The sequence below is a fragment of the Gopherus flavomarginatus genome, chromosome 20 (assembly GCF_025201925.1).
Source record: "Gopherus flavomarginatus isolate rGopFla2 chromosome 20, rGopFla2.mat.asm, whole genome shotgun sequence".
Lineage (NCBI taxonomy): Eukaryota > Metazoa > Chordata > Testudines > Testudinidae > Gopherus > Gopherus flavomarginatus.
The window spans coordinates 5,201,576-5,337,695 of record NC_066636.1 but is presented as its reverse complement, the minus strand read 5'-3'; the positions used below and the strand labels follow the sequence as shown (position 1 = coordinate 5,337,695).

Below are 136,120 nucleotides of genomic sequence, written 5' to 3'. Positions count from 1 at the left end.
GGATGGGGGCTAGGGCAGGTCTCTTCCCTCTTTTTTGATTGTTGAAATATGGTAACCCCAGGCGAGTGGGGAGCCAGGGGGTGCATGGGGGCTGGCGCTCGCATACATCCACTTCAGCCTACAGGCACCCCCAGGGACAGCCTGGGCAGGATGGGTGTGGGGGGGCACAGCTGCTCCCCGCGAGTGGTACCACTTCCGCTTTTGCAGGGCTGCTGCCCCCCTGCATCACGCCGGCTCCTCTATGGCTGGGGTTCGCTGCTGCCACAAGTGGGACCCTCTGGCTCCCTGGTGCTTGCGGAAGGTGGCTGCTCCCTGCCAAGCTGCTGCAGTGGCCCAAGCCCAGCAAAGCCAGTGAGTGGACTCGGGGAGGGGGCCTCCAGGGTGGGGTGGGGAGGGGAGGGCTCACGGGGGGGCTGTGCACTAAACTGATAAGATCTGCATTTTAATTAAATTTTAAATGAAGCTTCTTAAACATTTTACAAAACTAGTTTACTTTACATACAACAACAGTTTAGACGTATAGAGAGAGAGACCTTCTAAAAATGTTAAAATGTATTACCAGCACACGAAACCTTAAACTAGAGTGAATAAACGAAGACTCAGCACACCACTTCTGAAAGGCTGCCGACCCCTGTCCTAGTTACAAATACTAACTTCGCACCCTAGATGTTATCTCAAGAATAATCCTTTTCTGACCAACATTGTTGTTTATGGCCTGGGTGCAGCAATCGCTCACACCCCCGTCGTTACTGTCCTTTGTTCCAGTTTCTTTCAGGCATCTCTTAAGTCAGCTGAAGACAAAATGGAGATGCTTCCCGGGCCTTTTATATTCTTTCTCTTTTGGGCAGAAACCCCTTTGTTCTTCTGTGCAAAATCACAGCAACAAGATGGAGTTTGTAGCCACCTGGGCAAGTCACATGTCCATGAATGATTCAGCTTTTTGCAGGCCAGTGCCATTGTTTACATGTTAGTTTGAATGTTCCCAGGAAAGCTCAGCTGTGGATTGGTGGTTCTCAAGGTCCATTGTTAGTTAAGTTCTCCCAGTAGTTGAATCCTCCCTTCACAGTATGTTGGTCAAATCTCCCTTATGTGTTTCCTACAGCAAACACTTCAAATACAAACATAGAGCCAACGCTCGTAACTTTTGATATAAAAATGCTACATGCTTACAGATAGGATGAATATATTTAGTAGTTCATAACCTTTGCAGAGATATGTTACATGGCATCTCTAGCACAAAGCATATATCAGTTATGTCATATTTACACTCATAAGCATATTTCCATATTTCCATAAATATATCATAGAATATTAGGGTTGGAAGAGACCTCAGGAGGTCATCTAGTCCAATCCCCTGATCAAAGCAGGACCAACACCAACTAAATCATCCCAGCCAGGGCTTTCTCAAGCCTGACCTTAAAAACTTCTAAGGAAGAAGATTCCAGCACCTCCCTAGGGAACCCATTCCAGTGCTTCACCACCCTCCTAGGGAAATAGTGTTTCCTAATATCCAGCTGCAACTTGAGACCATTGCTTATTGTTCTGTCATCTGCCACCACTGAGAACAGCCAAGCTCCATCCTCTTTGGAACCCCCCTTCAGGTAGTTGAAGGCTGCTATCAAATCTCTGTTCCCCCTCCCCCACTCTTCTCTTCTGCAAACTAAATAACCCCAGTTCCTTTACCTTCTCCTCGTAAATCACGTGCCCCAGCCCCCTAATAATTTTCAATGTCCTCTGCTGGACTTTCTCCAATTTGTCCCCTTCTGTGGGGGGACCAAAACTGGATGCAATACTCCAGGTGTTGCCTCACCAGTGTCGAGTAGAGGGGAATAATTACTTCCTTCCATCTGCTGGCAATGCTCCTACTAATGCAACCCAATATGCCATTGGCCTTCTTGGCAACAAGGGCACACTGTTGACTCATATCCAGCTTCTCATCCACTATAATCCCCAGGTCCTTTTCTGTAGAACTGCTGCTTAGAGTGCAACGTCACACCCAGGACTTAATTGGAAATCTGGCCCTGCCTGCCTACCCTGGCTGTGGCCTCAGGGGGCCTGAGAGCAGTGAGCAGGGCCAGGACCTTGGCCAGAAGAGGTGGGTGGCAGGGGGGTCTCCTTAATTCTGATTCAGTCGCACCTTCACAATATCACTGGGCTTCCTTGTTCCTCCACTGGAGTCTCTCATTTGGCCAAACAAACCCACACGGGATGGGAGGGACAGATCAGGGGAGGAGGGCACTCCTGTTTCCCAGCGCAGTTCCAGCTGAAATAAAGAGAAACAGTTGGCTGGAGAGTTTCATTTGGGGCAAGTCAGAGACACTGAACGGATCGGACCAAGCCGGTGAGTGCATTATATTTCAGTAGGATCTGTGAGAGATCAGGGCAAAATTGTACCAGCCATTGCCCAGATCAAGGGCAACCCATTGTGACCCCGACTGAGATCAGGCCCCCTCTTGTGCCAGGCGCTGCACAGACCCTGACCAAGATTAGGGTCCTGTTGTGCCTGGTGCTGCACAGACACACAGTAAGAGACAAACACCCCTCCTAATCTACACCCTAATCCTAATCTAGAAGACTATTACTTCTCATACGTGGAAACTGAGGCACAAGAGGCTAAATGACATGACTATGGTCACACAGGGAGTTGGTGGGACCGCTGGGATTAGACCACAACTCTCCAGAGTCCAAATTAAGCACCTTGACCATGACGCTCTAGAAGGTTTGAGAGACACCACAGAGGAGCAGCCACATGTGCACTCACCCAAAAACGCTCACCTACCCAGATTTCTGGGCACCCACTAATGAATGAAATTATTTATTAGTATTTCCATAGAAAGGCTTGCAGAGTGGGGTCTGGGAGTCAGGATTCCTGGGTTCAATCCCCAGCTCTGGGAGCAGATTGGGTCTAGTGGTTTAAAGCAGGAGGGGCTGGAGTCAGGACTCCTGGATTCTCTCCCTAGGTCTTGGATGGGAATGGGGTTTAGTGGATTGCAGCAGGGGGTTGGAATTCAAAGGTTATTTCCTTCTGTACCTGTGTAACTACAAGCCAGTTCCTGCCCATCTTTGTGCTGACTGTGGACACTGCCAACCAACCGAGGTGAGAAATGAATTGACTAATATTTACAGAAGCTGGCTTAGATGCCTGTGGATGGGGTGGGGTGACTGATAGAGGGATGGGTGTGGGGGATAAGGTTACCATCTTGTAGGTAGGAAAAGAATGGGACATCCGGGACAGTCCTGAGCCCATAAAACTGGCCATCTGGCCGTATCTGCTGAGCATCCTTATAAACTTCCCAAGACAGCCACAGCAAAAAAGGAGTGATCCTGAGAAATCCTGGACAGGTGACAACCCTTGTGCGGTGGAAGAGATAGAGAGATGGTTGTGTATAGGGATAGATAGATAGATGGGGTATATGTGGATAGATAGATGGGGTGTGTTGGGATAGACAGGTAGATAGATAGAGAGTGTGGGGGGATAGATAGATAGATAGATAGAGGGGGTGTATGAGGATAGATAGGTAGATAGATGGATAGAGGGGGTGTATGGGGATAGATGATAGATGTTGTACAGACATAGAGAGTGGGGTGTGTATGGGGGGAAAGAGGTCACTAGATCCTGTTGATTCACTAGCTAACTACCCTAACTTCCCTCACTCTAACTCCCTCTCCTGAACTCCGCAGTCCAGCTGCTGTTTCACTCGCACATCCCAACCCGGCGGCTCCCAATCGAAGGGATTGGCTGAGATGAAAACCCCCATCACTTTCCTGCTGCTGCTGCTGCATGAGTGGAGCCCAGGTTCACCACTGGGTCTGGAGGGGCTGGTGTGGGGGCTGGTGTCACTGTGCTCTAGGGCTGACAGTCTGTTCTCTCCCTCGTCTAGGGTTGGTGCTCCCAGCCCCTGTGAAGATTGCAGAAGGTAAGAACGGATTGGAATGGGGGGCCAATATTAGGGATGAGGTTGGGACCAGGGTGGGAAGTGGAGCCTGTATTAGAAATGGGGGTGGAGAATCGGGGTAGGGCGTGTTAGGGGTGGGAAATCAGCGGGGGCTGTATTATGGGTGATGTGGGGATCAGGGTAGGGGCCTGTATTAGAGGTGTGGGTGAAGAATCAGGGTAGGAATTGAATTGGGGGCTATGTTAGGGATGAGGAGAGAGGGGTGAGGATTGAGATAGTGGCCTGTATTAGGGCTGGGATAGAGAATCAGCATGGGGATTGGATGGGGGCTATGTTAGGGATGAGGAGTGAGGGGTGAGGATTGGAGTAGGGGCCTGTTTTGGGATTGGGGAGGAGCATCAGAGTGGGGCGCTGTGTTGGGGTGGGGATTGGGGTATGGGCCTGTATTAGGGGTGAGGGTGGAGAATCAGAGTGTGGTTATGTTAAGGATGGGGAGGGAGGGGTGAGGATGGGGGTATGGGCCTGTATTGGGGTGGGGGTGGAGAATCAGAGTGGGGGACTATGTTAGCAGAGGGTGGAGAATCAGGGAGGGGGGCTGTGTTAGGGGTAGGGATTGGGGTGGGTGGAGAATTAGGGTGGGAATTGGGTGGGGGGCTATGCTAAGGATGGGGAGGTTCAGGGTGAGGATTGGGATAGGGGTCTGTATTAGACAAGGTTAGAGAATGGGGGTGGGATTCAAGTCGGGGGGTACGTTAGGGATGGGGACGGAAAGGTAGGGTTGCCAGGTATCTGATTTTTGACCCGAAGGACCCTGGCGGCTCTCGTCAGCGCTGCTGACCAGGCCGTTAAAAGTCCGGTCGACGGCGCAGTGGGGCTAAGGCAGGCTCCCTGTCTGCCCTGGCTCTGCGCAGCTCCCTGGAAGCAGCCAGCAAGTCCAGCCCCTCGGTGCAGAGGCAATCAGGGAAGTTCCATGTGCTGCCCCTCAGCACTGGCTCCGCAGCTCCCATTGGCTGTGAACTGTGGCCAATGGGAGCTGTGGGGGCGGTGTCTGCGGGCATAGGCAGTGTGCACCACACAGAGCCACCTGGCCACACTTATGACTAGGAGCCGGAGGTGGGGACATGCCAGCTGCTTCCGGGAGCAGCAGGGAGCCTGTCTTAGCCCCGCTGTGTCATCGACCAGGAGCCGCCTAAGGTAAGTGTCGCCCAGCCGGAGCCCACACCCCAAACTGCCTCTTGCATCCCAACCCCATACCCCAGCCCAGAGCCCCTTCCTGCACCCCAAACCCCTCATACCCATTCTCACCCCAGAGTCCACACCCCCAGCCAGAGCCCTCACATTGTCCCACACTTCAACCCTCTGCCCCAGTCTGGAGCCCCCTCCCAGACCCTGAACCCCTCAATTCTGGCCCCAGCCTGAAGCCTGCACCCCCAGCTGAAGCCCTCACCTCTCCCACCTCATTGTGCTACCAACCGGGAGCCACCTGAGGTAAGCGCTACCTGGCTGGAGCCCACAACCCAAACCCCTTCCCCAGACCAGTGAAAATGAATGGGGGTAGGGGAGAGCGAGCGACGGAGGTAGGGGGGAGAGAGTGAGTGGGAGCGGGGCCTATGAGAAGGGACAGGGCCTCAGAGAAGATGGGCAGGGTGGGGGACGGGGCAAGGGTGTTCCATTTTGTGCAATTGTAAAGTTGGCAACCCTAGGTGAGGATCAAGGTAGGGGGTTGTATTAGGGGTGGGGTGGAGAATTGGGGTAGGGGGATGTTAGGTGTGTGAAATCAAGGTGGCATGGAGTTCAGGGTAGGGGCTTGTATAAGGGGTGGGGGTGGAGAATCAGGGCTGGGTTGTGTTGGGGTGGGGATTGGGGTAGAGGCCTGTATTAGGGGTGGTTGAATCGGGGTGGGGATCGGATCAGGGACTATGTTAGGGATGGAGTGAGGAGGGAAGATCATAGAATCATAGAATCTCAGGGTTGGAAGGGATCTCAGGAGGTATCTAGTCCAATCCCCTGCTCAAAGCAGGACCAATCCCCAACCAAATCATCCCAGCCAGGGCTTTGTCAAGCCTGATCTTAAAAATCTCTAAGGATGGAAATTCCACCACCTCCCTGGGTAACCCATTGCTTCACCACCCTCCTAGTGAAAAAGTTTTTCCAAATACCCAACCTAAACCTCCTCCTCTGCAACTTGACACCATTACTCCTTGTTCTGTCTTCTGACACCACTGAGAACAGCGGAGCTCCATCCTCTCTGGAACCCCTTTTCAGGTAGTTGAAAGCAGCTATCAAATCCCCCCTCAGTCTTCTCTTCTGCAGACTAAACAATCCCAGTTCCCTCAGCCTCTCCTCATAAGTCATGTGCTCCAGCCCCCTGATCATTTTTGTTGCCCTCCGCTCGACTCTTTCCAATTTTTCCAGATCCTTCTCATAGTGTGGGGCCCAAAACTGGTCAGGGTAGGGGCCTGTATTAGGGGTGGTTGGAGTATCAAGGTGGGGGGATGTATTGGTGTGGGGATTGGGGTAGGGACCTGTATTAGTGCTGGTTGGAGAATCAGGGTGGGGATTGGATCAGGGGCTATGTTAGAGATGGAGTGAGGGGGGAAGATCAAGGTACGGGCCTGTATTAGGGGTGGGGTGGAGAATCGGGGTGGAGGTCTATGTTATGGATGGGGAGGATCAGGGTGAGGATTGGGGGGACTTGGTTTGTTTCAGCATGGCTCTTGAATACAAAGGCCAATGGGGACCTCTCCCAAAGCAGCTCCTGACACCACATAGGGGCACTGCTGATCCCAAAGGACATCAGGCTGGGGATGAGGTGGGAGGTGGCTCTCCAGGGGCCAATGTGACCCAACAGGGAGGAGGTGCTCCGGGCTCTCACAAGGCACGTTTTCCCCACCCCAGACTCCCCGTTGTATCCCTATGGACCAGCCCAAGGCGACCAGCAGAACCCCAAAGCTGATGATGGGGCATCATCGGAGATCCCCATCTCCATGACCTTCACCTTCTACGGCAAGGAGCACCGTTCCCTCTATGTACGTACAGCAGGGCCGATCCCACCGCCAACCACAAGGCACACGGCTCACAGGCAGCCAGCCATAGGGTGCCACACAGGGCTAGCTATCGATCCATGCTGTTTCCCACACAAAATTCTCTCTCACATACACACTCTAGGGCACCCACCTCTACCTAATTCCTAGGGCTCAAGGCACAACCCTCTTAATTTAGGTACCCACCCTTACCCTTCTGTGGGCTCAGGCGTAACCTTACACTCTAGGGCACCCACTCTTACCCTGTTCCTAGGGCTTAGGCCAGGGGTTCTCAAACTGGGGTTCGGGACCCCTCAGGGGGTCACAAGGTTATTACATGGGGGGTGTGACAGACCCAGGCCAGTGTGGTACAGGAGTCTGGTAGAGGGCAAATATACTAGTCACTGGATGAGTAGTTTTCTGTTCCTTGAGTGACCAGAGCAGGGGCTGCACTGGAGTAATCAGGAACCTGCTAGAACCAATTAAGGCAGACAGGCTGATTAGAACACCTGCAGCCAATCAAGGCAGGCTAATCAGGGCCCCTGGGTTTAAAAAGGAGTCAGGGAGGGAGGAGCTAGAGGAGAGGAAGTGTGTGTGAGGAGCTGGGAGCAAGAGGCACCAGGAGCTGAGAGTGAGTAGGTGTGCTGCTGGAGGACTAAGGAGTACAAGTGTTATCAGACACCAGGAGGAAGGTCCTGTGGTGAGGATAAAGAAGGTTTTTGGAGGAGGCCATGGGGAAGTAGCCCAGGGAGTTGTAACTGTCATGCAGCTGTTACAGGAGGCACTCTGGACAGCTGCAATCCACAGGGCCCTGGGCTGGAACCCGGAGTAGAGGGCTGGCCCGGGTTCCCCCCAAACCTCCCAACTCCTGATCAGACAGGAGGAGTTGATCCAGACTGTGGGGGAGATCACTGAGGTGAGCAAATCTGCCAATAAGCACAGGACCCACCAAGGTAGAGGAGGAACTTTGTCACAGGGGTCATGAGCTGTCAGCCTCCACCCCAAATCCCGCTTTGCCTCCAGCGTTTATAATGGTGTTAAATATACAAAAAAGTGTTTTTAATGTATGTTGGAGGTTGCATTCGAGGCTTGCTGTGTGAAAGGGGTCACCAGTACAAAAGCTTGAGAACCATTGGCTTAGGCATAACCCTGTCAATGTAAGTACCCACCCGTACGCAATTCCTAGGGCTCAGGGTGTAATTTTCTGCCTTATCTATCTATCCCCATATACACCGTCTGTCTGTTTATCTATTGTACCAACAGTATTTAGACAGCCAGCCATAAGTTGCTGGCTCTGCTCAGTTTCTCGGCAGAAGGCCAAGAGGGAATTTGATCCCAGCCTATCAGTGCCGCCCTGGGGAGGACCTTGCTCAGTGCAGAGAGCTCCTGAACCCAGCAGACCAGGCAGAGTGAGAGCCGACGGCTGGGAGGTGAAGCTGGACAAATCCAGGCTAGACACAAGGGCTGACTTTGTGCTAGGGAGGGGAACCAACCCTTGCCCTGGTGGCGGGGAGGGATCTCCATCTTTCGGAGTTTCCATGGAATTGGGACATCTCCCTCTGAAAGCTGCACTCTAGTTCGACCCACAGATCTGGGCTGGAGGCTGGGGTCCCCAGGGGAGGTTCTGAGACCGAGGTTAGGCAGGAGGCCAAAGCAGGTGGGCAGAATGGACCGACCTGGCCTTAGACTCTATGGATCTCTGTGTCTGTGCCCCCCATCACCAGCCGAGGGGCCTCACATCCCACTGGGCATTGGAGGTGGGCGCGAGCCTCAGCAGGGGGCACCGTGTTGTGGGACTGGGACAGGGGGCTCATCAGGGGACACCATACTGCAGAGAGCGGGACCGGGGACTCAGTAGGGGGTGCTGTGCTGCGGGGAGCAGGGTGGGGGCTCCGTAGGGGGCACTGTGCTGTGGGGAGCAGGGGGGGCTCAGTAGGGGGTGCTGTGCTGTGGGGAGCAGGGGGGACTCAGTAGGGGGTGCTGTGCTGTGGGGAGCAGTGTGGGGGCTCAGTAGGGGGTGCTGTGCTGCAAGAAGGGGGTTAGCCATGCCCTGCTGTGTTCCCACATCCACCACTCTGCTCCCCACCCCCACAGGTGAACAACAATGGCGTGGTGTCCTTCGGCGTGTCCGTCTCCCAGTACACCCCCGACCCCTTCCCCTTGGCTGATGGCCGACCCTTTGTGGCCCCCTACTGGGGTGATGTGAACAACATCCTGGGTGGGGACGTCTACTACCGGGAGACCCGGGACCCCGAGCTGCTGCGCCGTCTCACCAGAGACATCAACCAGTACTTCCCAGAGATCCCCTTCACCGCCACGTGGGCCTTCGTGGCCACCTGGGACCATGTGGCCTACTACGGCTCCACCTCCCAGAAGGTACGTGGCGCCTGTTCCCCAAGGCCCCCGCCGAGCCCCTAGGGGCAGGGGAGAGACAGGGAGGGAGACTGGCTAGCGGGGCTGCTGGACCCGGACAGGACCCTGCGGTTCCTGCTGCTCCCAGGCTGCATTGTCCATGTTCGCCACTAGGGGGCTCTCCAGGGGACTCGCTAGCAGGGTCGCGGGAGCTGAGGTTCCCGCAGCTGTGCAGCTCCTCTAGTCACCACTAGGGGGCTCCCCATAGATGAATCTATCCCACCTACTGGCCAGTGGGTTTCATTGGCACCGATACTTAGCACAGCATGGATGGAGTACCCCGTGGGGGGCCAGCCTCCCCCAGGCACCTGGCCTTGTCCTCCTACAACCTCCCGCCCCGCAGGAGTCCCCTCCCGGACTGATTCACCCAGGTCCCTTCCCTCTCCGCTGCAGGGGAACACGTTCCAGGCCGTGCTGGCAAACGACGGCAAAGTCACCTTCATCATGCTGAACTATGGCACAATCCAGTGGACCACGGGCACAGCGAGTAGAGGAGACGCCAACACCGGCCTAGGGGGCACTCCCGCCCAGGTAGGTCCCATGACGCAGCACACACAGGAATGCGGCATGAGGTGGTGACGTGAGCCAGGGCAAGGGCTCAGCAGGGGGCGCTGGGTGCAGGGAGCGGGGCAGGGGCTCAGCAGGGGGCGCTGGGCTGCAGGGAGCGGGGCAGGGGCTCAGCAGGGGGCTGGTCTGCGGGGAGCAGGGTGGGGGGCTCAGCAGGGGGAGCTGTGCTGCAGGGAGTGGGGGGGCTCAGTAGGGAGAGCTGTGCTGCAGGGAAAGGGGCAGGGGCTCAGCGGGGGGTGCTGGGCTGCAGGGAGTAGGGGGCTCAGCGGGAGGTGCTGGGCTGCAGGGAGCGGGGCGGGGGCTCAGTAGAGGGAGCTGTGCTGCAGGGAGTAGGGGGCTCAGTAGGGGGTGCACTCCTCTCATTGTCAGTGCTGTCCTAACACCCCGGCATGGCAGTAGGGGGTGCTGCGATGGGCTGTTGCATTAACATTTGCTCCCCATGTCTCTGCCCTCAGGCTGGCTTCAACAGCGGTGATGACAAAAACTTCTACAACATCCCGGGCTCCCGCACCGACGCCATCCTCCACATCGGGCAGACAAGCAATGTCGGGGTTCAGGGCCGCTGGGTCTTCCAGGTGAATGATTTCAAAGTGACGGGGGTCCCCACTGAGAGCAACGACTGCTGGCTGTAAGTGGCACCAGCTCAAGAGTCACGCGCCCAGTTTGCAAACCTCAGATCTCTGCCAGTCTCACTGCTCATGCCAGCCCTACTTTCTCCAGATGAATCCAGGCCTGGCTCAGAGGGGCCCTTCCTCGACATCAGCTGCTGGAAGTATCCAGGCTTCTGCCCCGACTGGCAGGGCACCCCCTGCAGCCAGCCCTGAGTGTAGTGTAGCAATAAAGGATCATCTGTGAACTGTGGCTTGGGGTATCTGTCACCTGCAGGACTGTGGACACCTGGGGTGTGTGTGTGTGTGTGTGTGTGTGTGTCCTAGTGGAAAGAATTAAAACTGCTCAGTGTCCAGATGTCTAAATGTGAAAGATCTTTAGCTAGATAGATAGAGGGAGTGTGGGGGGATAGATAGATAGATAGACAGAGGGGTGTGTACAGGGGCAGATAGATACATAGAGAGGTGTGTATGGGGACAGAGGGGTGTGTGTGAGGACAGATGGATAAAGGGGGGTGTGAGAACAGACAGATGAGTGTCTTTGAGCACTGACAGACAGTGGCTTTTCATGCCTAAGTGTCACCTTGATAACTCTGACTCACTCGCTGAGGCTGTGTGGTGCTAAGCGAATCCAGAGCCGGCATGTTCCCGGGCACAGTTTGATTTCACTGGCAAGCCGGCTAGGCAGCGAAGCTGCACCATTGCTGGCATGTAGCAAACAGCCGCCATGATGATATGAACAGGGGCCCACCCATCCCCCCTCGGTAACCCGGCAAACGCCCTGGTGCCAACCGGGGATCCATCCTTCTGAGAAAGGAAAGTTGTCGGCTGTGCTGGCAACAGCACAGCTCAGCCAGGTGTGGCAGAGAGCCCGGCCGGCTCAGTAGTTAGAGCACTAGGCTCATGCTTGGGAGAGCGGCTCTGCTCCAGACTCCCCTTAGTCCCTCTGCGCCTCTGTTTCCCTTCTGTACCGTGGCGATAAAAGCATTGGGGGCAGGGTGACCAGACAGCAAGTGTGAAAAATCGGGACGGGGTGGGGGGTAATAGGAGCCTATATAAGAAAAAGACCCAAAAATCAGGACTGTCCCTAGAACATTAGGACATCTGGTCACCCTAACTGGGGGAGTCATGAGGCCAGAGGCATTTGCAAGGGGATCAGAGGCTCACTCAGGCTGGCTAACCAAACGCTGAGTCCATTTATCTGATCACACTGTGCAGGGAGAGTGAACTGCAGTGAAAGACAACTGAGAGAGAGAGTCAGAAGGTTCAAGGAGGGGGCGCTCCCCCTTTGAAGTCAGGGCTGGCCCCAGTGCGAGGCTCGGGGGCACTGTTCTGCAGGTGCTCAGTCATACACCCAGTTAGTGACACAGCAAGGAACAGAACCCAGAAGTCCTGAATCCCAGGGCCCCTATTTAGTCACTGCCCTGAATGGGCATGGGACCCAGCAGTTCTGACACCCAGTCCTACCTCCTTGTGCTCTGACTGCTAGACCCTACTCCCCTCCCAGAGCTGAGGACAGAACCCAGGAGCCCTGGCTCCAAGCCCTCCTGTTCTAACCCATTATAGACCCCACTGCCCTCCCAGAGCTGGGTATAAAACCCAGGAGTCCTGACTCCCAGCTCCCTCCCCACTCTAACCACTAACTCATTTCCCCTCTGGCTATAACAGCCTGTAGCGCAACTTGGCTCAGCTTCTACAGGGAAGTTACAAGACTGCTGGGGCTGGACGACAGATCTCCTGAGTTCCTCTGATTCCTGGGGGCTGCCCGCCCCCGAGCATGGCAGGAAGCTGCAGAGCTGCGCCTTCTTGCTCCCTTACTATCAGCAACACCTGTTCAGAGCTTGCTCAAAGCACCCACCAGCTTTCAGTGGCAAGCGAAAAGGGAAACTCTGCCCAGCTGTTTGTTGCAAAGGGAGGGTGGATTCCTGTACTGGGGTAGGTGGAAGCTGCAGCCTGATTTAACTGATGCAACGGCCTGCGGTTTTCTGACCATGCAGGACCAGAAAGCGAAGAGTCTGTTTAAAATAGACTCTCTTTTATCTGAGGAATATATAATCCTATACACCAAAGATGGGACGGTGCCTAGTGGTTAGAGCGAGGAAGTCAGGATTCTTGGGTTCTATCCTGGCTCTGAGAGGGGAGTGGGGTCTCGTGGGTTAGAGCAGGGGGCCTGGCAGCCAGGACTCCTGGGTTTCAGGGAGAGGATAGATGCTTGCACACATGGGCAGGGTGGAGATGTTGACCCGGATCTCCAGTGTGGTGAGCGTGACCAGCAAGAGGATGCTCCCCGAGTACAAGCCCTGCCACAGAGAGAGGGAGAGAGAGACCCCTGGGGAACCCTGCCATGGAGCCGAATGCTCACTCTCTGAGCGCACAAATGCAGCAGCCTCGGGCTGTTTTATGGAGCAATGGGGGGGGGCCCAGGAGGGGGCACTCACCCCCTGGACTGAGTGCTTCCCCCTGTGTTGTGAAAGGGGGGCCTTGCTGCAGGGACCAGGATGGGATTCAGTAGGGGGTGCTCTTCCCTTACATTTAATACTGTGCCCCCAAACCCAGCCTGGGGCTAGTGGGAGCTGTGCTGCAGGGAGCAGGATGAAGGCTGGATAGGGGCGCAGTGCTGCAGGAAGGGGGGGGCTTGGTAGGGGGCACTGTGTTGCTTGGGGCAGAGTGTTCTCCATGTACGATGCAGAGGATGAATCTCTGCCCACCAGACCCCGCAGTATCCAATACTCACCTCATTCAGCAACATGATGTAAAGGAAAACGTTTGCTCCAACTGCTAGCATGCTCGGGGCAGTCCTGATGAGTGCTGCCCTCCTCTGCATGGGGGCAGTCAGAGGGTTTGGGCTTCACCCCTCGTACCACCCTAGAAGGGCATGTAGAGAGTAGTGGGGGTATGGGAAGCCAGGAAGCCATTGCAACATGCTTTGTATGGGAAAAGGACAGGAGCAGAGACAGTAAAGCATGTGGAAGGGGCCATTAGCCATGTCTACCTCTTTCCCTTCCCTGACCTAAGGGAAGATGCACTGAGGTGGGAACCAGGGGATCTACGACTGTAGGAAACATTTCTGTGCAGTTCAAAACCAGAGGTGGGAAAATAATGGATTTTTCTGGTTCACTGGCAATTTCCAAAAGATGACAATAATATTCATTTCAGGTCGGCTCAAAAATGAACATTTTTGGTGAAACAAAAAGCAAGACAAAATTTTGGTTTGGATCAAATGAAACATTTTGTTTTGAAATCCAAATTAAATGCCCTTAGTTTGATCATTTTCTTAATGCTTTGGAATTGTTCTTTTTTAAATAAAATTAAAGATAGTCTGAAAGGGAAAATTGGTTCCAACTAAAAAATCCAAACATTTTATTTCGAAAATGTCAAAATGAAACATTCTACTTTCGACCATTTGTTAACCATTAGTTAACATTCTTGAATAATTTTTAAAATAAAATTAAAGGGATTTTTTAAAGGAAAAGTTGTTTTCAACCAAAAAAAGGTTTTATTAAAAAAATGAAACATTCTAATTTTGACCATTGTTTCATGTTTTTGAGAAAAAAATAAAAATAAGAGAAATTTCCAAAGGAAATGTTGTTTCCAACTGAAAAACACTCCACAGGCTTTGTTTAAAAAAATTACAGGGTTTTTTTTTTCCCCCCAAGATGAACCATTCAGGAAAAGTTACATGAATCGGTTTGGCTGTCATGAAATCTGCATTTCTCACTGAAAAAAAAGGTTCTAGCTGAAAAATTTCCCATAGTTCCATTCACAATTCTTATTACAGACCCCAAATACATCTCCGCAGATGTCAAGGTAACTGTCTTCCCCAACAGCTTACAAACAAGAGGCTAAGAGCAGTGATTACAGAGAACATCTGCACATTCGGCTGATTGGCTGGAGTGTGTATCTGTCATAAGAGCATAAGAACGGCTGTACCGGGTCAGACCAAAGGTCCATCTAGCCCAGTATCTGTCTACCAACAGTGGCCAGTGCCAGGTGCCCCAGAGGGAGTGAACCTAACAGGCAATGATCAAGTGATCTCTCTCCTGCCATCCATCTCCATCCTCTGACAAACAGAGGCTAGGGACACCATTCCTTACCCATCCTGTCTAATAGCCATTTATGGACTTCACCACCATGAATTTATCCAGTTCTCTTTTAAACGCTGTTATAGTCCTAGCCTTCACAACCTCCTAAGGCAAGGAGTTCCACAGGTTGACTGTGCGCTGCATGAAGAAGAACTTCCTTTTATTTGTTTTAAACCTGCTGCCCATTAATTTCATTTGGTGACCCCTGGTTCTTGTATTATGGGATGTTAGAGATGGATGCTCTTGTCCGGCATTGTCAGATGTTCGGCTGCATGTGTGCGTGTTCCCGAAGGTGCTGTCCCAGCTCTGCGCAGATAGCGGACGCAGACCTCGACTGAACTGCCCAGTTACCACAGACCCAGTTAGTAGCGAAGGCACTTGGTCAGGTTTACTGCCAACTGTGGCAGGGCAGGGAGATCCTGTCCAGTGCAGGGTGAGTTCACCTTGTCCTTCGAGCTGCCCTCTGTCACTAGGCAGTGAGACATAAGGGCTAAAATCAGTGTAGAGTTGCCAACTTCCTAATTGCACAAAACCAAACACCCTTGCCCCGCCCCTGCCCTGCCCCTTCCCCGAGGTCCCGTCTCTGCCCCACCCCTTCTCTGAGGCCCCACCCCCGCACTCACTCCAGCCCCGCTCCCTCAGTCGCTCGCTCTCCCCCACCCTCACACACTTTCACTGGGCTGGGGCAGGGGGTTGGGGTGTGGGAGGGAGGGAGGGAGGGATCTGGATAGGGGTGCGGGCTGCAGAATGAGACCTGAAATGAGGGGTTCAGGGTGCAGGAGAGGGCTCTGGGCTGGGGCAGGGGGTTGGGTGCAGGAGGGGGTGAGGGCTCCAGCTGGAGGTGTGGGCTCGGCTGGGGCCAAGGATGAGGGGTTTGGGGTGCAGGAGTGTGCTGTGGGCTGGGGCCAAGGGGTTTGGACTGTGGGAGGGGTCTCAGGGATGGGGCAGGGGGTTGAGGTGCATGCTCCAAGAGGGAGTGTGGGAGGGGACACAGGACTGGGGTTGGGGTGCAGATGGTGGAGCAGTATCTGGGAGGGAGTTGGGGTGCAGGAGGGGGTGCAGACCTGGGGCAGAAGGTTGGGGTGCAGGAGGGGGTTTGGAGTACAGGCTCCAGCCAGGTGCCGCTTACCTCAGGCGACTCCCAGTCAGTGGCACAGCGAGGCTAAGGCAGGTTTCCTGCCTGCTGACCAGATTTTTAATGGCCCTGTCACTGGTGCTGACTGGAGCTGCCAGGGTCCGTTTTCACCGGGCTTTCCAGTCAAAAACCAGACACGTGGCAACCCTATCCATAGGGCAGTAGGGCCTCGTGGCCCAAGTCAGTGGAGTAGCCCTAATGGCCAGAATCCATAGAATTACCCTGGTTCGCAGGGCAATGTGGCCTAGCAGTCACAGTCAGTAGACATACTCCAGGCTCTCAGGGCAGTGAAGCCTACTGGACAGAGTCCATAGAGTTTATGTAAGCAGGGTCTGAATGAGCTTTCCCCTGACAGCTAGCTGGGAGCGGGAGACACTTCAGGAGCAAACTGTATTTACATGAGCACGCTTACTCTGCGTGGGCAACCAGCAGACAGAGCAGCGTTGCTCAAAGTGATCAACTTTGTCCGATGTTGGGTTACAAACCACTTTAGTACTGAATGCAGGGGACTGAAATGCTGTTATCAATGGTGTTGTCTTTATTGTACGAATAAAGGGGAGCAGAACTGTCCCAAATGAAGGGGTCACCGTCAGCTAAAAGAAACTCCCTAAGCCAAGAGTTCAAATGCCAGGACCCTGGATAGGAGCAAGTATCGAGTTCTGGTCCCTTCCTGGCCTGCTAGGAGGCATAGGCTCTGTCTGAAGGCTGGTCTACACTACCGGGGGAAATTGATCTTAGATACGCAGCTTCAGCTATGTGAATAACGTAGCTGAAGTCCAAGTATCTAAGATCAAATTACCCACCCATCCTCACCAGGAGGGATCGATGTCCGTGGCTCCCCCTGCCGATTCCGCAACTCCATTGGGGTTGGTGGAGTTCCGGAATTGATATAAGCGCGCTCGGGGATCGATATATCGCATCTAGATGAGATGCGATATATCGATCCCTGAGCAATTGATTTTAACCCACCGATATGGTGGGTAGTCTAGACGTAGCCTGAGGGTCCTTGGTCTGGTTTAACTTCTTCCTTCTTGCTGTTTAAAGATACAGCTAAATAGGCTCTATTAAGAGCCTTTGTTATTTTAAGAGCTGAAATCACTTGTGGTGGGACAGGGTTTCTGCCCAGCTTACTAAAAAGCTGAAAATCATTAAGAGACTGACCTACAGCAAAGAGGCAGGTGGTAGCAGAAGGTAACTGATAGTTGGCCAGCAGGAGCAGCAAGCAGTCAGCTGGTGGGGCCACCAGGAGAGAGAAACTGCATCTGGGGGGCAGCCAACCAGAGCAAGTGCTCAGATGGTGGTGCAAACCAGGTGCCTTCTTTGTTGGGTGGGAGGTGAACTCATACAGATGCACCTCTGAACCCTGGCTCCTCAGTGACCAAGGACAACCCCTGTGAGTGGGGTAAGGGGAGGGAGCAGACAGCGGCAGAGTAAAGGAACGTTTGGTTGTAGAACTCAAGGACAGGAGGCGGAAGGCTCTGCCCCACGCACTCAGGGGTGGGCGTCCTGCGCACAGTTTTATGATTATGAATCCTGCTTGCGGCATTTTCCCTAATTAATGTCGGGCGACTTCCCTCCTTTCATTAAAAGGTTCTTTTCTACACAGAGACTCTGTGCTTGCAAGTGGGGAAGTACAGCCTCTCAAAGGCGCCCAGGGATGGTGTCTAATTTTCCCCAAGTTACATGGCAGGGGGGGCTTGAGCCAGTTCTGTGTTGTATTGTTGTTGAAAAGGAACCTCTAGATATTCAACCTGGTCCTGGTTGCTGCCGGCTCCAACTGGCAGAAGGGTTACAGTTGCCCTCCAGGGTGAGGCTGTATGGCCTACTGGCCAGTGGGGTATGTAGGCTGCCATCGGGGGGGGGGCGGAGTAGGGGGATCTGGGCCCTCCCTGCTCCCCAGTTTCCAGCCCAAGGCCCTGTCAGTGGCAAATGTGTCTGCCACTGAGTCAGCGGGGATCCATCTGCAACACGCGATTATCGTCAGGACAATGGCTACTTCCTATTGTGCTACCCATGGTGGCCGTCTGTGCATCTTCAGGGTCTCCAGGTTCCTCGGTGCAGTTCCCTGTAGCTCAGACCTCCCTGGGGCATCCACTGGTAGCTGGGGCATCTGGGTAGCTGTCGGTGGCTCTGGTTTCCACGGTCTGGGGCTCCAGCTGCTCCTGGGTGGAAGCCAGCAAGGAGCGTCCTTCCTTTCCGGCGGTCAGCCCAGACTGAGCTGGGCTGCTCCCTCTTATGTTGGTGCTACACCTGGAGCATGTCCAGTAGGGACGTGGCTTCCTCTGCCCACAGTGAGAAGTTAACCCTTCCCCATCCAGTGCGGAGTGAGGTCACCCCCTCACACCGACGAAGCAAGGTCCTAGCTCCCCGGATCAGGATCTACAATTACACTAGCATGGGTATGCCCATGACACAATGGACCAGCTCATTCAGTAGAGGGAGTTTCCACTGCTCCCTAGGCCAGACGAAGGGTTTAAGCGAGGTAGCCCAACATTTATAGACCGAGACAAACAATCTGGGATCAAAAACTTATCTACCATCTCACATGTTTCATGACATGTTTGTTACCTCCCCTGTAGCTTCTCCTGGTGTATCAGACAAAACATCCCTACTCACCACCTGTCTCTGTGCTTTAACTCCTGAGGTTTCAGACAAGATGTTACTATTCACCACTTTTGTCATAGAATCACAGAATATCAGGGTTGGAAGGGACCTCAGGAAGTATCTAGTCCAACCCCCTGCTCAGAGCAGGACCAATCCCCAGACAGTTTTTTACCCCAGTTCCCTAAACAGCCTGCTCAAGCCATTTAGCGTGTGCTGGGCTGGGGTGTTCTTGTGCAGGCCTGCTGCGGTGTGTTCACATGTTCAGTGTGGTTTAGCAATGCTAGCGATACCGGTGCCGAGTTCATGTTCTGGACACTGACCTTTGACTTGGCCTAACTCTTGCTCATAGTGTAACTTTTACTAGGGTGACCAGACAGCAAGTGTGAAAAATTGGACCGGGGGTGGGGGGTAATAGAAGCCTATATAAGAAAAAGACCCCCAAATTGGGACGGTCTCTATAACATTGGGCCATCTAGTCACCCTAACTTTTACTGACTTTAGTTCAGGCCTCAGGCCTTGCACCAGGCCCCTGCTTTAGGCTCTCTCTTTCTACTATACCCAGCACTGCCCCACTCTCTAATTATGACAGCCCCATCCCAGCCCCATAGTCTTTCCACTGAATGTGCCAGATCTGTGTGCTTGGCTAAGCTGTCTTTACCCACTGCTCCCAGAGCCAGGAGAACATAAGAACAGCCACAGGGTCAGACCAATGTCCATCTAGCCCATATCCTGTCTCTGACAGTGACCGGTGCCAGATGCTTTAGAAGGAATGAACAGACTTGGGCAATTATTGAGTGATCCATCCCCTATTGCCCAGCCCTAGCTCCTGGCAGTCAGAGGCTTAGGGACACCCAGAGCAGGGAGTTGCATCCCTGACCCTCTTGGCTAATGGCCACTGATGGACCTATGCTCCATGCACTTATCTAGCTCTTTTTTTTTAACCCTATGTGATAGATCCGGGCCAGTTGGGTACAGCAGAATAGCAGAAGTCAGATATACTGGCCACTGGATTAACAGTTTTCTGTTCCCTGACTGACCAGAGCAGGGGCTGCTCCAGGCTAATGAGAACACCTGACTCTAATTAACCTGTAAAGAGTCAGGTGAGGCCATTAAGCTAATGTGACCACCTGACTCTAATTAAGGCCCTGCTGATACTATAAAAAGGGCTCACTCCAGGCAGGCAGGGGAGAGCCAGGGGAGAGGAAGTGCGGCTGAAGGGCTGGTTAATGAAGACACCCCCAAACCGTTGATAAGGGAGCCCTAAGGTAAGGGTGAAGAAAGGAGATGCAGGAGAGCTGTGGGGAAGTGGCCCAGGGAAATGTAGCAACTCGGGCAGTGAAAGATTGGCTGCCAACAGCTGCTACCATTAGGGTCCCTGGGCCGGAATCTGGAGTAGAGGGTGGGCCCAGGTTCCCCCCAACTCACCACTACAGGAACATCTCCTGGGAGGGGAAGTCAGGCCCCTGTCAGGACAGGAGGCTAAACTGTTCTGAAATAAGCCCCCAGGGACAACAGAGACTGTGGGAGTTCTCTCACCAACCTCCTTGCTGGCCTATGATGAAAAGGGCTCAGTAGACCGTTACCCTGCCCCTAGAGAGAGAAGGGCTACGTGGAGGGTTGCAGTGAGCCACTGAGGCTAGCATAAACTGCCTAGAAGCGCAGGACCCATGGGGACAAGGTCAGAGCTCTGCCACACCAGTTAAACTTGATCTTCACAACATCCCCTGGCAGTGAGTTCCACAGGTTGACTGCACATTGTGTGAAGAAATACTTCCTTTTGTTTGCTTTAAACCTGCTGCCTATTAATTTTATTGGCAAAGAATCCTGTGGCACCTTATAGACTAACAGACATTTTGGAGCATGAGCTTTCGTGGATGAATACCCACTTCATCAGATGCACGCAGTGGAAGTTTCCAGGGGCAGGTATATATATGCAGGCAAGCTAGAGATAATGAGGTTAGTTCAATCAGGGAGGATGAGGCCCTGTTCTAGCAGTTGAGGTGTGAAAACCAAGGGAGGAGAAACTGGTCCTGTAGTTGGCAAGCCATTCACAGTCTTTGTTTAATCCTGAGCTGATGGTGTCAAATTTGCAGATGAACTGAAGCTCAGCAGTTTCTCTTTGAAGTCTGGTCCTGAAGTTTTTTTGCTGCAGGTCTGACTACCAAAAGGAGGCTGCCAGACAACTCTCCAATACCAAATTCTACAGGCCACTTCCCTCAGATCCCACTGAGGAATACACTAAGAAACTGCAACATCTACTCAGGACACTCCCTACACTAACACCGGAACAAATCAACATACCCTTAGAGCCCCGACCAGGGTTATTCTATCTACTACCCAAGATCCATAAACCCGGAAATCCTGGATGCCCCATCATCTCGGGCATTGGCACTCTCACTGAAGGACTGTCTGGATATGTGGACTCTCTCCTCAGACCCTATGCCACCAGCACTCCCAGCTATCTCCGCGACACCACTGATTTCCTGAGGAAACTACAATGCATTGGTGACCTTCCAGAAAACACCATCCTAGCCACCATGGATGTAGAGGCTCTCTACACGAACATCCCACACACAGATGGAATACAAGCTATCAGGAACAGTATCCCTGATGATGCCACAGCACAACTGGCTGCTGAGCTCTGTGCCTTTATCCTCACACACAACTATTTCAAATTTGATGACAATATATAACTCCAGATCAATGGCACTGCTATGGGCACCCGCATGGCCCCACAATATGCCAATATTTTTATGGCCGACCTGGAACAATGCTTCCTCAGCTCTCGTCCACTCACGCCCCTTCTCTACCTACGCTACATTGATGACATCTTCATCATCTGGACCCACGGGAAGGAGACTCTTGAAAAATTCCACCACGATTTCAACAGCTTCCACCCCACCATCAACCTCAGCCTGGACCAATCTACACGGGAGGTCCACTTCCTAGACACCACAGTGCAAATAAGTGATGGTCACATTACCACTACCCTATACCGAAAACCTACCAACCACTATGCCTGCCTTCATGCCTCCAGCTTCCATCCCGGGCACATCACATGATCCATTGTCTACAGCCAAGCACTGAGGTACAACCGCATCTGCTCTAACCCCTCAGACAGAGACCAACACCTACAAAATCTCCACCAAGCATTCTCAAAACTACAATACCTGCACGAGGAAATAAGGAAACAGATCAACAGAGCCAGACGTGTACCCAGAAGCCTCCTACTGCGAGACAAACCCAAGAAAGAAACCAACAGGACTCCACTGGCCATCACATACAGTCCCCAGCTAAAACCCCTCCAACGCGTCATCAGGGATCTACAACCCATCCTGGACAATGATCCCACACTTTCACAGGCCTTGGGTGGCAGGCCAGTCCTCGCCCACATACAACCTGCCAACCTGAAACATATTCTCACCAGTAACTGCACACTGCACCATAGTAACTCTAGCTCAGGAACCAATCCATGCAACAAACCTCGATGCCAACTGTGCCCACATATCTACACCAGCGACACCATCACAGGACCTAACCAGATCAGCCACACCATCACTGGTTCATTCACCTGCACGTTCACCAATGTAATATACGCCATCATATGCCAGCAATGCCCCTCTGCTATGTACATCAGCCAAACTGGATAGTCTCTATGGAAAAGGATAAAGGGACACAAATCAGATATTAGGAATGGCAATATACAAAAACCTGTAGGAGAACACTTCAACCTCCCTGGCCACACTATAGCAGACCTTAAGGTGGCCATCCTGCAGCAAAAAAACTTCAGGACCAGACTTCAAAGAGAAACTGCTGAGCTTCAGTTCATCTGCAAATTGGACACCATCAGCTCAGGATTAAACAAAGACTGTGAATGGCTTGCCAACTACAGAACCAGTTTCTCCTCCCTTGGTTTTCACACCTCAGCTGCTGGAACAGGGCCTCATCCTCCCTGATTGAACTAACCTCATTATCTCTGGCTTGATTGCATATATATACCTGCCCCTGGAAATTTCCACTACATGCATCTGACAAAATGGGTATTCACCCACGAAAGCTCATGCTCCAAAATGTCTGTTAGTCTATAAGGTGCCACAGGATTCTTTGCTGCTTTTACAGATCCAGACTAACACGGCTACCCCTCTGATAATTTTATTGGGTGACCCCTAGTTCTTGTGTTACGTGAATGGATAAATAACACTTCCCTAGTCCACTTTCTCCACACCAAACGTGAGTATATAGACCTCCATCAAAGCCCCACTTTGTCATTTCTTTTCTAAGCTGAGCAGAGGCTCTGGGAGGGGAGTAGTGTCTAGTGGTTTAGTGCAAGAGGGGCTGGGAATCAGAACACCTGGTTCTAGCTCCAGATCTGCGAAGGATGTGGGGGCTGGTAGTTAGAGCCACATGTCTATAAAAGAAATAAAATAAAATAAACATTGTGACTCTTGGCAACACTTCTAGCCACCTCAGGGGCCCTTCAGACCTGCCAGGACTTTCATCAGCATGGAAGCCAGGCAACTATTTGTTTAAGATAAAGTTTTTATGGTTAGGTGCAAACAGCCATAAAACAATTTGCACAAAAACACCCGCAGGCAACTGTGCAAAACTCAGCAAAAACTCCTCTTGCATGCTGCCCAGCTTCCTCCTCAGCCAGCCACCCCACACCAGCCCCCCCTCCAGCCCACCTTACGAGTGAGAGACAGGACTCCTGACAGTCACCACAGGGAGGGATCGGAAAGCAATGTACTGTAGGGAACAAGAGACAGATAGCACCCACTAGGAGGCGCCAGCTCACATCCAGCCCCAGGTCAGGGACTCGCTGGCTCAGAGGGGTGGGGAATGGGGCATGGGACCTTTCCCCTCTAGGGGTGCCAGAGACTTCAGAGTTTGCCCATGGTACATACCCGCAGATAAATCTCAAGCTTCAGACTCTGGTAGGTCAGGAAAGGCACCAGCACTTCCCAGAGACCTGTCTGCACCATCCCCATCACAATCTGGGCAACCTGCCATGGCACAATGGGGGACTGAGATGCCTTCCTTAGAGAGGATCAGCTGTTAAACACATCTGGGCTCAGAAACAGAGCCAGGACTCCTGGGTTCTATCCCCAGCTCTAAGAGGGGAGTGGGGTCTAGTGGGTCAGAGCAGGGAGCACTTGAAGCTAGAACTCCTGGGTTCTCTCCCTGACTCGGGGGTCTAGTGCTTAGGTCATGGGGGGCTGGGAGCCAGGATTCTTGGGTTCTATCCCTATCTCTGTCACAGGATATTCACCCTGAAGGCCAGTTGCTCCCATCTATAAAGGGTGCCTCTTCACCCCCTCCCCACAACCACTTGGCTATAGTTCAAATGTGAGAGTAGGGGAGCTGGGAGCCAGGATACCTGGGTTCTCTCCCCTGCTCTGGGAGTGAAGTGAGGTCTGATGGGTTAGCACAGAGGTGCTGGGAGGTGGGATGCCTGGATTCTATCCACCACCACAATTTTCCCCCTCACACACAGACACTTTGCACTGGGATTTGTCAGCACACTCCCCAGTGGGTCTGCAGGAAAAGAGAAGAAGGATGCACCATCTCCTTCCCCCATACACAGTGTAGATAAATCTCTGCATTAAGCATCTTTGCATAACTTTCATTTAACCTTGTATTGGGTCTATCCATGTGTGACCTCTGTTTTCATGCAACTTTGTGTCAAATCCTTATATAGAAACTTTGTATTGCGCCTTGATATATTGTTATAGCCCCTAAGGATAGTGAAGGTAGAAGAAAAATATCTTTTCGCTAGGAATAGAATAAGATCTCCCCCCTTCCAATCAATTGCCCTGTTGAATGAATGAGGTGTGAATGGGTAAGGCATGGAAGGCAAGCGCTTCCAGACAGCTGCAACAGTTGGAGAGGGGATGGAAGCCAGACCCAAGAACAACACAACTTGTCAAGTGGGCTCATTAAATAAGATCAGACATATTGACGGCCTTGAGAGTTAGAAGCGAGCAGCTTATTTTGAAAACATCCTCTTTGAAAATGAATGTGGCAGCATTAAGACAACACCTAGAAGGAGGCGCCACAAAGGACTTGCAGCTCAGCGCAGAGAGAGGAAGAGAATGGGCCAGAACCAGGGAGAAGATAGGTACCCACTGTCTATGGGCAGGGCCGGGACCCCAGACTGGCAGCGGGCTGAGCAGGTCTGGCAGCCAGGATCCCAGCTGGCAGGAGCCAGCGGATGGAACCTCTGAGTGGCAGAGGATTGAGCGGCTCAGCCCACTGCCGATCTGGGATCCCGGCCACTGGCCCCGCACAGCTCGCTGCCGGTCTGGGGTTCAGGCTGCCAGAGCCTTGCCAGCTGGGGTCCCGGCCACAGGCCCTGCTCAGCCCGCTGCCGGCCTACATGAGCAGAACCCCAGGCCAGCAGCATAAGATCAACATTTTAATTTAATTTTAAATGAAGCTTCTTAAACATTTTGAAAACCTTGTTTATTTTACAATACAACACTAGTTTAGTTATATAATATATAGACTTACAGAGAGAGACCTTCTAAAAACATTAAAATGTATTACCAGCACACAAAACCTTAAATTAAAGTGAATAAATGAAGACTCGCTACACCGCTTCTAAAAGGTTGCCGGCCCCTGTATTATAGACTTATAGAAAGAGACCGAAAAACATTAAAATGTATAACTGGCACATGGAACCTTAAATTAGAGTGAATAAAAGAAGACTTGGCACCCCACTTCTGAAAGGTTGCCAGCCCCTGGTCTAGTCCAACCCCCTGCTCAAAGCAGGCCCAATCCCCAACTAAATCATCCCAGCCAGGGCTTTGTCCAGCCTGACCTTAAAAACCTCTAAGGAAGGAGACTCCACCACCTCCCTAGGGAACCCATTCCAGTGCTTCACCACCCTCCTAGTGAAAAAGTTTTTCCTAATATCCAACCTAAACCTCCCCCACTGCAACTTGAGACCATTACTCCTTGTTCTGACATCAGGTACCATTGAGAACAGCCAACTCCATTCTCTTTGGAACCCCTTTTCAAGTAGTTGAAAGCAACTATCAAATCCCCCCTCACTCTCCTCTTTTGCAGACTAAACAATCCCAGTTCCCTCAGCCTCTCCTCGTACGTCATATAATCAAGTAATCATAGATGCTTTCTCTGGTTGGGTAGAGGCATTCCCCACTAGAAGAAACACCACCACAGAAGCCACAAAAAGGTTATTTACTGAGGCGGTCTGTCATTATGGAACTCCCGAGATAATAGATTCAGACAGTGGCAGAGCATTTGTAGGAGAAATGTTTACCAACTTGTTACAAGCCTAAGGCATTAAACAAAAATTTCACATCCTCTGTCACCCTCAATCATCAGGGCAAGTAGAGTGCATGAATCACACTATGAAAGAAGCCCTAAGAAAAGTTGTCAATGATACTGGGGGAAAATTGGCCTGACAAGCTGCCTTTAATTCTGGTGGCTATCCGTAGTAGCAACCACCTGAAAACAAAAATACAGCCGTTTCAAATGTTATTTGGACAGCCAATGAGACTGATGATTGAGCCCACACAGATGGGTTTAGGATCAGTGGAAACCAATGCGGTAACACAGCAGCATGATTGTTTTCAGTGGCTCACACAGTTACAAGAGGACAAATTGACCTTGGAATACTGGATTAACGAGGCCATTGATAAAATGAACAACAAGCTCCATAAACAGAATGCTGGTAACTCCCAGCTCTGGGAGCCCGGGGACCTGGTCATGTATTTAAAATTGGGTAGAAGGGAGAATAATTTAGAATCTAAATGGATATGTCCATATTCCTTTGTGGACCAGCTTAGCCCTTTGGTGTGCCAAATAGATAAAGATGGGAAGTTAAAATAGGCTCACACCCTCGCAACTAAAATTGTTTTCCTAAGCTACAGGTACCAGCGTTACTAACAAAAACCAGAAGATGGCACCCAAGGCATGGAGCATTTGGAGTCCAGTAACTTTGGTGGTGATTCACACGCTGGAGACAGAACAACAACTGGACGCAAAATGGGTAAACTCAAGTCTGAGTAAACATTACTCCTGATCATGGATGCATCTATGCCGTGTCAGCTCCCGGAGACTCTAGGTGGGGCTCCAACCCCTCCTGCAAACCTGGTCAACCTGGAACCCAAACCATACCCCCTTTTAAACCAGAGCCAACAGAAACTAGAATAACGATCTGGTAAATGAGATGATTTCTGCTGGAAATGTAACTGCTTTCATTATGGATGGCCCAGATCCAGAAACTGTAAAATTCCCCCACTTACTCCAGAGACAGAGACCTGGTATTCAGGTGCCAGTGGCCCCCACCTTTATACTCTACATGTCACAATGAGCTGGACTAAAAACAGCCGGGTTCGGGTTAAGCCCGAGTGTGCCCCATATAGTTCCCCCATATTTGATGCATGGTACCGGGCATTAATGTGAGAACATATTCCAGGAAGAAGGGCTCAAAGTGGAGCAGACGCCATACTGGGGGGATAGGACTCCTGGTACGGCGTACTGGCAAGAGCCGGTGCACTGTACCGAGGTGGATCGGCTTCCCCCAGGCGGCAATTTAAAGGGCCTGGGGCTCTCAGCAGCGGATGATGCCCTGGGCCCTTTAAACTGCCGCCAGAGCCCCGCTGCTGGAGCCCTGGGGAAGAGGTGGAGGGCTTGCATAGCGATTTAAAGGGCCCAGGGTGCCTGCTGCAGCTACCCCCCCAGACCCTTTAAATCATCCCCGGAGCCCTGGGGTAGTGGTGGTGGGGCTCCACTGGCTATTTAAAGGATCCAGGGCTGCAGCAGCCACTACCACCCTGGCCCTTAAAATAGCCACCGGGGCCCCGTCGCCTTCCCAGGGCTCCGGGGACGATTTAAAGGGCCCAGGGTGGTGGTGGCAGCTGGAGACTCGGGCCCTTTATTTCACCACCTGAGCGCCTGGCTGCGACTGCTACCCTGGGACTCCAGCAGTGCTGCTTGGGTGGCAATTTAAAGGGCCCGGGGCTCCCACTGCTGCTACCCTCCGAGGCCCTTTAAATCGCCACCGAGCCACGCTGCTGGAGTCCTGGGGTAGCAGCCAGGGGGCTCTGGTGGTGATTTAAAGGGCCAGGGGCTCCCAGCTGCCACTACTGTAGTGGATCCCCGGGCCCTTTAAAGCTCCACTAGTGGCCAGGGCCCCCTCCTATGGTGATTTAAAGGGCCCGGGGCTCTGCTGCAGTAGCAGCAGTTGGAGCCCCGAGCCCTTTAAATCACCTCTGGGGCTCCCAGCCACCTCTGCAGCTGTTAGCTTGGGGGTGATTTAAATCCTGATTTAAAGCGCCCAGGTTTTAAAGGCCCTGCCTCTTCCAGTTGAGGCCACACCCCCTCCTAAGGACTCCGGAGTACTGGTAAGTCCTTTAAGTTACTTTCACCCTTGGAGGGAAGCTGCTATAAATGTGAGGTGTCTTGTAGAGGATCCCAGGTCTCATCTTCTCAATATCGGAGCATCAATCCGGATCGACAGAAGCCTTGCTCCACCTCTCCCCCATCTAACTCACCCGCCAGTGAAGTTAAGGTGAGCAACTAGTTGGTAACAACAGGACAGAGTGTGTTTGTGTGTGTGTGTGAGTGCATGAGTGTAATATAGATCATATGCATATGATAGTGTTGATTGACGCATGTATTGCCAATAAATGTGGTGCTTTGCCTTATCCACCCTGAAAAGATCCTGTGCAGTACTTTAAGTGCAACAACATGACTCACCCCCTGATTCCTAACACCAGTGTTTTCCCCAGGAATTGAAATTAGGGGGCATGTTCAAATTTATGGTGGGGGTCAGGGCCGATGAGGGGTGAAACTGTGAGAGTGAAGGGGGACTGTATGGCACCATAGTAAAAATTGAAAAATGTTTCAAGACCATTTTATTAGATTTAACTCATGTTTTAAAATCATCACACAAATTAAAGTTGGCTACTCAAGCCTTCTGTGAATCACGACATCTACATCCTTCTTGGTTTCTTGTTATAATTTTGCATAACTCTGTTAATGAACTTGGATGCAGTGTGTTCATCTTTGGTGGCTTCTCGTGTGTCCGGAACTTCCATCCCTTCAATTGATATGCTCATTAGTTCATTCACATGATCAGGCAGAAGGTGACTCTTTTAGAACACACAATTCTATTCAATGATGTAAAAGAACGCTCAACTGTAGCTGTTGTGACTGGGAGGGGATACGTCTTCACTACCCGCCGTATCGGCGGGTAGCAATCGATTGTTCAGGGATCGATATATCATGTCTCATCTAGATGCGATATATCGATCCCCGAACGCGCTTATATCGATTCCGTAACTCCACCAACCCGAACGGAGTTGTGGAATCGACGAGCCGCGAACATCGATCCCGCGCCATAAGGACGGTGAGTAATTCGATCTTAGATACTTCGACTTCAGCTACGTTATTCACGTAGCTGAAGTTGCGTATCTAAGATCAATTTTCCCCCGTAGTGTAGACCAGCCCTGGGAGTAGCAAGAGATGGATTCCTACTTCTTTCATCTCAGGAAAGATAGCACAAAGATCGGGTCGAGCCCCTAGTGATAAAAAAGAAGTTGAAGTCAAATCTTCATTCGTCAGATGATATTCCACTATGTGTTCAAATTCTCTATTCTGTCCTGATCGCATGGCAGCCCCATTGCTGGTAGTGCCTCACTCCACTCAACTCTCGGTGTTTTATAGGACAGGGATCTGTGAAAGCTACATAGAGGTTTAGTAGAATCTAGAAGTCGTCGTAGATTTTTAAGAATCAAGTCTGTGTACTTTTTCAATTGTCTTAACAAACACAGCTTGTGCTCTTCACTTAAGGATTCAATATAAATGCCTTCATTAACCAACTGAAATCTTCGCTTCTTCCAGTACTTTTTCAATGAATAGCTCTTTGATTGATCCAAATGTAGCTTCTATTGCTGGACAAAGATCTACTAATGTTGTAGCAGATGCCTGGATGGCATTGTTTAATGACCCAAGTGGTTTCAACAGTAGACTTACAAGAGAGAGAATGGCAATAGTCTTCTCTGAACGTAATAGCAAAAATAATCCACCAGCCTCACTACTTAGATCCATCCCATCTTGGTAGATCCTTTCCAAAGCAGTAACAATGGCTGAAGTAATTTTAAGACAATAGTCAAGGATCGCTCATGAGAAAGCCAATGGGTTTTCCCAGGCTGGACTAATTTGAACTTCAGTCCCAGTGTATCTTCTATATTTTTCAAGATATTCAGTCTTTTTGGACTCTTGCTGAAAAAAGAATATAATAAAGACATTAAATTTATAGCTTTTAAAATGTCTTTTGAAGAGTCTGCAGACTCTAGCACTAGTTGGAGTAGATGGCCTCTGCAGTGTGTATAGGAGAGATTAGGGTTACACTTTTCTCTGAGCAAAGCTTGTGCTCCACCATGTCTTCCAAAGAAGTTTGCAGCTCCATCAAATGCACAAGCAGCCATCTGTTTGGGGTCCAACTGACAAGCATTTAACTTTTCTAAGATGTGGGTTGTCATAGATTTAGTCGATGTGTTTTCTATAACTCAAACATCTAGAAATGTATCTACTGGCCTACCACTGACATCAAGATACCGTACACAATGACTTAATACTTGCCTATTTGCATCGGTGCATTCATCAGCCATGTATGCAACCATTTTTTGAATATGGTGAGAGAGTTCTTCACTTTTTCAACTGTTGAGTCTTTTGCTATTACACCACATGCTTCTAGCCAGTCAGTTGCGTTTCTTGCAGAAAGATAGTGAGCATTTGTGGTCTTGTTTGGAACTAGTGTTCAGTTTCAGGATGAACAAGTGACAATGCACTAAACATTGGCCTCCAGTTTGTAGTGTGTGGTATCTCTTCTTAAACAGAAAGTAGGATGCCACTGTCATAAACAGATAGCTAAGGGTTAATGTTCTTTTACCTGTAAAAGGGTAACAACAGTAACCTGAAACACCTGACCAGAGGACCAATCAGGAAACAAGACTTTTTCAAATCTGGGTGGAGGGAAGTTTTGGGTGTGAGTTCTTTGTCTTGTGTCTGTGCCCTCTCGGCTCTGAGAGTGATTTTTCTATCTCCTGGCTTTCTAATCTTCTGTTTCCAAGTTGTAAGTACAAGGATAGTAAGACAATAGGTTTATATTGTTTTTTTGTATTTACATGTGTGTAGTTGCTGGAATGTGTTAAATTGTATTCTTTTTGGATAAGGCTGTTTATTCATTTTTTTTCCTTTAAGCAATTGACACTGTATATTGTCACCTTAATACAGAGACTATATTTTATGTCCTTTTTCATTCTTTTTATATAAAGCTTTCTTTTTAAGACCTGTTGGAGTTTTTCTTTAGTGGGGACTCCAGATAATTGAGTCTGCAGCTCACCCGGGAACTGGTGGGAGGAAGAAGTCAGGGGGAAAATCTCTTTGTGTTAGATTTACTAAGCCTGACTTTGCATACCCTCTGGGTGAGGGGGGAAGAGAGATTAGCTCTCTCGGTACTTGTGTTTCCAGGACTGGAAGCAGGGAGGGTAGAATCCCTTTGTTTAGATTCACGGAGCTTGCTTCTGTATATCTCTCCAGGAACCCAGAGAGGGAACACCTGGAGGGGAGGAGGGGGAAGGGAAATGGTTTATTCGCCTTTGTTGTGAGACTCAAGGAATCTGAGTCTTGGGGTCCCCCAGGGAAGGTTTTGGGGAGACCACAGTGAGTTAGGCACTGTATAATTCCTGGCTGGTGGCAGCAATTACCAGGTCCAAGCTGGTAACTAAGCTTGGAGGTTTTCATGCTAACACCCACATTTTGGACGCTAAGGTCCAGATCTGGGAAGAAATGTTATGACATGGTGGCAGAGCGGTGGGATGAAGATAGAATCCAGAAGCCAGTAGGAATATTATATTTTTCTTTTCTCTGCTAGGGGCTTTTAAGCAGAGAGGGTTTGGTTTTAAAAGGAACCAGAGAGAAATTTTTTTTTCTGTTCTCTCCTGGCAGTAGCTTGCATATTAAGCAAGGAACCATTAAGAAACTATTAAGGGTCTTTTGTTATACTATAGCACTCCCATTAAAAGTTAAGTACCGAGCACAATACACATGCAAATAAAGTGGTTTTTCTGGTTTACTTTACTGTGTTGTGTCTCCAGCATCCTTAACAGCCTCATTAAGTACTTTTAAAATTGGCTTTGAAAGTGGGCCTATAAGGCATTCTGCATGTTGATGCACTCCAGATGCCTGGTGTTTCGCAGCCTTTCCACATAGTTTGCCAGCATTGGTTTGGCTTTGCTGATCAGTCTGACAAAGCAAGCGCCTCTACTTTTACCAATTCTATCATTGGGAAGCTTTCCTTCTTCACAACCTTTTTTGCAAGATTTGCACCAGTAGCCATCTTTTGTAACTTCAGTCAATGGGAACATTTTGATTGACAAACATCGGGAACTGCCTTTAAGGTTTGGAGACGCTGTTTCTTCAGTCGGTTGCTGTATTTGTGCTTCGGGCTGGTCGGATGTAGATACACTACTTGAACCTTCAGATGACATGTTGAGATATTCCTGGTTCTTGATGTGTTTTTCACCTTGGTTAGTTTTTGAGACCTTTGAGTGGAAAAATTGTTGCATTGTTTTTGGTCTTTTCATTTTCACTTTGACCTGCAACATACAAAAGAGATATGAATAAATTAAATGTTTTGTTAGGATAATGCAAATTTAACATAAGGATAATGCAAATTACACCAAAACACATAACAGTTCTAGATTTCTAAAACAAATATAATTTTTTTTAAAAAATTATTTAATTTAAATTGACTTTTGAAAAGTAAGCCATCATGCGAAAAGAGGGAAGGTCCTCTCATGGATCAGTAACTGGTTAAAAGATGGGAAACAAAGGGTAGGAATAAATTACGAGTTTTCAGAATGAAGAGAGAGAAATAGTGATATCCCTGAGGGGTTGGTACTGGGACTATTACAGTTCAACATATTCATAAATGATCTGGAAAAATGAGTAAACAGTGAAGTGGCAAAATTTGCAGATGATACAAAACTATTCAAGATAGTTGAGGCCAAAGCAGACTGTGAAGAGTTACGAAGGTGACTAGGCAACAGAATGGCAGATGAAATTCAATGTTGATAAATGCAAAATAACGCACACTGGAAAACATAATCTCAACTATACATACAAAATGATGGGGTCTAAATTAGCTGTTAACGCTCAAGAAAGAGATGTTGGAGTCATTGTGGTTGGTTCTCTGAAAATATCCACTCAACGTGCAGCGGCAGTCAAAAAAGCAAACAGAATATTGGGCATCATTAAGAAAGTGATAGATAATAAGACAGAAAATATCATATTGCCTCTATATAAATCCATGGTATGTGCACACCTTGAATAGGGCGTGCAGATCTGGTCACCCCATCCCAAGAAAGATGTACTGGAATTAGAAAAGGTGCAGAGATTAGCAACTAAAATGATTAGGAGTATGAAACAGGAGGAGAGATTAAAATGACCGGGAATTTTCAGCTTAGAAAAGAGACGACTAAGGGGGGATATGATAGAGGTCTATAAAATCTTGACTGGTGTGGAGAAAGTGAATAAGGAGATGTTATTTAATCCTTCACATAACACAAGAACTAGCAGTCACCCAGTGAAATTAATAAGCAATAGATTTAGAAAAACAAAACAAAAGAAAGTACTTCTTCACACAACATAAAGTCAGCCCATGGAACTCTTTGCCAGGGGATGCTGTGAAGACCAAAACTATAACAGGATTAAAAAGAGAACTAGATAAACTCCTGGAGAATAGGTCCATCAGTGGCTATTAGCCAGGATGGGGAGGGATGCAACACCATGCTCTGAGTGTCCCTAGCCAGTTTACCAGAAGCTGGGAATGGATCACTTGATAATTACCTCTTCTGTTCATTCCCTCTTAAGTATCTGCCCTTGACCACTGTCGGAAGACAGGATACTGGGCTATATGGACCATTGGTCTGACCCAGTATGGCCATTCTTATGTAAAAATTAACTATAATAACAAAAATGTTTAGTGCAGAAACTCCTCAACATAATGACCTCTCAAGATAGCAACAATGTGAGATAACCTTGGCAAATAATGCATTTTAAAAATCTTGGCCTACTAGGAAACATATTTATATAAGTTTCCATTCCCAGTCACAAATCTAGCATTCCGGAGCAAAGTCACCAAAATATAGTCCAACAAAGAAATGTTTATTTAATGTGCCCCTCATGTTTCCCTCCATCTCACCCCACTTACCGGTGTTGTCTTTGATCCGTGGAGACTCAGAGTTCAGAGATGCTTTCACATGAGTTCATCTCCCAGGTGGGGGGCAAGAAGGCACCTTGCTCGTTCCTCCAGCTGCTCACTGTTTGCTCTGGCCACTGTTGTTCATTGTGCCACTGTTCACTCCATCGCTCTGTTGCCAATGGCCCTGCGCCATCACCTTCTGCTGCCACCTGCCACTGTGGCCTCTGTGAGTTGGTCTCTTGAGGTTCCACCAGCTCTCAGTGATTTCACCTGAGCTCTCAGTGGGGGAACCTCGCTGCTAGTGCAGGCTGGCCCGTCTCTTCCACAGAAACACCGGCCCACAGCAGGTCTAAGCACTTAGACCTGATTACAGGGCCGGCTCTAGCAATTTCGCCGCCCCAAGCATGGCAGCACGCCGCGGGGGGCGCTCTGCCGCTCACCAGTCCAGCGGCTCCGGTGGACCTGCCGCAGGCTTTTCTGCGGACGGTCCACTGGTCCCACGGCTCCGATGGAGCTGCCGTAGGCATGTCTGCGGACGGTCCGCTGGTCCCGCGGCTCCAGTGGACCTCCCGCAGACACACCTGCGGCAGGTCCACCGGAGCCGCCTGCCGCCCTCCCAGCAACCAGCAGAGCGCCCCCCGTGGCATGCCCCCGAAGCACGGGCTTGGCGCGCTGTGGCCTGGAGCCGGCCCTGCCTGATTATCAGTGATTTCAGCTGCAGTGGTCACTTAACAGAACAAATGACTATCTATGGAGCCTAATCAGCTCTGTCTTTAAACAGTGGAGAGGGACAGGTCCCCACCCTCTCTTTTGATGCCCTCAGTCAGCACAGGCTAAGTACAGTTCTACTGCCCTTTACTCATACAATAAGAATAATATTTCATTACCCCCCACCTCCATTCAAATGATTTGTAACTCAATCCCAGCCAAAATCTATCACTTGGGCAACACAGTTCTGTTTGCTGGAATGTAAATACAATCTGGTCCTGAAGCCTTTCGCCCCAGCTCATCACTAGCTGTCAGGGAGAGCTCATTTAGACTTTGCTTACAAATCATCATTTGAAATTATTAGGTTGGTCAACATCACCAAAACGAATGCACTGACATTGTCATAAAAAACAACAGCTGTATAAGGAAGCTAGTCTATGTTCATACTTTTCAAATATATTGTATTTTTTCAGATACACATTTTATCATACACTGTATATGCTTTTAAAGTGTGTATTAATGTTTCAATTTCAATTCAAATTTCCAATCGGTAAATTGGTAACACTGCATGTAACTAGTTCAGAAAACTGGGGGGGAGAGGGGAGTGTTGAGGAAATTCAGGGGAAGGTTTACACCCCACCCCACCCCACCCCCAGGACGGGTAGGGAAATCCCTGCCTAACACTGTCTGTGCAAGAAAGACAGAATTTCAGGAAAACAAGGAAGAGAAGATTATTACCCCAATTTACAAGGTCATCCAGATCTTCCTGTATGATAGCCTGGTCCTTCTCTGTGTTAGCAATATCTCCCAGCTTTGTGTCATCTGCAAACTTTACTAGCACATTCCCACTTTTTGTGCCAAGGTCAGCAATGAAAAGATTAAACAAGATTGGTCCCAAAACCGATCCCTGAGGAACTCTAGTAACCTCCTTCCAGCCTGACAGTTCACCTTTCAGTACGACCCATTGTAATCTCCCCTTTAACCAGTTCCTTATCCACCTTTCAATTTTCATATTGATCCCCATCTCTTCCAATTTAGCCAATAATTCCCCATGTGGAACCGTATCAATCCCTTACTGAAATCGAGATAAATTAGATCGGGGTCTCAAACACACGGCCCACGGGCTGCATGCGGCCCGTGGGCCTATTTCCTGCAGCCCGCCAAGCAGCCTGCGCCTGCCCCCCCAGCCTACCTCCAGGCCAGGGGTGGGCAAACTACGCCTGCAGGATTGCCCCCTTGAGCCCTGCGCCGCTCCGTGGAGTGGCTGGAACCACATCCCTGCAGCCAGCGGGGGCGGGGGGGGGCGGAAGAAGCAGAGGGCTCCATGTGTTGCCCTGGTTTCCAGACATCGACCCCCCCCCCATAGCTCTCATTGGCCGGGAATGGGGAACCACGGCCAATGGGAGCTTCGGGGGAAGTACCTGGAGGTGCAGCAAGCAGCACATGGAGCCCTGCATCCCCCTCCCCCAGGGGCCGCAGGGACATAGTTCCAGCTACTTCCTGGAGCAGAGCAGGGCTGGGGCCGGGGCCGGCAGCCTGCCCTGGCCACGGTGTGTGCCACTGCCTGAAGCCGTCCTGCACCCTGCCCCCTAACTCCCTGCCCTGAGCCCCCTGCTGCATCCCACACCCCTTCTGCACCCCAATCCCCTGCCCTGAGCCCCCTGCTTGCACCCCAACCCCCTGCCCTGAGCCCCCTGCCTGAACCCCAATCCCTTGCTGCACCCCAACTCCCTGCTCTGAGCCCCCTGCCACATCCCACACCCCTCTTGCACCTCGAGCCCCCTGGCTGCACCCCAACCCCCCTGCTGCACCCCAACCCCCTGCTGTACCCCAATTACCTGCCCTGAGCCCTCTGCCTGCACCTCAACCCCGTACAGCACCCCAACTCCCTGCCCTGAGCCACCTGATATATCCCACACCCCTCCTGCACCCTGAGCCCCCTGCCTGCATCTCAACCCCCTTCTGCACCTCAACTCCCTGCCCTGAGCCCTCGCTACACCCCACCCATGCACCCTCTGGGGGCAGGGAGGGAGTGGAGTTGGAGTGAGGACTTCAGGAGAGGAGTTGGAATGGGGGAAGGGAAGGGCCTCATGGAAGGGCTGGAGTGGGGACAGGGCCGGGGGCAGTGAGTGGGGGGGGGTGTCAGTGATGCAGCCCTCAGACCAATGAACTAGCCCTCATGTGCCCTCGTGGTCACTTGAGTTTGAGACCCCTGAATTAGATCCACTGCGTTCCTTTGTCTAAAAAATCTGTTACCTTCTCAAAGAAGGAGATCAGGTTGGTTTGGCACCATCTATCTTCTGTAAAACCATGTTGTATTTTGTCCCAATTACCATTGACCTCAATGTCCTTTACTTTTTCCTTCGAAAAAACTTCCAAGACCTTACATACTACAGATGTCAAACTAACAGGTCTGTAGTTACTTGGATCACTTTTTTTCCCTTTCTTAAAAATAGGAACTATGTTAGCAATTCTCCAGTCGTACGGTACAACCTCTGAGTTTACTGATTCATTAAAAATTCTTGCTAATGGACTTGCAATTTCATGTGCCACTTCCTTTAATATTCTTGGATGAAAATTATCTGGGCCCTTTGATTTTGTCCCATTAAGCTGTTTGAGTTTGGCTTCTACCTCGGATGTAGTAATACCTATCTCCATATCCTCATTCCCATTTGTCATCCTACCATTATCCCTAAGCTCCTCATTAGCCTCATTAAAGACTGAGGCAAATTATTTGTTTAGCTGTTGGGCCGTGCCTAGATTATCCTTAACCTCCATTCCATCCTCAGTGTTTAGTGGTCCCACTTCTTCTTTCTTTGTTTTCTTCTTATTTATATGGCTATAGAACCTTTTACTATTGGTTTTAATTCCCTTTGCAAGGTCCAACTCTACATGGCTTTTGGCCTTTCTCACTTTATCCCTACATGTTCTGACCTCAATAAAGTAGCTTTCCTTGCTAATCCCTCCCATCTTCCACTCCTTGTAGGCTTTCTGCTTTTTCTTAATCACCTCTCTGAGATGCTTACTCATCCAGCTTGGCCTACAACTCCTGCCTATGAGTTTTTTCCCCTTTCTTGGGATGCAGGCTTCTGATAGTTTCTGCAGCTTCGACTTAAAGTAATTCCAGGCCTCCTCCGCCTTTAGATCCACAAGTTCTTCAGTCCAATCCACTTCCCTAACTAATTTCCTTAATTCTTTAAAGTTAGCCCTTGAGAAGTCAAAAACCCTAGTCCTAGATCTATTTTTGTTTATCCTTCCATCTAGTTTGAACTGAATTAGCTCATAATCATTCGAACCAAGGTTGTCCCCTTCAACCATTTTTTCTATGAGGTCCTCACTACTCACCAAAACCAAATCTAAAATGGCATTCCCTCTTGTTAGTTCTTCAACTGCTTGGTGGAGAAATCCATCTGCTATCACATCCAGAAAAATCTGAGCCCTGTTATTGTTACTAGCACTTGTTCTCCAGTCTATTTCTGGGAAGTTAAAGTCTCCCATGATCACACAATTCCCATTAGTGTTTACTTCATTAAAAACATTAAAGAGGTCTCTATCCATATCCAGATCAGACCCCGGCGGTCTGTAGCACACCCCAAGCACTATCCCAGAGGAGGTTCTAGTAGCTTTCTTTCCCAATGTGATTTTTTCCCAGACAGACTCTGTCTTATCCATTCGATCACTTCTTATTTCTTTACAGCAGGGGTCGGCAACCTTTCAGAAGTGGTGTGCCAAGTCTTCATTTATTCACTCTAATTTAAGGGTTTGCGTTCCAGTAATACATTTTAACCTTTTTAGAAGGCATTTTTCTGTAAGTCTACAATATGTAACTAAACTATTGTTGCATGTAAAGTAAATAAGGTTTCAAAATGTTTAAGAAGCTTCATTTAAAATTAAATTAAGATGCAGAGCCCCCCGGACCAGTGGCCAGGACCAGGGCAGTGTGAGTGACGCTGAAAATCAGCTCGTGTGCCGCCTTTGGCACCCGTGCCATAGGTTGCCTACCCCTGCTTTACAGTCTACCTCATCATTGATATACAATGCTACTCCACCACCTTTGCCTTTATTTCTGTCTTTCCTAAACAGCACATAACCTTCAATACCTGTACTCCAGTCATGACTACTATTCCACTATGTTTCTGTTATCCCTATAATATCCGGTTTCACTTCTTGCACCAGTAGCTCTAGTTCCTCCATTTTGTTACCTAGGCTTCTCGCATTAGTATACAAACATCTTAATTTTTGCCGTTTGGCTTCACTGACATTCTTTACCCGATTGGGCACAGACATTCTACCACCAGTATCACCTATTAGACTGGTGTCTACACTACCCTTCCTCCTTATGTCCATTCTCATACCCACGGCTGTATCCTTTTCTTACTTTGTTTTCTTCCCTCTCAATGTTAAATTCTGGCGTGGAGATTACCTGGACATCTCCCAACCATCTTCCCCAAATTCCTAGTTTAAAGCTCTCTTAATCAGTTGGGCGAGCCTCCATCCTAGAAGTCTATTTCCCTCCTTACTCAGGTGAAGTCCATCCTGAGAGAACAGTCCTCTGTCCATGAATGCTTCCCAGTGGCCATACATCCCAAAGCCGTCCTTATAGCACCACTGCCTGAGCCATCTGTTGATCACCATAATCTTGTCACACCTTGGTTGCCCTTCTCTAGAAACAGGCAGAATCCCACTGAAGATCATCTGAGCCTCAATTTCCTTAAGCGTCTTCCCCACTCTGGCATAGTCTCCCATGATACGTTCCAGCAAGAATCTAGCTGTATCATTCATTCCCACATGAAGGACAATCAGCGGATTCTTTCCCGCTCCCATTAGGATCCTCTTCAGCCTCAGGTCCACATCCCATATCTTAGCACCCGGCAGACAGCACACCCTTCTGTTCTCCCGATCAGCTCTAGTTACAGGCCTGTCTATTCTTCTCAGTAAGGAGTCCACAATCACATAGACCTGCCTTTTCCTGCTGATGGTGCAATTCTCTGATCTATCCCCTGTTCCCTGTGGCTGCAAGTCCTCTTGATTTCTATTGTCCCTTGCAATCCTCCGCAACCCACCCCGTATCCTCCTGGGGCTCATATTTGGTGTTGTCTCCATTGACTCTTCCCCTCTTCCTATAGGACTAGCTGCTCTTCTCTTCTTCCTTGTCCTCTCACCTTCAGCGACCACCTGCTGTGCCCCTTCTTCATTTTCCAACTCTGCAAACCTGTTCCTGAGTTCTATTTCTCCTTCACTGGCCCGTCTCTTCCTCTGCCTGGTTCTCTTAGTCCCTTTCCTCACCCAGCAGTCTCCCTTCAGAGTTCTTTGGTCCTGCTTCCATCTGCAAGTCTGAGCTTTTCCCTTCAGCCTCCTCATATCTTTGCTCCATCATCTGTTTGAACCCCCTTCTAAACTCAACCAGAATTTCCAGCTGCATCTCCAGTCCTCGGATCTTTTCTTCCATCAGCTCTTTTCTTCCATCAGCTCTATCATGCGGTACTTCATGCAGACAAAACTCTTTTCAGGTACCCCCTCCAGGATCATGTACATGCCGCAGCTTCCACATCCAGTCATCCTCATTGTGTCTTTCACTGCTGCCTCTGTATCAGTCATAGCCTCCCTACCTAAAACCTGTTAGTCTGGGGGTACGTCTACACTACAGGATAAATTCAAATTAGCTTAAACCGATTTTATAAAACAGATATTATAAAGTCGATTGTGCATGTCCACACTAGGCACATTAATTCGGTGGTGTGTGTCCGTGGTCCGAGGCTAGCGTCGATTTCTGGAGCGGTGCACTGTGGGTAGCTACTGTAAAATAATGAGGCCAATAACATTGATTTGCGTCCACACTAACCCTAAATCGATATAGTAATATCGATTTTAGCGTTACTCCTCTCATTTTGTAGGAGTACAGAAATCGATATAAAGAGCAGTGTAGTGTGGACGGGTGCAGCGTTAAATCGATTTAACACTGTTAAAATCGGTTTAACAGCATAGTGTGGACCAGGTCTGGGAAACACAAACCAAACCACCACCACCCACAGCAAAACAAACCCCAACAAGCACCAGACAGAACACCACCCACTCCCTTCACTAGCCTGTTTGTTCTTCTGCCCAGCTTTCTTAGTCTTCCCTACAAACTCACCCTAAAATTTCCCTGTTTATAGCTCTGTTTGCTGGAGAGAGAAGGAGAAGACACAATTGGTATTTCAGTCCCTCCAGAGGCCCCCATACCATCCAATGCAAATACCTGTCCCCAACCTCTCTCTCAATTTTTTGGAACCCACGTCCCTTGTCTAGTGAGTGCTACTTAGTTGATGGCGAGTCCCTTTGTCATAAAACAGTTCCATTCTCCTTGATTCACATAATCAGGGTAACAACACTTTATTCTTCCTGCCTCAATAACAGAGAAACTGGGGATCCCACAGCAGTTAAAGTGACCATTTGGGCTCATGCTAGGTGGGGTGGGTGTGCCTATGCAAACAAGATCAGCCCCTGAAGTTCTTTTTCACAACTTGCCACAATTCACCACCAGATGTCAGGGTAGAGCTCATCCTGACTCTGCTTACATAAACACACACACAGGTCACACTTACACACAATTCACATAAACACAAAATTCCTATAAACACAGGCACAGTTCATACAAACGAGGGCTGCCAATAGTCCCGTATGACAAGGGACATCCCTTATTTAAATAGAAAATTGCCTGTCCCGGACACAGTCAGCGAAGGACGCCTTTTTATCCCATATTTCAACAGCAGGGCCAGTACTCACAGGAGCATCTCTCCATTCCCCTCCCATTAGGGTGACCAGATGTCCCGATTTTATAGGGACAGTCCTGATTTTGGGGTCTTTTTCTTATATAGGCTCCTATTACTTCCCTCCCCATCCCAATTTTTCATGCTTGCTGTCTGGTCACCCTACCTCCCACCCTGGCCTTCAGTGCAGCCCCAGGGTACACTGGCCCTGCCCATCAGCAACTGCATGGGGAAAGTGGACGTGGCCGCGCTTAGGGGCTGGAGTCAGTGGGGGCCCTGTCCAGCAGGGGCCAGTACTCACCAGGGCATCTTTGCACTTCCTGCTCAGCCCAGCCCTTCAGCACTGCATGGGGAAATCAGACAGGTCTGCGCTCCAGGCCCAGGGGCAGGAAGGGCCTCTGCCTGGCAAGGGGGTCAGAACTCCCGGGATGCAGCCTTCCCACTGACAGAGTCTCTGCCAATTTCCCCAGCAACAAGAAATACCCCTGGGGAATGTAGGTGAGTCCTGCTGGTTATTATTAATGATAATATCGGAAGGAGGAGGGCAGTGGGGCTAACAAACAGTCCCTGATTTTAGAATTGTCATGTCTGCAACTCTACCAAACATACACAATTGACATAAACGCACAGTTCATGCAACCCCCCCAACAATTCACGTTCACACACATACGTCTCATATAAACACACAGTTCACACAAACCCACACACGCAATTCACATACACACCCACACAGTTCCTAGCTAGCAACACACACAAACCATCTCCTCCAACCCCACCAATACCCCCCCCCACCCCGGCCTTACCCCCCAAGTTCCTCCCCGTAACCATGCTGGGCTCTGACCTGGCCCGCTGCTCAGTCTGGACTAGGACCCTTTCAAGCAGGGAGCCCCTGGAAGGACATGGAGACTCCCGTGCTGCAGCAGGGTGCTTGAGCTGCTCAGAAGTGGACGTTTCCTTCTCACAGGGCTTGTGCCAAAACCGCTCCAAAAAATTCCACATACAGGCCGATAAGCTCAAAAGCTGCCGTGTGGGTTGGCAGCCTGGGGCACAGTCTGTGGAGCAAATTGAGGGTCCTCTGATAAAGGGCTGCTCAGGATGCAGCCCCTCAAAAGGACCCTTTGTTTTATTTCAATTTTCTTAGGCATTTTAGCAGGGATGGGGACATCCAAACTGTTCTAAAATCCATATGCATGCTCCAAGCATCTAGAAAATTGGCACACCAATTCAGGGCCTGGGATATAGTTTGCAGTGCAAATTTGAGGCAATTTAATAAAGGGGTTCCTGAGAGACACCCCTCCCAAAAGAACACATATTTAATATTTCAACTTGCTTATCATGCTTTTTTTGCACTGAGACAGAGACTTTTAATCCTTCCTGAAACCTACACGCTTAGTCAGATTATCTTGAAATTCGATATGCTGGTTCAGGGTCCATGGCAGAGTTTGTGATGCAAATTTGGAGTCATTAGATGAAGGAGTTCCTGAGATACAGCCCCTCTAAACAGCCTATTTTTAATACTTCAGCTTTCGGACACATTTTAGCAGAGATGGGGATATCCAAACTGTTCTAAAATCCATGTGCCTTGTCTGAGCACCTTGAAATTTGGCACACCGATTCAGGGTCTGGAAGGAAGTTTTTGTTACAGATCTAGGGTCATTTTATAAAGAGGTTCTTGAGATACAACCCCCCAAAATGACCCATTTTTTAAATGTCAACTTTCTTGCTGTGCTTTTTTGACAGTTCAAACCTCTCTAAAGTGCATATGCACAGTTAAATTAGTTTGAAAATTACTATATCAGTTAAGGGACTAGGGTAAAATGTATGGTGCAAAATTAGAGTCATTTGGCCAGAGACACAGTCCTCCCCTCAATGACCCATTTTAAAAATTTCAACGTGCTTATTGCACTTTTTGCACAGAGACAGAGGTTTTCAATCCTCTCTGAAGACCAGATGCTTAGTCGGATTATCTTGACATTTAACATGCTGGTTCAAAGGCCATGGCAAGGTTTGTGATGCAAATTCAAGAGTCCGTTTTTAACAGGTTTTTCAATATACAGCCCTCCCAAAATAACAATTTTTAAAAAATAATCAGCTTCCTGATCACATTTCTTTGCCCAGAGTTAGGGAAAAACCCATAGGCATGGTCCACTTCAGTCTTTTCGCACTGGAAAGCCACAGTCGGGAGGTGGGTTTAAGCACAGAACCAGCTCCCAAACCCAACACTTAACAAGCTCTCAGACTTTTTTCTGCACAGATCCCACACCCCTGAGTGCAAAATAGATAGGCCCTCCCCCAGAAAACCCTCTCTAGCTTTGGGGAAGGTGCGCTAGGCTTGAAACCAGGAGAATTTCCAGTGACCAAGGAGCACCTCACAGCTCTTACTATTAACTATGGCTTCATATCCCTCCTAGCAATTGTAACCCCACCCCTGCCTGTCCCATTCTCCGTCCCAGAGCAGGGTTGTTCAACACAGGGTAAGTCTGCCTTGTCGTTTTTTGTACACAACTTTGGGACACTGGGCATGAGGTCCTTCCATGGGCTGCCTCAATGCATCACATACTGGTGCATATCCACCTCAGCCCAGATCCATAGACGCTGACTCTTATTTTAACCCAGGAGCACTCCACCCCCTCTCCACCCGAGGCCCCGCCCCATTCCAAAGAATTGAGTCCCTTGTGGGGAATGAGACCAAACCTAAAAGCTTGGTGCTAAATGAAGGCAGGGCAGGTTCCTAGATTTTGGAGCACAGAAGCAGGCCCAGAGGCGCCAGGCCTGAGGATACAGTCAAAGATCAGTGATGGTCATTGAGGTGAAAAGTTCTGAGGCTTCAGAGAATGGGCCCTGGGGCTCCTGGCTGGGCTCCCAGCTCAGATGTCTGCTGCCCCAGAGCCAGATGAGGCCAAGTGAGCTGGGGGGAGGGTGGGCTCGGGGACTGGGGAAATCAGTAGGTGCTCTGGGAACCATCCTGCTGAGTTCTCTTGCAGGGGAGGTCCCAGGTCACTGAAGGGTGGAGGGACCTGAGAGGGGAATGGGGAAGAATCATTGTGGGTTGGAGCAGGGAGGGTGGGAGCCAGGATGGTAATTTCTCTCTCTTTCTGTTGCATGTTCTGTCTCTCTCCAACAGCCCCCACCAAAGCTGCTCTCACAGTCACCTCTGCCATCCAACCTCCTGCTGTCCTCCCCATCACTCTCCAGGCACCTCATCCTGGGCCCCAGTGCACAGTGGCCCTGTTAGTGGGGGGCATCAGGGACAGTCCAGATAATCCCCCCAACAGGCTGGGGCTTAGGATCAGGGGATCCCACTGAACACAGGAGCGAAGGAAATCAGGGCTGGATGATTAGAGAAAAAGGTTTTATTGGAGGCAGCCTGGACATGTTATAAAGTGTGGGACCTGGAGCTGAAATCCCATCCACAGGGGTAGGACGGAAAGGGCCAGGAGACCGGCAGATAGATTGTGTGATGTTGTGGGTCAGGCAGCTCTAGGGACATGTCTCTCGCCATCGGCAGTGTGATCAGTGCATGGGGGTCAGCAGGCTCAGTGTCAGGAGTGAGGAGCTATGACCAGTTCCCACTCTGCTGCTTTGGTCTCCAGTAAGGCACAGATGGGCACGGTATGTAGGGAGCTGGTGATCCAGGCAGTGGCTGCCCTAGGGAACAGCTCATGGGGTGGCGAGGTCCTTGTAAGGGGGAGAAGTGCAGGCAACAGCATCAGTGTGGATGCTGGTGGCAGTAGTTGGATCATCTGGAGGCACCACGTTCTGGTAAATGACCACAGACTGCAGGAAAAGGTGAGGACAACCTATCAGGATAGGACTCAAGTGTGCCTCTCAGCCCAGCAGCACCCCAGTGATGTGCTCCCAGTATAGAACCCTGGAGTCCTAGCTCCCAGTCTCCCCCCCAGCCCCACAAACACACACACTTCAGTCCACTAGATCCCACTCCCATCCCCAAGATGGAAATTGAACCCAGGTGTCCTGGCTCCCACCACTTGACCCCTCTCCCCTCCACCGTCTCTGTCATTAATACACGCCCCATGGTGACACATCATTACCACTTCGCTGTAGCTGTTCCTGCAGGTGGTTTTGCACCCAAAGGCCGCAGTGGAGATGGAGACAAAGAATTCCAGGAAGGTGAACAGGAGCAGAACCGTGATGCAGGCCACGGTTACCTTCTGCCAATGGGAAACTGTTGAATTCCCTACGGGGCAAAGTCCCCATGTCCCATTCCCTCAACCTCGCCCCGTAAGCCAGCCAGTGCCCACCCTTGGCTGGATCAAAGCCAGCATCCCCATAAGGGAAAAGGCCCCATCTCCCATTCCCCGCACCCCCAAGCCAGCCACACCCCCCACTCTGCCCGTGCATTTCCTGCCCCCTGCCCCGAGACAGCCAGTCCCTTGCCTTGGGGCTGGATCAGAGCCAGCACCCTTGAAGGGGAAAGGCCCCATGACCCATTCCCTGCCAGCTGGGCAAGGCAGTCCCTAGGGTTGGCCATGGGAGGCAGGTTGGTCCCCGTGGGAGCAGGGGGATGGATGCATTGGCAGCGCTGCCCTCATGCTGCGATACCAAGTACTCACATAAGTGATGCACTTCTCTGGGTACCAGTAACACCTGCTCTGATACCAGGATTCTGTCAAGCTGATCAGATACAGGATCATGGCACATCCAGCCAGCACCGAACTGATGATGTTCATTCCTAGGCTGCCTTTCACCTGGATGGGAGACGGGGGTGGAGAGAGGTGTGCACTGAGAGCCCAGCTGGACACACACGGGCAACGTGGCATGGAGCCCAGCCCCTCTCGGGGAAGACACCCCCACCCTGGCTGTGGGGAGAGCCCACACGATGACATGTCATTACTGGGATCACAATGTTAACTCCCATTGCTGTAGCAGTGCAGCCTAATGGCCAAACCCTTGCTCAGACAGGAACATTTAGGGGCAAATCGCGACACTGGATTGAGGTACAATTCAAATAATTCCAACCACTTTGGAAAGAACGAGTGATTGTGGGTATAAGATAGATAGATAGATAGATAGATAGATAGATTAGATGGTACCTCCCATAAGACTTTATGGAAATATGCTTAGAATATGTTTTATGCTACATATGCCAGGTACATATCTCCATAAAGGTTATGATCTACTGAATGTATTAATCCTATTTGCATGCATGTATCATTTTTGTATTCAAAGTTATGAATGTTGGTTGTGTACTGGCTTGGTTTCTAAATAACCTTAGTAGAGCATTTGGTCAGTTCCTGGAGAAAGGAATGTTGAAGTTAAGTACCTAATCAAGAAACACTTAAAGGACGATGGATCTTGGAAGGCTCCAATCCACAAAAGAAGTCTTTTTGAGGAGGTTCAAGGTATCATGTAAACAATGGATGCTACCGGTAAAAACTGAGTCATGCATGGACATGTGACTTGCCCAGGTGAGTCCTAAACTCCATCTTGCAGCTGGACTTTGCATAGGGGTGAGGAGAGGGCCTCCACTCACAAGAGAAAGTCTATTTAAACCCCTGGGAGATCCCTCCACAGGGTCTTCAGCTGGCTAAAGAGAGAGCATCTCCACCCCCCAGGATGCTTAAAAGAAACTGGAACAAAGGCCAGTGTGCAGGGGTGTGAGTGACTGCTGGGCCCAGGCTAAAAGGAGATTTGCCTGTAAAAGGGAGCATTCTGGAACTGGGGAGGATCTTATCTGTATTCAGTTTGATTAGACATAGATTTGTGCATTTTATTTTATTTTGCTTGGTGACTTACTTTGTTCTGTCTGTTACTACTTGGAGCCACTTAAATCCTACTTTCTGTAGTTAACAAAATTACTTATTAATTAACTCAGAGTATGTGTTAATACCTGGGGGAGCAAACAGCTGTGCATGTCTCTCTATCTGTGTTATAGAGGGCTAACAATTTATGCGTTTACCCTGTATAAAGCTTATACAGGATAAAATGGATTTATTTGGGTTTAGACCCCATTTGGAGCAGGCCATCTGAGGCCATGTCTACATCTAAAATTTTGCAGCGCTGGTTGTTACAGCTGTATTAGTACAGCTGTATAGGGCCAGCGCTGCAGAGTGGCCACACTTACAGCAACCAGCGCTGCAAGTGGTGTTAGATGTGGCCACACTGCAGCGCTGTTGGGCGGCTTCAAGGGAGGTTCGGGGAACGCGAGAGCAAACCGCGGGGAAGCTGGTCTCCTTTCCCGGTTTGCTCTCTCGTTCCCCGAACTCCCGAGCAAGCAGGTCTCCTTCCCTGCGGTTTGCAGGGTGGTTCGGCGAACGCGAGAGCAAATCGGGAAAGGAGACCAGCTTCGCCGCGGTTTGCTCTCGTGTTCCCCAAACAAGCTGGTCTCCTTCCCTGCGGTTTGCAGGGTGGTTCGGCGAACGCGAGAGCAAACCGCGGCGAAGCTGGTCTCCTTCCCCGGTTTGCTCTCGCGTTCGCCGAACCACCCAGCAAACCGCAGGGAAGGAGACCTGCTTGCTCGGGGGTTCGGGAAACGCGAGAGCAAACCGGGAAAGGAGACCAGCTTCGCCGCGGTTTGCTCTCGCGTTCCCGGAACCCCCCTGCAAACCGCAGGGAAGGAGACCTGCTTGCTCGGGGTTCGGGGAACGCGAGAGCAAACCGGGGAAGGAGACCAGCTTCGCCGCGGTTTGCTCTCGCGTTCCCGGAACCCCCCTGCAAACCGCAGGGAAGGAGACCTGCTTGCTCGGGGTTCGGGGAACGCGAGAGCAAACCGGGGAAGGAGACCTGCTTGATTACCAGAGGCTTCCTCAGGTATGCTGGGATACCTGCTTATTCCACGGAGGTCAAGAAAAGCGCTGGTAAGTGTCTATACTTGATTACCAGCGCTGGATCACCAGCGCTGGATCCTCTACACCCGAGACAAAACGGGAGTACGGCCAGCGCTGCAAACAGGGAGTTGCAGCGCTGGTGGTGCCCTGCAGATGTGTACACCTCCTAAGTTGCAGCGCTGTAACTCCCTCACCAGCGCTGCAACTTTCTGATGTAGACAAGCCCTGAGTGTTAAAGACAGGAACGCTTCTGTGAGCTGCTTTCAGGTAAACCTGCAGCTTTGGGGCAAGTAATTCAGACCCTGGATCTTTGTTGGAGCAGACAGGAGTGTCTGGCTCAGCAGGACAGGGTGCTGGGGTCCTGAGCTGGCAGGGAAAGCAGTAGTCTTGGCATATCAAGTGGCAGCTCCCAGAGGGGGTTCTGTGATCTAACCTATCATAGATAGAGGAGGCGTGTGGGGATAGATAATAGAATACAAGGGTTGGAAGGGATCTCGTCTAACCCCCTGCTCAAAGGGGGACTAATTCCCACACAGATTTTCACCCCAGATTCCTAAGTGGCCCCCTCAAAGATTGAACTCACAACCCTGGGTTTAGCAAGCTAGTGCTCAAGCCACTGAGCTATCCCTCCCCCCAACATAGATAGATAGAGGGGCTGTGTGGGGATAGATAGATAGATAGGAAGGAAATTGAGGCATCAGTTTGTACCAGTGGTATGTTGGGATTCTTTGCAGCCGCCACTGAGAGGGCCCCCGAGATGATGTACTGTGAGGGGGAGAGAGAAAGGGTTAGAACAGGGGTCAGCAACCTATGGCACGCGTGCCAAAGATGGCACGCGAGCCAATTTTTAATGGCACGCTGGAGTCTGCTGGGAATCCAGCGTGCCACTAAAAATCCCGCCCAGCTCGGCTCGCTCTCCTCTGCCCTCCACTTCCCCCGTGTGCGCAGGGAGCAGAAGCATAGCTGTGCGCACGGGGTGGGCAAATGGCCCCACTCTCCCGGCACGGCAAGCCGCGGGGTCCGCGCTCCCGGGCTGGAGCGCGGGGCCGAGCGCAGCAAGCTGCCGGCCCCTCCCCTGGAGCCCTGCTGCCATGTGCAGAGCTCTGGGGGGTGGGGCTGTGCGATCCCGAGGGCAGCGTTTGGCTCCGCGGGGAGGCAAACACGCTCCCTGCTCAGCCGGAGGGGCGGAGCGGGGCGGGGCGGGGCGCTCCCGGGAAGCAGAGTATCTAGCTCTGGGTGGAGCCTCATGGTAAGGGGCCCAGGGCTGGGGGGGTTGGATAAGGGGTGGGGAGAGTCAGGGGACAGGGAGCAGGGAGGGTTGGATGGGGGGAGATCCCGGGGGGGCAATTAGGGGCAGGGGGGGTTGGATGGGGCATGGGAGTCCTGGGGTTTGTGAGGTGGCAGGGAGTGAATAGGGGTCAGGGCAGTCAGGGGACCGAGAGCAAGGAGGGTCTCGGGGGGAAAGTTAGGGTGGAGGGTCTCTGAAGGGGGTGGGCAGGGGACAAGGAGCTGGGGGAGGTTGGATGAGTTGGGAGTTCTGGGGGTCCTGTCAGGAGGCAGGGGTGTGGAAAGGGGTTAGGGCAGGCAGGGAGTGGGGGGGTCGGATGGGTCAGGAGTTCTGGGGGTGCTGTCAGGGGGTGGGGAGTAGTTGGATAGGCATGGGAGTCCCGGGGGTCTGGTTGGGGATGGGGGTGTGGACAAGGATCAGGGAAGTCAGGGGACAGGTAGGAGGTAGAGTCCAGTCTGGGAACAAGGAACAGGGAGGCTTAGATAGGGGGTGGGGTCCTGGGGGGCAGGGGTCCCAGGAGGGGGTAGTCAGGGGACAAGGAGCAGCAGGGTTGAGAGTTTTTAGGGAGGCAGTCACCCAGCACTCTCCCCTGACCCCTGACCACCTCACACGCCCTCTTCCCTGAGCCCCGCACCGCCCGCAGACCCCTGCCCTGAGCCCTGTACCTCCCTCATACATACCCGGCCCTCTGCTTGACTCCTTCATCCCGCCCCATCCAAAACCCTAGCCCTGACTCTGGCACCCCCACCCATTCCCAGCCCCCCCTCTGCCCTGAGACCTACACCCTCCCACATACCCAGCCCCCAGCCCTGACTCCAACCCTCTGCCCCCAGCCCTCTGGCTTGGCCGCCAGCCCCGCACAGCCCACTGCTGGTCTGGGGTTCTGGCTGATGGACCCTTGCCAGCCGGGGTCCTGGCCGCAGGCCCCGCTCAGCCCGCTGCCAGCCTAGGTGAACAGAACCTCAGACCAGCAGCGGGCTGAGCGGGCCGGCAGCGTAAGACCAACGTGTTAATTTCATTTTAAATGAAGCTTCTTAAACATTTTGAAAACCCTGTTCAATTTTACAATACAACACTAGTTTAGTTATATAATATATAGACTATAGAGAGAGACCTTCTAAAAAAACGTTAAAATGTATGACCGGCACACGAAACCTTAAATTAGAGTGAATAAATGAAGGCTCGGCACACTGCTTCTGAAAGGTTGCCGACCCCTGGGTTAGAAGCAGAGTTGTGCCTGCGTCTTGCAGTCATGGAGCACAGCAGGGGTGGATAGGTGCTGTGCATGCTGGGAAGTACTAGACGAGGGTGAGCCTGGGAGAGGTAGTCCAGCAGGAGACAGGGTAAAGGCTGGTGATCAAATGGGAACCAACATCTGTGCTGAGCCACCCACAGCCTGACCCTGCACGTCTGTATAATTGTCTCCTGTGCCCTGGCAAGTCGCCTGGTGTGATTAGAGCCCCACATATCCTATTGTAGGGTCTGCTGCTAGCGCCGCCTAGCAGTAAGGTTGCCCAACACATCCCATTATAAGACCCTACTTTCAGGTGCTGATAACTTTGCCAAGCATTAATTATTAGGGCTGAAATTTCCCATTCTCAGCCTGTTGCAGGCTCAATTTTGGGGATATATTTCAATGGAAATCATTCAGCCATTGCTGAGAATGAGGCTGGAGAAAGTATGTTGTCTTGCCCATGGTAAAAATAATTCTTACAACCATTTCATTAAGAAGCTCTAGTGCCTGCATGCTTTGGAGCAGGGCCTGGAAATGTGGTGGGGGAGGAGGTCACCCTGAGGACAGGGATGTGCCTTTTGCTTTTCCAAATTATAAGCATTTGAAAAATTTCCATTTGCACATGCTCCGTGGAGATGTGTTAGACTTTGGCAGCTAGAATCTCCAAAGGGTCTGTCTGCACTGAGCGTGCTCCAATCCTTCCCTGCTCCTACATGTGACCCAATGGCAGAGGGCAGGGTGGGGTGGAGACTTACCAGCAACCCGCTCCATATCGGGACGTGCAGACTCAATGCCAATATCCACAAATCGGAGCTGACCATAGCCATCACCACCCCGACAGCAAGCTGCACAGCTCCAACTACGATCTGGGTAATCTACCGGGAAGTGAAGCCAAGAATTTCATCACTGCACCCCAAGCTCGCTAGGGGTCGCTTTCCCCTTGGTGCTCTTAACAGGTCCCTCTGTCTTGGGTATTTACCTGGTGCCCATCATCCAGAGCCGTCCCTTGGGTATGGCAGATTGGGGTCCCGCTCGGGTGGGGAGGTTAGGCGGGAGGCAGGTGGGTGAACGGGATGAGCAGGCGAATGGGGAGGCGAGCAGCAAGCGGGCAGGGGGGACGAGGAGGAGCCCCCTCTACCAGAACCTCTCCCTTCCCCTAGCACCTCCTGCCCGCCGGTGGGCCCTGGCAATCCATGCCTATCACCTGCCATGTATCAGATGATTTTTGCAGCATCAGGAGGCGCTGGGAGGGAGGGGAGGGAGGGGAGGACGCAGCATGCTTGTGGGAGGGGGTGGAACTGGGCAGGGAAGGAGAAGAGGCGGGGTGGAGCCTTGGAGAGAGGGGTGGAATGGAGGCGGGGCATGGGCAGGGCAAGGGGGCAGCACCTCCCGGCAGATTAGAAACTTGGCACTGATGTCCCGGGTCCTGCACTGCCCCCCCTAGGGATGGCCTTGCCATCACCATAGCCTCTCATAGTCTTAGTCTTTAATGCATTGATCCTCCCCATCCCAACTCCCCTGGGAGGCAGAAATGTGCTGTTATCACTATTGTACAGGTAGGGAAACTGAGGCACAGAGCAAGATTGAGGGAGATGCCCAAGGGGTACACTAGGTGTTTATGGTAGGGAAAGGGTAAGTAGATCCATGGGTCAGATCTGACACAGCAGGGAGAGTTGGGAAGGATACTGGGCTAGAAGTGCCCATCAGTCTGATCCAGGTCAGCAGGGAGGGGGAAGGATATCAGGCTGGATGGGCCCGTGGATCTGAGTTATGCTGGCAGGAAGGGGAGGGGATACCAGGCTGGATGAGCCTGTGGATCTGAGTTATGTTGGCAGGGAGGGGAGGGGATACCAGGCTGGATGAGCCCATGGATCTGAGTTATGTTGGCAGGAAGGGGAGGGGATACCAGGCTGGATGAGCCCATGGGTCTGATCTGGGACATGAGGGAGGCAAATTTAATGTTTCTATGGTTTATCATCACAAAATTTGCGGAATTATAATCCCAGAAGAAGCCACAGTCCCTGTGAACCATCCCATGGCTCCCACCAGGGAAGTCAGACATGCTGAAATACAGACAGGCTGGATGCAGGTGCTTGGCCTGGGGGGCTCTGGGCTTAGAAAGCAATGGTCAGGGGGACGCACCGGCACTGCCTGAGCTCAGGGGCAGCGACCCATGGTCTGGCAGGTACAGGAGGACTAGGCGCCCGCTGTCAGGGGATTACGCTGGCCCCAGCCGGCTGCCCTCTCTGCAAGAACGATGCTGGCGTTTCTGGGGTAACTGGGCCAGGCTCCTCCCTGGCATGACACTCGCGTCCGGGCAAACGTGGGGGCAGCAAGAGGACAGGGCTGGGTCATGTAAACACCCACCCAGTGTATCCTAAGCACTGGAGGGAATTGGCCTCTAGAATCCCTCCCCCAGTCAATGGGACACCACCTTCAAACCACAACATCATCAGAACAAGCTCTCATTGGCTGATTGTCCCAGGTGGTTGGGGAAGCCTCCCGAAAGCAGTTATCCCTTTTAGTCTACAGGATACTCACCCCCAGGGCCAGCGGCTCCCCCTTGTAGAACTTCTCCAGGGGCCGCGGTTTGGCTGGGTTGGCAGCACTGGCCGTGTGGGGCTGGGTGATGAACCTGTTGGTGATGGTGATGGGGCCGGCTGAGCTGGCTGTCACGGTAGTGTCCATAGCAGAACCCTGCTGAGATAACAGCTGGGATTTCTTTGTGCCGGCAGGGCATTGGGGAGGTAAAAGACACCCCCGCTCCCCCGGGATAACGGATAACCCCCACCCTCAGCTCATCTGCATCACCTCTTGCCCTATCTGGGGGAGATACAGGTCAGGATTTTCCTTGCGGTGCCCAATCACCGGCATGTTAATATCACCTTAATTAACCCCTTTAATATCGCCATCACTTTCACCCACAGCAGGGGGCGTTACTGAATAAAAAATGGCTCCCATGGTCTGTGCCCCATGAACCTGCCCCTTCCCCCTATGTGGCAGTGGAGCAATAGGATAATTGTTACTTTGTCTGACACTGATATCCCATTTCTAAAAGCAGTTTCCCACTTCTCATCCCAGTATCCCACCACTGACACCAAGATCCCACTGCAAACACCAGTTTCTCACCATTCATACCAGTATCCCACTTCTCTCCCACCACTGACACCTGTATTAACACCAGTCTTGCTCCTTTCACACCACTGACCCCAGTGTCCCACGTCAGATCTGTTTCATGGCTCTCAAACCAGTATCCCGCAGCTAACCCTGGTATCCGACGACTGACACCAATATCCCATGACTGACCCCAGTATCCCACCTTTCACAATAATTTCCCACCTCTCACAGCAGTATCTCACCTCGTTTACCAATATCCCACAGCTAACACCAATATCCCATGACTGATGCCAGTTTCCCATCACTCACACCATTTTCCTGCCTCTCACATCAATATCTCACCTTGATTACCAATATCCCACTGCTCACACCAGTATCCCCTGGCTAACACTAGTATCCCACCTCTCACACCAGCATCACAGCAGAATTCCAGAGCCGCACAAACCAGCTTCTCAGTGAAGGAGGATTCAGTGAGGCGCAGTCTGGGAAGAGTCTCAATCTAATCAAAGTGTAGGGAAAATTCAAGGTCTTCTTTTTCTGCCAGGAGGAATGGGGTAATGATCCATTTATAACTCAATTGGATTTCCCACCCACACCACCTCCTCCCAGGTCATGTTATCATCACCCTAGCTCTACCCCTCCACATTGGCATCACTTCAGTGAGCAGCTGGGGAAGCTGTGGAGTCCAGTGTGTCTCTCAACTTCCCCCCGTGGCCCAGGCTGGGTTCCACTGGAAACCTCCATGGTAGTGAAGAACCCACTGGGCTGGGTATAGAGAAGGTTTGAGAGGCAGGGCTGAGCTTGGGTCTGGCTGAGCATGGAGTGTTGTGCCATTTTTCTTGCCTAGTAAAGAGCAGAGCCCCTGCTGAGGGGTCCCAAGAACTGAGCGGAGATGAGTGAAAACAGAGCTAGAGACATGCCCTGACTAGCAGCCCCACCTGGAGCCGGAGTGGGCAGGAGATAAACCCCCAGTAGGCCGTGCTGTAGGGGCTCAGCAGGGACCCCAGTGGAGATGGCCATGACAGGAAGGGGAGCTGGTCTAGAAAGGGGAGAGGACCTGGGAGTCAGGAGAGATGCACAGGCCAGGGCTGATACAGACTGGAGGGATCCCCCAAAACACTGTGGTTATACCCAGATCCAGAGCCCCAGTAAGGAGCCCAGGTTCTGAGCCAGTAAGCTTCCACCATGGACTAAGATGTGTGTGTGGTTGTGTGTGTCTGTGGGTGGGACTGTTCATATGTGCACGTGACTCTCTGTGTGTCTGACTGTCTGGTGGAACTGTCCATCTGTCCATATATCCATATGACTCTCTATGTGTCTGACTGAGGGTGAGGAGGGGGACTGTCCATGTCTCTGTGTGTGTATTTGACTCTCTATGTGTCTGACTGTCTGATGGGAGTGTCCATCTGTCCATGTCAGTGTGCACATGACTTTCTGTGCATGGAACTGTCCATGTGTCCACGTTGCATCTCTGTGGTTGCCAGCTTGATGTATCTGTAAGTGTACTTCAGTGGGTGTGTGTGAGAGAGGTTGTGTGTGAGAGAGACAGAGTGTGAATGTGTGTTTCTGTTGTGCATGTCTGTCTCTAAGTGTGTTTGTGTGAATGTGCATGTCTATGTGAGTGTGGCGGGGGTGTGACTGTGTGTTTGTGTCCATTGTTGTGTATGTGTGTGTGTGTGAGAGTGATGAGTTGGATGAAACCTCTATAATTTGGGTTAAAATCCTGGTCAGGTTGATAGGTGTGAACTCACCCTCCCATTAACATAGCTGCAAATATAATCCCCAAAAAAGACAAAAGGTGTGTCACACACACACACACACACACAGTTTTTGGGCTGAGTATTGTTTTGGGCAGGGCTGGGTGCGAGAACACCCAGACACTAAGCTCACACATAAGCGGTGTCTACAGCCGCAGGCCCTTCCAAAGTCAGTGATGGGGGTTTCCATCGCTGTATTGAATCCTGTGGTAGGTAGGTCAGCAGGAGAATCCTAACATGGGCCTAGCAGTGTCCACACCAGGGGTGAGGTCGACCGAGCGCCAGAGCTCCTGGCCTGGAATTTTCCACAGCCCTGAGTGCTGTAGCTAGGTCAGCCTAATATTGAAGTGCAAAGCAAGCCAAGACCAGAGAGAGGCAGAAGCAGAGGCTAGAAAAGCCAAGCGGGTCCCTGTCTGCACAATGTGGCCCTGGAAAAAGCTGGAGTGGGACCTTTCAGGTCTGGTGCCAGCTGTGGAGCCTGGGGGCGCTATAAGCTGAGCAACTGTTTGATTTGGGTGCAGAGGCACAGGACTTTATACACTGCTTGCAAATAAACAAACCTGTGTCACAGCCAATCCCTGGCTAGCCCCGATTTCTGCCTCCACCTGGGGTGTCCCCGAGGCCCCTACTTAGACTAGCCGCTGAGGTCAGAAGGGGCAACATGTGTGTCTGTTAATAGGGAAGTTGAGTGTGTGTGTGTGTATATCAGCGTGTGTGCTGTATGCAGGTCCCTCGTGCCTCTGAACTCCCAGCTCCGCCTGCCCCGTAGCAGCAATCCCTGACCCCTCCACTAACCGCCAGCCCCCCGGAGAGACCCAGCCAGGGCAAATCCCCTTCCCCAATCCCATCCTGCCTCCGGCTCACCCTCTATCCATCCGGCTCTGCAGCTGGCTCTCACTCCATCAGGAAAGAGCTGAGCTTGGACCCCATCCCGTAAACAAGGGGCCCCTCCTGGGAAGCTCCAGAAACGATCGCTGCCCTGATTGGAGCCGAAGTAAGAAAAGGCAGGCCGGGGGCTGGACAGTGTCTCAGTTCCCCTGCGCCTCTTTGCCTGGTGCACAATGGCTCCTGTCAGCAGGCTGCAGGCAATACGCTGCTCACCAGCAGGACCTCTTGAGACTAATCATTTCCTTCCCCCTGCCCAAAAGAAGGGCTGGAGACACCGAGCTGTGGTGCAGGCTGAGCGTTGGGCTTCTATCCAGAGCTGACGGGAGGTTTTCCAGAGGGATGTTTTGCTGTTGGAAAGTGCAGATTTCTCAACCCCCAAAGCAGGGCCCTGATGACAGTCCTTAAATAGGGCCAGGGCTGTTCTGACACAGCCGGGGGTAAGCTGTTCTTGTCCAGCGAAGATAGGAGGAGAAGTGATGGTTAATCCCCAGCAGGTGAGACTGAGGGTGGATTTTAGGTCCAACTTTCTAACTCTAAGGGGAACTGAGCGCTAGAACAGGTTAGCAAGGGGATCTATCTGTGTGCCCCCCTCCTCCATGCACCAGATCCCCCCACTCTTTCCCCATGCCAGTGGCTCTAGTGTCCCTCACCATTTTTCCTTTCTGTTTTTCTGGTGCCCCCGAAATCGACAGGTTTCTGCCTGGTCCGTTCCCTGACAGTTTGGGGCTGATCAGATGCGGAGTTCAAACCATATCCTGTAACACCCACACAGACGGACGGACAAGGACAAGCCACTGAGCGGTGTGTCAGGTCTCACTTCACCAGACCTCTTGACAATGGGAAGGGACCCAGTTGCTGCGGGGATGGTGGCCGGAGAAGCCCCTGTGATAGGTCGGGGCCCTGCACAGACATACACCCAGTGGCCACCCCGAGGTCTCACAGAGGGGACACGCCAGCTTGCCCAGCGGGCCAGTGGTAGCTCTGGGGGCAAGCCCCAGCTCTCCTAGCCCCCATCCCTCACTGGGGACAGCAGCAGGGCTCCAGCTCTCAGCCTGGCCAGGCTCCAGCTGTCAGTCCCGATGGCAGGGCTCTGGCTGTGAGGCCCATTCAGGGCTGACAGCCTCCAGGCGATGTTTGTAACAGTGTCTTCACAGCCACTGTGTCGCCCTAACTACACCCGCCTCAGTGCTCCGCCTCTCGCAGAAGTGGCGTTATTGGGTCGGCGTAGCTGGCGACTCACGTCAGTGGAAGCCCTGTTGGCGCGTAGACCTGAACAGAGGCAAGGCAACGTAAGCTGCCGTCCATCAACCTAACTCTGTAGTGTAGCCCAGGTCTCAGATACTAGCTGACCCTCTGTCACGGAGTCACCGGGCGATGCTCCGGAACTCCTCCCCACCAAGCCAGGCAGGACTTTGGGGAGTCTCCTCTCCCTTGGAGCAGACTTGTGCAGGGCAAGAAGCTCACACGTCTTCACCTCCTGGGTCTCTCCTTGGAGCATTTAGCATCCTCTGCCCCTCCGTGCGCTTCCCACAGCGAGTCCACCCCAGCGGGGTCCTGGGGAAGCCACCGGGTTCTGCACCCCCACTTTGCAGTCAGACGTGACTCTCAGCCAGCCAGTAAAACAGAGGTTTATTCGATGACAGGAGCAGGGTCTAAAACAGAGCTTGTAGGTACAGAGAACCGGACCCCTCGGCCGGGTCCATTCTGGGGGTCAGTGAGCCAGACCCCCACGTCTACCCTCAGCCAGCTCCAGACTAACAACCCCTCCCAGCCCCTCCTCTCTGCTCAGCCCCTTTCCCGGGCCAGGAGGTCACCTGATCCCTTTGTCTCCAACACCTTCAGCTGGCACCTTTGCAGAGGAGGGGCCCAGGCCATCAGTTGCTAAGAGACAGAGTGCCAGGCATTTAGGTGCACTGGCCCTTTGCTCTGCCAGATACTTAAGAACTGCCATGGGGACACTGAGGCACCAACACAGTACTCAGAGAAAACATTAAGAACATTCTCAGTTCGTCACATCCTCTCTCTGCAATAACATAAGAACATAAGAACGGCCGTACTGGGTCAGACCAAAGGTCCATCTAGCCCAGTATCTGTCCACCGACAGTGGCCAATGCCAGGTGCCCCAGAGGGAGTGAACCTAACAGGTAATGATTAAGTGATCTCTCTCCTGCCATCCATCTCCATCCTCTGACAAACAGAGGCTAGGGACAGCATTCTTTACCCTTCCTGGCTAATAGCCATTTATGGACTTAACCACCATGAATTTATCCAGTTCCCTTTTAAACATTGTTATAGTCCTAGCCTTCACAACCTCCTCAGGCAAGGAGTTCCACAAGTTGACTGTGTGCTGCATGAAAAAGAACTTCCTTTTATTTGTTTTAAACCTGCTGCCTATTAATTTCATTTGATGACCCCTAGTTCTTGTATTATGGGAATAAGTAAATAACTTTTTCTTATCCACTTTCTCCACATCACTCATGATTTTATATACCTCTATCATATCCCCCCTTAGTCTCCTCTTTTCCAAGCTGAAGAGGCCTAGCCTCTTTAATCTGTCCTCATATGGGACCTGTTCCAAACCCCTAATCATTTTAGTTGCCCTTTTCTGAACCTTTTCTAGTGCTAGAATATCTTTTTTGAGGTGAGGAGACCACATCTGTACACAGTATTCGAGATGTGGGTGTATCATGGATTTATATAAGGGCAATAATATATTCTCAGTCTTATTCTCTATCCCCTTTTTAATGATTCCTAACATCCTGTTTGCTTTTTTGACCGCCTCTACGCACTGCATGGACATCTTCAAAGAACTATCCATGATGACGCCAAGATCTTTTTCCTGACTCGTTGTAGCTAAATTAGCCCCCATCATATTGTATGTATGGTTGGGGTTATTTTTTCCAATGTGCATTGCTTTACATTTATCCACATAAAATTTCGTTTGCCATTTTGTTGCCCAATCACTTAGTTTTGTGAGTTCTTTTTGAAGTTCTTCACAATCTGCTTTGGTCTTAACTATCTTGAGTAGTTTAGTATCATCTGCAAACTTTGCCACCTCACTGTTTACCCCTTTCTCCAGATCCTTTATGAGTAAATTGAATAGGATTGGTCCGAGGACTGACCCTAGGGGAACACCACTAGTTACCCCTCTCCATTCTGAGAATTTACCATTCATTCCTACCCTTTGTTCCCTGTCTTTTAACCAGGTCTCAGTTCATGAAAGGACCTTCCCTTTTATCCCATGACAGCTTAATTTACGTAAGAGCCTTTGGTGAGGGACCTTGTCAAAGGCTTTCTGGAAATCTAAGTACACTATGTCCACCGGATCCCCCTTGTCCACATGTTTGTTGACCCCTACAAAGAACTCTAATAGATTAGTAAGATACGATTTCTCTTTACAGAAACCATGTTGACTATTGCTCAACAGTTTATGTTTTTCTATGTGTCTGACAATTTTATTCTTAACTGTTGTTTCAACTAATTTGCCTGGTACCGACGTTAGACTTACTGGTCTGTAATTGCCGGGATCACCTATAGAGCCCTTTTTAAATATTGGCGTTACATTAGCTAACTTCCAGTCATTGGGTACCGAAGCTGATTTAAAGGACAGGTTACAAACCTTAGTTAATAGTTCCGCAACTTCACATGTGAGTTCTTTCAGAACTCTTGGGTGAATGCCATCTGGTCCCGGTGACCTATTACTGTTAAGTTTATTAATTAATGTCAAAACCTCCTCTAGTGACACTTCAGTCTGTGACAGTTCCTCAGATCCGTCACCTACAAAAGCCAGCTCAGGTCTGGGAATCTCCCTAACATCCTCAGCCGTGAAGACTGAAGCAAAGAATCCATTTAGTTTCTCTGCAATGACTTTATCGTCTTTAATGTTTAAGGGAGGAGCTGATTAGACTCTCTTGGGGGGTTTGTTGCTTTGTTCAGTGATTCTAAAAGTTTAGGACTGGAAGGGACCTCGATGTGCCATCTGGTCCAGTCCCCTGCACTCACAGCAGGACTGTAACAGCCTGACCAGGCCTGACCGGCGTTTGTCTAATTTGCTCTTTAAAACCCCCAGTGCTGGAGATTCCACAGCCTCCCTGGGCAATTTATTCCAGTGTTTAACCACCCTGACAGTTAGGAACTTTTTCCTAATGTCCAACCTAAACCTCCCTTGCTGCAATTTAAGCCCATTGCTTCTTGTCCTGTCCTGGAGTGTCACCTGATGCCTGGGTCCCCACAGAGATGGGCCCCAGCTCCCTGAGCCCTCGCTGCTCTGGAGGGGCCTGCGCAGCATGAGCTGTTCTCAGCCTGGGGCAGGAAGCGTCTGGGCCTGGAGCCTGGCCAGGGGAGGAAAAGGAACTAAGAAGGGTAGGGGATGTGGGGAGCCAAGGAACTGGCCCTATGGTGTGACAGACACAGGCCGGGGTCTGGCCCCTGAAGGGTTAATATTGAGCAATGATTTAGCAATGATGCCTTCTGCCAGTAACTGTGACCATGGAGGAGGGCGCAGCTAGGGCATGTCGTCCTGTGGGGAGTGGGGCAAGGGGCTCAGCAGGGGGCACCGTGCTGCAGGGAGTGGGGCGAGGGTGCTGTACTGCGGGGAGTGGGGCAGGGGACATCGCGCTGCAGGGAGTGGGGCGGGGAGCACTGTGCTGCAGGGAGTGGGGCAGGGGACATCGTGCTGCAGGGGGCACTGTGCTGTGGGGAGTGGGATGGGGGGCACTGTGCTGCGGGGAGTGGGGCGAGGGTGCTGTACTGCGGGGAGTGGGGCAGGGGACATCGCGCTGCAGGGAGTGGGGCGGGGAGCACTGTGCTGCAGGGAGTGGGGCAGGGGACATCGCGCTGCAGGGAGTGGGGCAGGGAGCACTGTGCTGCAGGGAGTGGGGCAGGGGACATCGCGCTGCAGGGGGCACTGTGCTGTGGGGAGTGGGATGGGGGGCACTGTGCTGCGGGGAGTGGGGCAGGGGACATCGCGCTGCAGGGAGTGGGGCGGGGGACATCGCGCTGCAGGGGGCTCAGCACAGCTCCAGGGTCACAGTTACTGGCAGAGGGAGTCATTGCTAAACCATTGCTCAATATTAACCCTCCAGGGCCCGGATCCCCATTCCCCACTCTCATTAGCTCCTCTTCCTCCCTGGGCCTGGCTCCAGGCCAGGCACTTCCCGCCCCAGGCAGAGAACAGCTTGTTCTCAACAGTTCCCTCCAGGGGAAGCACTTGGTGGGAGGGGAAGATTTTCCCTGCAATTAACGTCCATCTCCTTGCCTCCTGCTCTAACCATTCAACCCCACTCCACTCCACTCCCAGAGCTGGAAGAGAACCCAGGAGTCCTGGCCCCCTTGCTCTAACCACTCGAGCCTGCCCCGCCCCCGCCACTTTTGCAGAACTACGACAGAGAAGTGTCACCATAATCCCCACCCCATCCTCTGATCCCTCTTAAATCCTGTCCCCTTCCACCCAGCCCCCTCCCCATAACCACCTCCACTCCCCCCTTCTAATGTTCACTCCCTTCTCCAAGTTCCTTTGAGCCCTTCCCGATTTACCACTGTGCCCAAATCCCCCCTTCCCGCCTTTAACACCGTACAGCTCAGCACCAGGTTTACTCCCCCACCCCCCGATTTCACGCCATGCCTGTATTTGAACTCCCAGCGCCTGGGGCTGGCTCAGGTTTCATGCCCATAACATGCTCCTTTAACCTCCACCAGATCGGGGAGCTCAGCCCGGCTGGCTGCCCACCTGGGCACGCTAGCTCCACCGGCTCCGCATCGTTCCTTTGGCACGTGCCCGGTAGCCACGCCCCCGTCCCAGGGGCAGGCTCTTCGGTGAACCCCGTGCTCAGCGTTGCTTCCTTGAGGGGCAAGTTGGTGCCACACACTAGCCGGGGCAAATGGCGAGCACCTGAGCCCACTCGGGGCAGGAGCCGACCCCTGGCTTGACCCCTGCCTGCATGCAAAGAGAATGGGGAGAATCTGCTAACCTTAAGGAAAGCTGTTTTCTTGGGGGAGGGGTGCCTCTCGGGAACCCCTCGCTCAAATTGTACCAGATTTAGAGCTCTAAACGTACGTAGCACAGGCCTGTGCCATGCACCGAGCTCACTTCTTCTCAGCTCGCTGCCTTTATCTCAGCACCGCGGGTGTGTGCCAAGCACGGAGTTCACCTGTTCTCAGGTGCCCACCCCAGGTCCAGCATTTTGGCAGTGCCTACAATGCCAGGGCCATGCCTGGGCTGCCCCTCTCCCTTCACCAAGTCAGGGGATCCTGATAAATAAGTGAGGCGGAAACTGGGGCTGGTTGTTCATATGAAACACGTTTATTGGGTGTGGGGAGATCAGGGGCAAATGTGCAGCAGAGAGGAATCAGATCCTGTCAGCAGGGGAGAAGAAAGAAAGAAGGAAAGAAGCTGTAATTTGCCACGCTGTAGTCTCGCGCTATCTCTTTCAATCCGCAGAAGGAAGCTGTCACACCATTAGTGTAGATGGCACCTTTCAGAGCAAGTCCCGGTTGTCACTATCCACGGTTCTGGCCAAGATGCTGCGCTGCCCCCTGGGGGCCACTGACGGGCCAGCAGCAGCTCACCATGGTTGGGGTTGGCCAGCAGCTGGCATAGGGCACGGCTCAGGGGGTCTGGGTATCCTGGTAAGGGGGTGGGGCTTTGGGGGGGTCATTGGCGAGGGCAGCTGGGGGCCCCATGTTCTGATAAATCACCACAGACTGGAGGGAGAGACAAGAGGAGAGCATGAGGGACAGTCCTAGGGACAGCCACTCCCCTGCCCCCCACATTCCCCTGTACCCCCTACTCCTCCCTCCTTCCACCCACATTCCCATGCAGCCCTATAGGGCAGTGCACAGACACAAATTGTTCATGGACTAACTTCCCTAGGGAAGTATGGGGGCAGGGGGAGGTTCCTACATCTGTCAACTGACCTAAAAAGAAGATGTGTTGACAGAACAAGGAGCAATTGTCTCAAGTTGCTGTGGGAGAGGTCTAGGTTGGAAATTGGGAAACACTGTTTCCCTAGGAGGGTGGTGAAGCACTGGACTGGGTTACCTAGGGAGGTGGTGGAATCTCCTTCCTTAGAGGTTTTTAAGGTTAGGCTTGACAAAGCCCTGGCTGGCAGGGCCGTCCTTAGGCATAGGCAACATAGGCAGCTGCGTAGGGCACCTGAAAATTTGGGGTACCACTGGGTCTTAGTGTCCACCCTCTTATTTTCCTATCCCTGTTCTGACCCTTCCTGCAGGCTCCCACAGATGGCTGCTCTAGCCTGGTGAGTCTTCCTTGGGAGGGAATCTAGTAGTTAAAAGTGAAAAAACCTCCAGCCTGCCAGACCTATTAGCACAACATTGAAACTGTTAAAGAGACATTCAAGGGGTAATAAAGCCATTTAACAGGCATTTGCCAACCCCAAGGTATATACTGACAGGTTTCAGAGTGGTAGTCCTGTTAGTCTGTATCAGCAAAAACAAGGACGAGTCCTTGTGTCACCTCAAAGACTAAAAAATTATTTGGGCATAAGCTTTTGTGGACTAGAACACATTTCATCAGATGTCCACGAAAGCTTATGCCCAAATAAATTTTATACTGTCAGTTTCTGACTTTACTGACAAAAACAGTTGTGCATTAATGTAATATTTACACAGAACATGTCAGTCTACAGGACCTTAGTTTAAAATTTGCTTTAAAAATATTTCATTAGTGAGCTGGTGAAGATTATAAAATCACATTTCTAAAAAATGCTTGCATAGAGTTTTAGATGCACAATCATCTTTAGCCTTAAATGTGTGGATCTTCACACATAGTTTTTTAAATAAATCCTTCAAAAGACCTCCCTTATCTAAAATACACATTTTAATTACTATAGTTAAAAAAAAAGTGCTTCCAAGTCTTCCTGTCCTTTCTGTCCATCCCTTCACCACCTCTCCCCCCACTCCCCACTGAAGAGAGCCCTTAAAGGGACAACAGTCCTTCCCTTCCAGATAGCTGGACAAAGAGTTCCCTTTCTTTACTTCTGACTATCCGACAAACTAGTTTTAAAAGAACCCTCCAGCAAAATCAGTACCTTAGTAAGACAAAATCCTTGTTATACCTAAAATCTTTGGAAACATATTTTTTTAAAGTTGGTGAAATTTCATAACCATGTCTCTTGTTATGGAGATCACACAAAGTAAATTACTGTTCCCTTTTTCTAAAAGCAATGAACATTGTTATGAACACACTAAACCTCTCTGATTAATTTAAAAGAATGTCTTTGTTTCAGCGAGTTAAATATGTAGTAATCTGGAATGCTGGCTTAAGATTTGAGTACATTTAAAATATAAATTCAACTTAGAAATACTGATGAAGAAAATGTAAAACAGAGAAGAGCTGCATCATGTATTCCATTATATGTAATGTTGTATTCAGCAGGACAGCTGACTCACCCTTACTATGAAGTTTTTGCAAATAAATCTCTGACAAACTTCAGGGCATATCAAAAAACCTGTGACTGACATTTTTTATTCCCAAATTTTAGTGCTTTTAATTAGGTACTTTCTTCATGTCCATTCTGCATGAGGGAGAGTGCATGGAAGTCTCTGCGGGGAACTGTGACTCTCCGCCACCATGAGGCAGGCTGGGCATCTCATTATCCTTTGCTGTCAAGTCCCTCCTCCCCCTCCCCCACCAGGCTGTGAGCTTGGGCTGCCAGCCGGCACAGGGGCACCAGTTTAATAATACTGCCTAGGGCCCCATAAATCCTAAGGACGGCCCTGCTGGCTGGGATGATTTAGTTGGGGATTGGTCCTGCTTTGAGCAGGGGGTTGGACTAGATACCTCCTGAGGTCCCTTCCAACCCTGATATTCTATGTCAAATTTTTCACATACTCAGGGATAGAACCCAGGAGTCCTCACTCCTGGCTTTAACCTCTAGACTCCACTCCCTTCTCTGAGCCTGGGATAGAACCCAGGAGTCCTGGCTCCCAGCCCCCCATCCCCTTGCACAGAGGCTGTCACCATGTCACTGTAGCTGTCCCGGCAGAGTGTTTTGCACCCGAAAGCAGCACTGGAGATGGAGACGCAAAACTCCAGGATGGTGAAGATGAAGAGAATCATGGCCACCCCGAACATGGTATCCTGGCCAGGGAGAGTCACAAGGGACTGACTGACAATACACACAGTTCCCCCTGCTGCGCCCCCTGCTCCCCGCAGCACGGTGCCCCCTGCTGAGCCTCCCACTCCTCACAGCACAGCGCCCCCTGCTGAGCCTCCCGCTCTCCACTGCACAGTGCCCCATGCTGAGCCCCCTGCTCCCCGCAGCACGGTGCCCCCTGCTGAGCCTCCTGCTCCCCACAGCACAGCGCCCCCTGCTGAGCCTCCCGCTCCCCACAGCACAGTGCCCCCTGCTGAGCCTCCCGCTCCCCACAGCACAGCGCCCCCTGCTGAGCCTCCCGCTCTCCACTGCACAGCACCCCCTGCTGAGCCTCCCGCTCCCCACAGCACAGCGCCCCCTGCTGAGCCTCCCGCTCTCCACAGCACAGCGCCCCCTGCTGAGCCTCCCGCTCTCCACTGCACAGTGCCCCGTGCTGAGCCCCCTGCTCCCCGCAGCACGGCGCCCCCTGCTGAGCCTCCCACTCCCCACAGCACAGCGCCCCCTGCTGAGCCCCCTGCTCCCTGCAGCACAGCGCCCTCTGCTGAGTCCCCTGCCTCGCTCCCCTCAGCACAGCGCCCCCTGCTGAGCCTCCCGCTCCCCGCAGCACGGCACCCCCTGCTGAGCCTCCCGCTCCCCACAGCACAGCGCCCCCTGCTGAGCCTCCCACTCCCCACAGCACAGCGCCCCCTGCTGAGCCCCCTGCTCCCTGCAGCACAGCGCCCTCTGCTGAGTCCCCTGCCTCGCTCCCCTCAGCACAGCGCCCCCTGCTGAGCCTCCCGCTCCCCACAGCACAGCGCCCCCTGCTGAGCCTCCCGCTCCCCACAGCACAGCATCCTCTGCTGAGCCCCGCTGCTCCCCGCAGCACGGCACCCCCTGCTGAGCCTCCCGCTCCCCACAGCACAGCGCCCCCTGCTGAGCCTCCCGCTCCCCACAGCACAGCGCCCCCTGCTGAGCCTCCTGCTCTCCACAGCACGGCGCCCCCTGCTCAGCCCCCTGCCCCACTCCCCTCAGCACGGTGCCCCCTGCTGAGCCTCCCACTCCCCATAGCATGGCACCCCCTGCTGAGCCCCCTGCTCCCCGCAGCACAGCGCCCCCTGCTGAGCCTCCCGCTCCCCTGCCTCACTCTGCAGCATGGCGCCCCCTAATGGCTCTCAACTCCTGGGCCATGGCCCTAACCAAGAGGGTCATGGACAGCACCAGTGCCCCCAGCTTCGCGGGGCAGAGCTGGGCAGGCCCAGGGAGCAGCCGGACTCACCGTGGGCACTTGGGAGGTCGGCGCGCAGGACTTGGACGACTCGATCCACTGGCAGTTTCCGTACGGGTAGTAGAAGGCAAAGGAGAGCAAATAGAAGATGATGCCCACTCCGGCCACTATGGCGCTGAGGATATTCATAGCCAGCAGGCCCCGCATCTGGGAGAGGAGGCATCAGCTATGTCGTCCACACACCCCACACCTCCCACACCTGCATCCCTCCCACAGGGGCCCTCCCACCCTTGAATCCTGCACCCCTCCAGACGCCCTCGGCCTGTGCCCAGCCTCCATGGTACAGTAGGTCGTTGAAGGTTTTAGCGTCTAGCGAGACAAGGCGGGTGAGGTCCCAGCTTCCGCTGGGGAAAGATCTCCAGAGCTCTTCTTCCATTCCTTGTTACAATCTTCAGCCCGAAACAGGCAGCTTTCAGCCATTCGCAGCAGTTTTCAGTGGTGACGTTTTGGGCTTTGGGGCAATTTTAAGTAGATATTTTTCATTTTCCCTGCACTTTTTAGCAGCTTCCAGCTACAAATTTGCTCTCTTTCTTGGGTAAATGTTGGCAGCCAATTGGCTGTTTTCAGCTGTTTGGGATGGACTGCTGTTTAAGTCTGAAAAAACTGGGGATGGGGGGATTTTTTGGTGGCTGTTTTGGGCTGAAATTTTTCAATTTTGGGCAATTTCCCGCTGTAAAGTCTTCCTTTTGTTACTGTTTTGGGGTAAAATGTTTCAATTTTCAGCCGTTTGGGCAGGTTTGGGATGTGAATTTTCAGTGTTGGGAAAAAAGTCAAAATTTTCCATTGGAATTTGCAGTGAATTCCCCCCCACACCCCCCAAATTGTTCATGTTTCATTTAACTTTCCCTGGGGGGGAACCCCAATATATTCCAACTGGCTCAAGAAATGGGACAAAAACCTCGTTCCTTACCAGTGAGATCTTGGGGTTCTTGGCAGCTTCTACACAAATGATCCCCGAAATGATGTACTGTGGGGAAAGCAGAAATGGGTGAATGCTGCTGCCCACTCTTTGCCCAACAGGTGAGACTATGCCAGTGCCCCCCCACTTGCTTGGTGCCTCAGTTTCCCCTCCATGCATTAGGTATAATGACATTCCCTCCCTCACAGGCAGAGTGAGGATCAATACACTGGGGGAGGGAGCACATATTTCTCAAGCTCTTTATACATCCCAGAGACTCCCTCCCCACCATGCTAAGGGCATTATGTGCCCCCCACTTCCATGCCAGGGGGTTCTGGTGCCCCCCATTCTTCCCTTCCCCCCCATGCCAGAGGCTCTGTATGCCCCGCAGGGACTCAGCTGAAGATGGGGGAGGGATCCAGGTGGCAAAGAAGCCTCTGTGATAGGTCGAGGCTTTGCACAGACACACAGCCAGTGGCCACTCCGAAGGACTCACAGAGGGGACATGCGATCTCCCCCAGCAGGTCAGCGGGCAACCCCCGGCTCTCCTAGCCCCATGGCCAGTTCCCTGAGTCACCACCCCGCCACCCCGGCAGTGCCAGCTGGGCTTCCAAAGACCATTGGCCATGCTCCGGGAAGCCGGGTTCAGGGCACGGCACTGGCTGGCTAAACCACCCTACACTGAGGATTCGGAGATGATGTCCTCCTTGTTTTCACACACACACACACACACACCCCGAAGCCCCCACCACTAGGACTTACCAGGATCCCAGTCCAAAAGGGAGTCCTCATTTGTATCGCCATTAGATTGTGCTCATTCACCAGGATCAGGATGATGCCGAAAGCTATCTGCACAATGCCTGTGAATATCTGTGTGATCTGCCAAGACACCATGGGGCATAACATGTTACTGGCCAGGAGCTACATTCTCGGGAACTTACTACACAGTTACTCAGTCCCTACTACACAGTTACTCCATCCCTACCACTCGGTGACACAGTCTCTACTACACAGAGTCTCTGTATTTTGGCTTGAGAGGATAAAGCTTCAAGACAGATCCTCAGGAGACTCTGCCACTGGCCTTATTCCCTTATTCGCCCCGTGACTCAGTTTCCCCACGATACCTCATTTGTAAAGTACTTTGAGATTGATGGATGACAAAGGCTACTAAGAGATAGGGATGATAATTATATGGCTACACATCTACTTAGGCCAAGATTTCCAAAGGTATTTAGGCACCTGAATGCAGGTAGGTGCCTCTTGGGCTTGACAAAAGTGCCAGAGCTAAGTGACTAACTCCTATTGACCTTCCATGAGCTGCAGGCACCTGACCTGTGTAAGACTTGGTAAGTCCTACTTGCACCTATCTGCAACATTGGCCACCTTTGTAAAGCTGGGCCTTAGTCTCTACTGTGTGGCTATTCAGCCCTTACTACTTGGTTACTCAGTCCTTACTACATGGTTAATCATTCTTTACTAGATGGCGTCTCAGTCCTGCCTACTCAGTTCTTACTACTGTACATCCTTACTCAGTCTTTATTGTATAGATGCTCTGTGTTTACTACATGGTTATTCATTCCCTACCAGATGGTTACTCAGTCCTTATTACATGGTTACTCATTCCCTACTAGATGGCTATCCGGTCTTTACTACATTATTTCTCAGTTCTTACTATATCCTTACTCACTCTAAATTGTTTCCTTACTCAACTAAATTGTTACTCAGTTCTTACTACATTAATACTCAGTCCTTATTGTAAAGATGCTCTGTGCTTACTACATGGTTATTCATTCCCCATTAGATGGTAACTCAGTGCTTACTACAGGGTTATGAAGTTCTTTTTACAGTTATTCAGTACTTCTACAATTAAACCACTGAATTAAGCATTTAGTAAATCTCTCTACCTAACTAATCAACTTAGATAAGCATCTACTTTTGTTTTCGTCTATATTTCCCATCACCTTAGTACGGAAGCAATGGATTAAAATAATGTCATTGCCTCATGCTCCCAAGCGGAACATTCCTAATGAAAACAGCTGGGAATTAGGACTCTTGGGTTCCATCCCCAGCTCTGGAGGGGATTGGGGGGGTCTAGTGGGGTACAGCAGAGGAGCTAGGACTCCTGGCTTCTATTTCCAGCTCTCATAGGGAAGGAGGATGCTCACAGGGTCAGGTCTTGTGCATCCTGACCCTGACTCTCTGTAAGTCTCCACTCAGGCACCCACCTAGCTCTGTGCCTCAGTTTCTCTCTCTGTATTACAGAGACAATCATCCCCACCCACATTTCTAAGGCATTTTGGGATCCTCAGGGCCACAGCACTATACCAAAGCCACACATCACAGCCTGTGGCCAAGGACAGGACCCCCTGCACCTAAAAGCCTGAGCATCTTCCATCCAAGCTAATCAGGCAACTTCAAGCAGCAAGGGCAGCAGCTGCCTCCTGTTAATGGCCCAGGCAGCAGTAGGAGCCGGAAAGGCTCATTGTGTCCTTCTGGCTCCCCTCTGCAGGCCAGCCCCCGGCCACACTGGACTCACACCCAGAGCCAGCGGCTCCCCCTGGTAGAACTTCTGCAGGGGCCGCAGTGGGGCAGAGGAGTCTGATGAGTGGGGCTGAGGTATGATCTGCGTCAGTAGGATGACTCCGGAGGGCTCTGCCTCCATCAGGGCAGCGGGTGCCTATTCCCAGCCTGCGCAGTGCGGACAGGAGCCGTCACAGCAACTAAAGGAGGGAGAGGAAAAGAGAGAGAAGGAGAGGAAAAGAACGAAGAGTTTCACATTCAGGATGAGAACAACTGAGATCCAGGACACCTGGTTTCTCTCCCTGGCTCCGGGAGGGGAGTTGGGTCTAGTGGTTAGAGAAGGGAGGGCTGGAAGCCAGGACTCCTGGGTTCTCTCTATGGCTCTGGGAGGGGGGATGGTTAGCGCACGGGGGAGGTGTGGTCCACAGAGCCAGTTTTTCACAGGAAACCTTTCCCCTCCCATCTCTGCCTCCCCCCTTGCTAGTAAATCTCTCCCATGCCTGTGGCGGGAGAGCATCAGACATGGTGATCCTCCCAGCCTCCGTCTGCCCCAGCCCGAAGCTCGCAGCCCCCCAGCTGCTCTGTGGCTGATGCACCTCAGAGAGCGCCCCCTCTCCCCCACTGCCCAGTGCCCCTGCTACGATCGGCTGTACTTGCCCTGGGCTCCTAGCACCCCCGGTGCTCCGCAGCTCGGGCTGGCTGCCTGGGCAGGAAGTGGCTGGGCCAGGCACCCAGCCAGGGAAGGGAGAGGAAGCGGGAGAGGCCCATGCAGGGGAGCCGGTGGCCTCTGGCACTAGGCTGGGGTGGGGGCAGATTTGACCCTGGAACCTCTGGGCCAGCCTGGCAGAAATGCCCGGCCCAGCAGCGAGCTGGGGACGAGCTGGTGCCACGGGTGAGCTACCGAGAGAAACTGTCCGGCCGCTGCCTCCAGCTTGCTGGCGATGTGGTGTGATGGCAGCCAGGCCACCGAGCTCCCCGGGCGGCTCCACCCTTTGGGCCATGTCATGCGTGGAGGTTTCCTAGACGTGGGGCTGGAGCGGACCTCAAGGGGGCCTCAGGGCCGGTGCCCAGAGCCAAGTCAGAGCCAAGGGACCCCTGAGCGGCCCTGACAGGGTGTGTCCAGCCTGGGCTTAAAACCCTCCAGTGACACGGTTCCCTGGGTAACCTGTTCGGGGGGAGTCCCAGCTGGTCTTTTGGTGGCTGCTAAGTGTCTTCAGGGGGCTGACAAACAACAGTTGCATTTGTGGGACCACGCCCCCGAGGCAGCTGCATCCCAGTGCCAGGCGAGCCGGCCTTGTGTGCCGTTATGTGAGGTTGTTCCCCAGCTGCCCCACCCCAGAGGTGGCTGCATCCCAGGTCTTGGTGAGCTGTCCCCCTGCGGCAATATGTGTGGCTGTTCCCCAGCAGCAACTGCATCCCAGTGTCAGGTGAGCTGTCCCCATGCAGCTGTTCCCCGGCTGCCCCACCCCAGATGTGGTTGCATCTCAGTGCTCTGTATACACAATCCCAGGAATATGAGTCTGAGATAATTTGTGCAGATGAGTCCGCTTCTGTTGCAGGAGTGATGATGTGAGTGAAATCCTCATGATATTAACCCTCTACTTCCCAGTTCCCCCTGCTCTAACCCACTCCCCTCCCAGAGCTGGGAATAGGACCCAGGAGTCCTGGCTTCCAGCTCCAACCCACTAGACTCACTCCCCTCCCAGAGCTGGGAATAGAACCCAGGAGTCCTGACTCCTACCCCCACCCCCACCCCTCCATGTTGTGTGAGAGGCTCACAGACCCTTTGCTTCCCCAGGGGCAGGCATTTAATGTCATCAAAATACAACACGGGGCAACTGGAGCTCGGAGACGGGGGGGGGGCAGGCCAGGCACAGACTGGGGACTTGGATTGGGGCGGGGGGGATAAGGCCTGAATGGGGGACAAGGATGGGGAATCCAGGCCAGGAAGGGGGAGGGGACAGGGATGGGAGGACAAGCCTGGAAGGGAGTGGAGAGAGGAATGTGGGGGAACAGGCTGGGAGGGGGAGGGAACAGAGATGGGGGGAAAGGAGAGGGATGGAGGATCCAGGCCCGGGGGCAGGCTGGTGAATCGGTGGGGGCTAGAGGGGTCGGGCTGGGGTGATCAGAGCTGGGGTGCTGTTGACAGACGGATCACAGAAGGGGGAGCAAGGGGCACTTGGCAGCCCTCAGGTCTGTGCTGCTGGTTCTGCCCCAGCCGCCCCGACAGGCACGCAGCATCGCTGTGGGGCTCCGAGCCGGCCCCTCCAAGCCGTGTCCAGCCCCACAGGGATCCCCCAACAGGTGGTGACTCAGAGTCGTGAGATATCATAGGTGCTGCAAGGAAAAGGGAGAAGGGTGAGGGGGGCTGGTGGACCCTGCGGGGCCCAAGAGGGGACAGGGGTGGCTCTCACCTCCTCTGCTTCCGGCCCCCACATCTGGAGAATTTCCCGTATTTACCACCTGGGGATGGAGAGAGAACGAGTGTGAGCCCAGGTGTCCTAGCTCCCAGCCCCCAGCTCAGCTCTACACCCCAGACCACACTCCCATCCCAGAGCCAGGGAGAGAACCCAGGAGTCCTGGTTCCAACCCCACCCCACACTGCTCTACCCATCAGCCCCCACTCCTCTCCCAGAGCTGGGGAGAGAACCCAGGAGTCCTGGTTCCAACCCCATCCCCACACTGCTCTACCCATCAGCCCCCACTCCTCTCCCAGAGCTGGGGAGAGAACCCAGGAGTCCTGGTTCCAACCCCACCCCCACACTGCTCCACCCATCAGACCCCACTCCTCTCGCAGAGCCGGGGAGAGAACCCAGGTGTCCTGGCTCCCAGCCCCTACTCACAGGTGAGGATGAGGATGCCCAGGACGAAGAGGATGGCAGCGGCTATCAGGCCCCACTTGCGCAGGGAGTGGTAATCTGGAAGGGAGGAGGAAGGGGATGACTGTGAGTGGAGTGAGGTGAGGAGCAGCATCGCCTGCTGCTCGAGGCAGGAACAGCTGCTACCCACCGTAAGTGAAGATTTCCTCCTGGCTTTGGCCGGCTCCTGTGGGGGCAGAGAGAGAATTACCCAAAATGCCCAGCTCAGGTGTGGGGGTGGGGAGGAATGGGGCAGGGACCTTTCCCCTCTGGGGGGCTCCGGCTCCGATCCGGCCTCAGGGCACTCACCTAATCTGGCCGAGCTCCCAGTCTCTCTGTGGGTAACAGGCCTCTTGGAGCCTAGAAAGAACGAGCTTTGGGGTGAAAAAGATCCAGAGACCCTAGCTGAGACCTGCCCTCCCCCACACCTGCCTCTGGGATGGGGCACAGGGCAGCTGGTTATCCAAGGAGCCCTCGCCTGGCCCCGAAATGCAGCCACCTCTGGGGTGTGATGTGGGGGGCTGGTTATCCAGAGAGCCCTTGCCTAGCACCAAGATGCAGCCACCTCTGGGGTGGGACATGGGGGGCTGGTTATCCAGGAAGCCCTTGCCTAGCACTGAGATGCAGCTGCCTCTGGGGTGGGACGTGGGGGGCTGGTTATCCAGGGAGCCCTTGCCTAGCACCGAGATGCGGCTGCCTCTGGGGTGGGACATGGGGGGCTGGTTATCCAGGAAGCCCTTGCCTAGCACCGAGATGCAGCTGCCTCTGGGGTGGGATGTGGGGGGCTGGTTATTTCTCCTACCTGAAGCGGTTGTGCTCGTGCTGCTGGAACTGGAACCTCTAGATCCTGTGGTGGCTGCAGGGAGATCAAAGGAGGGTAGGACTCAGATCTTGGACCCATCTGCCCCGCTCCCCTCCCCGCTCTGCTGGTACCCCTCACTCCCGACCTGCAGCCCTGGCTATCCCAGCCCTGGAGTTCCCCTCAACAGCTCCGCTGTGCCCTTCACTCCTGACCCGCAGCCCCCTGCTCTCCCAGCTGGTCCTTCTTTCATTTCTAACGTCTCTGTTACTCTTTTCAGGCTGAGCTCTTACGTAGGGAGCTTTTCCCAGCCAAATCACACCTACCTGGGGTGTTGCCACTGGAGGGACTGGGGGGTACCTTGTGGGGCAGAGCAATTACCTGCTGTATGATTGGGGGGAGGGGTGAACAAAGCCCTGGCTGGGATGATTTAGTTGAGAATTGGTCCTGCTTTGAGCAGGGGGTTGGACTAGATACCTCCTGAGATTCCTTCCAACCCTGATATTCTATGACTGGGGCTACGTGGAGGGGATCTGGCTTGGCCTGGAGTGGGGAGCTCTCACCCTTGGTCACCTCGTCTTCCACATGATGCCCACTCCTTGCGCTAGATGTGTTTTCCCCCTCTGCATCTTGGTCTGCATTTGGCCGTGTCATGCAAAGAAAGAATTGAGATTAGAAACAACGGATCAGCCACCTCTGGAGTGGGACAGTCGGGGAACAGGGGCACATAATGCCAAACAGTGATGGCTTTTCTGGCACTGAGATGCAGCCACCTCTGGGGTGGGGCAGCTGGGGAACAGCTGCACATAACGCCACACAGGGATGGCTGCCAGGCACTGATATTTACTTCTCAAATCCAAGTTGGGGTCAGATGGGGTCATGACTCCATAGTCCTGCCCCGCTTCGGGCCTCGGGCTGACGATTGCTGATGAAGAATAAAAGCCTCCGTGAGCAACAATGACCCATATGACAGCTAGTCTGTATCACACACACCCCCCACAGCACCGGGCTGATCCCAGCCAGCAGGGACACATACACACAGAGCACCCCTGCTGGGTCCCAGCCCGCTCCCTGCAGCACAGCGCCCTCTGCTAACCCCCCGCCCCCGCAACCCTGCACCCCCTGCCCCGCTCTCCACAGCACAGTGCCCCCTACTGACTCCTTGCCCTGCTCCCCACAGCATGCCTGTCCATGCAGTGGGCTGGCACTTACCCCTCTGCTCAGCCAGCAAGGTCGTCGTTATGACATCCTTCAGGGAGTTATCTGCGGGAGCAAAGGGCTGAGTAGGAGATTTCGGGTAGGGGAGCCGCAGGCCAGACAGGCAGACACTCACCCCACCCATGGCTTGTTGTTCTCTGGCCACCCAGCTTCCATTGTGTGTGTGTGTGTCCCTGCTGCCCCCTTCTGGAAGGGACGAATCCTGCTATGTGTGTGTGTATATGCAGGCGTGTGAGCAGTGCACGCTGTCCGGAAACAACCCTACTGTGCTACACATCATATTGCCTGTACAGCTCCCGATTGGTAGGGGGGGAAACAGATCCCCAGGAGCCCAGGCTCCCAGCCCTCCCCTATCTAACCATTAGACCCCACTCCCCTCCCAGAGCTGGGCTAGAACCCAGGAGTCCTGGTTCCCAGCCCCACCAGGACAGCCGGTCCCTCCTACAGATATTTCCCAAGGCTGGATTTCCTGGTCAGCCAAGGGGTCTGGTGCCCCAGGGCTGTGGTGCCATTGGGAGAGGCAGGTGACACTTACCTTGCTGAGTCGGAACCAGGGCTGGGACCAGGCCCAGGAACAACAACAGTATAGAGACCTGGACCTGCAGCAAAACCGGAGAGACTTGATTGTCCTGGGCTTTGCTGGCACCCTTCATTCCCACCCGCAATCCCCTGCCAGCCCAGGCCTGAGCTCGCCTCCAGCTCTACCAGTGCCCCTCAGTCCTGACCTGCAGCACCTGCTAGCCCTGCCCTGGGCTCCTCACCCAGGCATTCATATGAAGTGGTGCAGCACCGTACTGAATCAGACTAGCCACAAGGAGCTACTAAGGTGACCAACATGTGTGAAACATTTTCAGAGCCTGAGATGCCTGGGAGGAGAGACCCAGCCGTGTTGGGGTAGGGATGGGGGGTGGATTTGCCTTGTTGATTTATGAGCTACTGGGGCAGCTGCTGCCCGCAGCGATGGGCTCAGGCTCTCAGCAGACTCAGGCAGCGTTGCCACGTCGGTCACACCCTGGGTAGATCTCTCCTCTCCCAGGGATGGGCTCAGGCTCTCAGCAGACTCAGGCAGCATCGCCATGTCAGTAACACCCAGTGAAGCTCCCCAGACCCAGTGATGGGCTCAGGCTTTAGCAGACTCAGGCAGTGTCACTGACTCATGTTTGATCCCCAAGCCCATGAGCTAGAAACGTCTTTCTCCCCCCCCCCACACACACACACACAAATCAAACTCTGACGCAATCCCGGGGTACAGAAGAGAACCCCCCACCCTGCATGGTGAACAGCCTGGATGGGTCAGGCCAGGCTGGGGGAGGGTTGCTCTGATCTCAAGGCAGGTGACTGCCCTGAAACTCACACTGGCTCCCAGGGGCCTGGTGACATGGGCCTCACATGGGGGCAGTGGCTGGACAAGGTCTATTCACAGGGCAGATGATTCAGATGGGGTGGAGGGTGTACAGCGATAGATAGATAGATAGATAAATAGATGCAGGGGATGTGTGGGGATAGATAGATAGATAGATAGAGTGGGTGTATGGGGATAGATAGATAGATAGAGGGGTTGTGGGGGGATAGATAGAAAGGGTGTGGGGGGATAGATAGATAGATAGATAGATAGATAGATGCAGGGAGTGTGGGGGAGAGAGAGAGCGAGAGAGAGAGACTGGATGGCATGTAGGGGGGAGGGTGTATGTCTACAACTGTTAGCTGCGGCCCCATATGCACATCAGTTTTGTGGCCCAGTTCTCATCCCAAGGTCCCACACCCCGCCCCTTGCCGGCCCCTCTTCCCCCACACTCCCCTCCGGCCAGGACACCTGGTTCCCATCACCAGCCTGCCTGGCTCCCCATGCCGCTCCCCACTCGATGCCCCCCCTCCTGCAGCTGTGACCCACCGGGGTCACTCGTGGCAGGAAGTCGGGGCCGTGGTGCTGGACTGGGGGCACAGCTGACTCTGATCAGAGCCGGGGAACCCAGGCGTCCGGAATGGGGGGTGGGGACTCACCCTCATGGCAGCAGGCACTGGGCCGATGTGTGAGCAGGAGGGGGAGGGCAGCGCTCAGCCGGCAGAACGAGGCCTCACGAGTCATTTCCTCCCGCCTGTACTTCCTGCGAGGCGCGTGTGTGTGAGAGGGACTGTGTGTGTGTGTGTGTGTGTGTGCGTGCGTGCACTCAGAGGACTGTTTGTCTGCAAGTGATGTGGCTGCAAAATGAAAGGGAACCCCGAAAAGTGGAAATGAAGAGGAAGGGAACTGCCCTGCCCCAGAGGTGGCTGCATCTCAGCACCGGGTAAGCCTCCCACATACAGCGTTATGTGCAGATGTTCCCTAGCTGACCCGCCCCAGAGATGGCTGCATCTTAGTGTGCTCAGTTCCCCACTCCTTATCTCCAGGGAGCCAGGCAGGTGGGGATCAGGACTCTACTCAGCCCCACACAGCAGAGGGCTGCTCACTGGGAGCCTCCCATTGGCAGGTGCCCCGGGTAGGCAGGGGAGATTCAGAAACAGGAGCAGGACAGGAGCTAGGGCTGAAGGCAAGGGTGGCCCCTGTGCATGTTGGGAGTACCACTCCAGGACCAGTGCATGCTGGGAGTTCTGCTCTGAGCCTGGTGCATTCTGGGAGTCCTGCACTGGGCCTGGTGCACGCTGGGAGCACTGCTCCGATCATGGTGCATCCTGGGAGTCTGCTCCAGGCCTGGTGGATTTTGGGAGTCTCACTCTGCACTGATGCATGCTGGGAGATCTTCTCTCTCAATGGGGCATGCTGGGATAGGGAGTCTGACTTCCTTTTTCAGAGCTGGGGACTCCAGCTACCCCCACACACGCACGCACACCCCAGAAACCTGCGCTTAGCTCTGGACCCCTCTTGGGACCTGTTGGCCCAACTCCTGAAGAATGGGACAAGTAATTCTGGCTTTTCAGGAACTGTGGCATTGTTCTCCACAGTGTGCTCCAGAGGTGGCTGCATCTCAGCGCCAGGCAAGACATCCCTGTGTGGTGTTATGTGCAGCTGTTCCCCTGCTGCCCCTCCCCAGAGGTGGCTGCATCTCAGCGCTGGGCAAAACATCCCTGTGTGGTGTTATGTGCGGCTGTTCTCCCACTGCCCTTCCCCATAGGTGGCTGCATGGGTGGTGAGTATAATAGGCCAGGGGAGGCTAAGCCTCCCCAAACAGGATGCAGTGCACCTCCCTCTGGAGGCATGCCACTGGCCTGCTACATTTCCAGCACTGCTGGAAAAGGGCAACCAGGCTGTGGCCCCACCCACATTCGGCTCCAAGCCCCACTCCCACATCCCACTCTTTCCCCATAGCCTTCTCCACACTGCTCCTCTTGCCGCCCTCGCACTGCCTCTCCCCAGAAGCTGGCAGGGGTTTCGGCGGGCGGACCGGGGATCCTCCTGCTGCAGTGGGGGGCTTGTGGTTCCTCTGGCTCCAGTGGGGGGGGGGGGGCTGGAAGGGGCGGGGTAGGGGCAGGGGACTAGCCTCCCCAATGGAGGATTAACCCACCGGCCTTGAGTGGCTGCACTTCAGCGCTGGGCAAGCCATGTTATGTGTGACTGTTCCCACTCTGCCATGCCCTGGAGGTGGCTGCACTGTTCTTTCTCAGCTTTCTTTGCATGGTCCTGAACGTACAGAACCGAGATGTGGAGGATGAAAATACAGCACCTAGCACACGGAGTGGGCATCAAGTGGAAGACAGGCTGCCCCAGGGCAAGAGCACCCTGCACCATGGAAAAGATGAGAAAGAGAACTGCACCATCTTGTGTGTGTGTGTTTTTCTCTGCTGGAGGGGATCAGTCCTGTTTTGTGTGTTATAAACCCTGTACCGATGGCTGCTGGGGATTCCCTCTCACCTCGGCACTGGGCTGTAGTACTACACTGGGTGGAGGTCATGAGTGAGGGGCACCAGCAGACTTGGGGGTGGGGGAGCCCAAGGCTGGGCTAGCAGGGGGCTGCAGGTTGGGAGTGAGGGGTATTGGCACTGGGGATAGGGGCGAATAACAGAGTCGGAGCCCAGTAAGAAACAACCCTATGTTTATTGAGCACTGGGTCTGCTCTGCCCCGTGCATGGGGGTGGAGGGGGCAGCCACGGGGTGGCGCCCCCTGCCGGAGGCTGAAAACACGTCATGAAAGCAGCACCCTGTCAGCATCCAGGGCCCCCTGCCCAGGTGGGGCCCACGTCTGGGCCTGGGGGTGTGTGTTGGTGATGTGTGTCCGTTCCCCCCACATGGAGCACTCCCCCCAATGCAGCGGGGAGGGGGGTGCCGTAAGCAAAGCAGTCATGGCATGGGGGGGTCACATGCGCTGGGGGGGACAGGAAGTGAAGGGGACCCAGTGGATCAAGATGGGGGGGCCAAGTGAGGCTAAGGGACACCCCCCTCCCTGCATATGGTGCCTGCTCCCAGCATGCAATGGGCTCGCTAGCCAATTGGAGGCGGAGGTTCTAAAAGACGGGGGCTCAGATAACAGGGCTTCCCCTTCCCTGCCCCCACGGGTGTCGCCGGGCGCTGGAGCTGAGGTCTTGGAGCCGTCCTGGGCGAGGGGGGGGCAGCAGGGTCTGCACCCCCCAGCCAGAGGGGGGGCGCTACATCCCAGGCACCAGGCCTACGCACTGCCTGCTGGAGCTGCAAGAGAGATGGGGGGGGCAGTGAGAGAGGGACAGGAAAGATCAGGGCCTGAGGGGACCCCGGTGTCCGGGAGCTTCCTCCCCACCTCCACCCCCAGCGGGGAAGATGCTTCAGCAGCTGCAGGAGGGCGTTGCTAGGGCGTTGCCATGGTACCCCTGCAGCCCTGGCAACATCTGTCTTCAGTGGAGACAAAGGAGCAGCTGGGAGGGGGATCCTCACCTGCCCCCCCCGGCCTCCCCCAACAGAGGAACAACCCCTCCCTCCACAGGGCAGTCTGATGCCAGCCAGCGGGGGCAGCAGGGATGCCCCCCACCCCTATACAGCCCCCCAACCTGCTGGGTCACTCACTTGGGGTCTTTCCCGGTTGCCTGGCCTCCGATAGGCTGAGGGGGGACACAAAGGGGGAGACAGGTAAGTCGGGGAGGGGTCGAGGAGGGCTGGGGCGACTGTGGGGGGCAGCTAGAGTGGGGGGAACCCCACTGTCCCCCAGGGGGTTGGGAGGCAGAGTGGGGGAGCTGCCCCTGGGGGACAGTGGGGTTCTTTCCCAGGGGGCCAGGTGCAAAGGGGGCAGTTACAGTGGGGGGAAGCTGCCCCGGGGGGTGGTTAGAGCAGGAGGCAGTGAGGGGGCTGCCCAGGGGGTCAGGGCAAGGGGGGCAGTTACAGTGGGGGGGAGCTGCCCCGGGGGGTGGTTAGAGCAGGAGGCAGTGAGGGGGCTGCCCAGGGGGTCAGGGCAAAGGGGGCAGTTACAGTGGGAGGGGCTGCCCTGGGGGTAAAGGGGGGTGGATACAGTGGGGGGGAGCTGCCCCGGGGGGTGGTTAGAGGAGGCAGTGGGGGGGTTGCCCAGGGGGTCAGGGCAAAGGGGGCAGTTACAGTGGGGGGGCTGCCCTGAGAGTAAAGGGGGGTGGTTACAGTGGGGGGAGCTGCCCCGGGGGGTGGTTAGAGCAGGAGGCAGTGGGGGGGCTGCCCAGGGGGTCAAGGCAAAGGGGGCAGTTACAGTGGGGGGGGCTGCCCTGGGGCATAGTTAGAGTAGGAGGTGGGGGGGCTGCCCAGGGGGTCAGGGCAAAGTGGGGCAGTTATAGCAGGGGGGGCAGCACCTACCTGGAGTTGGACTTTTTACATTTGAATTTTTTACCTGCAGGGAAGAGAGAGAAAGAGTGAGGGGGGGCAGGGGGGATTTGGGGGCAGATAGGGTGGGAGGCCAAAAGGGAAGGGGTGGAGGGAGCGATTGTGTGAGAGAGGGTGACGGTCAGGGGGTGAGGGAAGGGGCTGGCTGGGGGGTGGCTCTGGGGCACAGGGGGCCCAACCAGGGAGGTTTTGGGGGCAGGGGGCTGGGCAGAGGGACCAGCCAGGGAGTTTGGGATGCAAGGGCCTGGCCAGGGGGGTTCTGGGAGGCTACTCAGAGAGGTTCAGAGCGCAGGGGACTGGCCAGGGGGGTTAGGGCCAGCTGAGAGGGTTCCGGGTTCACGGGGGATTTGGGTGCTGGCCGAGGGGATTCAGGAGGGTTTGGGGGGCAGCTGGTGGAGTTTGGGACAGGGGGGTTTAGGAGCTGGCCAGGGGGTTGGGGGACCAGCCAGGGAAATGTAGCAGTGGGAAACTGGCCAGGGAGTTCAAGGGGAAGGAGGCAGGGGCAGGGAGCCGGCCGCTGAGATTTGGGGTGGGGGGCTGGCTGGGTGTTTTAGGGGCTAGTCAGGAAGCTTGGGGATGGGGTTGGTGGGCTGGCTGGTGGGGTTCCATGTTTATGGGGTTTGAGTGGCCAGCCGGGGAGTTTTGGTGTTTGAGGATTTGAGGGGGTGGCCAGAGGTTAGGGGGGATAGGGGTCCAGCCGGAGGAGTTTGGGGGCAGACAGCTGGCTGTGGGGCTGTGGGGCAGCTGGCGGGGTTTGGGATTTGGGTCTGGCTGAGGGTTTTAGGGGCCAGCCAGAGCGCTTGGGAGGATTGGGGGCCTGGCCAGGGAAGTTTGGCAGTGGAGGGTTGGCTTGGGGTGGAGGGGTTAGGAGCCAGCCAGGAGCTTGGGTGGTTGGAGGGCCAACCAGGGGGAGGGGAGGAGGCTTGGGGTCTGGCTGAGAGATAGGCGGTCAGCCGGGGAGATTCAGGGGGGTTGAGGGGCCAGCAGGGGGGTTGGGATTCAGGGGTTTGTGGGACAGGCTGGCAGGATTCGGGGGGTCAGGCTGGCAGGGGATTTAGGGGTCAGTCAGAGGGCTTGGGGTGTTGGGGGTCTGTTGGGAGGTTTGGGGGCCAGCCAGGGGAGTTTGAGGGTTATCAGGCTGGCCAGGGGAGTTTGGGGGATTGGGGGCCTGCTGGTGGGTTCAGGGGCCAGCTGTGGGAGTTTGGGGGGGGTTATGAGGGAGGCCAGGGAGGTTGGTGAGCCTGCTGGGAGGTTTATGGGGGGTGGCGGCCTGCTGTGGGGTTTGGCGGGTTCAGGGGCCAGCTGGGGGACTTTGGGGGGGGCCTCCTGGGCAGTTTGGGGAGATATGGGGCTGGCTAGGGGAGTTTGGGGAGTTGAGGCGCCCGCCGGAAGGTCACTCACTCAGCGCTGTCAGGATGCCCACCACGAACATGACAATGGCCAGGACGAGGCCAACCACGCGCAAGGTGTCGTAGTCTGAGAGGAGAGGGGGGGTCAGAGACGGACAGCCCCCCAGCTCCCTCCTCCCGCAGCCCACTACCCCCTGCCCCCCAGCTCCCTCAAGCTCTAGTGAAGCCCCATGTTCCAGCAGACACCCCAACTGGGAGCTGGGCCTGAGGGCGCCGGGGGGATCCCTGCTGGGCAGTGCCCCCCCCCAACAGGGGATGCCCAACCGTGGAGCCCCCTCCCAGCAGTGCAGAGACATCAGCCCACAGGGCAGCCACATGAGTGGCCCCACTCACCGTAGGAGAAGGGATCCCGGGGTCCATGGCCATCTGGAGAGAGAAGAGAGAGAGACGAATCCCTGAGCTACCCCAGCCCCAGAGGGCTCAGCCGGCCCTGAGATGCAGCCACCTCTGGGGTGGGGCAGCTGGGGAACAGCCATAATAACACCGAGCAGGAGTTTGGGATAGGGAGGGACAGAGACTCCCACGTCATTCACAGCAGCAGGATCATTGCTGCCGGGGAGAGGGAAGCCCCTGGTGAAGCCATTAACCTGGGCCAGGGTTCAACCCTGGTTTGCACCTGCCTCCCCCAGCCTTGGCGAAAATGTCCTGCACTGAGTGAAGTCATCAAGAATCCAGGACAGGTCAGCAGCCCAGCACCCCCCTGTGAGCCCCACCCTGCTCCCCACAGCCCAGCACCCCCCCCATGAGCTCCCTGCCCTTCTCCCCACAGAACAGTGCCCCTCGCTGAGCCCCTACCCTGCTCCCCACAGCACAGCACCCCCCGTGAGCTCCCTGCCCTGCTCCCCACAGCACAGCACCCCCCGTGAGCTCTCTGCCCTGCTCCCCACAGCACAGCACCCCCCTGTGAGCCCCACCCTGCTCCCCACAGCACAGCAACCCCCGTGAGCTCCCTGCCCTGCTCCCCACAGCACAGCACCGCCCGTGAGCTTCCGTGAGCTCCCTGCCCTGCTCCCCACAGCGCAGCACCCCCCGTGAGCTTCCGTGAGCTCCCTGCCCTGCTCCCCACAGCGCAGCATCCTCTGTGAGGTCCCTGCCCTGCTCCCCACAGCACAGCACTCCCCGTGAGCCCCCACCCTGCTCCCCACAGTCCAGCACCCCCCCGTGAGCTCCCTGCCCTGCTCCCCACAGCACAGCGCCCCCTGCTAAACCCCCACCCCACTCCCCATAGCATAGTGCCCCCTGCTGAGCCCCCACCCTGCTCCCCACAGCACAGCAACCCCCGTGAGCTCCCTGCCCTGCTCCCCACAGCACAGCACCGCCCGTGAGCTTCCGTGAGCTCCCTGCCCTGCTCCCCACAGCGCAGCATCCCCTGTGAGGTCCCTGCCCTGCTCCCCACAGCACAGCACTCCCCGTGAGCCCCCACCCTGCTCCCCACAGTCCAGCACCCCCCCGTGAGCTCCCTGCCCTGCTCCCCACAGCACAGCGCCCCCTGCTAAACCCCCACCCCACTCCCCATAGCATAGTGCCCCCTGCTGAGCCCCCACCCTGCTCCCCACAGCACAGCACCCCCCGTGAGCTCCCTGTCCTGCTCACCACAGCACAGCACCCCCCGTGAGCTCCCTGCCCTGCTCCCCACAGCACAGCACCGCCCGTGAGCTTCCGTGAGCTCCCTGCCCTGCTCCCTGCAGCACAGCACCCCCCGAGAGCTCCCTGCCCTGCTCCCCACAGCACAGCACCTCCTGCTGAGCCCCACCCTGCTCCCTGCAGCACAGCACCCCCCGAGAGCTCCCTGCCCTGCTCCCCACAGCACAGCGCCCCTGCTGAACCCCCACCCCACTCCCCACATCACAGTGCCCCCCGTGAGCTCCCCGCCCTGCTCCCCACAGCACAGCGCCCCTGCTGAACCCCCACCCCACTCCCCACATCACAGTGCCCCCCGTGAGCTCCCCGCCCTGCTCCCCACAGCATAGCGCCCCCTGCTGAGACCTCCACCACCTGGTTCCCCTCAGCACAGCGCCCCTAGGGAGCCCTGCCCTGCGTCCTGCAGCTCAGCACTCCCAGAGATCCCCTCACCCGACTCCCCGCAGCCCTATCTAATGGGGTGGCCCTGCAGGGATGAATAATGCAAACCCCCATGAGGGCGGGGGGGTTGCCATGGACACAAGCACATCAGGAGTCTCTGCATCCTCAGCTGGCTGCCAGGGAGGGGGCGGGAGGGGGAGCAGGGAGGGAATCAGGGACCTGGCAACCAGCCACCACATGCGGAAACCAGCCCTGGCACGGCTCTGCTGGTGCACCTCACTCCCGACCCGCAGCCCCCTGCTCTCCCAGCCCTGGGTATCCCCACAGAGGGATCTGCGTGGGGGGATCTGTGGGGGTTCCCGGCTCTGGCACCTGGCCAGGCAATCAGTGGCAGACGGCGCGAGGGCTGGGCATAGACAGACAGATGGAGCCAGACAGGCAGTGCCTCCCGACACTCACACACTCCAGTGCCAGGACCGTGGCTGCAGGGAACCCCGGAGTCCGGGCCGCGCCTCGGAGCGGGGTGATGAGTCCAAGCGGGTGCCTGGCACTGGGTGGGGAGGGGAGTTCCTGGGTGTCATGGCTCTGCCCTTCTGGTCCCCCCACCCCTGCGTGGGATGTGTCCTGGCAACCCTGGATGGGGGGGCAGAGAGCACATCCGTCCCCCCAACAGTAGGGTTCAACCTCAGGAGGGGGGTAAGATAGAGACTGGCCATGGCTCTGCCCACCCCTGCCCCCCCCAGGCCCCCTCTGCTGTTCCACACTCCCCATCCCACAGCTGGGTCTCTACTCCCACCCCCAGCCCTTCCCATCGCCTAGCCATGGGTTGATTCTCTCCACGTCCCCCCCCGGATCCATGAGGTCAGCACTGACTGTGAGGGGAGAGCAGCTCTGCAGCACAGCACCCCCCGCTGGGCCCCCTGCTGGGCCCCCCTGCTGGGCCCCCCTGCTCCCTGCAGCCCAGCACCCCTGCTGAGCCCCCCGCTCCCCGCAGCCCAGCGCCCCCTGCTGAGCCCCTTGCTCCTCACAGCCCAGTGCCCCCTGCTGAGCCCCCCGCTCCCCGCAGCCCAGCGCCCCCTACTGAGCGCCCCCACCGCTGCTCCCTGCAGCCCAGCACCCCTGCTGAGCCCCCGGCTCCCTGCAGCCCAGCACCCCCTGCTGAGCCCCTTGCTCCTCACAGCCCAGTGCCCCCTGCTGAGCCCCCCGCTCCCCGCAGCCCAGCGCCCCCTACTGAGCGCCCCCACCGCTGCTCCCTGCAGCCCAGCACCCCTGCTGAGCCCCCGGCTCCCTGCAGCCCAGCACCCCCTGCTGAGCCCCCGGCTCCCTGCAGCCCAGCACCCCCTGCTGAGCCCCTTGCTCCTCACAGCCCAGCGCCCCCTACTGAGCGCCCCCACCCCTGCTCCCTGCAGCCCAGCACCCCTGCTGAGCCCCCGGCTCCCTGCAGCCCAGCACCCCCTGCTGAGCCCCTTGCTCCTCACAGCCCAGTGCCCCCTGCTGAGCCCCCCGCTCCCTGAAGCCTAGTGCCCCTTGTTGAGCCCCCCGCTCCCCGCAGCCCAGCACCCCCTGCTGAGCCCCCCCACCCCTGCTCCCTGCAGCACAGCACCCCTTGCTGAGCTCCCACCCCACTCCCCGCAGCCCAGTGCCCCCTGATGGCCCCCCCGCCCTGCTCCCTGCAACACAATGCCCTCTGCTGGGCTCCCCCCCCCCGCAGCACGGCGCCCCCTGCTGAGCCTCCACCTGCTCCCTGCAGCCCAGCGCCCCCTGCTGAGTCCCCACCCCGCTCCCTGCATCACAGCACCCCCTACTGAGCCCTCCGCCCAGCTCCCCACAGCACGGCGCCCCCTGCTGAGCCCCCCACCCAGCTCCCCACAGCACAGCGCCCCCTGCTGAGCCCCCCGCCCAGCTCCCCGCAGCACAGCGCCCCCTACTGAGCGCCCCCACCGCTGCTCCCTGCAGCCCAGCACCCCTGCTGAGCCCCCGGCTCCCTGCAGCCCAGCACCCCCTGCTGAGCCCCTTGCTCCTCACAGCCCAGTGCCCCCTGCTGAGCCCCCCGCTCCCCGCAGCCCAGCGCCCCCTACTGAGCGCCCCCACCGCTGCTCCCTGCAGCCCAGCACCCCTGCTGAGCCCCCGGCTCCCTGCAGCCCAGCACCCCCTGCTGAGCCCCTTGCTCCTCACAGCCCAGTGCCCCCTGCTGAGCCCCCCGCTCCCCGCAGCCCAGCGCCCCCTACTGAGCGCCCCCACCGCTGCTCCCTGCAGCCCAGCACCCCTGCTGAGCCCCCGGCTCCCTGCAGCCCAGCACCCCCTGCTGAGCCCCCGGCTCCCTGCAGCCCAGCACCCCCTGCTGAGCCCCTTGCTCCTCACAGCCCAGCGCCCCCTACTGAGCGCCCCCACCCCTGCTCCCTGCAGCCCAGCACCCCTGCTGAGCCCCCGGCTCCCTGCAGCCCAGCACCCCCTGCTGAGCCCCTTGCTCCTCACAGCCCAGTGCCCCCTGCTGAGCCCCCCGCTCCCTGAAGCCTAGTGCCCCTTGTTGAGCCCCCCGCTCCCCGCAGCCCAGCACCCCCTGCTGAGCCCCCCCACCCCTGCTCCCTGCAGCACAGCATCCCTTGCTGAGCTCCCACCCCACTCCCCGCAGCCCAGTGCCCCCTGATGGCCCCCCCGCCCTGCTCCCTGCAACACAATGCCCTCTGCTGGGCTCCCCCCCCCCGCAGCACGGCGCCCCCTGCTGAGCCTCCACCTGCTCCCTGCAGCCCAGCGCCCCCTGCTGAGTCCCCACCCCGCTCCCTGCATCACAGCACCCCCTACTGAGCCCTCCGCCCAGCTCCCCACAGCACGGCGCCCCCTGCTGAGCCCCCCACCCAGCTCCCCACAGCACAGCGCCCCCTGCTGAGCCCCCCGCCCAGCTCCCCGCAGCACAGCGCCCCCTGCTGAGCCCCCCGCCCAGCTCCCCGCAGCACAGCGCCCCCTGCTGAGCCCCCCGCCCAGCTCCCCGCAGCACAGCGCCCCCTGCTGAGCCCCCCGCCCAGCTCCCCGCAGCACAGCGCCCCCTGCTGAGCCCCCCGCCCAGCTCCCCGCAGCACGGTGCTCCCTAGCACAGTGCTGGGCCATTGGGATCAGCACTGACTGCCGAGGTAATACCCTGTCCCCCCATTGTGTCTCAGTGGTGTTTCCTGTTTGCTCCCATCTAACTGCTGCCCCAGTTTAGGCAACAGGCTCAGAACCTGGGGCGGGAGGGGCTGGCCCCGAGTGCCCTTTTGCACGGTGCCCATGCACAGATCACTAGGCAGCGCCAACCCTCCCTGGGATTCCCCTTCCCGCTCCGGGTGCCGCAAGCGAATCAGCCACTCTCGCCCAATGGCAGGTCAGCCCGTCGCTGGGAGAGGGGGGAGCTGCCCCCAGGACGACTGATCCAGCAATGCTGCCTGAGTCTGCCAAGAGCCTACACCCACTGCTGGGAGAGGGATGGACTCTTCTGTAAATCTCAAAAGGATGTTAATCCTGAAGCCTAGTGACAACCGTGTAGATGCCCACAGAGCCCTGTGCTGTTCAGCTGCAACACACACACACAGCTTGGACAGATACACACACACAACACTCACAGTGCTGTGCTGGCTTAGTGCACAACTGGAGGGGGTGAGTGTGAGACCCTGGAGAGGCTGCTGGGGTCACGGTGAGGGTGTGTAGTGTGTGTGAATGTAGGGCTGATGCTGTTGTGGGGCAGTCTGAATATAGGTGTGCGTGTGTGTGTGTGTGTGCATGTGTGTGTGTAATCAACACTAACTATAGCTGCAATTGAGCTGTACTCTTAATTTGAACTGCACAACAGATTCAAAGCACACAGAGCTCACAGATAGAGCACGGCGACATGGGGCGTAACACACACGGCACAGAACAGAGTGCACACACACACCCTGCACAGAGCGCACACACACAAACACGCTGCATAGAGTGGCACACACACACTAGGAATGTAAAATGTTAACAGGTTAATCCGCCTTAATCATTAACCCCCACGCTGGCTGGCCACCGACCCCAACAACCCCCACCCACAGTAGCCCCATGCCGGCCAACTGGCCCAGCGACCCCAGCAGCCCCCACCCCACACAGCAGCCCCCTGCCGGCCAACCAGCCCGCTGACCCCAGCACCCCCACCCCACACAGCAGCCCCCTGCCGGCCGACCAGCCCGCTGACCCCAGCAGCCCCCACCCCACACAGCAGCCCCCTGCCGACCAACCAGCCCACTGACCCCAGCACCCCCACCCCACACAGCAGCCCCCTGCCGGCCGACCAGCCCGCTGACCCCAGCACCCCCACCCCACACAGCAGCCCCCTGCCGGCCGACCAGCCCGCTGACCCCAGCACCCCCACCCCACACAGCAGCCCCCTGCCGGCCGACCAGCCCGCTGACCCCAGCACCCCCACCCCACACAGCAGCCCCCTGCCGGCCGACCAGCCCGCTGACCCCAGCAGCCCCCACCCCACACAGCAGCCCCCTGCCGGCCGACCAGCCCACTGACCCCAGCACCCCCACCCCACACAGCAGCCCCCTGCCGGCCGACCAGCCCGCTGACCCCAGCACCCCCACCCCACACAGCAGCCCCCTGCCGGCCGACCAGCCCACTGACCCCAGCACCCCCACCCCACACAGTAGCCCCCTGCCGGCCGACCAGCCCGCTGACCCCAGCAGCCCCCACCCCACACAGCAGCCCCCTGCCGGCCGACCAGCCCACTGACCCCAGCACCCCCACCCCACACAGCAGCCCCCTGCCAGCCGACCAGCCCGCTGACCCCAGCAGCCCCCACCCCACACAGCCCCATGCTGGCCAAGTGGCCCGCAGACCCCAGCAGTCCCCACCCCACACAGCAGCCCCCTGCTGGCCGACCAGCTCGCTGACCCCAGCAGCCCCCACCCCACACAGTAGCCCCCTGCCGGCTGACCAGCCCGCTGACCCCAGCAGCCCCCACCCCCAGCAGCCCCGTGCTGGCCGACTGGCCCGCAGACCCCAGCAGCCCCCACCCCCAGCAGTCCCATGCCGGCCGACTGGCCCGCAGACCCCAGCAGTCCCCACCCCACACAGCAGCCCACTGCCGGCCGACCAGCCCGCTGACCCCAGCACCCCCACCCCACAGAGCAGCCCCACGCCAGCCAACCAGCCCGCTGACCCCAGCAGACCCCACCCCACACAGCCCCATGCTGGCCGACTGGCCCGCAGACCCCAGAAGACCCCACCACACACAGCAGCCCCATGCCCACCGACCAGCCCACCGACTCCAGCAGCCCTGCACCAGCCAGCTGCCTGACCCCAGCCCCTCTCCTTTCAATCAGTTAACCGATTCAGCGATAATTTTAGTCATTTAAACGGTTAACTTTTAAATGATATTGACAGCCCTAACACATACACACACGCACACTGCATAGAGCGCACACACTCACACACACAAACACACACTGCAGAGAGCGCACACACACACACACTGCATAGAGTGCACACATTCACACACACACAAATACACACACACTGCATAGAGTGTACACACAGACACACATACACTGCATAGAGCACCCACACACACACACAAACACAGCATAGAGCACACACACACTGCATAGAGCGCACACACACACACTGCATAGAACACACACACACACTGCATAGAGCGCTCACACACACACTGCATAGAGCGTGCACACACACTGCATAGAGCACGCGCGCACACACATGGCATAGAGCGCTCACACACAAACACTGCATAGAGCACGTGCACAAACGGCATAGAGCGCGCGCACACACACTGCATAGAGTGCGCACACACACACTGCATACAGCGCGCGCACACACGGCATAGAGCACGGGCACACACACACTGCATAGAGCGTGCGCGCACACACTGCATAGACCACGCGCACACACACACACTGCATAGAGCGCATGCACACACACATGGCATAGAGCACGCGCACATACACAAGGCATGGAGCGCACACACATACACTGCATAGAACACACACAAACACACACTGCATAGAGTGCTCACACACACACTGCATAAAGCACGCGCGCGCACACACGGCATAGAGCGCGCGCACACACACTGCATAGAGCGCGTGCGCACACACTGCATAGAGCATGCACACACACATGGCATAGAGCGCGCACACACACTGCATAGAGCGCGCGCGCACACACACGGCATAGAGCGCGCGCACACACTGCATAGAGCGCACGCGCACACACACGGCATAGAGCGCGCGGACACACACTGCATAGAGCACGCACACACACACACAGCATAGAGCGCGCGCACACACACTGCATAGAGCGCACGCGCACTCACAGCATAGAGCATGCGCACACACACACAGCATAGAGCACACAGACACACATACACTGCATAGAACACACACCCACCTCACTGCATAGAACACACACACACTGCATAGAATACACACACATGGCATAGAGCGCACACACACACACGGCATCGAACACACACACGGCATAGAGCGCGCGCACACACTGCATAGAGCGCACACACACACACACTGCATAGAACACACACATACAAACACGCTGCATAGAGCGCGCACACAGACACACATACACTGCATAGAACACACACACACTGCATAGAACACACACACGGCATAGAGCACGCACACACGCTGCATAGAGCGCACACTCACACACACACACACACACACACACAGGGCCGGACGCAGACAGTTCCTGACTCCCTGCGCTGACCGGGGTGGGCGCTGGCTGCCGGGGTATTTCTTGGCAGTGCAGCCGGCCGCAGAGGCACGGCCCAGCCCGCACGAACACACCACGCCAAAGACCAGTGCTCCTCCCCCTCGACACACAACCCCCCTAGGCACCTGCTGCCCAGCACAGACACCCAGTGCACACTCGCAGTACACACCCCACTGCCCCCCCATTCGCTCCCTCCCCCTGGGGAAGCCCTCGATCCCACCCCCACAGGGGAGAGTGGCTACACACCACAGTGCACACACACACCAGACAATGCACTACACAACTCCCTATGCTACACAGCCCACACAGCCCCTTCAGCATGTGTATCCCCCTTGCACAACACCCACTGCATGTACACACACAAACGCACAGAGTCCCAACAGAACAACACACACACACACACATAACCTCAAGGCAACAGCCCACTACACACCCGCCGAGGGGCCAGGGGACAACAGATAACACCTAAAAGCCATTCCCCTGGAGTCAGGCAAACTGCTGCCCCTAGGCAGCCACACACACACACACACACACACACACACACACACACACACACACACACACACACACACACATATACACACGAGCACTTACACTGTCACCCCCTCACAACCCAATACACCCCCAAACATACACACAATCACAACCTCACTTGGCCACGCTCACTGTGAGCCAGCATACACACTGCCATACCCTTGCAAAAATTTACACACACACAAAAATTGCCAGGCCCTCGCAACCCAACACTGAGTCACACAAATATCCCACAGTGTGTGCATGCACATGCATGCACACACACACCCTGCTGAAGGACAAGGGGTAGTGAGAGATTCTTTCACAGCCTGACAATCACACACCACTGCACCCTGAGACAACACCCTCATGCCACACACACACACACACATGCACACAGACTAAGGCTGCAGTGAGAGTAATGTGCTGTATGGGAACACCCCATAATCACACCCTGAAGATGTGCATGCACACACCCCTGCACTCACACACACACACACAATCTGCACTCTCTCACTCTCTCTCTCTCACACACACACAACCTGCACTCACACACACAGCCCACCCTATCTGCATGGGGACTGCAGGGAAAGAGACAGACAGGGTGTACTTCCTTACACAATCTTACACCATATACACTGAGACAACACACACAAGCTCACAGAGAGAACACAGATTACAGGAGACAGACACAACACACTTAACCATACACACAATTACACCATATACACTAACACAACATACACCTTATGCCTCTAAACACATTGCACCGCAGCACATGGAGGACACACACAGTGTGCAGTGACACACACACCACACACACACTGTACCAAACACACACCGGCACAAGGGCTCCCAGTTCCCATCCCTGCTCCCGATCAGTCCCGCAGCCTCCGGCAAAGTGGGAGCCGGGACTCACACCCCCGCCCCACAGCTCCCTGAGGCCCCCCGCGGCCCCCTCCTGACCCACAGCTCCCTGATCCCCCTGGACATCCCCACCACCTCCACCTCCCCGGAGCTGATCTGGGGCCCCTCTCGCTTCCTGTGCGTGGCAGCTGCTTCCCAGCTATGTCTGGAGCTGTGAGAGTCCCGGAGCCAGCCAGCCCTGAATCCATCCATCCCTCCGTCCAGCCCTGAATCCATCCATCCCTCCGTCCAGCCCTGAATCCAGCCAGCCAGCCAGCCCTGAATCCATCCATCCCTCTGTCCAGCCCTGAATCCATCAATCCATCCCTCCATCCTGCCCTCCCTCCAGCCCTGAATCCATCCCTCCCTCCCTCCATCCGTCCAGCCCTGAACCCATCCCTCCAGCCAGCCAGCCCTGAATCCATCCATCCCTCCGTCCAGCCTTGAATCCAGCCAGCCAGCCAGCCCTGAATCCATCCATCCCTCCGTCCAGCCCTGAATCCATCCATTCCTCTGTCCAGCCCTGAATCCATCCATTCCTCTGTCCAGCCCTGAATCCAGCCAGCCAGCCAGCCCTAAATCCATCCATCCGTCCAGCCCTGAATCCATCCATCCCTCCGTCCAGCCCTGAATCCAGCCAGCCAGCCAGCCCTGAATCCATCCATCCGTTCAGCCCTGAATCCATCCATCCCTCCGTCCAGCCTTGAATCCAGCCAGCCAGCCAGCCCTGAATCCATCCATCCCTCCGTCCAGCCTTGAATCCAGCCAGCCAGCCAACCTTGAATCCATCCCTCCTGCTGTCCAGCCCTGAATCCATCCATTCCTCTGTCCAGCCCTGATTCCAGCCAGCCAGCCAGCCCTGAATCCATCCATCCCTCCGTCCAGCCCTGAATCCATCAATCCATCCCTCCATCCTGCCCTCCCTCCAGCCCTGAATCCATCCCTCCCTCCCTCCATCCGTCCAGCCCTGAACCCATCCCTCCAGCCAGCCAGCCCTGAATCCAGCCAGCCAGCCAGCCCTGAATCCATCCATCCCTCTGTCCAGCCCTGAATCCATCCCTCCCGCTGTCCAGCCCTGAATCCATCCATCCCTCTGTCCAGCCCTGAATCCAGCCAGCCAGCCAGCCCTGAATCCATCCATCCCTCCGTCCAGCCTTGAATCCAGCCAGCCAGCCAGCCCTGAATCCATCCATCCCTCCGTCCAGCCTTGAATCCAGCCAGCCAGCCAACCCTGAATCCATCCCTCCCGCTGTCCAGCCCTGAATCCAGCCAGCCAGCCAGCCAGCCCTGAATCCATCCATCCCTCCGTCCAGCCCTGAATCCAGCCAGCCAGCCAGCCCTGAATCCATCCATCCCTCCGTCCAGCCTTGAATCCAGCCAGCCAGCCAGCCCTGAATCCATCCATCCCTCCGTCCAGCCTTGAATCCAGCCAGCCAGCCAACCCTGAATCCATCCATCCCTCCGTCCAGCCTTGAATCCAGCCAGCCAGCCAACCCTGAATCCATCCATTCCTCTGTCCAGCCCTGATTCCAGCCAGCCAGCCAGCCCTGAATCCATCCATCCCTCCGTCCAGCCCTGAATCCATCAATCCATCCCTCCATCCTGCCCTCCCTCCAGCCCTGAATCCATCCCTCCCTCCCTCCATCCGTCCAGCCATGAACCCATCCCTCCAGCCAGCCAGCCCTGAATCCAGCCAGCCAGCCAGCCCTGAATCCATCCATCCCTCTGTCCAGCCCTGAATCCAGCCAGCCAGCCAGCCCTGAATCCATCCATCCCTCCGTCCAGCCCTGAATCCATCAATCCATCCCTCCATCCCGCCCTCCCTCCAGCCCTGAATCCATCCCTCCCTCCCTCCATCCGTCCAGCCCTGAACCCATCCCTCCAGCCAGCCAGCCAGCCCTGATTTCATCCATCCCTCCGTCCAGCACTGAATCCATCAATCCATCCCTCCATCCCACTCTCCCTCCAGCCCTGAATCCATCCCTCCTCCCCTCCATCCGTCCAGCCCTGAATCCATCCCTCCCTCTGTCCAGCCCTGAATCCATCCATCCAGCCAGCCCTGAATCCATCCCTCCCTCTGTCCAGCCCTGAATCCATCCATTCCTCTGTCCAGCCCTGAATCCAGCCAGCCAGCCAGCCCTGAATCCATCCATCCCTCCGTCCAGCCCTGAATCCATCAATCCATCCCTCCATCCCGCCCTCCCTCCAGCCCTGAATTCATCCCTCCCTCCCTCTATCCGTCCAGCCCTGAACCCATCCCTCCAGCCAGCCAGCCCTGAATCCATCCATCCCTCTATCCAGCCCTGAATCCAGCCAGCCAGCCAGCCCTAAATCTATCAATCCCTCTGTCCAGCCCTGAATCCATTCCTCCCTCCGTCCAGCCCTGAATCCATCCCTCCCTCTGTCCAGCCCTGAATCCATCCCTCCATCCCACCCTCCCTCCAGCCCTGAATCCATCCCTCCCTCCCTTCATCCATCCAGCCCTGAATCCATCCCTCCCTCTGTCCAGCCCAGAATCCATCCTTCCCTCTGTCCAGCCCTGAATCCATCACTCCATCCATCCAGCCCTGAATCCATCCCTCCATCCAGCCCTGTGTCCATCCCTCTATCCCTCCATCCATCCAGCTCTGAATCCATCCCTCCCTCCGTCCAGCTCTGTATCCATCCCTACATCCATCCATCCCTGAATCCCTCCCTCCCTCTGTTCAGCCCTCAATCCATCCAGCCAGCCAGCTAGCCCTGAATCCATCCCTCCCTCCTTCCAGCCCTGTATCCATCCCTCCATCCCGCCCTCCCTCCAGCCCTGAATCCATCCCTCCCTCCATCCATCTGTCCAGCCCTGAATCCATCCCTCCGTCCAGCCCTGTGTCCATCCCTCTATCCCTCCATCCATCCAGCCCTGAATCCATCCCTCCCTCCGTCCACCCTGAATCCATCCCTCCCTCTGTCCAGCCCTGAATCCATCCCTCCATCCCACCCTCCCTCCAGCCCTGAATCCATCCCTCCCTCCCTTCATCCATCCAGCCCTGAATCCATCCATCCCTCTGTCCAGCCCTGAATCCATCCCTCCCTCCATCCAGCCCTGTATCCATCCCTCCATCCATCCAGCCCTGAATCCATCCCTCCCTCTGTCCAGCCCAGAATCCATCCTTCCCTCTGTCCAGCCCTGAATCCATCACTCCATCCATCCAGCCCTGAATCCATCCCTCCATCCAGCCCTGTGTCCATCCCTCTATCCCTCCATCCATCCAGCTCTGAATCCATCCCTCCCTCCGTCCAGCTCTGTATCCATCCCTACATCCATCCATCCCTGAATCCCTCCCTCCCTCTGTTCAGCCCTCAATCCATCCAGCCAGCCAGCTAGCCCTGAATCCATCCCTCCCTCCTTCCAGCCCTGTATCCATCCCTCCATCCCGCCCTCCCTCCAGCCCTGAATCCATCCCTCCCTCCATCCATCTGTCCAGCCCTGAATCCATCCCTCCGTCCAGCCCTGTGTCCATCCCTCTATCCCTCCATCCATCCAGCCCTGAATCCATCCCTCCCTCCGTCCACCCTGAATCCATCCTTCCCTCTGTCCAGCCCTGAATCCATCCCTCCATCCATCCAGCCCTGAATCCATTCCTCCATCCAGCCCTGTGTCCATCCCTCTATCCCTCCAGCCATTCAGCCCTGAATCCATCCCTCCCTCCATCCAGCCCTGAATCCATCCATCCATCCTTCCCTCACTCCAGCCCTGTATCCATCCAGCCCTGTATCCATCCCTCCATCCATCCAGCCCTGAATCCATCCCTCCCTCCGTCCAGCCCTGAATCCATCCCTCCAGCCAGCCAAATCCATCCCTCCCTTCCTCCGTCCAGCCCCGAATCCATCCATCCATCCCTCCGTCCAGCCCTGAATCCATCCCTCCAGCCAACCAAATCCATCCCTCCCTCCCTCCGTCCAGCCCCGAATCCATCCATCCCTCCCTCCGTCCAGCCCTGAATCCATCCATCTAGCCCTGTATCCATCCCTCCCTCCCTACGTCCAGCCCTGAATCCATCCCTCCCTCCGTCCATCCTTGAATCCATCCCTCCAGTCAGCTCTGTATCCAGCCCTCCAGCCCTGTATCCATCCCTCCATCCCTCCCTCCAGCCAGCCCTGAATCCATACTTCCCTCCGTCCAGCCCTGTATCCATCCCTTCATCCATTCAGCCCTGAATCCATCCCTCCCTCCGTCCAGCCCTGTATCCATCCCTCCCTCCAGCCCTGAATCCATCCATCCATCCCTCCCTCCGTCCAGCCTTGAATCCATCCAGCCCTGAATCTATCCCTGCAGCCAGCCTTGTACCCATCCCTCCCTCCATCCAGCCCTGAATCCGTCCCTCCCTCCATCCAGCCCTGTATCCATCCCTCCATCCCTCCGTTCGTCCAGCCCTGAATCCATCCCTGCCTCCGCCAGTCCTGAATCCATCCCTCCCTCCAGCCAGCCCTGAATCCATCCCTCCCTCCGTCCAGCCCTGTATCCATCCCTCCATCCACCCAGCCCTGAATCCATCCCTCCATCCCTCTCTCTGTCCAGCCCTGAATCCATCCCTCTATTCGTCTCTCTATCCAGTCCTGAATCCATCCCTCCCTCCGTCCAGCCCTGTATCCATCCCTGCCTCCGCCAGCCCTGAATCCATCCCTCCCTCCAGCCAGCCCTGAATCCATCCCTCCCTCCGTCCAGCCCTGTATCCATCCCTCCATCCACCCAGCCCTGAATCCATCCCTCCATCCCTCTCTCTGTCCAGCCCTGAATCCATCCCTCTGTTCATCTCTCTATCCAGTCCTGAATCCATCCCTGCCTCCGTCCAGCCCTGAATCCATCCCTCCCTCCAGCCAGCCCTGTATCCATCCCTCCATCCATCCAGCCCTGAGTCCATCCCTCCCTCTGTCCAGCCCTGTGTACATCCCTCCATCCCTCTCTCTGTCCAGCCCTGAATCCATCCCTTTATTCGTCTCTCCATCCAGTCCTGAATCCATCCCTCCCTCCATCCAGCCCTGTATCCATTCCTCCATCCCTCCAGCCAGCCAGCCCTGTATCCATCTCTCCATCCTACCAGCCTTGAATCCATCCCTCCCGCCGTCCAGCCTTTAATCCATCCCTCCCTCCAGCCAGCCCTGTTTCCATCCCTCTATCCCTCCCTCCCCGGCACACACTTTCCCTCTGTCCATCAGCCCCTTGGGGCAGAGCTGCACACCTGGGCAGGGAGCTGTGATGGTGAGGATGGGAGTGGGGGGTGCCTGGGCAGCAGCCTGGCATCCTGGACATTGGGGGTTGAGTCTGACATGGTGTGGTGGGGGGGTGGCTCTTGAAGGTGACGAGGGTGGGATGCCAGGGGTTGGGCACCGCTGGCGCAGAGGGAGCAGGGGGGCAGGCAGAGGGCTGGAGTGCCAGGGACTGAGGCTTCATGAGCAGCTTCTGCACCAGGGATGAAGGTGGGATTCAGGCTCTGTGGATGCAGCGGATTCAGGCCTCGTAGATGCAGTGGATTTGGACACCATGGGAGCAGGGGGAATCGGGCACCGTGGACAGGGGAATCGAGCACTGTGGGCTTAGGGGAATCAGGCACCATGGGTGCAGGGGAATCAAGCACAGTGGGAGCAGGAAAACCAGGCACAGTGGGCAGAGGGGAATCGGGCACCGTGGGCGCAGGGGAATCGGGCACTGTGGGAGTAGGGGAATCGGGCACCGTGGGCAGAGGGGAATCGGGCACTGTGGGCAGAGGGGAATTAGGCACCGTGGGCAGAGGGGAATCGGGCACCGTGGGCGGAGGGGAATCGGGCACTGTGGGAGTAGGGGAATTGGGCACCGTGGGCAGAGGGGAATCAGGCACAGTGGGCAGAGGGGAATCGGGCACCGTGGGCAGAGGGGAATCGGGCACTGTGGGAGCAGGGGAATCGCGCACCGTGGGCAGAGGGAAATCAGGCACCGTGGGCGCAGGGGAATCGGGCACCGTGGGCAGAGGGGAATCAGGCACTGTGGGCAGAGGGGAATTAGGCACCGTGGGCAGAGGGGAATTGTGCACCATGGGAGCAGGGGAATCGGGCACTGTGGGCGCAGAGGAATTGGGCACCATGGGAAGAGGGCAATCGGGCACCATGGGCGCAGGGGAATTGGGCACCGTGGGCACAGGGGAATTGGGTACCATGGGCAGAGGGGAATCGGGCACTGTGGGAGCAGGGGAATCGGGCACCGTGGGCAGAGGGGAATCGGGCACCGTGGGAGCAGGGGAATTGGGCACCATGAGAAGAGGGGAATCGGGCACTGTGGGAGCAGGGGAATTGGGCACCATGGGAAGAGGGTAATCGGGCACTGTGGGCGCAGGGGAATTGGGCACCATGGGCAGAGGGTAATCGGGCACTGTGGGCACAGGGGAATCAGGCACCATGGGCAGAGGGTAATCGGGCACCGTGGGAGCAGGGGAATTGGGCACCATGAGAAGAGGGGAATCGGGCACTGTGGGAGCAGGGGAATTGGGCACCATGGGAAGAGGGGAATCGGGCACTGTGGGAGCAGGGGAATTGGGCACCATGGGAAGAGGGTAATCGAGCACTGTGGGCGCAGGGGAATTGGGCACCATGCGAAGAGGGGAATCGGGCACCGTGGGCAGAGGGGAATCGGGCACCCTGGGCGCAGGGAGGATCTGGGCGCTGTGGGATTCAGCCCCGCTGGTGGGATGGCGGAGGGGGGGCTCACCGTGCCTAGGTGCCTCGGTGGGGGTGGCCATGCTGCAGCCCTGGGTCTCTCCCGTCGCAGGAGTGAATGCGGCAGAGTCCGGGAGGGAGGGAGCGGGCGGGAGGGAAGCGGCTGGGTTTTTTTTTTTTTTTTTTTCTGCTGCGCATGGAGGAGGGAGGCGGCCAATTGGCGTCAGAAGAGGCTCGGCTCCTGGGGGGCGGGGGGAACTGCCTCGCTGGGGAGGGGGCAACGTCTCCAGCCGGTCCTGCCGTGCCCCCCCTCCCACAGCTACCGCTACTCTCTACGGGGCTTTCCGAGCAGCATATCCAGGGATGGGTCCCCTGGCCCTGAGATGCAGCCACCTCTGGAGCGGGGCAGCTGGGGAACAGCCGCAAATAACACCACAAAGGGACAGTGCACCCGGTGCTCATATGCAGCCACTTCTGGGGCAGGGCAGCCAGGGAACAGCCACCCATACCACAGAGGGACGGCTCACCTGGCACTGAGATGCAGCCACCTCTGGGGCAGGGCAGTTGGGAAACGGCTGCACATATCACCACAGAGGGACAATGCACCCGGCACTGATATGCAGCCACTTCTGGGGCGGGGCAGCTGGGGAACAGCCACACAACACCACAGAGGGACAGTGCACCCGGCACTGATACGCAGCCACTTCTTGGGCGGGGCAGCTGGGGAACAGCCACACAACACCACAGAGGGACAGTGCACCCGGCACTGATACGCAGCCACTTCTGGGGCGGGGCAGCTGGGGAACAGCCGCACAACACCACAGAGGGACAGTGCACCCGGCACTGATATGCAGCCACTTCTGGGGCAGGGTAGCTAGGGAAAAGCCACACATAATGCCACAGCGAGATAGTTTGTCCAGCACTGGGATGCAGCCACCAGCCCCACATACTCCCCTGCCCCACCATCTCAGAGCCGCCCCACGTGCCCATCACTTGGCGTTAGGTATCTCACCGCTCACAGTGCTGGGATCAGTCAAAGATGCACAGACACCCCCCTCCCACGGACAAACGTGGAAGAACCTGCTCATCAGAGAAGTTGCCTTTGTCTGTGTGCCTATCGCTGCCCCCCTACACACACACACATACATACACTGCACAGACCCACACTGAGGCCTTGTCTACACTGGCACTTTACAGCGCAACCCCCCCACCCCAAGCACTGCAAGTTCCAGCGCTGTGAAGTGTCAGCGTAGACCGTGCACCAGCGCTGGGCACTACTTCCCTTGGGGGGGGGGTGGCTCTTACAGCGAGAGCGCTGGGGCCATGACCACACAGCCACGTTAACCGCACAGCGCTTTACCGCTGCTAGTGAAGATGTACCCTGAGACAGTCCCTGCCCCACAGCACGCACTTTAAACAGCCACAGTGGGGGAGGGGAAACTGAGGCACCAAGTGGTTTCCTGATCCACCAGCCACAGGAGTTGATGGGCCAAACAGGCTACGGGGGTGGAGGTGGGGATATAAATGTATGCAAATCACTACCTGGGCTCCTTTGTATATCTGCATTCATTTCAGCCTAATCCAGAGAGGCCTCTGGCTGTCCCTCTGGCAGGGCTGGGCCAAGAGCTCTGGGGGATTGTGGGTAAAATCTCAAGCGGATACTGCCCCCCCCCCCACTGGCCAGAAGGAGGGAGACAGTCCTCATTTGCAATGGGGGATGGGCGTTCGTGCTGGGGGGGATCACAGGGCAGCAGCAGGACCTGGGGCACATGGACCCCTCTGCTGGGTCAAGGACTAGCAACATGGGAGCTGAGACCTAACAAACTCTGTGTGTGTGTGTGTGTGTGTGTGTGTGTGTGTCCCCTGCTGGAGGGGATCAAACCTGCTTTGTGTCTGCTCATGCACCTCCAAGGGATCAGGGTCCCCATCCCCCATTCCCCTCACCACGACACACACACACACACAAACCCGAGCGGGGTATTGAGACAGGACCTACCCCCAGCGTAAGACTCTTGGGGCAGCTTCTCCAGCTGGCCCAGCCCCTGCCCCACGACACCCTTGGAATGGCCTGTCCACGATCACAGACCATGCACCGGTGACCTGGAGCCAGGGAGGGGAGAGGGGGGCTGAAGGTCACCTCAGGAGTGAGGAGCACCAGCTGAGCTGGGGGGAGCCCAGGGCTGGGATGGCAACAGGCTGCGCGTGAGGGGTACTGACAGAGCTGGGGGGCAAGCTTGGCAGCAGGGGTGGGGGTGGCGAGTGCAGGCCAGGGGTGGAGAGGGGTTCAGTGCTTGACGCAGTGGCTCCCGCCCCGAGCAGTAATTGCCAGGAGGCAGGTGGGGGGCAGGTAGCGTTTATTGGGAAGCCATCTCCGGTCAGCAACTACAGACAGCGCCCCCGGCTGGACACAGGGACACTTGCAGAGGCTGGGGGGGTTCTACTGGCCCCTGCTGGAGGGGATCAGCCCTGACCCAGGGGTGGGAGCCAGCTGTTCCCACCACAGCCCCGTGATGGACACTTCAACAGGGACCCCGACTGCCACCGCCCCCCACAGTCACCCCTCCCTGCACCCCTCACACACAGGGCTCTTGGCACCGCTGCCCAGAGCCCACAAGGGCAGCACCCCTAGAATGGGGGTGTCCCCCCGCTACTGGGGACAGGCCCTGCTCTGTACATCTCTGTTGTCTCCTGATGGAGGAGATCAGACCTGCCAGGTGTGTGTGTCTGTCTGCCCGTCCCTGCCACCCCCGGCTGGAGGGGACAAGCCCTGAGCTCTGTGTTTGTGTGTGTGTCTCTCGGCTGCCCCTGCTGGAGGGGCTCAGACCTGGTGTGCATGTGTGTCCCTACTAACCCCTGTTGGAGGCGATGAGACCTGCTCTGTGTGTGTGTGTGTGTGTGTGTGTGTGTGTGTGTGTGTGTCCCTACTGCCCCCTGTTGGAGGGGATGAGACCTGCTGTGTGTGTGTGTGTCCCTATTGCCCCCTGTTAGCTGGCTCAGATTCTGCGGGCTGCAATCAGCGCGCGGGGGCCTGGTCTAGGCTAAGTGCTACGGCTATGCAGCATGGGGCGGGGGAAGAGGGGGTCACTCTTCATATCCAGGGAGGGGTCTGCGCCTTGGGGAGACCTGCACAGAGAGCAAATGGGAAGGGATTATGTATGGACAGTGAGAAACACTGCCCCACCCAAGGGAGAACCCAAGAGTCCTGGCTCCCAGCCCCCCTGCTCTAACTCCCTAAACCCCACTCTCCCCCCAGAGCAGGGGATAGAACCCAGGAGTCCTGGCTCCCAACCTTGGTCTCTATGTAATGTGGATGACTGCCGCAGTGGGAATTCGGACCCACAGAACTCATAGGAGCCCGCACCCCCTAGAGGGGAAAACCCCAGGCCTCATTCCCCACCTCCCGGCGCCAGCCAGTCCCCCACCCTGGGGCCAGATGAGAGCCAGTGCCCAGCCTTCAACTGGGAGTGAAAGAGGTGCCGGAGCTCAAAGGATTTTTTAACACTCATAATGAATGCAGCCAGCCCGGAGGTGCCAGGGCCCAGCCCTGGCACAAACTGGGCACTGCTAGAGCTCCCCTGGGGGAAAGGGCCCCATATCCCAGCCATTCCCCCTGCCCCACTCACCAGCCTCTGGGCCCGCCTATCTCATCCGGGTGGACAAACCTGTGGAGAAGAACCAAGGAGTCAGGTGCCTGGGGCGAGGTTCTGCCTGGGGGGATCTGGGGTCAGATCCTAGACAGCCCAGCTCTGCAGGGGGTGGGGAGAGGACCCCGGCATCCTGGCCACGCCCTCCCCCAGCGTGTGTCACACAGAGCCACCCAGGGCCGCAGGTAGATTATTGGGGCCCTTGGCACAAAGAACTTTTGGGCCTCCCAGTCACCCTGGGGCCCCATCCCCTGCTCCTCCTCCCCCCGCCTCGCCCCCCCCCCCCGGCCAGGCCAAGCCAGGTCAGAAGCTGGCGCCAAGCCTGGTAAGAGCAGCCCAGGGCTGACCTTAGGGAAAATGGTGCCCCTGGCCCCTGTGGGCATGTTACCCCCCACATTGCCCACAGGCTCCCCACCCCCCATCATCCCTGACCCCACTCCCCTTCTGCGTCCTCAATCCCTGCCCTGTGTCCTCCATGCACCCAACCCTCGCCCTAGCCCTGTGCCCTCCACACCATGCACCCCTGGCCCTGTGTCTCCCCCATGCCCCCAACCTCTGCCCTGTGCCCCTCTGCATCCCCAACCCCTGCACTGTGCTCCTGCACCCCCAACCCCTGCACTCCCCTCCTGCGCCCCAACTCCTGCCCTGTGCTCCTGCACCCCCAACCCCTTCACTCCCCTCCTGCTCCCTAACTCCTGCCCTGTGCTCCTGCACCCCCAACCCCTTCACTCCCCTCCTGCTCCCCAACCCTTGCCCTGTGCCCCCCATGCCCCTCCACCCCCCCAGCTGCTGCCCTGTGCCCCCTGCACCCCAACCCCCGCACTCCCTTCTGCACCTACATGGGGAAACTGAGCCGCTTGCATGGAGCGCCTGGCTCTGCTGCTCCCTCCCCCCTCCAACGTTGCTCCTCCGGGCCCCGTAGAGGGCTGTGAAGGGGGGAGCCCGGAGCACCCCGCAGCCAGGTCACTTTCCCCACATGGGCTGTGTAAGGGAAGGGCAGAGAGCAGCAGCTCCTGATGCCTCGCAGCACAGCCCAGGTGAGGAAAGTGACCTGGACATGGAGGGCTTGTGTTGTTCCTCACTCCTCCCAACCCCCTAGGGGGCCTGGAGGACCGTTGTGGGGAGCCAGCGGTATCTGTGCATCTCCACTTCCCCCCACCCCCCCCAGAGCAGGGAGACATCTGGGTGCCCTCCCATATCACCTCTGCCAACCAGCAGCACGCACCTCTGCACGGCACCCCCTGACCATGGCGCCCTGGGTGGCACTCCCCAGGGGGGCAGGCCAGGGGCTGCTCTCGGGTCCCCTCATCCAGGGCAGGTGGAGGGTTCAGGACTCCCCACAACTGACCCAGGCTCCATGGGCCCCAGGGGAAAGAGGAGGAGCAGGGGACAGGGCTACACTTCAGGCACTGGTGCCCCCCCACCTTCTACACAGGTTCTGCCGCTCCTGCAGGAGCCTCCAAATTGACCGGGGCCCCTGGGCACAGGCCCCGTGGGCCCAGGTGTTAATCCGACACAGGGGGAGGCTGCGGGGCGCCTGGTACTTACGGCGAATGGAGCTTCGGAGAGGCCCTTCCTCCTCGTCTGGCTCACCAGTCCTGGGGGGACAGCAGCATTACACGGGTCCCCCACAGCCCGTGCCTCTCACTCCCAACCCAGCACTGAGCTCCCCTCCTGCACAGCTCTGCCAGAGCCCCTCACTCCCGTCCCAGCCCTAGGGTGCGTTGCTGGTGGGGGGGGGGAATATTTACCTTTGTTGCTGGTTAAATTTGCAACGACAGCGTCGACCTAGAACAGATAAAACAGTAAATACCCCCCTGGCAGCGAGATGGCAGGACAGGGCAGCGGGCAGTGGGGGCAGACCTCCTGGGTTCTATCCCAGCACTAGGAGGGGAGTGGGGTCTGGCGGGTTGGGGGGTGCTGAGTAGCAGCAGGCTGGGCAGCAAGGGGTTAATGAAACCAGGCTGGGGGAACAGTGGGGGGTTAGTCCCCCCCCACACACACACACACCCTGCAGATACAGATGGAGCCAACGCTCTGGATGAGGGGCTGAAGGGACCTGGTGTCGAATCAGCCCCAGGGACAGCACACAGAGGAACCAGCCCCCCCAAAACTCCCCCTCCTCTCTGGCTGGCTCAGGGGGATGGGACACGGGGCCTTTCCCCTCCAGGGGGCGCTGGATACTCACTGAGGATGATGAGGATTCCCAGCAGAAAGAGGATGACGGCGAAGATGAGGCCTCCAATTCTCAGGGATTGATAGTCTGGGGGGAGAGACAGACTCAGGGGCAGAAGGGACCTGCCCCCCCACAAAGAGACACACAGATGCACAGCCATTGTGCATGTGCATTGTGCGTGTCCCTGCCGCCCCCTGCTGGAGGGGCTGGGCCCTGCTGGGCGTGTGTCACTGCGGACATGCACTGCTCCCTGCCCTCGGACCTGAGATGCTGCAGCTGGCACCGAAGAGAGACCTAATCTCAGTGCCCCAAGCAGACACCCTCCACCCCTCTCCCAGCAGGTGCCGGCTTCTGGCCTAGCTCAGCAACCGCCCGTCCTGGGACCCTCCAACTCACCGTAGTTAAAGGGATCATGCTCCTTGGGAGGCTCTGGGAGAGAGAGAGAAAGAGAGAGAGGGGCATTAAGGATCTCTCTGTCCTGGGATTCAGGGATGCTACAGAGACACGGAGTGCACTCTAACCTCTCTGCGCCCCCCTCCCCACTCTAACCCCTAGGCCCCTCCTAGTACCAAAGAAAGAACCCAAGAGTCCTGATCCCCCCCGGCAGCCCCCGGAGCTAGGGACAGAACCCAGGATTCCTGGTGCCCGGCAATCCCCTCCCCTTCCTCCAACCACTAGACCCCACTCCCAAGCTATAGACAGAACCCAGGAGTCCTGATCCCCTCTGAGGCAGGGACAGAACCCATGATTCCTGGCACCCAACAGGGCTGCCCTGGGGGGGGGCGTGCAATTTGCCCCAGGCCCTGGGCCCCACAGGGGCCCCCACAAGAATATAGTATTCTATAATATTGCGACTTTTTTTATAGAAGGGGCCCCCAAAATTGCTTTGCCCCAGACCCCCTGAATCCTCTGGGTGGCCCTGCAGCCCAGCAATCCCCTCCCCCTCCTCTAACCACTAGACCCCACTCCCAAGCCATAGATAGAACCCAGGAGTCCTGGCCCCTAGGCCTGGTCTAAAGTGAAAACTTTCCTTGGAGTAGCTACATTTCTGAGGGGTGCACCCCTCCCGTGAAAGCCGCAGTGAAGCTGACCCCAGCCTGGTGTAGGCAGCGCTAGGCAGTTGGACCAACTCTTCTCTTGCCCAGCGGCTGCTTGTTGGGGGGGGTCCCCCCCATGCTAACCAGGGAGCCCCTCGGGCACCGCAGTGAACATCTGCACTGGCATGCTGAGCTGCTGGAGCCCTACTCTGCTCACCTCCTGGGGCCCTTCGGGGGGTGCTGGCTCCCGTCCAGCCCCAGGGTGGGGGACTGGCTGGGCCAGGGAATGGGTGCCAGGGTGCTACAGGGTGTCTGGGGCAGAGCTGGGATTAGAACCCAGGGGTCCTGAATCCTCGTTCACTGCTGTAACCATTAGACCCCCCCAAGCCACACACCCACCCCCCATCACCACTGCTGGGATTAGATCTCCCCCCCCCCGCTGCTGGGATTCCTTCCCCCCCCCTTCACCCCTCTGCCCCTTCCCTGCTTCTGGGACTTCTCCACTTCTTTGACTCCTCCTCTCCACACTCACCCTGCTGCCCCCTCCCCCACTGCTGGGACCCCCCCCCCCCACTGTCCCCTCCCACACTGCGGGGATTCCTCCCCCCCCACTGCCCCCTCCTCCACTGCTGGGATTCCTCCCCCCCCACTGCCCCCTCCTCCACTGCTGGGATTCCCCCCCCACTGTCCCCTCCCACACTGCGGGGATTCCTCCCCCCCACTTCCCCCTCCCACACTGCTGGGATTCCTCCCCCCCACTGCCCCCTCCTCCACTGCTGGGATTCCTCCCTCCCACTGCTGGGATTCCCCCCCCCACTGTCCCCTCCCACACTGCGGGGATTCCTCCCCCCCACTACCCCCTCCTCCACTGCGGGGATTCCTCCCCCCCACTGCCCCCTCCCACACTGCGGGGATTCCTCCCCCCCACTGCCCCCTCCCACACTGCGGGGATTCCTCCCCCCCACTGCCCCCTCCTCCACTGCGGGGATTCCTCCCCCCCACTGCCCCCTCCTCCACTGCTGGGATTCCTCCCTCCCACTGCCCCCTCCTCCACTGCGGGGATTCCTCCCTCCCACTGCCCCCTCCCACACTGCGGGGATTCCTCCCCCCCCACTGCCCCCTCCTCCACTGCGGGGATTCCTCCCTCCCACTACCCCCCTCCTCCACTGCGGGGATTCCTCCCTCCCACTGCCCCCTCCCACACTGCGGGGATTCCTCCCCCCCCCACTGCCCCCTCCTCCACTGCGGGGATTCCTCCCTCCCACTGCCCCCTCCTCCACTGCGGGGATTCCTCCCTCCCACTGCCCCCTCCCCCACTGCTGGGATTCCCCCCCCCACTGTCCCCTCCCACACTGCGGGGATTCCTCCCCCCCACTGCCCCCTCCTCCACTGCTGGGATTCCTCCCCCCCACTTCCCCCTCCCACACTGCTGGGATTCCTCCCCCCCCACTACCCCCTCCTCCACTGCGGGGATTCCTCCCCCCCACTGCCCCCTCCCACACTGCTGAGATTCCTCCCCCCCATTGCCCCCTCCCACACTGCGGGGATTCCTCCCCCCCACTGCCCCCTCCTCCACTGCTGGGATTCCCCCCCCCACTGTCCCCTCCCCCACTGCTGGGATTCCTCCCCCCCACTGCCCCCTCCCCCACTGCTGGGATTCCCCCCCCCACTGTCCCCTCCCACACTGCGGGGATTCCTCCCCCCCACTGCCCCCTCCCCCACTGCTGGGATTCCTCCCCCCCACTACCCCCTCCTCCACTGCGGGGATTCCTCCCTCCCACTGCCCCCTCCCACACTGCGGGGATTCCCCCCCCACTGTCCCCTCCCACACTGCGGGGATTCCTCCCCCCCACTTCCCCCTCCCACACTGCTGGGATTCCTCCCCCCCACTACCCCCTCCTCCACTGCGGGGATTCCTCCCCCCCACTGCCCCCTCCTCCACTGCGGGGATTCCTCCCCCCCACTGCCCCCTCCCACACTGCGGGGATTCCTCCCTCCCACACTGCTGGGATTCCTCCTCTCCCCACTTGCCCCACTGCCCCTTTCCGTGCTGCTCGGACTCCTCCCCTCCCCACTCGCCCCGCTGTCCCCCCCCCCAACTTCTGGGATTCCTCCCACCCCCGCCCCACTGTTGGGATTCCAGACGCACACCCCACTCCCGGCTCCCCCAGGCTGTGCTCCCCACACTGGCGGTCTCCCATGTCCCCCCCGCTGAGTGGGTGGATGGAGCTTTTTGAATCTGCAATTTGGGCTCCCGCCAAGCTGCGAGCTGGTTGGTGCACAAAAGCCCCAGCCCCACCCAGTGACCCAGAGCCTGGGAGGAGGGGGCGAGACTGGCACAGCCAGCTGGGGGGCAGCGGTGATGTCTGAGCACTGAGGGCCCAGGGAGCAGCTGGAGCCCAGCAGCACTGGATGGGGCGGGAACGGAGGGGCTGGAGCCCTGAACCAAACTGCAAACCCTGTGCATGAGGGAAACCACTGCAAGCCGGGGTGCAGCCACAACCCAGCACCCCGAGTTCCTGACCCACCGCTGGGAGGGGGGCTGGAGCTATCCTGGGTGCTCTCCTCAAGGGGAGAGGTGTCTAGTGGTTAGAGCAGGGGGGTTGCGAGCCAGGACGCCTGGGTTCTCTCCCATATGGTTGCCAACTTTGGTTGGATAAATTCCTGGAGGTTTAACCACATGCCATTATCTTCGATTCCTGGAGACTCCAGGACAATCCTGGAGGGTTGGCAGCCTTATGTCCCCAGTAACATGCCATATACCCTGGGGCTGGGGTCCAGGTTCTGGGGGCTCCGCTGCGCTCTCTTGCCCCCGGCACTCACCAGCACTGGCTGCTCCCAGCAGGGCCCAGCAGAGCAGCAACAGGATCCACGTCCCCATGTCTGTCCTGCTGAGACACCAAGGGACAGAGGGTCAGGGGGAGAAGGGAGTGGAACCCGGGAACAGGAGCAGCCAGGGAGGGAGAAGATTGGCAGGGTTGGGGTAGGAGGTACTGAGGGGTGGGCTGTGGCATGGGTGGGGGTGTATTGAGGGGCAGGGCCAGGCCAGAGTGGGAGGTAGTGGGGGTGGGGTTCTGGGGGGCAGTGCTGCGGTGGGAGGACACTGGGGGGCGCCATGGAAGAGGTGGAGAGGTGCAGGGGGCAGGGCTGGGGTGGGAGGACACTTGGGGGGGCCTTGGAAGGGGTGTGGAGGTTCAGAGGGCAGGGCTGGGGTGGAAGGACACTGGGGGGACCATGGAAGAGGTGGAGAGGTACAGGGGGCAGGGCTGGGGTGGGAGGACACTGGGGGGGCCTTGGAAGGGGTGAGGAGGTACAAGGGGCAGGGCTGGGGTGGGAGGACACTGGGGGGGCCATGGAAGGGGTGGGAAGATACAGAGGACAGGGCCGGGGTGGGAGGACACTGGGGGGGGTCATGGAAGGGGTGGGGAGGTACAGGGGACAGGGCTGGGGTGGGAGGACACTGGGGGGACCATGGAAGAGGTGGAGAGGTACAGGGGGCAGGGCTGGGGTGGGAGGACACTGGGGGGACCATGGAAGAGGTGGAGAGGTACAGGGGGCAGGGCCGGGGTGGGAGGACACTGGGGGGGCCATGGAAGGGGTGGGGAGATACAGAGGACAGGGCCGGGGTGGGAGGACACTGGGGGGACCATGGAAGAGGTGGAGAGGTACAGGGGGCAGGGCTGGGGTGGGAGGACACGGGGGGGGGCATGGAAGGGGTGGGGAGGTACAGGGGGCAGGGCTGGGGTGGGAGGACACTGGGGGGGCCATGGAAGGGGTGGGGAGGTACAGGGGGCAGGGCTGGGGTGGGAGGACACTGGGGGGGGCATGGAAGGGGTGGGGAGGTACAGGGGGCAGGACTGGGGTGAGAGGACACTGGGGGGGCCATGGAAGAGGTGGAGAGGTACAGGGGGCAGGGCCGGGGTGGGAGGACACTGGGGGGGCCATGGAAGGGGTGGGGAGATACAGAGGACAGGGCCGGGGTGGGAGGACACTGGGGGGGCCATGGAAGGGGTGGGGAGGTACAGGGGACAGGGCTGGGGTAAGAGGTCCTGGGGGGAAGAAACAGGGCTGGTGGGTGGGGCCGTGGCAGGGCCAGGATGGGAGGTAGTGGGGGGCGGGGTGGAGCTGTGGCAGGAGTGGGGGGGGTCTGGCGGGATGGAATGGAAGGTACTGGGGGTGGGGCTATGGCAGGGGTACAATCCATGGCAGGATTGGGGGCAGGGCCAGGGTCATTCACACCCAGTCCCTGCCTGGTGGGTCTGCTGGGGCCAAAGGTCTGTTATGATAGAGATGTGGCCTTGTGCCCCCCAGCCTGCCAGCAGTGTTTGCAGATGATAACCCTGCCCCCCACTTCAAGCCAGGAGACCCCAGGGTGGGAGGAGGGGGCAGGAGAGAGGACCCTGGGCCTGGCCTCACGCCTTTTGGACGCTGAGTCCCACCAGCCTCCCTCTGCATCTCCCCACCCAGCGCTGCTCAGCCTGCAGCTACGCATCCATACCCCCCCCCACTTCAACCATTGCACCCCACTCCCCTGCCAGAGCCAGGAGAGAACCCCGGAGCCCTGGCTCCCAGCCCCCTGCTCTAACCTGCCAGCAGTGACACATGGTAGGAAGGGGAGTGGGGATTTCTGCGGTCTCTACACACCCCCCAGATAGAGGACCCCCTTCTGACATATGGGGGGGGAATACCCACCCCCATTTGTCCCTGCTTTGTCTGCAGCCAATAAAGGGTTAACCCAGGGGATTTGCATTTGCCAGCCTAATCCCTGGCACTGGGCACCCGTAACCCCGAGTTACGCCTCGGCCCTCCCCCCCAGCGCTGCACGCCCCCCCGCCACTCCCCACAGAGCAAAGAACATTCCAGCCTGCATGCCCCACAGCCAGTACATGTCAGCACCCATGGCGCCTGCCTCTGCCGGACCCCGCAGCACCCCCGTTCTGCTGGCATCCCTCACTCCCAACCCGCAGCCCCTGTTATCCTTTCCCTGCCCCCTCCCCGAACTTACCCATGCCCCTCACTCCCAGCCCGCACCCCTGCTATCCCAGCCCTGCTCCCCCAAGCTCTGCTGGTGCCCCTCACTCCCAGCCCGCACCCCTGCTATCCCAGCTCTGCTCCCCCAAGCTCTACCGGTGCCCCTCACTCCCAGCCTGCACCCCTGCTATCCCAGCCCTGCTCCCCCAAGCTCTACCGGTGCCCCTCACTCCCAACTCGCACCTCTGCTATCCCAGCCCTGCTCCCCCAAGCTCTACCGGTGCCCCTCACTCCCAACACGCAGCCCCCTGCTATCCCCCGCCTGGGCTCCACCCAACTCTTCCATGCCCCTCAGTCCTGAGCTGCACCTCTGTTATCCTAGCCCTGCCCCCCAACCCCCAGCTGCTCCAGTGCCTCTCACTCATGACCTACAGCCCCCTGCTATCCCAGCCCTGGGCTGCCCCCACTCACAGCTCTGCTGCCCCTCAGTCCTGACCCTCAGTCCCTGCTATCCCAGCCCTGGGCTCCCCCAGCTCTTCCAGTGACCCTCAGTCCCGACCCGCAGCTCCCTGCACCTACCCCTGTGCTCGGGCCTGGGCCTCTCGCTGGCAGCTGAGCAGGACAGGGCGTTATCGTGGGCCGCGGGGACTGGCTCAGGGGCAGAGATTAAGGCAGCTAAATTCGGCTGGATTGGCTGCCTGACAAGCCCCGGACAGGATGGGAGCTCTCGATAAGGGACCTGCATGGTATGACTAGCAGGGGAGGGCTGGGATCCAGGACTCCTGGGTTCTCTCCCGGCTCTTGCAGCGGAGAGGGTTTAGTGGTTAAAGTAGGGCCCCCTACTCACCTTCTGTCAGTTCCCTGTCTCTGAGGAGAGCTGCCAGACACCCCCTCTAGCTCCGGCTGGGATTGGTGGGTCTCTGTGCTCCCCGGCAGCCTGTCTAAATATACCCGGGCCCCACGGTGCTGGAGTATAAATACCCCTGACTCAACTGGCCTGGCATGCAGCACCCACGGCTCAGCTCACATCTCAGCTGGGCCTAGGTTGCTACCAGCCCCAGGGGGGCACCCAGCCTGGGCTGAGACCCCAGCCCTAGAGTCTTGCCATGTGTGACTGGCCCGAGGCAGGCCTGGGGCAGGGGTTCTGGGGCCGGTGGAACATCAGGGCGGCTGGATCCCACCTCCAACTCCCCCACCTGCTGCATAGGCAGCTCTGTGCCAGGCTGGGAGATGGGCCCTCCCACGGCTCAGGAGGGAAGGAGAGTTCCCCGACCCAGCATTGGGACCCCTGACCCTTGTGCCACATATCCGCCCCTTCTCCTCATCCCTACCCCATTACTGCCCCCACAACCCCCTTTACCCCTTCCCTCTCCCTGAATTCTCGCCCTGCCACTGCTCCCTTGTCCACACAGTTGTCACCAGTTGCTGGTTGCCACCTGGAAAGAAGCCCCGAGGGAGGCACTGGGGAAGGGGCTGCGGGGGGCCATGTCAGTGGGACAGGACAGGCCATGGGGGTCTCCCCACCAGTCTCTTGGCCCAAGGACATGGGGCCATTTGTCCCATCATTGGCCTGTGGAACTCACTGCCACTAGGCACCACAGGCCCAGTGGGGAGGGAGCTGGTGTCGTGGCTGGACTTGGCTATGGGGAGACCCCGAGATCCAGGAGGGAGAGCTGCCTCCCAACTGCCTCTGGACCAGACCTGTCAGATGGGTCCCCGGGGCACAGTCGGGCGCCACCTGTGCACCCCCAAAACTCCCCTGGGTTAGACATCCCCCCGTTAGAACCTCCTGTGGTTAGATCCCCGCCCTGGGGGCAGTACCCCCTTGTGATTAGACCTCCCTTCCTGGGGGGGCAGAGCCTCCCGTTAGACCTCCCCAGGGTTAGACCCACCTCCCTGGGGGGTGAACCCCCAGGCAGTGCCCCCCCCCGTTAGAACCCTCCTAGTTAAAAGTCCCTCCCCGGGGGGGCAGTGCCCCCCATTAGATCTCCCTTGGATTAGACCCCTCCTCCCTGGGGGCAGAGCTGCCCCATTAGACCTCCCTGTGATTAGACCCCTGTCCCTGGGGGGAAGAGCCCACCTTTTAAGCCCCCTTACCCTGAGGTTAAAACCCCTCCTGGAGGGCAGAGACCCCCTGTTAGACCCCCCCCCATGGCTAGACCCACTCTTTGGGGGGCAGCCTCCCATTAGACTCCCTACCATGGTTAGGTTCCCCTCCCTGGGGGGCAGAGCCCCAGTGGTTAGAAGCTCCACCCTGGGGGCAGAGCCCCTGTTAGATAACCCCCTGGTTAGATCCCCCCACCCCGGGGTTAGACCCCCCCCCGTTAGACCCCTCCGGGGTTAGACCCACCTCCCTGGGGTCAGATCCCCCAAGCACTGCTCCCCCGTTAGAACCCCCCTGGTTAAACCCCCCTCCTGGGATGCAGTGCCCCCCCATTAGACCTCCCCAGGGTTAAATCCTAGACCCTCCTCCCTGGGGGGCAGTTCCCCCCCCGTTAGACTCCCCCATGGTTAGACTCTAGACCCCCGTGGTTAGACCCCCCTCCCTGGGGGGGCAAAGCGCCCTCTCCCGTTGCCCAGATCCCAGCCGATCCGCCCCATTCCCCCCACGGGACTTTCCCCCTCCCCCTGCCGCGTCTCCCCCAAGCCCCCTGGCCGCCCCTTACCCCGCTCCCCTCGCAGCTGTCAGCCGGGCCGAACGCGGAGTGCGGGACCGGACAGCGGGGAGCGCCCCGCCCGCAGCCCGCAGCCCGGCCCGGAGCGGGGCGGGGGTGGGACTGAGGGAATGGGGGAGGGGACCAGGCAGTGGGGGTGGGTCCGGAGGAAGGGGGCGGAGGGTGGCAATTCAGGCAGAATTTCGTAACTGCCCCCCACAGCGGGATCTGGGTGGGGTGGGACGAAGCAGCCCCGGGGAGGGTGGGTGTGGTTCTGTCAGTGTGTTGGTGCCCCCGTGTCAGTGTGTCCATGTGGCTGTGGGGCGTGTGATGGTGTGTGGGTGGGGCTGTGTGGGACTTGGCTTGGTGTATTGGAGTATCCGTGTGGCTGTCAGGGTGACAATGTCAGTGTGTGGGGGTATCGGTGTGGCTGCTGGGGTGTCAGTGTGGCTATGTGTTGGGGTGACTGTATTGGTGTTGCTGTCGGGTGACTATGTCAGTGTATCAGGGTATCCGTGTGGCTGTCAGGGTGACAGCATGTTAGTGTATCGGGATATTGGTGTGACTGTCAGAGGCACAGTGTGTTAGTGTGTCAGGGTGTCCGTTTGGCTGCCAGGTGACACTGTCATTGTGACAGCGTATCGGTGTGGCTGTCAGGATCACAGCATGTCAGTGTGTCGGGGTTTCACTATGGCTGTCAGAATATTGGTGTGGCTGTCAGGGTATCAGTGTGGCTGTCAGGATGACAGCATGTCAGTGTGTTAGGGATATTGGTGTGGCTGTCAGGGTGACAACGTGTCAGTGTATCAGGGTACTGGTGTGGCTTTCAGAGTGACAGTGTGTTAGTGGGTCAGGGTATCGATGTAGCTGTAAGGGTGACAGTATGCTAGTGTGTCAGGGTATTGCTATGGCTGTTGGGGTATCAGTGTGGCTGTCAGGATGAGAGTGCATCTGTTTGTCAGGGTATTGATGTGGCGGTTTGGGTGACAGTGTGTCAGGGTGTGACTGGGGTGGTGACGTGTCCCTGTGCATAGCCTGGCCGGGTGGATTCTGTTTCCTGGTTGCAGGCTGGCCAGGGAGGAGCTGAGGGTCATTAAACTGGGGCGGGGGGCTGGGGCAGGCCCGGGAGGGAGAAGATGCTGCTGCGAGGCAGCTCCCTCCCTCTGAGTCCCACTGCTGCCTCCATCGAACTGTGGGTGACCATTGGCCAGGATCATCCCTCCTATTCCATGCACCCTCCTCCAGGGCTGGGACAGATGCTGGACCCTGCCCTTTCATGGCCAGTAAAGACCCCAAGGCATTTGATAGGCCAAGCTGCAGTGTGAACCCCAGCGTCCGGGTCAGAGCCCTGTTCACACTGCCTGTTCTAGCTCCTGGCTGACACAGATTAGTTAGGACTTCCTGTCCTAAATGGCTGTTCCCCAGCTGCCTCAACTCAGCGGTGGCTGCATCTCAGGGCGGACGAGCCATCCCCATGCAGCGTTGTGTGTGTCTGTTCCCCAGGTGCCCTGCTCCAGAGGTGGCTGCGTGTGTGGAATCACAAACCCATTCAAAGCACAAAATCCAGCAGTTTCCAAGGAGGGGAGAGGTCGTATTTTTGGAGTGTGGTGGGGAGGGACGATAAATGTTAATGTCCTGGTGCTTTGGGATCCTGATCAGGAAGGAGAGGGGTCGGGTGGTCATTAAACCTAACAAGATTCCTGCCTTTCTCACACACACACAGTCACTGACTAGCTTAGCACAGCCAAGGTACATGTGAGCTCAGACTCAGACGCTGGGTGGGGAGTGGGGCCTAGTAGTTACAGCAGTGGGGCTGGGAGTCAGGACTCTTGGGTACTTATCACAACCCCACTCAGGAAGAAAGCACAGGGTGCCACCTCCCCCACCCCTGCCCAGCAGGGCTTGTCCCCTCCAGCAGGGACACACACACACACACACACACACACACACACACAGAGTTTCAGCCTCACTCAAGTCCACCCCGCCCATCCAGCTGTGGGTCCCATTGTCAGGACCTGTCCCCCCCAACCATGCTCACACCTCCAATCCCCCTCCCAGCTGCAGCCTCCTTCCCCAGTGCCCGGGGCATCTCCCTGCAGGGAGTGTTTCCACCACCCAGATTCCCCCCTCACACACACACACACACATCACAGGACAAAGGCCCCTGTGTGAGAGGAAATGCCAGCTCCAGGCTGGGATCCCACTCCCAGGGACTGGCAGGCAGCCAGACAGCTGGGTCTATTGTCCCCTGCCCCCATCCACCCCTGGCGCTGAGGATCTGAGCAGGCATTTCTGGGTGAGGAGGCACAGCTGTGATACCAGGAAGATTAGGACCCAGCCTGGGAGGGGGAGGAACCCAGGAGTCCTGACTCCCAGCCCCACACCAAACACTAGACCCCACTCTCCTCCCAGAGCCAGGGATAGAACCCAGGAGTCCTGGCTCCCAGTGCCCCTCCCCACTCGAACAACAAGCCCCAACTGCCCTCCCAGAGCTGTTGCCCCCTAGAGGGGAAAGGCCCATGTCCTATTTGCTGCCTGGAGCAGAGGATGGGATGTGGGTGCGGGAGGTTAACCAGCCATGAGCCCTGGCCTCTCTGGGCAGATGGACATGGGCCCTGTCTACACTAGGGGTTGTGACAATCCTGTACCCCCCCCGTTCCCACCATCTATGAGGCTTTCTTTGTGTCTGGTACAACTCCAGGGATCAAAGCAGGGGAGGCTGGGAGTCAGGATTCCTGGGTTCTCTCCCTGGCTCTGGAAGGAGATTGGGGTCCTATGGTCCGGGGGGTACAGGGTAACTCTGGTAACTGGTGGCAATGGCAGATCATTATCCTACTCTGCAGCCTGCAGAAGATTAACAGCAGGGGGGAGGGATAGCTCAGTGGTTTGAGCATTGGCTTGCTAAACCCAGGGGTTGTGAGCTCAATCCTTAAGCAGGCCAATTAGGGATCTGGGGCAAAAATCAGTACTTGGTCCTGCTAGTGAAGGCAGGGGGCTGGATTCAATGACCTTTCAAGGTCCATTCTAATTCTAGGAGATTTGTATATCCTATTATTATTTATTTATTAGGTGTAGGATGGAGCCATGCAGTCCCAGCCCTGACAGGGCGCCTGGTCATCAAGCACATGGATGTTCACTCTGAACCCTACTGACACCACTTGTTAGCTCTTTGTAATGGCAGTGACCTGGGGTTGTGGGTGGAGCCTGCATGTGTGAGTGTAGCTTGGTGGTGCTGAGTAGGGTGGGATATATAGTTAGTTGGTTGGGGGAACTGACTCACATTGCAGGGTACTGCAGGCCACGTTGCCTCACCAGCTAACTCCATCCCCTCCCCAGGGGCAGCAATTTATATGTGCTGGTGACGCCGGGGCTCCAGAAATATTCAGGGCCCGGGGGCCTGGCTTCCCAATGTTCAGGGAGGGGTCTCTCCCCCGGCTCTGCCTGCCGCCCCGGGTGATTTTAAAGGGCCCAGGGGCCCCTGCTGCCACCAGTTGCAGCGCAGCAGGGCTAAAGTGACTCCCTGCCCGCCCTTGCTCCATGCAGTGCACCACTCCTGGAAGTGATTGGCATGTTCCTGCAGCCCCTGGGGGGGCGTATCTCCGTGTGCTGCCCCCGCCCCGAGCGCCGACTCTGCCATTGGAACTGCAGCCAACGGGAGCAGTGGGGGCGGTCCCTTCAGGCAGCGACACACGTAGACCCCCCAGCCCCCCACTTAGGAGCCACTGCCAGAGAGGTGTATGGGTTGCTTCCGGGAGCCGCCCAAGATATGTGCTGCACCCCTCACCCTCTCCCACACCCCAACCCTCTGCCTCAGTACAGAGCCTGCACCCAACTCCCTCCCAGAGCCCATCCCCCACACCCCATCCTGCACCCCGACTCCCTCCCTGGCCCAGAGCCTGCACCCAGCACCCAAACTCCCTCCCAGATCCTGTCCCCTACACCCCCTCCTGCACCTCAAACCCCTGCTCCAGCCCAGAGCCCACTCCCAGCACCGGCACCCCTCCCACACTCAAACTCCCTCCTAGAGCCTGAGGCAGGTGTATGTGGGGGAGGGGGGCAGGACTTTGACCCGTGCTAGGCACCACCAAAAATTATACAAACCTGCCCCCCCCTCACCCAAGGGTGACCCGCCACCTCCTCACTCCAGCCACATGGTTTGTTTCCATGACACATAGTGCTTCACTTTTTGGCACAAACAGGGAATGACCCAGGCAGCTGCTCAGCCCTCCCATGGCCTGGCTAGAACCCAGGAGTCCTAGTGCCCAGCCCTGCTCTAACTCACGGACCCTCTTCCACTCCTAGAGCTGGGATAAAACCCAGGAGTCCTGGCTCCCAGCTCCACCCCCCCTTCAGCCAGTAGATCCCACTGCCCTCCCAGAGCTGAGATAGAACCCAGGAGTCCTGGCTCCCAGCTCCACCCCCCCTTCAGCCACTAGACCCCACTGCCCTCCCAGAGCTGAGATAGAACCCAGGAGTCCTGGCTCCCAGCTCCACCCCCCCTTCAGCCACTAGACCCCACTGCCCTCCCAGAGCTGAGATAGAACCCAGGAGTCCTGGGTCTCAGCTCCACCCCCCTTCAGCCACTAGAACCCACTGCCCTCCCAGAGCAGAGATAGAACCCAGGAGTCCTAGTGCCCGGCCTCTCCTCCCCCCAGCCCCTATGTTGAGCTGCCCCCCACTGTCTTTACTTACGGCCCCGCCCTTGGTCAACACCCCCCCCCGTCCTCCATCTCCGACTAGCTATTGGCTGGCAGCACTGCCACTCACAGAGGAAGGGAGGGACGCAGGCACAGCGGGACGGTGGAGCACGGACTGAGCCAGATCGCAGGGGGACAGCGGGACAGAACCAGGGGCGGATGGAGCGATAGAGGGATAGATACAGGGACACATACGGGGGTAGCTGGATAGATACAGGGGTGGATAGAGGGGTAGATACAGGGACACATACGGGGGTAGCTGGATAGATGCAGGGGTGGATAGAGGGATAGATACAGGGACACATACGGGGGTAGCTGGATAGATACAGGGGTGGATAGAGGGATAGATACAGGGACACATACGGGGGTAGCTGGATAGATACAGGGGTGGATAGAGGGATAGATACAGGGACACATACGGGGGTAGCTGGATAGATACAGGGGTGGATAGAGGGTTAGATACAGGGACACATACGGGGGTAGCTGGATAGATGCAGGGATGGATAGAGGGGTAGATACAGGGACACATACGGGGGTAGCTGGATAGATACAGGGGTGGATAGAGGGATAGATACAGGGACACATACGGGAGTAGCTGGATAGATGCAGGGATGGATAGAGGGGTAGATACAGGGACACATACGGGGGTAGCTGGATAGATACGGGGTGGATAGAGGGATAGATACAGGGACACATACGGGGGTAGCTGGATAGATACAGGGGTGGATAGAGGGATAGATACAGGGACACATACGGGAGTAGCTGGATAGATGCAGGGATGGATAGAGGGGTAGATACAGGGACACATACGGGGGTAGCTGGATAGATACAGGGGTGGATAGAGGGGTAGATACAGGGACTCATACGGGGGTAGCTGGATAGATACAGGGGTGGATAGAGGGGTAGATACAGGGACACATACGGGGGTAGATGGATAAATACAGGGGTGGATAGAAGGATAGATACAGAGACATACGGGGGTAGCTGGTTAGATACAGGGGTGGATAGAGGGATAGATACAGGGACACATACGGGGGTAGCTGGATAGATACAGGGGTGGATAGAGGGGTAGATACAGGGACAGATACGGGGGTAGCTGGATAGATACAGGGGTGGATAGAGGGGTAGATACGGGGGTAGATGGATAGATACAGGGGTAGATAGAGGGACAGATACGGGGGTAGATGGATAGACAGAGGGGTGGATAGGAGGGTGGATAGAGGAGTGGATGGAGGGGTGGCAGAAAGCTGCATAGCAGGAATTCAGGGATAGGTAGAAGGACCCCAGTGTGAAGAGGGTTCCAGGGCTGTATAGGGGGGAGCAGCCCACGACCCCTGGGCCAGACAATGGGCTTGGGGGGACCCTGGGCCTGTGTCCCCCTGTTTGTGCTGCTGCTGCTGGTGGCTGCGGGGGGTGAGCGGCACCGGGCCCCCAGGTGGAAATGCCCCATCATCTGCAGCTGCACCCAGGACAACGCACTATGTGACAGGACAGACGGGGTCCCCCGAGGACTGCCCCCCGACATCACCTCCCTGTAAGATCCCCCAGCAGCCCTCTGCCACCCCGGCACCCTCCTCCTCACCGCCCTGCCCTGTCCCACAATCCCTTGGTACTTGACGCTGGGGTTGTGATGTGATTTGATTCTGGTTATGATTCAGTGGCGCTGGGTTTTCAGTCATTGGTGCCAGTTTTGTTGCTGGTTCTGGTCTATTTACCTGCTTGGCAGCTGTTGAGGCTGGGGCAGGTGACTGCGCTGTGTCTAGTGGGACACTGGTATCAGCCCTGGTATGGGGCCTGGCGAGAAGCCGATTCTGGTACTGGTTCAATGTCACTGCTGGTATTTCTGCCACTTGGGTGTTTGTGCTGGTTCTGGTTTGACATTGATCCTGATTCTGGTGTTGGTTCCGGTTCTCATAATGATTCTGGTTTGACACTGGTGCTGATTCTGGTGTTGGTTCCGGTTCTCATAGTGATTCTGGTTTGACACTGGTGCTGGTTCTGTTATTGATTTGCATTTGATATTGGTTCTGGTTCTGGGAGCAGTTCTGATTTGATGTTGGTGCTGGTTTAGGTATTGGTTCTGGTTTGAGGTTGCTGGCTGTTCTGGTTCTGGTGTGTGCTGGGCCATTCACTAGCTCCACTACAACTCCGCACCTGGGGTGGGCATTTGGGCTGTGGCGGGTTGGGTGGAGCTGGTGGCCTTGCTCATGGTGTCCCCTTGGGAAGGCTCTGGTGCTGGTTCTGGCGCTGGTACCCAGGACAACTGGTACCAGTCATGCTTTGATAGTGGTGCTGGCTTAGTGCTGGGAGGCTCCTGCTTCTGGCTTGAGTCCGGATTCCAAGGCAAGAGGGACAATTGTGAGCATTTCGTGGGACTCCCAGGCCGGACAACGGCCCCAAGTCATCCCTAGAGCAGAGCTGTTAGACAATGTCCAGTCATGGCTGAAACCTTGCCAGTGGGGGAGACTCCCTGACCCTTGGCTGCTAATTGCTCCTATGGTTAATTGCTCTCGCTATTCACCATTTACACCTTGTTTCCAGTCTGAAATTGTCCAATTTCCACTCCCAGTCCTTGGGCCGTGTTAGACTTTTCTCCTGGTTACTCACTCTCTGTTCTAGCCGGGGGTCACGTCACCCCTGGACCTGCTCTGTGCTGAGCTACAGCGATGGAGCTTCTGGACTTTTCTGGTCTTTTAATCATCCTCCTGGCTCTTCTCTGACCCCTCTGTAATTCATCAACCTCCTTCTTGGACTGGATACAGGAGTCCAGCTGTGTTCACACCAGGGCCAAGTAACCTCTCTGCGCCTACTCGAGACTCCTCTGTTTATGTGTTCCAGGAGCCCTTTGGGCCGTGGAGAAGGATAAATGATGCTCTTCAGCATTATCACCAACAACATGGAGGGAAACATAACCCCTCCCCCCGATAGATACTCATCAGTCCCCTTCCTTCTCTCCAGTGGCTATACAGGTTATAGACCTGCCTTCGCGGCCCCTCTAAAGTGGGTTGGTTTTGCCTTCCTCCACCCCGTGACAGGTCGGTGCTTCGGGCTCTATCCGAGGCTCTGAAATGAGTCCAAATATCAGCCATCTTTTTCTGATTCACGTCGTCCTCCCAGCTGGTTTTAGCTCGGGCCTCCGGGCTGCTCCTCCCAATGGTTCTGTTGAACCTGGGCCTTGGCAGGAGGCTGGTGCTGGTTCTGGTCTGTGGTCGGTTCTGGTTCTGTGTTGGCTCTGGTTCAGCTTTGGGTTTGCTGTTGGGACTGGTTTGAAGTCGGTTCTGGTCTCATGTTAGTGCTGGTTCTGTTCCGGATGGTGGTGCTGGTTGTGGTCAAAAGTTGGTGCTGGTGCTGGTCTGATGGAGCTTGTTATGGACTGGTGGTGCTGGTGCTGGTTTGATGGAGCTGGTTCTGGACTGGTGATGCTGGTGCTGGTCTGATGGAGCTTGTTATGGACTGGTGGCGCTGGTGCTGGTCTGATGGAGCTGGTTCTGGACTGGTGATGCTGGTGCCGGTCTGATGGAGCTAGTTGTGGACTGGTGATGCTGGTTCTGGTCTGATGGAGCTGGTTATGGACTGGTGGTGCTGGTGCCGCTCTGATGGAGCTAGTTGTGGACTGGTGATGCTGGTGTTGGTCTGATGTTGGTGCTGGTGCTGGTCTGATGGAGCTGGTTCTGGACTGCTGGTGCTGGGCTAATGTTGGTGCTGGTTCTGGACTGGTAGTCCTGGTCTGATGCTGGTGCTGGTCTGATGGAGCTGGTTCTAGACTGCTGGTGCTGGACTGATGTTGGTGCTGGTTCTGGACTTGGTTCCTCTCCTGGCTCTGGAGCTGCCTGTGGTGCTGTGCTATCTCTGTGGGAGTCCTGGTGATGGGTACAGCACCGGTGCTGTTTCTGACCCGTAGCCCCCTCACGCCCCGTCTCCCCTCCCTAGGTCCCTGGTGCGATCTGGATTCACTGAGCTCCGAGAGGGAAGTTTCCTGCAGACGCCGTCCCTGCAGCTGCTGTAAGGAGACCAATGCTCCCAATTCACTAGTGTGCAAGGGGGAGTCACATCTGTGCATGGCAGCCCATGGGTGCAGGGAGAGTAGACACATGAAAATGGGTGTGTACTGGTCAGTGTGCACGGGGAGATGAGTGTGCAAAAGGGTGTGTGTCAGCCAGTGCACATGGGAAGGTGAGTGTGCAAAGGGGTGTGTGTCAGCCAGTGCATATGGGAAGGTGAGTGTGCAAATGAATGTGTTCTAGCCAGTGCACATGGAGGTGAGTGTGCAAATGGATGTGTGCAGCTCAGGGGGGGCAACAGGGGGTGGGGAGGCACTCACCATTATCCCAGGAATGCTCACAGCCCCCATCTAGGATTGGGGCCCTATTGGCCGGGTGCTGCCCAGACACAGCAAGAGACGGGCCCTGCCCCACAGTGCTCACCATCTACACAGACACAGGGGGCAAGGGGAAACTGAGGCACAGAGCAGTGAAATGACTTGCCCAGATTTACCCAGCAGGTCTGTGGTGGAGCAAGCGAGGGAACCCAGGAGTCCTGGCTCCCAGTCCCTGCCCGCTCTAACCATAAGGCCCCACTCCCCTTGTGGAGCCAGGACAATGCTGTCTGTGGGGAGCAGAGGCTGTGGGGTGGGATTGAGGGGGGTCAATAGTTCGGGCTCCCGACGGGCACTGACACCCCCTCTCTCCCCAGCTTGTTCACGTCCAGCACCCTGGGGCTGATCAGGGACGATGCCTTCGTGGGACTCCTGTACCTGGAGTATCTGTGAGTGTGCGAGGGGTGGGGGTTCAGGGAGGAGTCGCACAGGGGACTTTTTGGGGGGAGAGGAGCAGGGGGCACACACGTGGTGACCCACTGACAAAGTCCCCCCTCCCGCCCCCTGCAGGTTCATCGAGAACAACAAAGTTGGCTCCATTTCCAAGAACGCACTGCGGGGCCTCAAGGGGCTCGTGCATCTGTGAGTGGCCCCCCAGCCCGAGGCCACTGGCCTCCCAGCACCAACAGACCCCAGTGACCCCCATAGCCCCTGGAAACCAATGGACCCTGGGGACCTCACCAGCCCCCCAGCACCGACAGACGACAGTGACCCCCAGCACCCCAACACCAGACCCCAGGGACCCCTGTGACTCTGACCCCCTCGGCCCCCCAACACCCCCACCCCAACACTGACAGACTCCCCCCCAGGAACCCCCTGACATCCAGCCCTGACATCCCCTGTGATCCCTGACACCAGACGTCACAATCCCTTGGCACTAACACCCTCCCAGAGACCCCAACATCAGCCTGATGTGACCCCCCCCAGGGGACCCTTCCCCCTGACACTCCTGTCACCCCTAAAATGAGTCCTCCCAATGGGACAACCCCCAGGGGAACCCATCCCCCACCCACCCACCGACAGCCCCCCTCCAATGGAACCCCCCAGCCCATCGCCCCCCACACTGGGACCCCTCTGTCCCCACGGGACCCTGCCCCCTGCCCTGTGGCTGGATGGGAGCCAGCGCCCCCCCAGGCGCCCTCCCCATCTCTGACATCTCCCCCCCACCCAGGAGCCTGGCACACAACCAGCTGGAGACGCTGCCGCGCCACCTGTTCCGGGGCCTGGACGCCCTCACCCATGTGTGAGTGGGGGGCAGAGGTGGGACTGGGAGTCAGGAGTGGGGCAGGGGATGAGGAGGAGGGGTGAAGGGTGGAGATGGGCAGAAAAGAGGAGGGGGAAGAAATGAGATGTGAGGAGGGGGCAGCAGCAGGGGAGGGGCAGGGAAGGGACTTGCTGCCTGGCCCCGGCCCCACACGGCCCCCCATGGGGCGATTCTCCCACCAGGGACCTGCGGGGGAACCCCTTCCACTGCGACTGCCGAATCAAGTGGCTGGTGGAGTGGCTGAGCAGCACCAATGCCAGCGCGGAGCTGGGCGAGTGCCAGGGCCCAGGCGAGCTCAATGGCACCCAGCTGAGCCAGCTGCACCTCCAGGACTTTGACTGCATTACCACCGGTACGGGACCCCTGAGCCAGCTGCACCCAGCACCGGGTAGCCAGCCCCGTGCAGTGTTATATGTGGCTATTTCCCAGCTGCCCCACCCCAGAGGTGGCTGCATCTCAGCGCCGGATGAGCCGTTTGTGTATGACATTATGTGTGGCTGTTCCCCAGCTACCCCCAGAGGTGGCTGCATCTCAGCGCTGGGTGAACTCTTTGGAAGGGAAAATGCTTCTTAGCTCATGGCCCTCACTGCATCTCAACCCAGTTCCTGGTGAGACACAAACTGCTCCTTATGCAGCCCCCGAGCTGGCTGTGTGAGAAGCCTCAGGACTCCTGGGTTCTATCTCCAGACCCGGAGGGGAGGGAGGTCTAGTGGTTAGAAAGGGTGGGAGGCTGTGAGCCAGGACTCCTGGGTTCTATTGTCTCAAGGCTGGCATAGGAAGCAGAGGTGAGGGCAGAGCTGGGGATGAACCCAAGCACCCAGCTGCCCCCCTGCCCCAGTCTAACCTTCGCCCCCCGCCAGCGCTGGCGCTGTTCCAGTCGCTGCCCTTCCAGGCGCTGTCGGTGGAGCCGTTCTGGTACCAGGAGGAGCAGCACGTGGCCATCACCCAGCCCTTCGCCGGGCGCTGCAGCCTGCTTGAGTGGGACCACCTGGACGGGGCCTTCCGGGCCTACGCCTCCATCAATGGTGAGCGAGGGCCCCGGCCCCCCTGCGTGCCCCTGGGAATACCCCAGAGCCCCCTGTGCTCTGCCCCCCGACCATGTGCTCCGCCCCCCCAGCGCCCCCTGCACCCCACCTGTGGGATACCCTTACAGCCCCCCTGATCCCTGTCCCCAGGGATACCCCAGAGCCCCCCTGTGCTTCGCCCCCCACCATGCCCCCCAGCTTCCCCTGCACCCCACCTGCAGGGATACCCTCACAGCCCCCCTGAGCCCTCCCCTCGGGGATACCCCAGAGCCCCCTTGTGCTCTGTCCCACCACCATGGGAGGTGGGATAGCTCAGGGGTTTGAGCATTGGCCTACTAAACCCAGGGTTGTGAGTTCAATCCCTGAGGGGGCCATTAAGGGAACTGGGTTAAAAATCTGGGGATTGGTTCTGCTTGGAGCAGGGGGTTGGACTAGATGACCTCCTGAGGTCCCTTCCAACCCTAATAGTCTATGATTCTATGCCCCCCAGCACCCCCTGCACCCCACCTGCGGGGATATCCTCACAGGCCCCCTGAGCCCTGCCCCGGTGATAGCCCAGAGCCCCCCTGTGCTCCACCCCCCCACCATGTGCTCCCCCCCCCCCCAGCGCCCCCTGCACACCACCCGCAGGGATACCCTCACAGCCCCGCTGAGTCCTGCCCCCGGGGATACCTCAGAGCCCCCCTGTGCTCTGCCCCCCCCACCATGTGCTCCGCCCCCCCAGCACCCCCTGCACCCCACCTGCAGGGATACCCTCACAGCCCCCCTACTCTGCTCCCCAACATGCCCCCCAGCACCCACTGCACACCACCTGCGAGGATACCCTCACAGCCCCCGTGCCCTGCCCCGGTGATACCCACACAGTCCCCTGCTCTGCCCCCCACAGTGCCTCCTGCACCCCACCCATGGGGATATCCCCAGTGACCACACTGACATCTCCATCGGGGTGATTGATGAATGTCCCCACCCTCTCCCCTACACACTGCTAGATACCCTGCCGCCCAGAGACCAGACACCCTGGAGACCATGTCCCCAGACAGCCCCCTCACCCCACCGAGTTCACCTACCCCCCAGGCACCCCTATCTTCAGACCAGCCCCCAGCTGCCCCTTTTCTCCCCACTGAGCAGATCCCCTGACACTCCTTAACCCATCTCCCCACCTCAGGAACAGCCTCCCCCCCAAAACCCTCCCCCATGCAGCCTCCCTGAACCCCTCTCCCTGCCTCCCCCTTTCTTTCTAACCTCTGACCCCCTTGGGAAGCCCTCTGCTCCCTGCACCCCTTGGGCAGCCCCCCAACCCCTGCACTCTTGGACAGCCCCTCGACCCCTCCCCCCTTGGCAGCCCCCCGATTCCTGTCCCCCTTGGACAGCCCCTCGACCCCTGCTCCCTTGACAGCCCCCCGATTCCTGTCCCCCTTGGACAGCCCCTCGACCCCTGCTCCCTTGACAGCCCCCCGATTCCTGTCCCGCTTGGGCAGCCCCCCAACCCCTGCCCTCTTGGACAGCCCCTCGACCCCTGCTCCCTTGACAGCCCCCCGATTCCTGTCCCCCTTGGACAGCCCCTCAAGCCCTGCCCCCTTGGCAGCCCCTCAATCCCTGTCCCCCTTGGCAGCCCCCCTGATCCCTGCCCCCCTTGGGCAGCCCCCCCTCACCCCTGTCCCCACAGGCTCGTCGCCTGTGGCCTGCAAGCCGCTGGTGGTGGAGGGGCGGCTGCTGGTTGTGCTGGCGCAGCTGGCCGGGGGTTCCCATGTGTGGCGCCGGGAGGAGGCCTCGGGGCGCTTCGTACGGCTGCAGGAGCTGGGCCCGCAGCGCATCCGCAAGCCCAACGCCCTGGCCAGCTTCCGAGTGGACGGCGACTGGTTCCTGGCTGTGGCCGACAGCTCCAAGGCGGGCGCCACCACGCTCTTCCGCTGGGGCGGGCGCGGCTTCTACGCTCACCAGGCCCTGCACGCCTGGCACCGCGACACCCACGTGGAGTTCCTGGAGCTCGCCGGCCGGCCCAGCCTCATCCTGGCCAGCAGCTCCCAGCGCCCCGTGGTCTACCAGTGGAGCCGGCCCGGCCGTGCCTTCCTGCGCCACACGGATATCCCCGACATGGACGACGTCTACGCCGTTAAGCACTTCCGCCTGCGCGGGGACGTCTATGTCTGCCTGACCCGCTTCATTGGTGACTCCAAGGTCAGTGCCCGGTGTCCCTCCAGCGTGCCCTGTGCCCAGCATGCACCCCTGTTCCCAGCATACTCCCATTGTGCCCTCAAAATGCCCCCAGTGTACCCTGCTAACAGTGCTCGCAGGATGCCCGGCTCCCAGCACGCTCCGACTGGGCCAAGCATGCTCCCATAATGCTCTCTTTGCTCAGCTGCTCCCAGCATACTCTTGCCTTTGCTTCTGCCCCCAATATGCTCCCATCATGCTCGCGCTCCCTCTCAGTCATTCCCATCATGCTTTTCTCTCAGCATGCTCTCTGTTCCCCGTGATGCCCCCTGGCTCCAGTCCAGCATTATTACCCATAGAATCACAGAAGGTTAGGTTTGGAGGAGATCTCAGGAGGTATCTAGTCCAAGCCCCTGCTCAAAGCAGGACCAACCCCAATTAAATCATCCCAGCCAGGCATCTCATCCACTGTAATCCCCAGCCTCTCTGCCCTGGTGCAGGTCTGGCATAACCCACAATCCTCTCTACCTCCTGAAGGTGATGCGCTGGGAGGGCTCCATGTTCCGGGACGTCCAGCACATGCCATCACGTGGCTCCATGGTCTTCCAGCCACTGGGCATTGGGAGCCACCGCTATGCCGTGCTGGGCAACGACTACTCCTTCAGCCAGGTGTACCGCTACGATGCCCGCTCGGGCCTCTTCGTCCGCTTCCAGGAGCTGAACACCCAGGCGCCCCGCTCTTTCGCCCACCTGGCCGTCCACCAGCGGGACTTCGTCTTTGCCGCCAGCTTCAAGGGAGACACGCAGATCTATCGGCACATCACCATCGACCTGAGTGCCTGAGCCCCGCGCCAGGGCAGAGGGGGGCGCAGAATGGGACGCAGACAATGCGAGGTGTAGCTCCAGGCATGGCCACTTGGGGGGGGCACAGAATGGAACGCAGACAATGTGGGGGTGCAGCTCCGGACATGGGCACCGGGGGGCAGAGAATGGAACACAGATAATGGAGGGGGGGCGTGCAGCCCTGGGCATGGCCACTGAGGAGGCACAGAACGGGCTTCAGACAATGGGGGTGCAGCACCAGCCACGGTCAGCAGGGGTGCAGAATGGGACAAGGACAGTGGGGGTGCAGCATAGGCTTTAGCTACTGGGGGGTGCAGAATGGGCTGCAGACAATGAGGGGGTGCAGCACCGGCATGGCCACGAAGGGCACAGACAATGAGGGTGCAGCCACAGCCACCAGAGAAGCAGACTATGGGGATGCAGCACTGGCCACGGCCACCGGAGACACAGATAACGGGGGTGCACCATGGGCACGGCCACGAAGGGCGCAGACAATGAGGGTGCAGCACCGGCCACGACCACCAAAGCTGCAGACAGTGGGGGGTACAGCACTGGCCATGGCCACTGGAGTCGCAGACAATGCGGGTGCAGCACCGGCCACGGCCACAGGAGATACAGACCATAAGGGTGCAGCATCAGCCACGGCCACCAAAGCTGCAGCCAATGGGGGTGCAGCACCGGCCACGGCCACCGGAGACACAGCCAATGGGGTGCAGCACCGGCCACGGCCACCGGAGACGCAGCCAATGGAGGTGCAGAATGGGATGCAGCCAAGGGGGAAGGGAGCAGAAGGGCACTGTGCCAGCAATGCCCAGCGGGGGGGACAGCAGCAGGGACCAACTTTTCAATCCTATTTTGATGCCAGACCCCCCCCCCCCCACACACACACACACACACCCCCTTTTCAAAGCAGTTCTGGCAGCAGTTAAGAGCCATTTTCCCCTGTCACATTTTAAATGGATTTAATCGACCTGTTTGTCCCCCAGCCCTTTACAGAGGGTTCTGGCTAAAAGCCAGCGGCCTGTGGCTTTTTCAGCCTTGGAGTTTCCATTTCCATTGTGTCTTTTTCAGATTTTTATTCATTTCCAATCCTCCTTCACTAAAACAAATTCAGTTCTCAGCCAGGTCCCGCTTTTAAACCATGAATCACATCACAGGGTCATTAAAGAAAAACATTTGCTGCCTTTTTTTATTCATTTCACATTTATTTCATTTTGTTTTTAGCCTTTAAACCTTTTTTTCCATCTCCCATAAATTAAATGTTTGGGTTCAGTCACTGAGTCATTTGGTCTCCTTTTTAAAAGTCAACTTAATTTTATTTACTCTGTTGACCTGCCCCGCAGACCAGATAATGCCCCTGTTACTTGGAGTCTGTCACTTTTCTCTGTGCCGACATTTGCTCTTTTCATTCCATTGTTTCCTTCCTTTTTAAAAACCAGTAAATGGAGAATTCAGGCCCCCCCAACTGCCCTTTGTTTTCGTTCCCGCCTAAGGGAGTCAGTTCAACGGGGAGGGGGGCGGGCGTGGCCTGGCGTTCGAAGGGAGGGGTTGTTTGCCTTTTTCCCCCCGGTAAGTTGGAATTTTATTTACTTCTTTCAAATTAATTGGGACTCGGCTTTTAATTTTGTTTTTAAAATAAAATTGGGATCAAGGCCCCCCCTCCAGGTGGCTCATGGGCTGGATTCTTAGCTACTGCCCCCCCAGGGCTGAACCAGGGCAACAGGATGCCAGGCTAGATGGGCCCATGGGGCAGATGGGAGGGGATAGGATGCTGGGCTGCGGGGGCTGCTCCGGGGGAAGGGAGGCTGTGAGGCTAGCTAGGCCCACTCTGGAGGTGGGGTGGGGGGTAAACAGGACCTGACAGTGGATAGACCTCAACCTCAATGGGCTGGTGAATTTTAACCCTTGCTTCCCTCTGGTCAATAACCAGCAGTCTCAGCGACAGGCACCCCATTCCCCCCCACATTGGGGCAGTAGGGACCTCAGAGGTGCCTGCGGAGCTAGTCCCCATGTTGGGATGGGGGGCTCACAGGGGATGCTGCCCCCCTCCCCAACATCCAACCCATGCCCCCTGCCCCATTTCCCCAGCCAGAGCTCTGTAAATAACACCATATATTGTCCCTATGCCGCTGGGGGGGGGGGGGGTGTTCAGAGTAAAGACGAGAAAGGTGGGAGACAGCCAGGCCTCCTGGGTTCTACCTCCAGCTCTGGGAGGGGGTGGGGTCTAGAGGTTAGAGCCAGGACTTCTGGGATCTATCCCTGGCACTGGCAAGGGAGCAGCATCTAGTGGTTAGAGCAGGGGGGAGCCAGGACTCCTGGGCCTAAGGGATTTAGCTGTTGCGATGCTGAGTGCAGCAGCAATGACCTTGCCAGAGCCCTGCCCCCCCCCCCAGTGTCCCCAAACGCACGTTTGGTGCCCATGACCATGGGCACATCAGGCACTGGCTGAGCCCCACAAGAGCCAGCAGGCTGAGTGGAGAGGAGCCTGAAGTATCCAATAGGAAGTGCTGAGGAGAGGGGTGCCCGGGGGCTGTTGGCTGCTACCAGCTGGCTGAGTACCCTGTGCCCCTTCCTAGGGCAGCCCTTAGTCCCTCCCCCTTTGTTTACCAGCACTGCTCCCCTTGCTGAGAGGTGGGGGGCAAAATCACCTTCCACTGTGGGGGTGGGGGTGCTTGATGGCACCCTCAGGCTCCCATGGGCCTTCTGACGCCGGCCTTGAGGGGCCTGGTTTCAGCCAGTCCCATTCAGGACCCCACCCCCACGCTCTGGGGGACAGACGGGGGGTTCCTGGCTCCTGGCACAAGGTTAACCGTTTTGCATCCCTGAGGTAACAATGCAAAGGAGAGAGAGAGAGAAACTGAGGCACGCAGACTCCCTGCAGCTCCAGGACATTCCCCTTGGCCCAGCAGCTCTGCCAGCAGTCCCCCCACCAGGACTCGGGCTGGAAGCCCAGCCATGCTGGCCTAATGCTGCACTGCAGTATGGATAAGGACAGGGCCGGTCTCCCCCCACCCCACCTTTCAGCCCTGTGGCTACAGCAGGCAGCCAGGCCAGGGTAGGGCAGGTTCCCTGCAGCCAGGGAGAAAGGCTGGGCACAGGTGCTGCCTAGCTACCCCCTGGGTACCCCTCCGTGGGCAGGCCTCGCTCAGCTGCGAGGGAAGCTGTGACGGCAGGACAGGGCAGTTGAACCCAGGCAGCCCGGGTTACGGAAGCCCCAGAGACAGGGCTGCCACCGTTTAGGCCAGGCTGCTGCGTGGCGTGGGGAGCTAGGCTCCCTAGAGCGCTGGTGGCCAGCCCATGGCGCCCCATCTAGTGGGACCCAGGCGAGCTCGCCAGGGCTGTGAGAAAAGGACACTGGGGGGGCAGTGAGGAGAGATGGAAACTCAGGGGGGAGGATAGCTCAGTGGTTTGAGCATTGGCCTGCTAAACCCAGGGCTGTGAGTTCAATCCTTGAGGGGGCCAATTAGGGAAGTGGGGTGAAAATCTGTCTGGGGATTGGCCCTTTGAGCAGGGGGCTGGACTAGATACCTCCTGAGGTCCCTTCCAGCCTTGATATTCTATGAAACCCCTTTCCAAACTCTGTCTTCCCCTGCAGCACAGGGGGATTGGACCCAGGCTCCCCTGGGCCTGCAGAGTGCCCCACCTCCCAAGGATACATGGAGGGCAGGTGGGCTGGTTAGCTGGGGGAATGCTTGCTGGAGCAGCACTGCCTGTGTGAGCAGCAGGCAAGGGCCCAGCTTGAGGCAGGGGTTAGCAAAGAGCAGCTGAGTAGGGGCAGGATGCCCATGGTTCATCCCATGCCCAGCCCCCCAAACCAGGGGCCCCTTGGGCCTTGCTTGGCCAGTGGTTAAGAACCAAGAGTTCAGTCAACTAAACATGTTTTCACAGGACACTGCAGCTTCCTCAGACTCTGCTAGAACCAGGGGTTTTCCTGCTGGTGCTCTGCCCCTCAGCCACTGTGGTCTTCCCTGCACCAGAGCCAGCACCCCCTAGAGGGGAAAGGCCCCCACCCTCAAGTCTGCCAGTCCTGTCCCTCCCCAGGGCCAGATGGGAGCTGGTGCCCCAGAGGGGAAAGGCTGCCATAACTGACTCAGTTTCAAGGTCAGGAGACTTTTATTCCACAGAGTGGAAAGTTCAGTTAAAAAACTTCTCCCACTCCTGCTTCCCGGGATGGGGAGACGGGACATCCCAGCAAGGAGCCAGCGCCGCGGGCGAGACCTGGCACCGGGACCATCATGGTTCAGCTGTTACTGGCGCTGCCTGCGAAGAGATGGGGGAAGGGAACAGACCCACTTACAAAGGAGCCATGGGAGCCATCTGTGGAGCTGGGGGCAGGAGGGAAAAAAATATGCAACCCACTGGCCCCGCATAGGGTCCCCTGCCCTCTGCAGCGCTGAGAGGTCTCTCCCGCCAGCAGCCACTAGGGGGCGACACAGGGAAGGGAGAGGGGCCCCACAAGGGTCAGGGTGACAAGTTTAGAAACCCCCTTCCCCCGCCCAGACTCAAACACCTCCCCCTCAGTCTGGCCAGGAAAGGGGGAGGGTTGGGGGACTTACCGGGGGTGATGAGGTGAGGGGACTCATTCGGCCGCCGGTTGAGGAGGGAAAAGGGAGGGTTATGAGCATGGGGAATGTGACCCCCCCTCCTTTCCAAACACCACAACCTCCCACCACCCCAGCCTGACTCCTCCATTCCCCCTCACCCCCAGCATGACCCCCCCACACACACACCCCATGCCCCCTCCTCACTGCCCCACCCCCACTGTTCCCCCAATTCACACCACATGCCCCCAGCATAACCCCCTGCATCTACAGCATGATCCCCCCCACCTCTTCCAAAGTGCAGCATGACCCCTCTTTTGCACTCCCTAGACCACACTCCCTACCTGGCTTTGCGGTTAAATTTGCATTTGCATTTTCCACCTAGGGGCAAAAAAGAGGGTGGAGGGAGGATTAGACACAAACTTGGTGGGGGAGGAGCAGCAATCCCTCCCCCACCCAGGAGCTGCCAGCCCCCGCATCACTGCCCCCCCATAGCTAGTGACAGATGTTCAGTGCAGACATCCCCAATCTCATCAGGTGCCAGGACATCCCCCCCCACACCTCCACCCTTCTGCTGCCGAAACACCCCCGGGGCACAGGGACACCCCCCTCCCCATCAGCTCACGGACACTGAGACACCCTCCCAGTTCTGAGGCCCCTACCTTCCTAGGGCCCTGGGACACCCCCATCCAACCCTCACCTGCTGGGTGCTGAGACCCCCCCCTCCCCAGTCCCTGCCCCACCCCACTCACTGAGCAGCACAATGACCCCCAGGGCGCAGAGAATGCCAGCGGCGATCAACCCTCCGACCCGCAGGCGGTGCCAGTCTGGGGGAAGAGGAGCTGTCAGAACCTGACCTAAGGGGACCTCTAAAGCACCTCCCTCTGCTGCAGAGGGGCTATGCCCCCACCCCACTCCCAGATCCCCCCCCCCCAGACCCCTCACCCAACCCCACATCCCCCAGACCCCACCCCACCCAAATCCCCCCACCCAACACCACATCCCCTGAATCTCACCAGACCCAACCCCACATTCCCCAAATCCCATCCCCCAGACCCTCCAAACCCCACCATCCCCCAAATCTCCCCATCCCCTAGACCTCCCTCAAATCCCCCCACCCAACACCACATCCCCTGAATCTCACCAGACCCAACCCCACATCCCCCAAATCCCCCCACCTAACACTACATCCCCCAAGTCTCAACAGACCACATCCAACATCATGTCCCCCAAATCTCAACAGACCACGTCCAACATCATGTCCCCCAAATCTCCCCATCCCCCAGACCTCCCCCAAATTCCCCCACTCAACATCACATCCGCTGAATCTCACCAGACCCAACCCCACATCCCCCAAATCCCATCCCCCAGACCCTCCAAACCCACCATCCCCCAAATCCCCCCACCTAACACTACATCCCCCAAATCTCCCCAGACCCCGTCCAACACCATGTCCCCCAAATCTCCCCATCCCCCAGACCTCACCCCCAAATCCCACCCCACCCAACACCACATCCCCCAAATCCCCCTGCCCCCCCAAATGCCCCCCACCCAACACCATGTCCCCTGAATACCTCCCATCCCAGACTCCCCCATCCTCCCGCACCCAGAACCCCCAACCAGATCCCCAAATCCCTCCACCCCCATCCTCCTCCCACAGCCCAATCCATCCTCCCTCCCCCCTTGGTCCAGTGCGGGCTCTCCACTGCCCAGCTCAGGCTACTGCCCAGTTCCCTATGAGAGGGTAGGAGACTGGCCTGGCCGGTCCAGCCCCTCCGTGTCTGTGCCAGGCTCCGCCGGCAGGGTCCTGTCCCGGGGAGATGCCAGTGGAGGGAGATGGCAGGAGCGGCACTTACCGTAATAGAAGGGGCTTGCTGGGTCTGGCGTGGGGCAGAAAAGAAAGAGTTAGGGTCATGAGGCCAGGACTCCTGCGTTCTACCCCCAGCTCTGGCAGGGGAGTGGGGTCTCCAGTGGGTTAGAGCAGGAGTAGGGGCTGGGTGTCAGGACTCCTGGGTTCCTTGGACCTATCCAGGCTAATATCCCTCCCCCAGCTGCTCCATTCCCCTTTGGCCTCTACCCTTCCCACCCCATCAGAGGAGTGACAGCCAGGCTGAAGTGCCCCCACCCCATGAGTCCTCTCTGCTCCCTCCCACCTCCCAGGGCAGCTCAGAACCATGCTGGCAGCAGCAGAGCAGAGGGTGAACTCACCCATGGGGTGTTCAGCTTTCAGGACAGGAAACGCCACTGAAAGAGAAAATAGCATTGGACTCCCAGCAGGGGGCGCTGTGGGGGGGGGGCAGGGCAGGAGAGCTGGAGAGGGGGGGAGCTCCTGACTGCTCCAGCCCCAGCCCCTTCCAGCAGGGGGCGCTGTGGGGGGGGCAGGGCAGGAGAGCTGGAGAGGGGGGGAGCTCCTGACTGCTCCAGCCCCAGCCCCTTCCAGCAGGGGGCGCTGCGGGGAGCATCTCACCTGCCAAAAGCAGCAGGAAGCCGGTGGTGACTGGCTGCATCCTGGATCCGAGACTGGCTGGCGGGTCCCTACACAGAGAGACGGGGCAGTGAGAGCCGAGAAGTGGCCAGCACTAGGACTCCTGGGTCCCTCCTAGACCTCACTCCCCCACATTAAACCAACACCTGCCTGGGCTCCCGTGTCACATTTCCCAACCCCCCAGCGAGCCCCCACCCTGGGGCCAGATCAGAACTGGTGCCTCCTAGAGGTAAAAGGCCCCATTCCCTCCCTCCAGCCAGCCCCCACCCTGGGGCTGGATCAGAACCAGTGCCTCCTAGAGGTAAAAGGCCCCATTCCCTCCCTCCAGCCAGCCCCCACCCTGGGGCCGGATCAGAACCAGTGCCTCCTAGAGGTAAAAGGCCCCATTCCCCCCTACCCCTCCTCCAATCAGCCCCTGACCTGGGGCCAGATCAGAACCAGTTCCCCCTAGAGGTAAAAGGCCACATTCCCCCCTGTCCTCCCTCCAGCCAGCCCCTGACCTGGGGCCGGATCAGAACCGGTGCCTCCTAGAGGTAAAAGGCCCCATTCCCCGCTGCTCTCCCTCCAACCAGCCCCTGACCTGGGGCCGGATCAGAACCGGTGCCTCCTAGAGGTAAAAGGCCCCATTCCCCCCTGCTCTCCCTCCAACCAGCCCCTGACCTGGGGCCGGATCAGAACCGGTGCCTCCTAGAGGTAAAAGGCCCCATTCCCCCCTGCTCTCCCTCCAACCAGCCCCCAACCTGGAGCTGGATCAGAACCGGTGCCTCCTAGAGGTAAAAGGCCCCATTCCCCCCTGCAGCCAGCCCCCACCCTGGGGCTGGATCAGAGCTGGTGCCCCCTAGAGCTAAAAGGTCCCATTCCCTGCCCCCACCCCGGGGCCGGATCAGAGCTGATGCCCCCTAGAGATTAAGGCTTTTGCTGTCAGTTGAGGGCGCTCGCTGTCCCCGTCAGCTCAGGCTGTTCCCAGCTGGGGCCGTGGGTTCGTAACCTGCCGAGGTCAGGTGAGGTCAGGCAGCCGAGCGAACAGGGGCCCTGCTTGGGACCCCCCCCTCGCAGCCGGGATCCCCAAGAACGGCCTGGAGATGGGGTATCCTAGCAACCGGGGGCCCAGCCCAGCCAGCCGGTTCTGGCCCATGGAGGACAATGGGCGGGGGAGAGAGGCCCCCGGAGACCTGACCAGCCCGTTCCAGCCAGAGGGGACCAGAGAGGCCCCCAGTGACCTGTTCACCTGGAGGGAGGACAAAGGGCGGGGGAGGGGCTGTTGGGGGAGGGGATCTCGAATGCCAGGCTGGAAGCAGGGGGGCTCGGGGCTGGAGAGGGGGAGCAGGCAGAGCCCACCTGGCTGCAGGGAGACTGGGATGTGCCGGGCTGAGGGAGGCCAGGCCTGAGGCCCTGAGAACTGCCTGTGCTGGGTTCACATGCTCAATACACCCTCCCGTGTTACCCTGGCTGGGGGTCCCTGCAGGGGTTGCTTT

General features: G+C 56.7%; 9 protein-coding genes and 2 long non-coding RNA genes across 30 annotated transcripts in view; 3 read left to right on the top strand and 8 right to left on the bottom strand.

Annotated features, from left to right (window-relative positions):
• Positions 1-2,298: 2,298 nt before the first annotated feature.
• Positions 2,299-10,717, top strand: LOC127038148 (sushi, nidogen and EGF-like domain-containing protein 1). 2 transcript variants are annotated; one of them, XM_050930597.1, is made up of 7 exons: positions 2,299-2,341; positions 3,682-3,781; positions 3,882-3,917; positions 6,795-6,925; positions 9,014-9,295; positions 9,725-9,862; positions 10,354-10,717. In XM_050930597.1, the coding sequence occupies exons 2-7, from the start codon at positions 3,745-3,747 to the stop codon at positions 10,528-10,530; spliced, it is 801 nt and encodes a 266-aa protein (XP_050786554.1). In that variant the 5' UTR covers positions 2,299-2,341; positions 3,682-3,744; the 3' UTR covers positions 10,531-10,717. The 2 variants fall into 2 exon arrangements, with proteins under 2 accessions (XP_050786554.1, XP_050786553.1); XM_050930596.1 differs by lacking the exon at positions 2,299-2,341 and adding an exon at positions 3,275-3,342.
• Positions 10,718-44,353: 33,636 nt separating this feature from the next.
• On the bottom strand, positions 44,354-56,372 carry LOC127038149 (membrane-spanning 4-domains subfamily A member 4D-like). 9 transcript variants are annotated; one of them, XM_050930603.1, is made up of 8 exons: positions 56,071-56,372; positions 53,852-53,986; positions 52,874-53,032; positions 51,088-51,207; positions 48,519-48,575; positions 45,597-45,731; positions 45,075-45,194; positions 44,354-44,799 (listed from the first exon to the last, which is right to left on the bottom strand). In XM_050930603.1, the coding sequence occupies exons 3-8, from the start codon at positions 53,018-53,020 to the stop codon at positions 44,683-44,685; spliced, it is 696 nt and encodes a 231-aa protein (XP_050786560.1). In that variant the 5' UTR covers positions 53,021-53,032; positions 53,852-53,986; positions 56,071-56,372; the 3' UTR covers positions 44,354-44,682. The 9 variants fall into 9 exon arrangements, with proteins under 9 accessions (XP_050786560.1, XP_050786562.1, XP_050786556.1 ...); XM_050930605.1 differs by having other exon boundaries at positions 53,895-53,986; XM_050930599.1 differs by having other exon boundaries at positions 53,792-53,986; positions 56,071-56,371.
• A 6,001-nt stretch (positions 56,373-62,373) lies between these two features.
• LOC127038150 (membrane-spanning 4-domains subfamily A member 4A-like) lies at positions 62,374-71,602 on the bottom strand. Of its 2 annotated transcripts, none has more exons than XM_050930608.1 (7): positions 70,550-71,602; positions 69,909-70,092; positions 68,135-68,251; positions 67,385-67,441; positions 66,466-66,621; positions 65,075-65,194; positions 62,374-62,796 (listed from the first exon to the last, which is right to left on the bottom strand). In XM_050930608.1, the coding sequence occupies exons 2-7, from the start codon at positions 70,032-70,034 to the stop codon at positions 62,701-62,703; spliced, it is 672 nt and encodes a 223-aa protein (XP_050786565.1). In that variant the 5' UTR covers positions 70,035-70,092; positions 70,550-71,602; the 3' UTR covers positions 62,374-62,700. The 2 variants fall into 2 exon arrangements, with proteins under 2 accessions (XP_050786565.1, XP_050786566.1); XM_050930609.1 differs by having other exon boundaries at positions 66,475-66,621.
• An 80-nt stretch (positions 71,603-71,682) lies between these two features.
• Positions 71,683-76,874, bottom strand: LOC127038152 (FXYD domain-containing ion transport regulator 5-like). Of its 2 annotated transcripts, XM_050930614.1 has the most exons (11): positions 76,769-76,874; positions 75,303-75,366; positions 74,762-74,812; positions 74,397-74,474; positions 74,113-74,184; positions 73,553-73,606; positions 73,060-73,110; positions 72,902-72,937; positions 72,736-72,810; positions 72,307-72,355; positions 71,683-72,229 (listed from the first exon to the last, which is right to left on the bottom strand). In XM_050930614.1, the coding sequence occupies exons 1-11, from the start codon at positions 76,772-76,774 to the stop codon at positions 72,205-72,207; spliced, it is 561 nt and encodes a 186-aa protein (XP_050786571.1). In that variant the 5' UTR covers positions 76,775-76,874; the 3' UTR covers positions 71,683-72,204. The 2 variants fall into 2 exon arrangements, with proteins under 2 accessions (XP_050786571.1, XP_050786573.1); XM_050930616.1 differs by lacking the exon at positions 74,113-74,184 and having other exon boundaries at positions 71,685-72,229; positions 76,769-76,870.
• A 14-nt stretch (positions 76,875-76,888) lies between these two features.
• LOC127038142 (leucine-rich glioma-inactivated protein 1-like) lies at positions 76,889-128,895 on the top strand. Of its 4 annotated transcripts, none has more exons than XM_050930587.1 (9): positions 76,889-77,052; positions 121,889-121,960; positions 122,651-122,722; positions 122,844-122,915; positions 123,505-123,576; positions 123,780-123,949; positions 124,458-124,622; positions 126,289-126,800; positions 127,314-128,895. In XM_050930587.1, the coding sequence occupies exons 1-9, from the start codon at positions 76,961-76,963 to the stop codon at positions 127,617-127,619; spliced, it is 1,533 nt and encodes a 510-aa protein (XP_050786544.1). In that variant the 5' UTR covers positions 76,889-76,960; the 3' UTR covers positions 127,620-128,895. The 4 variants fall into 4 exon arrangements, with proteins under 4 accessions (XP_050786544.1, XP_050786545.1, XP_050786542.1 ...); XM_050930585.1 differs by lacking the exon at positions 76,889-77,052 and adding an exon at positions 119,305-119,492; XM_050930588.1 differs by lacking the exon at positions 121,889-121,960.
• LOC127038156 (sodium/potassium-transporting ATPase subunit gamma-like) lies at positions 78,779-98,938 on the bottom strand. Its single transcript, XM_050930621.1, has 6 exons — positions 98,832-98,938; positions 82,256-82,288; positions 81,915-81,989; positions 80,487-80,520; positions 79,737-79,771; positions 78,779-79,385 (listed from the first exon to the last, which is right to left on the bottom strand). The coding sequence occupies exons 1-6, from the start codon at positions 98,860-98,862 to the stop codon at positions 79,366-79,368; spliced, it is 228 nt and encodes a 75-aa protein (XP_050786578.1). The 5' UTR covers positions 98,863-98,938; the 3' UTR covers positions 78,779-79,365.
• On the bottom strand, positions 92,930-96,478 carry LOC127038145 (uncharacterized). Its single transcript, XM_050930591.1, has 4 exons — positions 96,135-96,478; positions 95,412-95,655; positions 95,039-95,267; positions 92,930-93,479 (listed from the first exon to the last, which is right to left on the bottom strand). The coding sequence occupies exons 1-4, from the start codon at positions 96,230-96,232 to the stop codon at positions 93,010-93,012; spliced, it is 1,041 nt and encodes a 346-aa protein (XP_050786548.1). The 5' UTR covers positions 96,233-96,478; the 3' UTR covers positions 92,930-93,009.
• On the bottom strand, positions 101,117-113,372 carry FXYD1 (FXYD domain containing ion transport regulator 1). The gene is made up of 8 exons (XM_050930620.1): positions 113,274-113,372; positions 108,460-108,524; positions 104,996-105,028; positions 104,612-104,686; positions 104,175-104,211; positions 103,972-104,021; positions 102,403-102,441; positions 101,117-101,902 (listed from the first exon to the last, which is right to left on the bottom strand). Exons 2-7 carry the CDS (start codon positions 108,515-108,517, stop codon positions 102,419-102,421), a joined length of 276 nt encoding a protein of 91 aa, XP_050786577.1. The 5' UTR covers positions 108,518-108,524; positions 113,274-113,372; the 3' UTR covers positions 101,117-101,902; positions 102,403-102,418.
• LOC127038158 (uncharacterized) lies at positions 108,804-109,711 on the top strand. Of its 3 annotated transcripts, XR_007770594.1 has the most exons (5): positions 108,804-108,828; positions 108,888-108,997; positions 109,117-109,301; positions 109,361-109,478; positions 109,656-109,711. It is a non-coding gene; the product is annotated as an uncharacterized LOC127038158 (long non-coding RNA). The 3 variants fall into 3 exon arrangements; XR_007770595.1 differs by lacking the exon at positions 108,804-108,828 and having other exon boundaries at positions 108,929-108,997; positions 109,117-109,183; positions 109,656-109,692; XR_007770593.1 differs by lacking the exons at positions 108,804-108,828; positions 108,888-108,997; positions 109,117-109,301 and adding an exon at positions 109,010-109,065 and having other exon boundaries at positions 109,656-109,676.
• LOC127038157 (uncharacterized) lies at positions 109,223-111,180 on the bottom strand. Its single transcript, XR_007770592.1, has 3 exons — positions 109,629-111,180; positions 109,332-109,450; positions 109,223-109,273 (listed from the first exon to the last, which is right to left on the bottom strand). It is a non-coding gene; the product is annotated as an uncharacterized LOC127038157 (long non-coding RNA).
• Positions 128,896-131,713: 2,818 nt separating the features above from the next.
• Positions 131,714-136,120, bottom strand: part of FXYD3 (FXYD domain containing ion transport regulator 3) — a 10,873-nt gene continuing 6,466 nt past the window's right edge. For 2 of the 4 annotated variants that reach the window (XM_050931078.1, XM_050931077.1), the window contains exons 2-8: positions 134,628-134,695; positions 134,369-134,404; positions 134,017-134,040; positions 132,913-132,987; positions 132,506-132,541; positions 132,176-132,211; positions 131,714-131,879 (exon numbers count right to left, since the gene is read on the bottom strand). In XM_050931078.1, the coding sequence (XP_050787035.1) occupies positions 131,860-131,879; positions 132,176-132,211; positions 132,506-132,541; positions 132,913-132,987; positions 134,017-134,040; positions 134,369-134,404; positions 134,628-134,667 (267 nt within the window). In that variant the 5' untranslated portion in view covers positions 134,668-134,695 and the 3' untranslated portion in view covers positions 131,714-131,859. Of the gene's footprint in view, positions 131,880-132,175; positions 132,212-132,504; positions 132,542-132,912; positions 132,988-134,016; positions 134,041-134,368; positions 134,405-134,627; positions 134,696-136,120 lie in introns of all 4 variants that reach the window. The other 2 variants (XM_050931079.1, XM_050931081.1) reach the window with 2 other exon arrangements.

Coding starts and splice junctions, on each gene's coding strand:
- LOC127038148 (XM_050930597.1), top strand. CDS start 3,745: ATGAAAACCCCCATCACTTTCCTGCTGCTGCTGCTGC. Junction 3,782..3,881: donor TTTCCTGCTGCTGCTGCTGC/ATGAGTGGAGCC, acceptor TCCCTCGTCTAG/GGTTGGTGCTCCCAGCCCCT. Junction 6,926..9,013: donor AGGAGCACCGTTCCCTCTAT/GTACGTACAGCA, acceptor CCACCCCCACAG/GTGAACAACAATGGCGTGGT.
- LOC127038149 (XM_050930603.1), bottom strand. CDS start 53,020: ATGGACACTACCGTGACAGCCAGCTCAGCCGGCCCCATCACCATCACC. Junction 45,732..48,518: donor AGAATCCCAACATACCACTG/GTACAAACTGAT, acceptor TCTCCCATCCAG/GTGAAAGGCAGCCTAGGAAT. Junction 44,800..45,074: donor GGAACAGCTACAGCGAAGTG/GTAATGATGTGT, acceptor CTTTTCCTGCAG/TCTGTGGTCATTTACCAGAA.
- LOC127038150 (XM_050930608.1), bottom strand. CDS start 70,034: ATGGAGGCAGAGCCCTCCGGAGTCATCCTACTGACGCAGATCATACCT. Junction 68,252..69,908: donor GGGAGCCGCTGGCTCTGGGT/GTGAGTCCAGTG, acceptor GTGTCTTGGCAG/ATCACACAGATATTCACAGG. Junction 65,195..66,465: donor CGACCTCCCAAGTGCCCACG/GTGAGTCCGGCT, acceptor CTCCCTGGCCAG/GATACCATGTTCGGGGTGGC.
- LOC127038152 (XM_050930614.1), bottom strand. Junction 73,111..73,552: donor CACGAGCACAACCGCTTCAG/GTAGGAGAAATA, acceptor CGTTCTTTCTAG/GCTCCAAGAGGCCTGTTACC. Junction 72,811..72,901: donor GGAGGAAATCTTCACTTACG/GTGGGTAGCAGC, acceptor CCTCCCTTCCAG/ATTACCACTCCCTGCGCAAG.
- LOC127038145 (XM_050930591.1), bottom strand. CDS start 96,232: ATGGAGGGATGGATACAGGGCTGGAGGGCTGGATACAGAGCTGACTGG. Junction 95,656..96,134: donor GGATGGATTCAGGGCTGGAC/GTAGGGAGGGAG, acceptor GGGTGGACGGAG/GGAGGGATGGATTCAGGGCT. Junction 95,268..95,411: donor GGATTCAGGGATGGATGGAT/GTAGGGATGGAT, acceptor GGCTGGACAGAG/GGAAGGATGGATTCTGGGCT.
- LOC127038156 (XM_050930621.1), bottom strand. CDS start 98,862: ATGGCCACCCCCACCGAGGCACCTAGGCACG. Junction 82,289..98,831: donor CACCGAGGCACCTAGGCACG/GTGAGCCCCCCC, acceptor TTCTCTCTCCAG/ATGGCCATGGACCCCGGGAT. Junction 80,521..81,914: donor GGGCATCCTGACAGCGCTGA/GTGAGTGACCTT, acceptor TCTTCCCTGCAG/GTAAAAAATTCAAATGTAAA.
- FXYD1 (XM_050930620.1), bottom strand. CDS start 108,517: ATGGGGACGTGGATCCTGTTGCTGCTCTGCTGGGCCCTGCTGGGAGCA. Junction 104,212..104,611: donor GGGAATCCTCATCATCCTCA/GTGAGTATCCAG, acceptor TATCTGTTCTAG/GTCGACGCTGTCGTTGCAAA. Junction 102,442..103,971: donor TCTCCGAAGCTCCATTCGCC/GTAAGTACCAGG, acceptor TCTTCTCCACAG/GTTTGTCCACCCGGATGAGA.
- LOC127038142 (XM_050930585.1), top strand. CDS start 119,305: ATGGGCTTGGGGGGACCCTGGGCCTGTGTCCCCCTGTTTGTGCTGCTG. Junction 122,723..122,843: donor CTCCTGTACCTGGAGTATCT/GTGAGTGTGCGA, acceptor CGCCCCCTGCAG/GTTCATCGAGAACAACAAAG. Junction 123,950..124,457: donor CTTTGACTGCATTACCACCG/GTACGGGACCCC, acceptor GCCCCCCGCCAG/CGCTGGCGCTGTTCCAGTCG.